This window comes from Opisthocomus hoazin, chromosome 2 (genome assembly GCF_030867145.1).
Source record: "Opisthocomus hoazin isolate bOpiHoa1 chromosome 2, bOpiHoa1.hap1, whole genome shotgun sequence".
Taxonomy (NCBI): domain Eukaryota; kingdom Metazoa; phylum Chordata; class Aves; order Opisthocomiformes; family Opisthocomidae; genus Opisthocomus; species Opisthocomus hoazin.
This window is the reverse complement of record NC_134415.1, coordinates 101,782,342-101,926,520: the sequence shown is the minus strand read 5'-3', so window position 1 is coordinate 101,926,520 and position 144,179 is coordinate 101,782,342. Positions and strand designations below refer to the sequence as shown.

The window sequence follows — 144,179 nt, the reverse complement described above, 5'->3', positions numbered from 1 at the left end:
AGGGTTGGACTAAATGACCCACAGAGGTCCCTTCCAACCCCTACCATTCTGTGATTCTGTGATTCTGTGACCCTGCTTTGGCAGGGGGGTTGTACCAGATGATCCGCAGAGGTCCTTTCCAATCCCGTTCTGTGATTCTGTGTGTGATTCTGTGAATCAGCTATGAAGACACCATTAAATTACTGGAGTTTCCTCAGACGGCTTTGCAGTGAGTTTTATGAGATACAGTCAGACAAATGACATTAACTTCACTGGTCTGCTGGACTAGAAACATCAGTATTGACGTAACTCCACAATTCTGATTAGGGAGGATTTCAGTGGAAGATTTCCTGGAATTACAATACTGGAGCCATGTCCACTGTTTCTGCAAAGTCAAAATGGCACCACAGATTACTAAATATGTCTCTTCTCATATCAATGGATCCAGACAATATTTGGTCTTACGTTTGCTTTGAGAATGTCACAGTAACACAGATGGTGCAGTTCTGTGGTTGGCTTTGATAACATGCACCTGCTTTTATGCCCTCAGAACATAATGGCCCTGGGCCATTTGATTTCTTGTAGCATCTTTATTCAACTGCTGGAAAGGTGCTTCTTGTTGTTTGCATTGCACTACTTCTATGGCAGCAAAGTATGTCTTTACAGGAACATAGAGCCACTTTTTTTATTTACTGGTGCTGATGGGATCATATGATTTTTACCATCGGTGGGAAAATGGTGCCACAGTGCGATGTGAGAAATAAAATCGCATGTTGCACACAAACACTTTTCCTCAGTGAACTCAAATTCCGCAGTGAAAAAATGTTCTGGCTAGTAATGACAATCTACCTTCTTAAAGTTAAAATAGAGTATGTGTTATAGAAAGGATTTAAGGAAAAAAAATTATTAAATGTGCTTCATTTTGTGGCTTAATAAAATGGTCTGTTTTCCAAGTGAAGCCCTGTGATTTATTTCCCTAGGCTACAGGGACTTTTCAACTGACTTCCACCATCAGCTAAGAAAAGGCAACTTGTTATTTTCACGGTGGCACTCCAACCTTTCCCAGACCTCTGACATGAGTGGTCCAGAGGCTACGGGACACAGTAGGACTCAACAGGCATTTGGAAAACACTGAGAAGTAGGTAAGGCCATAACTTAAATAAAAAAGGAAGGAGAAGTCTGTTTAACTTTGAGCAGGCTTGGCAATTCTGATCACTAGCAGAAACTTTATCAGCCCTGGGTAATCTTGAAATGAGCCCTTGATCCAAGGAATACCCTCACATTTGGTGCAAGTAGTGGAAGTAAATGTCTTAAAGGGATCATGCTCAAATTTCCTCCCCTTTAGATCACTAATAGCTAATAAAAATCTTTTCCTTGCTACTGTGTTTTTTACCCACATCAGTCAATTTTCTGTGCCAATCATAAGACTTTTATAATCACATCTCAGCCCTCTACAAAATTCTGGGAAATATTCATTATAGTCTATTAAAATGTAAAATGTAAATTAGAGTTAAAATACTAATCAGAAGAATCAAGTATGTGATTTTTTTAACACCCTTTGCACAAAACACATGTAGGTTCAGAAATTAGTTGAATTTAGTTGAATTTTTTTCTTTTAAGACTGAATTAAAAATGAAGATCCCTCTTTCAACATGATTCTTTTGTCAACCAATCTATTAAAAACTTAAGAGGGAGGCTCTCAATGAAATCATGTAGCCTCTTGTCTTTCCAGCATTTCCTCCAGCTCTTCAAATGAAAATATTCTTTCATAAGTATTTACATTCCTTGAAAATTTATCCCTGGAAACATTCAAGACCAGGTTGGACAGGGCTCTGAGCAACCTGATCTAGTTAGTGGTGTCAAGAAGAGTGTGGCCAGCAGGACGAGGGAGGATCTCCTTCCCCTCTACACTGCCCTGGTGAGGCCTCATCTAGAGTACTGTGTCCAGTTCTGGGCTCCCCAGTTCAAGAAAGATGAAGAGCTACTGGAGAGAATCCAGCAGAGGGCTACAAGGATGATGAGAGGGCTGGAACATCTCCCCTACGAGGAGAGGCTGAGGGAGCTGGGCTTGTTCAGCCTGAAGAAGAGAAGGCTGCGAGGGGACCTAATAAATGCTTATAAATATCTGAAGCGTGGGTGTCAGGAGGATGGGGCCAAGCTCTTTTCAGTAGTGCCCAGGGACAGGACAAGGGGCAATGGGCACAAACTGAGGCACAGGAAGTTCCGTCTGAACATGAGGAAGAACTTCTTCCCTCTGAGGATGACGGAGCACTGGAACAGGCTGCCCAGGGAGGTTGTGGAGTCTCCTTCTCTGGAGATATTCAAGACCCTCCTGGACAAGGTCCTGTGCAGCCTGCTGTAGGTGACCATGCTTTGGCAGGAGGGTTGGACTAAATGACCCACAGAGGTCCCTTCCAACCCCTACCATTCTGTGATTCTGTGATTCTGTGACCCTGCTTTGGCAGGGGGGTTGTACCAGATGATCCGCAGAGGTCCTTTCCAATCCCGTTCTGTGATTCTGTGTGTGATTCTGTGAATCAGCTATGAAGACACCATTAAATTACTGGAGTTTCCTCAGACGGCTTTGCAGTGAGTTTTATGAGATACAGTCAGACAAATGACATTAACTTCACTGGTCTGCTGGACTAGAAACATCAGTATTGACGTAACTCCACAATTCTGATTAGGGAGGATTTCAGTGGAAGATTTCCTGGAATTACAATACTGGAGCCATGTCCACTGTTTCTGCAAAGTCAAAATGGCACCACAGATTACTAAATATGTCTCTTCTCATATCAATGGATCCAGACAATATTTGGTCTTACGTTTGCTTTGAGAATGTCACAGTAACACAGATGGTGCAGTTCTGTGGTTGGCTTTGATAACATGCACCTGCTTTTATGCCCTCAGAACATAATGGCCCTGGGCCATTTGATTTCTTGTAGCATCTTTATTCAACTGCTGGAAAGGTGCTTCTTGTTGTTTGCATTGCACTACTTCTATGGCAGCAAAGTATGTCTTTACAGGAACATAGAGCCACTTTTTTTATTTACTGGTGCTGATGGGATCATATGATTTTTACCATCGGTGGGAAAATGGTGCCACAGTGCGATGTGAGAAATAAAATCGCATGTTGCACACAAACACTTTTCCTCAGTGAACTCAAATTCCGCAGTGAAAAAATGTTCTGGCTAGTAATGACAATCTACCTTCTTAAAGTTAAAATAGAGTATGTGTTATAGAAAGGATTTAAGGAAAAAAAATTATTAAATGTGCTTCATTTTGTGGCTTAATAAAATGGTCTGTTTTCCAAGTGAAGCCCTGTGATTTATTTCCCTAGGCTACAGGGACTTTTCAACTGACTTCCACCATCAGCTAAGAAAAGGCAACTTGTTATTTTCACGGTGGCACTCCAACCTTTCCCAGACCTCTGACATGAGTGGTCCAGAGGCTACGGGACACAGTAGGACTCAACAGGCATTTGGAAAACACTGAGAAGTGGGTAAGGCCATAACTTAAATAAAAAAGGAAGGAGAAGTCTGTTTAACTTTGAGCAGGCTTGGCAATTCTGATCACTAGCAGAAACTTTATCAGCCCTGGGTAATCTTGAAATGAGCCCTTGATCCAAGGAATACCCTCACATTTGGTGCAAGTAGTGGAAGTAAATGTCTTAAAGGGATCATGCTCAAATTTCCTCCCCTTTAGATCACTAATAGCTAATAAAAATCTTTTCCTTGCTACTGTGTTTTTTACCCACATCAGTCAATTTTCTGTGCCAATCATAAGACTTTTATAATCACATCTCAGCCCTCTACAAAATTCTGGGAAATATTCATTATAGTCTATTAAAATGTAAAATGTAAATTAGAGTTAAAATACTAATCAGAAGAATCAAGTATGTGATTTTTTTAACACCCTTTGCACAAAACACATGTAGGTTCAGAAATTAGTTGAATTTAGTTGAATTTTTTTCTTTTAAGACTGAATTAAAAATGAAGATCCCTCTTTCAACATGATTCTTTTGTCAACCAATCTATTAAAAACTTAAGAGGGAGGCTCTCAATGAAATCATGTAGCCTCTTGTCTTTCCAGCATTTCCTCCAGCTCTTCAAATGAAAATATTCTTTCATAAGTATTTACATTCCTTGAAAATTTATCCCTGGAAACATTCAAGACCAGGTTGGACAGGGCTCTGAGCAACCTGATCTAGTTAGTGGTGTCAAGAAGAGTGTGGCCAGCAGGACGAGGGAGGATCTCCTTCCCCTCTACACTGCCCTGGTGAGGCCTCATCTAGAGTACTGTGTCCAGTTCTGGGCTCCCCAGTTCAAGAAAGATGAAGAGCTACTGGAGAGAATCCAGCAGAGGGCTACAAGGATGATGAGAGGGCTGGAACATCTCCCCTACGAGGAGAGGCTGAGGGAGCTGGGCTTGTTCAGCCTGAAGAAGAGAAGGCTGCGAGGGGACCTAATAAATGCTTATAAATATCTGAAGCGTGGGTGTCAGGAGGATGGGGCCAAGCTCTTTTCAGTAGTGCCCAGGGACAGGACAAGGGGCAATGGGCACAAACTGAGGCACAGGAAGTTCCATCTGAACATGAGGAAGAACTTCTTCCCTCTGAGGATGACGGAGCCCTGGAACAGGCTGCCCAGGGAGGTTGTGGAGTCTCCTTCTCTGGAGATATTCAAGACCCTCCTGAACAAGGTCCTGTGCAGCCTGCTGTAGGTGACCATGCTTTGGCAGGAGGGTTGGACTAGATGACCCACAGAGGTCCCTTCCAATCCCTACTATTCTGTGATTCTGTGATTCTGTGATTGTGTCCCTGCTCGCTGCGGGGGGGTTGGACTAGATCACCTCTAGGGGTCTGTTCCGACCCAAAACTTTCTATGATTCTATGATTCTAAAATTGTACAGAACAGACCACATCGAGTCACCTGATTTCCATTTCTCAGATCAACTACACAGAGCACATGTTCTGAACCATACTCTGGTGTTTGATAGATGTGCCTCATTTCCCTCTAACATGTACAACTTTGGTAGTTGTAGTAGTGGATGATAGGGAAACATAATTTGTTTAAAATGCAGAGAAAAGGAAGTGTCTTAGGTCCAGCTGGTAGCAAAATTGGATATGCAGAACATGAAAATCTGTGTTCTTGCTTTTTCTTTTACACTTGCCTCCACAAACACACGAACAGAGCAGCAGCTAATCTCCCTGCTCTTGCTCAGACTAGATAAGTGTTCATTCAAGATCACCTGTATGCTTTCTTGTAGTTTACCTTGTATCTTAATATCTTTACTTTTCACAGGAGAATCATGTCTATTAATTAATTCTCAGAATAAGTATCCACAAAACACACTGCACACACAAGTCCAAATCCAAAGAAAATGAAATACATATCAAGTTACAGAATCAAATGTAAAAGCACAAGGGAAGAATATTCAGGCCTCAGCTCTCAAATGCAAAATTTTGTAAAAAACCTATTTAAAAATATGTTCTCTGTGTGTATGTGTGATATACATGTGTGACACCTTCATATTGTGTCATATAACTTCTCCACTCTTTATGAATGACGAGCCAACTAGTGTGGTCATAGTCCAGTGAAGTAAACACCAGCAGACAGTATTTTTCCCCACAATGTGAACTGCAGATATATTTGCTTTTCAAAATACAAAAGATTTAATTTTTTAAAATAGCCAGGAAACTCGGAGAATGACAGAGCTACTAAATAATTAAAACCAAAGCAAGTCTTGTCCTTAGTGGATAATTGGGATAGTTGTAGGATAAGAGACTCCCAAATAATTGCACTCCAGACAGCTCTTCCTTGGGAGGGCAGATGCACCAAACTACCAAGATAAAGAGGCACCAAGAGGGCAACAAGACCAGAGAAAAACAACTTTGAAGGACATGGTACACACGATCTTAGAACTGAGTTTGTGCAGAAACAAAGGTCAACCAGCGGACACTATGATGAAGAGTATGAGCCTTCATCTGAAGACCCCTGACAACCACCAGAAGACCCCAACAGACATGCGTGAAAGACATTAACCTATGCTAGTTAGTTCTCGGAAAAGCCATGGATATGCTAAGCATTTCTCAGAAATATAATGAATATGTATATTGTGATTGTATTTAACTTGGAATGAAAAGGATGTTTGGCACGCATGTTTGGAGGAGAGATCCCCCGTGTGCCTGGCACCGTAATAAAGGATGCCTGCTTAACAGTATACATTGTACTGTTAGGTTATTACTGGGTCTTCAAATCAGTTGGAACCTCAGATGGGACCTACTCTGTTCGGCTGCGGGACCTGGTAAGAACAGGAGCCCCTTGGGCGCATTCGGGAGCTTTTTCACAAAGGAGCTCCTCGTCATATCTGGATCACTGCGGGAACAGGCAAGGACCATCCGTGAGTAATGATATTCTTTTACTACTACTGGGATCGATCAAAGGTTAGGGACTCCCATAAGTCGTAATCTGATTATGCGGGGAGAGTATACCAAGCTGATGCTGCTCTCTCTTGCTCCTGTCGCTTGCTTGCTTGCTCACTTGCTTACTTGGCTTCAGAATAAGGGAAACTAGGTTGGAGGAAAGAAAAAGTCTGACTGATTTTTTTGCAACAAGAGAAGGTATAAATGGCCACGTATGTCAGAAATAAATGTATTCAATCTATTCTTAGACATACATATGTCCAATACTCTCCTCCCCCTCAACAGGACAGGGGGAGGAAGTAAGACGAAAAAGCTTGTGTGGGAGGTAAAGACAGAGAGATCACTAACCAGCCCCCCTGCTACTGACACCTTGACACCTACACCAAATGCAGTATGTGAGTGTGTAACTGTGTGTGATGGGACAGCCAAATCCGTCTGAGCTAGCCTTTGCCCCAAACTGATAATGCTAAGGAGGAACTCCAGGACAACCATCAACCAGATTAAACAGGAACCATGAAATTAGAAAGAGACTATTGAAAGTTCCTGAAAAGCAGTGTAAAACAAATCGAAATTTGTAGGTGTGGGGAGAGGCCTTGGAGCTGGACAAGAATTAGTGACCTTCATTGGGCACTGCCAGGCATCACCCCTTGGCATCTCCATCCCTGCCTGGGCCAGGCCAAGCAGCTCCCCGTGGGGTGCAGGAGTGCCCTGTACCCAGCCAGTGACCCACAGCACGGGGGTGGTGTGGGGGCACCTCCTCTCACTATGTGCATAGGACCACTTGGGGCACCTGCCCATGCCCCCAAGCAGGGGACAACCTGGGGGACCTGCACCCACACAGCAGGGAGGAAAATGCACCTGCACTGCCGGGTGCAATGATGCATGTAAGTGTGGGGGGCGCATTATTTACAGAAGGGTTTTTGGAAATCTGGAAGGCTATATTAACATTTTTCAAGCATCTGGGACTGTGGCTCATCTGTTGAGTCACCAGTATTGATCCTGAGTATATAGTTCACTGATTGCCAGTTAACTATGTCATTAATAAATCAATACACCACTTTTTTCCTGATTTGATTTAAACCACAGGAGTTGAGCAGTTTTTCCCTGTGACAAATATGATGTACTGCTACACAGATTCAGAGGCCTGAGTCCCACAAAGGAGGATGCAAGACCACACATCCATAAATAAATAAAGGCTCTTAGCTCAAGCAGTTCAGCAGTGGCAAGGTTAAAAATAGTGGAATATGGAGGGTATACAGCTCTAGAAACCACAACCTCTTATTATAACACCATTGCTAGTGAGAGCAATTTGAAAAAAATTTACAGCATCTTTTGCAAACAGCAAGACTCGATATTCTTAGTTGTTAATTTTTTCATTTTATTGAAATACCATGTTTTCTACCTGTCATTCACTGTTGATTTATTAGGAAGCTAAAAGGTTCATGACTATTTTGGCTTTCGTAAGAACAGAATGGTTTTCAGTTACTGGTTTTGAATGTCAGTGCTTTGTTGCAGAGTATGATTTCAAACTGGCAAGTTTGGTTATCCAATGCAAGAAGGGTATGCAATGGTAACCACCATGTAGAATAGATGGGTTAAATTGAAGAGAGGGTGTTACATCAAAATCTTCAGCTTACTCTAGGAACAAACCACTCCTATAACAGGGCACAGAGTCAGCCCAACAGAGATATTACTTAGAAGGAAAACCTGAACCATGCTTCTCACTCAGAAATCAAATGTGTATGAAAAATTGTCTTAATATTTATCAGGCAGAAGCAACAAAAAGCCAAGAAAGATAACTGAATTTTAGAAAATAAGCTACTTAAAGTATAAAAAATTATACAGAATATTTCTGCCTTGAATCGTTCCTAGTAGAACAAATTTCATGTGAACAGGCAAAATTTCCCACTGCTTCCAAAACACAGAACCAAAGACATTCCTATTGATATCCCAGATCCTAAACAGAGACTGTGGGGCAATTTGGTAGTTAATAGATAATTAGACCTCATCTCTTAAAACATCTTTCTGTTCTACAGTAGGCTTTAAGAGAAATGCTTGAAGGAAGAACAAAACATTTTCTGTGATTAATTTTCATACCAAAAAAATGAAACCAGAAATTAGACTGTCTCTCAGGTAATATTTAAATCTAGAAAAAACATAAACAAATATGAATTAATTTTGCTTCTTCTGTATATATTTGTTGATAATTGCAACCCAGGGTATTCAACATGAATACAAGAACATAAGAAATTTTAATTTGGAAATAATTTAATTTCATAAAGTTGATCTTAAATAAACGCAAAAGAAACGTTCAAAGTTGAGAATTTTTTAAGCATTAACGTCCAACTTTCTACCAAATAATTATTAAAAATATTTGCTTTTATTTTTGACACAATCTGTTCTTGACAGTCAGTCATAGGGAAAAAATGTATCTGTAATTATGATTTATTTTCTTGCCATTTCAGTTCTGCTGCTCTTCATCACTAGATAAAAGACATATTTATTGTCTGATGTGCTGAAAATCTCAGTTATAAATGACATCCTTCCTTTCAATCTAAAATATTATAATTAATTTATTAGTGATAGAGCAAGACCAAAAAGTTTGATGTTCTATTTACATTCAGATGAGAAAAGAGTCGGGTGTTTAATTGTACTTTGACTTCAAAATCCAAACAACTGGAAAATGTACAAGGGGATGAAAAGTCTCCTTTAAAGGGGCTTCTGCATGCAATTTTAATACTTCTGCCTAACCTCTGAGCTAAAGAACTATTTCTGTCAGATTTTGAAATCTGAATTCTATAATGCTATATTCTACAGAGTGAGAATTGTAGAATTGTTAACATATTCATATATATGAGATATATTCGTCGTTTCACCCCTCCATCTGAGACTTCTATTCAGATTAAAGTGGAAAAAAAGTGAAAAGAGGAAACGGCATTTCAAGGCCAAATTTATTGTTATTGTTTAAATGCATCACAACTGTTGAATCTGAACATAGCTCGCATTGAAAGAAATCTGAATAAATGCCATTTTTATTAGCACTATAAGCAGTATCCTCTGTGGCATATCAGCAGGCACCCTGGAAAATTCAATACAAAAATGCTACAAACTGATTCAGCACTTTTGTAGCAAAAGAAAGGTGAAAATAAAGTATCAGAATAATAATTAAGTACTACGTCTAAAAAATTTTTCCCTGTAAGGTTGACTGACTGTTCTGCAGAAAGCTTAAGCTAGTCTCAGCCTACTGAATCTCAACTTGCTCTTGGCTACCAGTTCCCAATCTTTTTCTTGTGTCAGCACAAGCCATTATGCAGTCAGGCACAGGGCTATGTCCTACCGGTCCTACTGAAGAATATTTTTTTTCTGCATTAGTTTTTAGCAGAATGAACTGTCTGAGTTGGCTGATGTTGCGAATCCTGATTTTTGCAGCTGACTGCAAAGCCACACAAGTGATACTGGCAGGAACACATCATGGAGAGCAGGCTGAGAAAAGCACACTGTGAAATCCCTTCTGGAGATAGGCTAGAACCAAGTCTGCTTTTTAAATCAGCTCTTTTCTGAACTACGTAGACCATCACATCATCCATATCACATAGCTCCTGTGACAGTGTGATAAATAATAAGTGCAAGTCTGATAAATATATTATGCTCTGTCATGCTCTGCATACGAGAACAGAAGTGTGTACAATATAAAAATAGGTCTTGGAAGGCAGAGGATTTCTTTGCATTGTAAAAAGAGTTGATTTTGAAAACAGATGTTAAAGAGTATTCCAACACAGCTTAGATTAGGATTGACCTTGTTAAGAAAGCAACTTTGCAACAAGTTGAAATTTTGTATTTTTGTTTTTCTAGAGTCACTAATACATGCATCTGCTTCTTAAGGAGCATAAGATGGAAACAGATCTTAATTCTCTGACTCAGTTCCTTGCCATTGAAGACAACTATGCTACACAATCATTTTCAGGGTTTACGAAGCTCAAATTTTCAAGAAATTTGCTAGGTTTGTTGTCCCCAATGCTCCTATGAGGAGAGTTTTAACCCAGATTTCAGTGTTAACTGGTAATATATAATGTTGAATAGACAAGCTGAATACCTCCACATAGTTATCGAGTACTGTTTTGAAATGCCAGACCAACAAGGAATCCTCCACTTTCCTCCTGCAAATCACAGAAATGTCTCTTGCATGCTGTAAATCTTCTTCTTCCCTACAGGTTCTGTGGCTAAAAATGGCTCTTCTGTGTTTCTGTCTCTTCAGCATGATACTTTTCTCTCAGAATTTCTTCGAGTTCCTCCAGAATCTCTCAACTTCAGTGATTTTTCAATGCACAGCAACTATACTCCCTTTCTTTGGTCTTCTGGGTATTTAACTCTTCCTAAACTCTGGTGTTTTACAAGAAACTATCTTCATCCCAAATGCGTTCTCATCATCGGTGTGGTTTATTTAGATACTGATGAAAATAATTAATCTGTCACAGGAAGACATAACAGCCCTATTCCCTTCTCATCTCTTCCCAGCGCACCTACCAAAAACATTAGAGGTAGTTTAGGGTAAAGAGAGGTAAGATATAAAGATAGAATCATGTCATAAAATCAAACTGGAATTCATGGAATATGTAATTTTCATAATGCATACTGACTTTACTTTCCCATCAAATAATTATATGACATTAGGATATCACCAGGATGTTCAACAAAGGTTTTGCAAATGAAAGTATTAGAAGCACTTTTCAAAGAAATGTTTTCTTCTCTTAACTTTCCCAGATCCAGATGTGCACAACAATATCAGAAAAATAAAGAATTGTACAAGTGCCTTTTCTCAAAGCCAGCAGGAGGTACAGCTTAATCAAAATTTATTATCATTTTGATTATTCTTTCACTGGTTGTACTTCCATACAATAGAAATAGTACTACATAATTTTAAATAATTTAATCTTTTCTGTAATTTAATCATTGAATCAATTATGTAAATCAAATGTATCAATTTCTTCTCTGAAAATTTTAAACTGCTTGTAAGACCCACACAGAAATGGTTACAAAAAAAAGAAAAGGAAAGGAAAGAAATTCATATATGCTAGACTTCACCATATTCATGTGAAATATTTGATGTTATCCGTATTCTACTGCAAAAAATCCCACTCCTTCCTGAAATTAGCAATGTAGTAAGTAAAAGAAACATAAATCAGGAAAGAAATAATTAAAAAAAATAGAAGTATTAGCATAGTTTTAGTATAAAAGAAATTAATTATAAAGAAAATGTTACTGTCTTATGTAATAGTGACATTACATATTGCTACATTGGTGTGTAATGCTCCTTGCTACTCTTTAAAGTGTGTATTTGGAAACTGTTGTCCTACAATTACTCAGGAACAGGAGGTATAAAATATACACCTTGAATGGGAAATAGTCATGGAGAGAAGAAAAAGCTGACATTAATCTTCCTGAATCCTACATCTCCTTTCTGTTTGTATCCAAGCCAGCCACTAAAGTGAATTCTTCTAAGGCTTTTGATTCATTATTCATAGTGATGTCTATTGTTGGCTCACCCACATACAGTACAGCTCATGTCTCACTTTGCAGCTTCTTGGAACAAAAAACACAGGGAAGGTGGCAAGAAAAAATACTTTTATGGACTTTCAAAAGGATAAGTTAGATTTCGTTTCCTCTTATGCATGGGCCGTGGAAGGGCCAGGTGAAGTCCACAGTCCTGGGCTGGTCTGTATTCACATATTCAGGAGCAGAAAGTTGCACCTTTGGAAGACATCATTTTCAAAACGCTTTCTCTTAGTCTTCATAAATTTGGACAATTAATTTACTGTCCATTTTATGACAATGATTTTCAAACACTGGAAAGCATAAATCCTAGCACAGATTGCCCTCAGATCACCCTCTGCATCATCTACCTACCTCATCTTTGCTTCACCCAGGCGCGACAAAATACCAAGCTCTGAAAGTTCACTTGTTTGAATTAACAAATTGCAATGAATCCTGACAGAACAAATAAAACAGGTCGTCTGTATGAAGTGTGCATTTCAGTCACCTTAAAAAAAAAAACCTTCAAAATCTGTAACGCATCTTTCATACTTGTGAAAGAAACATTATACTCACCCTTCACAGGTGAAATATTGCATATTTATAGTGACGCATTGAGCCACATTCAAGCATTCTGGAGGGACAAAGGTAACAAAACTATTTTTTTCCCAAGTACTTAAGAAAACAGAGCTGAAAATTCCTGAACACAAACTGATAATTTTAATAAGGAATTCAATACCTATGCTGTAGTGATATTATGAACACCATGACTGTTATTAGGGAAGTGCTAACAGCAACTTGCATGTTGCATGGTTATTAGGATACCTTCATCTGTTTTAGTTTCAAGGAAAAAAATGTTAAATTCCACATTGGATTTTGGCAGTTTGTTTCATGTTCTAGTCATTTAACATACATAAAAATCTTTAAATCTGTGTTTATCAGTGTGTAAAGTATTAAAATCACTGAAATAAGATATGGTGGAAATTAAAAATACCATTTTCTGGCACTTCTATACACATTAACATTTTCACTTTCTGCAAAAACCTAGACATATTTGTCTTTCATGAACTACCACAAAAAAATACACATAAGCAAACCAAAACACTCTTTGCTGAAGATCAATCAGTTGTATGATACAACAAATCATTGTAAATATTAAGGATCGGCAAGGCATGCAGCTGTGGCAATGGTAAGTTCTGTGGTTGAGCACTAGACCGAGGTGTGCAGGGGTGTTCCCGGGGCCAGGAAACCTGAGGAAGAGCAGAGAGCCCCAGCAGGAGCCAGCAGATCTTGTAAGAGAGGCTGATGCAGCTTGGGTGTTACGAGCAGGAACAGCAGGAGCTTTAAACTGCCCTAGGGAGCACAAGCAACGAGAAGCATTGTGAACAGGCCGTGTGAACGTGGATGGAGAGGGCGCAGCAGTTTGCCCAGCAGTTCGTGCACAAGGATGCATGAGAAGGGCCATGAAGTTCACACAGAAGGACACACAAGAAGCGCCACGCACCCAGGTTGTAGGCCCACTGCCCGGGGAAGTGCTCCAAGTCTCTGCCAGAATGGTGGGCTCTCGCCTCAGAGTTAAAACCAGTGCTTCTACAGCAAAAGTCCCTGAGATGTCTGGTGGTTCCACCCAGACGGAAGTGGTAAAGAAGGATACTTTAGAACAAATGGTAGGTTTCAATGAGTGCCCAGACCCTTCTCCTGAAGAAAAGGTAAGTACCTGCAAAAGATGTGCACACATTGGTGATCTGTTGCGTCAGGTGGCCGAGTTGCAAGGCTGTGCAGTAACAGAGAGGCCAAGATGGAGATGGGGAAGTGGCTTCAGAACCATGCTCCTGTGGTGGACATCACAGAGAATGAGGCACCCTGGACCATGGTGGCCCACAAAAGCAGGACTCTGCTTCAGAAAGAAGGCTGTGCTGTCATTCAGCGAAACCTGGACAGGATGGAGAGTCGGGAGGAGAGGAACCTGATGAAGTTCAACAAGGCCAAGTGCAGGGTCCTGCATCTGGGGAGGAATAACCCCATGCATCAGTACAGGCTCAGGGCAGACCTGTTGGAGAGCAGCTCTGTGGAGACGAACCTGGGTGTGCTGGTGGATGACAGGTTGACCATGAGCCAGCAGTGTGCCCTGGGTGCCAAGAAAGCCAATGGGATCCTAGGATGCATAAAGAAGAGTGTGGCCAGCAGGTCGAGGGATGTTCTCCTTTCCCTCTACACGGCCCTAGTGAGGCCCCATCTGGAGTACTGTGTCCAGTTCTGGGCTCCCCAGTTCAAGAAAGATGAGGAGTTACTGGAGAGAGTCCAGCCTCCATTGCGAGGATATTAAGGGGACAGGAGCTTCTCTCCTACAAGGAAAGGCTGAGGGAGCTGGGCTTGTTTAGCCTGAAGAAGAGAAGGCTGAGAGAGGACCTAATAAATGCTTATAAATATCTGAAGGGTGGGTGTCAGGAGGATGGGGCCAAACTCTTCTCAGTAGTGCCCAGGGACAGGACAAGGGGCAATGGGCACAAACTGAAGCACAGGAAGTTCCATCTGAACATGAGGAAGAATTTCTTCCCTCTGAGGGTGATGGAGCCCTGGAACAGGCTGCCCAGGGAGGCTGTGGATTCTCCTTCTCTGGAGATATTCAAGACCCGCCTGGACGCGGTCCTGTGCAGCCTGCTGTAGGAGACGCTGCTTTGTCAGGGGGATTGGACTAGATGATTTCCAGAGGTCTCTTCCAACCCCTACCATTCTGTGATTCTGTGATTCATTTCCCACCCTCCAGTGTTACAACCAAAACCAGATATAAAGCTTTATTAGCTATAGACACTGATGAGCAAGGTCTACAAGGAGAAACTGTACCAGCAGCACACAGTGGATACTGCCAGAAGAAAGAAAGCGTGCTCATTATGCATAACCTTTAAGGGGCACAGAGATACCCATCTGCCGGCCTGACAGGGAGTCACAAGAGATATGCTGACGTCTGGGAGCTAAGGTCCAAGGTGTTGCCAAGAGGGTTCCACAATTTCTCACGAGCACAGACTACTATGCATTGCTACTCTGTCATGTGGGTATGAATGACACCGCAAGCCAGAACCTGGGCAGAATCAAGGAAGACTACAAAACTCTGGAGCGCAAGTAAAAATTGTTAGTGACCAAGTTCTCTTTTCTTCCATTTTACCAGTTAAGGAGTGCAGACAGAAATAGATGTACAATGCAAATAAACTTCTGGCTTTGTCACTGGTGCTGTCATGAAGGTTTTGGCTTTTGTGGTAACAGGACATTCTTTGGTGACTACAGCCTGTTAGGGAGGGACCTGTCTAGAAGAGAGAAGGGAATCTTTGGCAGCAGGCTGGCCAACTTAGTGAGGTGGGCTTTAAGCTGAAGGACTTGGGGAGGACATAGTCCAAAGCAGCAATGCTCATGCCATTGCAAACAACTGGGGAATAAACCAGGCCAAGCAGTGCAGCGACAAAGGCTCCTTAGCTGCCTCCCAAGATGAGAAACAGAAGACTAACCACTTCATATGTATGTATACCAATGCATGCAGGCTGAGGAACAAACAGGAGGAACTGGAGCTCCACGCCCAGTCAGAGAGTTGTCACAGGAATAACTGAAACATGGTGGGAAAACTCACATGACTGGAGGATCATGACAGAGGGCTGTAGGCTGTTTTGTAAAGACAGGTAGGGAGGAAGAGGAGGATGATTTGTGCTTTATATTAAGGAGCACCTTGAATGTATAGAAATCAACTGCGGTGATTGTGGAAGCTCTGTCAAATGCCTCTGGGTCCAGATTGGAGGGGTCATCCCCAAGGAAGAAGTCACAGTAGGCATCTGATACCAACCTCCAAACCAAGAAGACAAGGCCATTGAAGCAATATTTGGGTCACTTAAGCAAGCTTCAGGTCAACAGAACCTGGTTCTTATGGGTGACTTCAGCTACAGAATCACAGAATCACAGAATCACAGAATAGTAGGGGTTGGAAGGGACCTCTGTGGGTCATCTAGTCCAACCCTCCTGCTGAAGCAGGGTCACCTACAGCAAGCTGCACAGGACCTTGTCCAGGAGGGTCTTGAATATCTCCAGAGAAGGAGACTCCACAACCTCCCTGGGCAGCCTGTTCCAGTGCTCCGTCACCCTCAGAGGGAAGAAGTTCTTCCTCATGTTCAGACGGAACTTCCTGGGCCTCAGTTTGTGCCCATTGCCCCTTGTCCTGTCACTGGGCATCGCTGAAAAGAGCTTGGCCCCATCCTCCTGACACCCACCCTTCAGATATTTATAAGCATTTATTAGGTCCCCTCGCAGCCTTCTCTTCTTCAGGCTGAACAAGCCCAGTTCCTTCAACCTCTCCTCATAGGGGAGATGTTCCAGTCCCCTCATCATCCTCGTAGCCCTGCGCTGGACTCTCTCCAGTAGCTCTTCATCTTTCTTGAACTGGGGAGCCCAGAACTGGACACAGTACTCTAGATGAGGCCTCGCTAGGGCAATGTAGAGGGGAAGGAGAACCTCCCTCGTCCTGCTGGCCACACTCTTCTTGATGCATCCCAGGATCCCATTGGCTTTCTTGGCACCCAGGGCACACTGCTGGCTCATGGTTAACCTGTCGTCCACCAGCACACCCAGGTCCCTCTCCGCAGAGCTGCTCTCCAGCAGGTCCACTCCAAGCCTATACTGGTGCATGAGGTTGTTCCTCCCCAGGTGCAGGACCCTGCATTTGGCTTTGTTGAACCTCATCAGGTTCCTCTCTGCCCAGCTTTCCAGCCTATCCAGGTCACGCTGAATGGCAGCACAGCCTTCTGGTGTATCTACCACACCTCCCAGTTTGGTGTCATCAGCAAACTTGCTGAGGGTACATTCTAACTCTTCATACTGGTCATTGATGAAGAAGTTAAACAAGACTGGGCCCAGTACTGACCCAGACATTTGCTGGAAGAACGATACAGCAGCTCACATATCAATGCGGTGGTGCAACCCCACACACACAGCTGGTGATCCCGAAACCAGCCAGCATTGTATTCTTGCTTACCCTACAAGAATAGCTAGCTGGCATGACTTGTCACACCTGGCATCCCAAAACTGGCCTGCCATCTGCAAGCATGGCTAGCTGGTGCGACTAGCCATTTTTCATATCTTTGAATGAGGGCAGTGATTTGGGACACTTGGCACTTTCCTTGTCTTTGTGCAAGAGCAGTGAGTTGGATTGATCAGGTGCCCCCTGGCCGCACCTGAAACCACTGACGCCTGGAGTTGTACCTGCCTGATAAATGTCATAACTGTACATTCTGGGTGGTACTGGAATTCTATAGTTATTGTCTAAATATCAGGATTACATCATGGGGATCGTGACCAGGATGGAAAAATACTGATGCCTGAAGTCAATCATCTTGAGACCCTATAAACAGAGATACCAAGGAAGGTCCTTTGAGCTCTTCTGGTCTGCAGTAGGCTGCACCCAATAACTCCCTATGAGTGGGACACTTCTCAGAGTATCTCGAACTCTGCCGGCATCACCTGGGTTGATCTCCTTGAGACTCAACCTTTACCTGTCAAGATATCATTTGATTTGAAGTGAGTATTTCACTGAACTTCAGGGGAATTTTTGTGTGAGCGTGTGTGTGAAACAATTGAACATACTATTCTATTACTGTGATTGTAATAGCAAATTCTTTTCAATCACTTAGTAAGTGTTCAGTTAACCAGTGATTAATAACTGCTAAATTCCTGTGATTCTCTCTCTCATTAAACCGTGAATACATCATGAAATGCTGTTAAGCATATCCTTAGACATAAACCATTGTGGTGTAAGGCTTGTTCTAGATCCAGCCACACCCAGGCTTCTCTCTCAGAAGGAGTTTCAAAAGCAAGGATGTCCAGTCCAAACCTGGTGACTCAACGGGGGAGTCTCCCTGTCCCCTTACACTTTCTTTCACTCTGTATAAATAATTTTCCATGCAAGACCCCTTTTGATTTCATATTCCATTCATTTAGTAAGTAACATCTTGAACATTGCCAAGGACATTTGTAAGTTCACATTTTCTAAATTTTCAGTAAAATCTTTTCTTGCAAAACCTTTGAGTGATCTTTTAAGCAGCCTAACCGCTCATTTGCAACAATCATCCATCAAATTCCTGGAATGCCTATAGGACTGCTTCCTCATACAAATGTTACATATGCCAACCAGGAATGAGTCACTGCTGGACTTCCTACTCACAAACCAGGAAAACCTCTTTGTAATATCTCGGTTGGTGATAGCCTTGGTTGCAGTGATCACAATATTGAGGAGTTTGGGATCCTGCTGAGCACACTGAAGGTTAGCACTAAGACAAAGATTTTGGATTGTAGAAGAGCAAACTTCAGCTCTGTCAGAGCTCAGCTGGGGCGGATTCCGTGGGAAGCTTCCATGTAGGAGAAAGGAGCTTGTGAGTGCTGGGAATTTTTCAAGAAGGCCCTGCTGGAATCCCAGAAACAGTTCATCCCCTTTAAAGGTAAGGGAAGTAGGCAGAGCAAGAGACCTGCTTGGCTTAACTGCGAGCTTCTGACTCTGCTCAAAACTAAAAGAGAAGCATATCAGAGATGTAAAAGCGAACAAATATCCTTTGAGAACTACAAGGGCATTGTAGGGTGTGCAGAGATGCAGTTAGAAAAGCAAAAGCTCAGCTCGAACTGAAATTGGCCAGAGATGTAGAAAACTACAAGCAAGGGTTCTTTAGGTACATAAACAACAAGCAGGAACAGAAGGAAAATATTGGCCCACTGTTAAACTGGAGAGCTAAATTGGTCACCAACAATGCTGAAAAGGCAGAAGTTCTCAACACTTGCTTCACCTCTGTCTTAACGAGCACTGTTGGGCCCTAGGCCTGGGAAACAAAACATCCAAGTCGATGCAAACACAGACCCACCATTAGTGAAGAGTTAGTATGTGAACTATTACAAGAGCTTGACACCTACAAATTGATCCACCTGAGCGTTTTAAGAGATCTGGCTGACATCATTCCGAAGCCACCCTCCATAATCTTTGAGAAGTCGTGAAGGTCGAGGGACATCTCAGAAGACTGGAAGAAGACTAATGTCACTCCTGTCTACAAGAATGGCTTAAATGAAAATCCAGGACTTCAGTCCCTGGGAAAGTTATGGAATGAATCTTCCTGGGGGCTATCACAAGTCAAATGAAACACGTGATTGGGAAAAGCCAGCACAGATTCACCAAGGGCAACTCATGCTTGAAAAACCTGTTCACCTTCTATGACCAAGTAACTTGCTCGGTATATGTAGAGTGAGCAGTGGACATTATCTACCTGGATTTCTCCAATGCTTTCCTTGGTGTGGTTTCCCACGTCCTCGTCCTAGAGAAACTGGTGTGCTATGGTCTAGACAAGTGGTCTGTGAGATGGGTGGGGAGCTGTCTGACAGGCCGCACCCAGAGGGTTGTAGTAAACAGTTCCTTTTTAAACTGGCAACCTATCAAAAGTGAGGACTCCCAGGGACTGATATTAGGCCCAACACTGTTTATATTCATAAGTGATCTGGATGATGGGATCAAGTGTACCCTGGTGAAGTTTGCTGATGATACCAGACCCAGTGGGGAAGCAGACACTTTGCAAGGGAGAGCTGCTCTGCAGCAAGACCTGGATAGGCTAGAAGGGTGGTCTAACAAGAACCTTACGAAGCTCAGTAACGACAGGTATAAAGTCTTGCACCTGGAAAAAGATAACCCAGGAGTCTAGCAGTCTGGGATCTACCTAACTGGGGTGCAGCTCTGTGGAAAGGGACCTGGGGGTCCTGGTGACCAACAAGATCAATATGAGCGAACAGTGTGCTGCTGAGCCAAAGATAGCCAACAGGATGCTGGGTTGCATCAACAAGGGCATCACCAGCAGAGATAAAGAAGTCATTATCCCACTCTAGTAAGCACTTTACAGGCCACACCTGGAATACTGTGCTCAGGTTTGCTCCCCACTACACAAAAAACATATGGACAGTCTGTCCTACTTCAGGACATGGTTTAGCAAGTATGGTGGTGATGGGTTGACGGTTGGACTTGATGATCTTAGAGGTCTTTTTCAACCTTAGTGGTTCTATGATTCTATGAGAGGGTCCAGAGAAGGGCCACAAAGGTGATCAAATGGCTGGGAAGTGTGCCATTTGAGGAAAGGCTGAGAGAATTGGGTTTGTTCAATCTTGAGAAAAGAAGGCTTAGGCAAGACCTTATTACTGTATTCCAGCATTTTAAGGGTGGCTACAAAGAAGATGGAGACTCCCTGTTTACAAGGAGTTACACAGAAAAGAGGAGGGGTAATGGCTACAAATTACTCCTGGGGTGATTCCAATTGGAAACAACAGAAAAATTTTTCATAATGAAAACAATCAGCCATCAGAATGGTCTCCCCAGGGAAGCAGTGGATTCCTCAACATTGGACACTTCAAAGATTCGGATGGACGGGGTGCTGGGCCATCTTGTCTAGACTGTGCTTTTGCCAAGAAAGGTTGGACAAGATGATCCTTGAAGTCCCTTCCAACTAGGTATTCTAAGATTCTATTATAATTTATTGGTCATAGCTTAATGAAGAAAAGTGTCCTGGAGTGCCTTTTCCAGCTGAAATCTTGAATATTTGAGCTCTTATTATCTTGTTAATGTCTTGGCCGACATTTTTCCAGCAATGCACAGAAGAATGAAATTTAACAGGACATGTGTAATTTAAAAAGAAACACACGTTTTATCTGGATTGTCATTATTGATCCAAATATCAGGCCTACAGCCTGAATACATTTGGCGTTTATAAAGAAACTTCTGATATCCTACATGTGTACTGGATAATTCAGTAACGAACAAGCACTAAATAGATTTTGCTGGAACTGAAATAGTACTGGCAGAGATCTTATGTATTGCTTTCAGCAATTGAATGTAATGGAATTATTCTTATCCCATCCACATAATAAAATACACAGCTAGATTAGAAGAGCAAGATTAATCTGTCTAAATAAAGATGCTTATAATACGAATGTCTGAATTCGGGCTAGACATTGTGGGAACTCTTTATAGTGGATGGAGAGGATATAAGTACTCTACGGTACAATTCATCTCATCCTGAACCTGAAGTCTATAACAGGTCAGATGCATCAAAATCAAGAATGTCTAGGAACCAAGACAGCTAGGTTAGAGGTAGACAGCCACTCTGTGTACATCTAAGGTAAGATGAGATGAATGATGTCCACTTCATGCAAAAAGGACCAAGACTGACATAGTCCAGACACATGCCTCAACTTCACTGAAGCTGATGCCCAGCAGAATTAGTTCGAAGGAGATAAGAAATTACTCAAAACAGCACCAGCTGAATTCTGGGAGCTATTGGTTCCCACACAGGTTTTCTTTTTAAGAGAATTCAAAATTAGTATAGATCTAAAGGGAAGTAGAACTGAAGAAGAGACAAAGAGATGAAAAAGTATTCCTCAGCTTGAGAAAAGAGTTTTGCAAAATAAAATATGCTATATATCCAATTAATACTCTTTTCACTGCTGCTTTCTTCCACAGATACACAAGAATGTGCTCTGAGTTACCCAGTTTAATAAACTAGGGCTCTATACTGATCCCCAAATCAGAAAATTGGAAAAACATGGAAAAAGAACCAAAGTCATATTTGAACTTCTATGAAAGAAAATAAATGAAAGCCAAATTTCCAGTTTGTCTATGTAATGGTAAGCCTGACAGGACATCGGCACCACTTTTCTTGTTCAAACTAATGATCAAAGTCTTTTATGTCTGGCTAGATGTGGAGAAATAGGCCCGGCAGAAAGAGTCTTTGTGTTCAGTAGGCTCACTGAAGCTTGTCAGGATCGGTAGCTTTAGGTTCTGGGCTAGGTCTGTGAAAAAGCTGGATGGAAATGATACAAATAAATATTGAGCTCATTCACTGAATATAACATCTCCATCTCAGCCACTGAGCAGGGAGATGAGTGTCTCTAATCTTGACAGTAGCAATTCAGTCTTCAGTTACGACATTCATGAAATATCATCAAGAACCAAAACACAATAAGTACACAATGGCTCCTTAGAAGGGTAAGTTACATCAGTAAAGCAACACAGGAAACCATTGCTCATCTCATATGAGAAAGGTATGCATTAGCAGGATAGAGAAGACTTGATGTATATTTCCTTAGGTAGAAATCCTGAATCACTGTTCTACCCACCCAGTCTAAAGGGTAGTGACTGAAATGCTGAACTATGGCAAGCACTATGCTTTTTGGTTCAGGCGATTTCTGTTATATGTCAGAAATTAATGTGTGTGTGCATGTGCATTTGTACAGATGGTTCTTTTGAGCAAAGGATTTTGCTAAGAAAGCTGTAAAGGAATTTTGCACTGGCAAACTGTCTGGAAGAATGGGGAAAAAGCAGTTGTGTATACTAACATGAACTGCAATTTGTTCCATTCCTGCCTTGGGATTCCTAGGTTTATTTTAGTAAATAAAGTCAGTGATAAGGTGGTACATACAGTCTCTGGGTTGAAAGCGTAATGTGGTATCACCAGGAGCAGAACCTTATCTGAGATTCAACTTTTTTTGACAAACTCATTACTGTGATTCTTGTAAATTTTTAAATATGAGAGATGCTGACCTGAGAATACAATCTTCAGTGGCCGTTTCTTCTTATCTTTGCTCTGTCTCCCAGCTTATCACATGCAAAGAGTTAACACTGTACTTGAATACATTTTGAAAACATCTGTCTTTTCATGGAATAACAAAATTAAGCTCTCGACTTTTATCAGTAAGAGATATAGCAGCCACATACAACTTCTCTTCTATAATCATCAGAAATAGTATACAATGTGCAGAACCTACCATGGGAAACATAAAATGTTAATTTCCCCTCTACACTGCAGAGATTGGAAAGAGATAGAAATCCAACCTAATTTAGAATCTGCTTTTGTCTTCCTCAACATTTTACACTCTATGTGCTGTAACTCGCACTTTAGAACCTGTCAAGCTTGTTTACAGAAGCATCATCCCTAGAGCAAGCAAGATCACCAGAGCTAACCAGTTCCAAAGTCAGGCAAGAGAAAAATCTCGATTGTGGGGCAATGGCGTTCTGCAGAGTGAACTTGGATTCCTCAATCACTCTGTATTATTTCCAAGGGGAAAGTTTCTCATCTATTCCTTTTTTCCCCCTCTTCTTGCCCACTGAAAAAGAGTTTAGCCCTCTTGGCTTCTCATGCCTACCCTTTCCATCGTTCCCCACTCAGGCATCTGAATGTAGTTATTCTATAAAACACAAGAAATAAATCTAAAGGATGGTGGAAAAAAAAAGAAACAAATGTAGGAAAACGGGAATATTCCATTTTCCCAAGCATTCCACTGATCGTTTTCCCTCAAATGTCTACGTTTTTTTCTGTCTGTCCCAAGCTGCTCTCGTGGCTTTGTTGCAGGCTTTGTAAGTAAGAGACAAAGAGCAGGCCAGCTGGCTGCAGGCAGAGCCTCACCTCCATCTGCCTACTGCAGGCTCAGCCCTCCCTCAGAGAGATGGATTGTTTAATTGCAAGTATATTGAGCCAGCCTTTTCCTTTGCAAGTGTAGTAACTTTAGGGAAAACACTGTCGAATAAGAAAGACAATTTGAGAATAGAGCTGTTTGAAGCATTCTATTTAGTTCAATAAAATGTAATGGCAAATGGTATTTCTTCAAAAATCTTCACAAGACAGTATAAAAAAAAATCAATAAAAATCTATTTCCCTAGCTCAGTTGCATCATTAGAAAGCTATACTTTTTGGATTCATATCTATGGGACTTTATTAGCTTGATCTCAGTTCAACCTTATCGTATTTTTCCTTAAGGAAAGCAAGAAAATTGACAAGGGGAAAAAAAACCTGACACTGTTACAAGGTCCAGAATTCACATTTCAAAAAGTACAAAATCTCAGAACATAATTTTCATTTTCACATTTCTGTAAAATGTTAGGTCACTGTCAAGGGAATAAAGACTAATAAGGAGAGACATTAAACTTCAAAGGTCTGTTTTTCAGTAGTTAAATTACCTATTTTACTAGTCATTTTGTCGGGCAAGGCAAAAACGTATGTCTGATGTAAGATCTGAGGCTGAAATACACCTACTAATATGAAGAAAGCTAACACATAACAATAAGTGCATAATAAGAGGATTCAAGGCCATATCCCACAAATACAAAAATTAAAAATGATAAAATAAAAAAATACCACTTTTTATTTCACTGTCCCCAACACGAGATTCAACATATAATGTAGTATAATATAATATGAGCTTTCAAACACAGAAGCCTACTCAGTTCTGAGAACATGTTTGTTTACATTTCCAGACTAGTACAGAGGAGCACTGGACCTCCCAGCAGAAGAAACAAGCACGCCACACCGAGAACTTCGCACCGACGCATAAAGTCCCCTAGCTCTGTCTAGTGGATAGAAAGGAACATACTGCTGTCCGTGGAACAGCTGCTTAGTGCTTTTGCTTGCATATTCAAATGTTACATAAAGAACCTCTCTTTTCACTTTGAATGTAGTTATACCATCTATAAACATATTCCAGCAATAGCACAATTAGCTGTATGTTTTTAGAGAAATACTTCTGTTTTCCTCTTCTTGCCATGAGTAAAAGATAAGGCTGAACAAATAACAGTGAGGTAGATATGTAGAGAGACAGAATTTTATTAAGCAGATGATATTACTGGACAAATTCAGGACATTTTTTTATTCACACAAGGTCTTCTCTGAAGCTAAACCAGACTTGTTTATGATTTTGACCACACTAAATCTTCACCCCAAAAGTATTATTTTCCTCTCTTTTCTTGCATTAGCAGTATATGGACATGAATCTTTTGTTTACAAAGATGTTGCTTGTCTCCCATCCCATATACACAGTCTTGCATAAATATCATGACTATGCCAACAATACAAATATAGCAAATAATCCTTTTTTTTTTTTACTTTTCTTAAGGCAATTTAATATGGCATCCTTTTTCATCATTTTTATATATTATACCTAGACAGATAAAATAAAAGACAATAGGAGAGGAAAACCTATAGGCTTGTCTATTAGCTGCTAAGAATGTTCGCTCTTGAAACTTGGCTGCAAATCCACCCCAGGTCTCCATCTACAGCAAAACCTTGTGTGAGCAGGAGATTCTGCATATGGATTCCCAAGCCTGGAGCTCAGCAAGGTCAGGCAACCCAGTGCAGCCCTCGCTGTGGGCTCAAGGGAAGGCAAAAGGCCTGGCATGGTGTGAGGGGGAAAGACGTTGGTGAAGGTAAGTGATCCTTTAATGCCCCGAGGGAAAAATCACCTTTCTCATTACATTTGAGAAAGTGGTTGAAACTAGTTGTCATTTCCTCTCACAAAAGCATGAGAAGTTCAATAAGCTTTCATGTGAGATCCCTCTATATCCATCTAAGCAAGTATGCTCACTCATTTCTTAACAAGATATTTGTCAGCCTAAAGGATGTGGGAGCTAGGGTATTATTGGAGTTGTTGTACCATTTCTTTGTTATTGTCATGCATTGCACAAGTTTATGCATATTTGGGGCCTCCCAAATGAACTAATAAGATGTTTGCCACATGAGCTATTTTTGAAGGCCTGCGAGAAATTTATACTTGTGCTGAATGTAGCTGCCAACTTGTTTACTGGAGTGAGAAAAAAGTCTTTCTCTTCTGAGGACTCTTGTTTAACTCTGCACAATGTTTGGCTTTTTGTTTTGATCTGTAAATCCCTCTATAGTTGAAAGTTCGTGCACTGCCACAGCATCGATCTGCTGAAACATTTTAACTAACTTTCACTAATTTTCCCACAGAAAGGCTTTCAGGCTAGAAAATGTTTGTTTGAAAAGCCATCAAATCCTTTATGCATTGCCATTTCAGCAAAATTCTTGGAAGTGCAACTGCATTGAGAACCACTCAAATCTAAATAAACCAGGACAATCTCAGGTAAGGAAAGGAGAAGTGAAAGGAAATGAAACATCATAGGCTTAGCTGACATTCGGAAAAGATTTATTGTACAGCTGTAACAAGAGATGTTTCTAAGTTAGTTACATCTTTTGGCAGTGTAACATAGCCAGCTTCACTCCAAGAAACTGAAATGCACTATCAAAAACATTTTTGCCCTGACATAGTTGTGTTTACATTAAGATTTTCAACTACAAATACTGTACTGCTAAGTATTGTGATTTTTTTAACGTGATACAGCAAGTTTTTTAGATGAACTGACACAGCTTACAGAAAATAGGCATGTTTTATCTTCTAAAATGCATCATTATTTTTGGTGTAAAATTATATCTAACAAAGATAATACATCTCCTCTCAGACTTCGTATCCTCACATCTACACCACTAATATCTGCAACTAGTGCCGCCATATCATAAAATTATTCTAGCCTTAAATCAGTATTTTTTAATTTTTAAATTTTTTTTCCTAGCGTTTTTCAACATGTAGACACTTTGAAATGTTTTCCAGTAGAGATAATGGTTCCTGTAGAGCAAATTTTACTTTAATGTCCTTAATTACCTTTAGCCGACCTTTGTTTAGACCAAAGATCATAAGAGTCCCATGGAAGCACAGATTTGCATTAAATTAGTCTATTTTGAAGCAGTAGACATACGCATCATAGTTTTCATAACATGTAACTTTACCTGCAATCTGAGGAATTGCTGAAGTTTGGAGAGCAAGTTAGTGGCAGAGAGGCAGACTGGTTTCATATTTGTCTGTACACCACTGAAATCTTATCATTAATTATTGGTTTTGCCTGAAGCTGAAGAGAATGTTAGAGGCAGACTGGTGAAAGCACAGTGCTATCTTGGGAGGCGATGCTCAGAAAAAAATTTACTACAGTAAAGATGCTATTATGCTGGGGTTGGGAACATCTCTGTTCTGTTTGGTGCAAGACATCTGTCCATAGGAATTATACCAATTCTAACACATGGTAATATTCTTAATAGATAATACTAATATTGATCTGTCCTACGAATATTGTACACACATTCAGATCTGGCTGATTTAACTTGCTTCCTAGTCCAAAAAATATATACATATTCACACAGTTGAGATTATATAAAGCAGCTAGTTAATATATAAAAAGCTATAATGAAAATAGGAATATTATCACTGTTTTGCAGTTCAATGATTTTACAGTCAAAACTCTACAACACAGGGAAGGGTTGTAAAACTGGAAATGTTAGAAACCTACTTTGATGAAAAATTTCAAAATTCCTGAGACTTTTTTGTCCCTTGGTCAGGTTTTACAGATAATGTGAAAACTCTAAATATACGTAGATAAGAGTAATTTATTCTGCATAGTCTGCTACTCAATTGAATTGTAACAAGCATAGTTGCGACTACACCCTGAGGACCCTTTGAAAATGAGGAATGAACCCGTCAGGGTGTTTGTTCTTGATTAGGAAAAAAAAAGAGTGTAAAAGCCTCTACAAATCCTGAATCCTTTTGTTGACAACAGCATGAAGTAGTTGTGCATAATGCATAGGTACTGATTAGACATTTATTTGATTTACTGAAAGACTACTACTTAACAGTTTGCAATGCATCAGCCTCCTGCATGGAGGCTTCGACTACAATGTGTCCATGTAGGCAAATTTTATCTCCACCATTGTGAAAACCCACACTGGGAAACTCCCAGAGAAGTTAAATTCTTCTGTTCTTCATCCGAGACATTTTTGACATTTATTTCTCAGGCCTTTATATGACTATTCATTATACTGGTCAAGGGATACCATTTCACCCCCACCTTTTTAAATTATATAAATAGCTACATAGATTGTAAGCCATATATTACTGTTTCCAAGCGCTATCTCTATTGCACCTTGCCTATTAGGAGTTAGTCATTACTGGAGACTGTGGGCTTCATTCCCAAATTGTTTATGCTTGCAGCTTCTGTTCTCAATCGCCTCCAGACACGCAACTGCAAATGCAGTAAAAAACAACAGCATTTCTTATAACACTCCCTTATATCTCCTACTATCACTCTGCTTCCAGTTGTAATTCCTGATTTGCAGGCCGGTGCCGTAGGCAGCCCAGCAATACAAATAATGAGCCATGTAGAGCAGTATAAAGTGCGTAGGCAAACAGGTGAAATAAGTTACACGCTCAGGAGTACTGCAGTCAGTGAGGCAATATGTAGCCTTTAGACAGTGGCCATATATCTAAGGTATAGCAGAAGATATAAGCCCTTTCTTTCTCACCTAGTCAGACCACAGCTCGGGAAGATGCAATTCGCTGTGGGAACCCAGGCCATCCCAAGAGGGCAGTAATGACGAATCAGAGAGAACAGCCTGCCAAAGGGAGATCAGACAAGGGGTCCCTGTCTCTAAAATGTACTGAAAGAGGGGAGCCAGCGCATGGTAGGGAGTTAACCCCTTGCGTTGAAACAAGTTCAGCAGTGGGGAAAAAAGGAAAGAGACTCTCTTTTTAAGGCTCAGTATACACATGGAAGGAGATATATTGCATTGGCACAGTTCTGAGTTGCAGTTTATACAGAAAAACTAGCGTATCTGATTCCACCCTCTCTCTAAGACAGATGGTTATGCTAGTGAAGGAACAGCTTCCAACGTGCCCCAGGCATAGACGTGGTCTTCAGGGCTATGTCTAAACTGGTAACTGCAAGAGATCTTCCAGCCACCTGGTGCCTAGGTGACATCCTGTGTTATCCGTTACTGGGGTGTACATTACTGTACACTTGCTACCCCTCATACTGCTTCATCCCGGTCTCTGTGGGATGGAAACCTGAACGTCCCCTGCCAGAAAGGGACCAGAGCATGTTTTAACCCTTCCCATTCCGGATGATCAGGAACAAGGACTTTGTCCTGTTAATCCTTGTAAACACAAACATTTATATAACAGTTACGACTCATATTCGCTTACCTTATAACAAGGAGAATGTAATCTACTCTGTCACTAAGCACAGAAATCACTCCTCATCACACTTCTGACAACATCACTGTGTCAGTAACACTTTGTAAGACTACAGTTTGTATTTGTTCAATGCTGTTTCTGGAGACCCAGACCTACCCCTCAACAGTGCCAAAGCATAAAAGACAGGAGTCTGTACCATAAAGGGCGAGTGTGCCAGAGCCTGTCCTTCCTGAGAGCCACCCCTTGCAGCAAGGTCATCTGAAGGTCTGATTGTGTATCTTCAGTTTGCTGTGTAGAAGGAAGCAACTAAGTAGACCATCCATGAAGATGAAATTAAGGGCTGAACTGTCGGGTTAAATTCTGCTACCACCATGGTGTAAGTACAGAGCAGCTCTACTCTAGTAGATGGATTTAAACCAATATAAAATAAGTAAAATAAGGGACAAGTCTCAAAATACTAAGGAGGCTTCCCACTGTTGGATAGTATGTGAAATGAAGGCATTCAAGTGAGAATTTGAAACAAAAAGTTCTGAAAAAACACTACCCTTATCAGACCAGAGAGGATTTTCACAGTAAGGTCTGATATGCAAAAAGGTGAGATCATAGCCTACTCTGTCAGGAATCATGTTTAAAGCATCAGATGAGCTAGAATAAATATTCTTAATTCATTGTTATTCACTCATCAAAACATTGCATGGATTTTGAAAAAGCAGAATGGTCTTTTTCTTTTCTACTTCTACCTTTACAAATGGACAATGTTATAAGAAAATGGCCTAGAGTTTAAACAAGTTAAACGATATGAAGGAACTGAATGCTGTGATTATTTAGGGTAGTTGCACTAAAATAAATAAGATTCCATACATCTCACTAGAGCTGAGATTTGCTTTCTGTAAGAATCTTACTTTATTTTCTGAAGTTGCCATGTTTATATTCTTAATCATAGTGTCTGTTCAAACTGGTTTTATAATTGGTGTGTACACTATACCAGGTGCAGGAAACTTATATTTAAAAAAAACCTCCTTTGTGTGAGACAGAGCTATAAGATATCTCTGCCTGCATCCTGTAGAGAGAAATGGCTACTCAGTAACTCAGCCCAAAGCCTGAACAAAGATAAAAAATTTAGTCAGATGTTATGCACTCAGTTGGCAGAACAGTTCTTAAAAGAAAACACGGCAAGTAAGTTCGATGAAAAGAGGATATTTTAAAACCTCTTAATTTTACATAACTTATAATGGTATAATTAATGATAAACATGATAATTAATAGCTCAGATTTTGATTGGTATAAGAGAATGCATAAATATTAAAAAGTTATACACTTACATGAGTAAAAAAATACATGCTTAAGACACAGTGATCCACAGACAGAAGACTAAGAAAAGACTATTTTTAGTTTTCATTTTTCCAAGACCAGGATCCAGTGAAACAGAAGGTAATCAATGAGAATACAAACAATTATAAAATTCTTCGTTTAGTATGTGGGAATTATATGAGGCTTAGTACTATGCTGCTTAATCCGCTTGTTCATGTTCCCATCTCCACTTGTTACATAACTGTAGGAAAAAATATTTTTACGGTTCTGTTCCAAATAGGCTTACTTAAATAATTTGGCCTTACTAAAAAAATAGCTATATAGATATGAGTAGCAGTTTAAGTTTTGCCAGTCAGCAGGAGACACTGCAAAATTAAACCTCAAACTAATTTCTTCTACTACCCAAGAATCTTTAAAATAAAAGCCCTTTCTGTTTTCAAGACTCTTGGAGGTACTCTTGTAGCCACCAGATAAACAAAGCTGGATACAAATGTGAGTGCCATCAAACATGTGACTCTTCTTCCTTAATCCCTGAAATCAGGCCAGTAAAAATAGCAAAATAACAAACTGTATCATGTTTCCATTAGATCTCACACCTAAGAAATAAATGTCATGGGAATTGTAGGGAAACATTTTGTCACTGCAGAAATTGTGTGCAGTACCCTGAAATTTGCTGAACAAGCATCCTCATATGGCTGCAGGTTGCACAGAACTGCTGGGATAGCCATTGACTGAATGAGACAAAATTAAGATGGTGACATTTGACTGTCAATTTGGATGTGTTCTGTCTGGAGTTTCCTGGTCAAATTTAAATTTGGTCATCTAGATATTTCTTGTCCTTAATATAAGATATGATGTGACAAGAGCAAGCCATATGGACTTTCCTTCTATTTATTTTTGTTCCGAGTTTATGGGCATTTATCATGCGTGTGGCTCTGTAAGAAGAATCTGTCTAACCTCACTTTTGAAACAAATTATGTGTATGATGTATGGAGAAACTATATTGTGCTGGATCCAGCAGCCCGAGAGAAGTGAAGCTACCACAGCTCCATGCCACAGGTCCAACAGTAGCAAGGCTAAACACATACACCCAGTAGGCACTTGCACACAAAGCACACATATACATCTCATATGGACTCCTGGGAGAGCCCTGAGAGGGGCCCTGACAGAGTGTCCTTTCCTTTGAATCCCTAATTTTGGTTCCCACCTGCTTAGAAGCTCTGTGCTCCTCTGGGATTGCGGAAATTGACTCATGGTGAGCTGATGGCTGCTGGGATGGTCCTGGGAGCCCGAGAGCGGGGTATTATTTGAACTCCCCTCCGTGTGCCATTGCTTCTCTGCATTCCTCTGTGGGTGTAGAGACAAGCTTCTGTCACATAACATACAGGTGCTGGCACTCACACAGGCTAATTTTGTGTCTAGTAGTTGCTCAGCCTCAGGAAGCATCACACTGAGGACATATGGAATGACAGAAAGTCTTAGAAGGGTTTGCTTCTGGGACTATCTTTGTTCCAAGAAGTTTTTAGATACAGGTTAAATAAACGTCTTCCATGAGTCTCTTTGCTGCAGTCCTGGGACAAACAAGCCAACGTTTCCATACCTCTTTCAGTGTAAATACCTCTGTATTTTCCCAAGATTTGTGGCTTCAAACAGCAGGTAAAATGTAAGGCAGATATTGTGTGATAACTCAATAGGTTTCACCAAAACAAAACAGATATTGCTTTACATGCTGCCATTTTTGAAGGTGCACAACACAGTACATAAATGGACAGCATATCTCGTACAAGCAATATGACCTGCATTGTTTGTTCTGATGGGATCAGTGGAAAGAGCTGATCCCCTGCTATCAGGAGCAGCAGATGGTGAAACATCCATTTCTATTCGTTAAAACATCGAGGTAGGCAGTGCAGACTTTTCAACCATACACTTCCCTCTGGGCGAGTAACCCAGATCCACAAAAACAATCCACTGACAGTTTGTGGTATCTCAAGAGTTAATGAAAATGACGCCAGATGACATTGGCATTTGCCTGGCCTTTCCACACAGCTGCTTCTGAAACCAGCACTGAGCATTTGGTTTGAATGCTACAACAAGAAAAACAACACAGAGATGTTACTGGCATCCAAAAGGCTTGGCAAACTGAAGGCTCCAAGAAATGGCCTGTGTGGTTTCTAGAATTTAAAAATACACTAATCCCTTTTCCTTCTACATACAAAAGAAATAAACTAAACAATGTATAGATCAGTTGATACTGTAAGTGACTTTGGCTGGGCCCTAATTCAAATGACAGGCTACACTGTCATTCCTGGAGTCAAGCACAGAGGCAAGGGGATGAAAGCAGCGTTCCAGCTGCAAGGCAACACCTGTGGGATAGAGCAGGAAGCTTTGGGCTTCTCAGATCTGGCAGGATTCAGCTGAAGCAGCAGCTGAGCAGACAGATAACTGCTATCAGCTGGATGCCATTGTAGTGCCTGCCTTTATTGGCTCTTTGTTGAGTTAAGAAAGATCACACACTGCTCCCACAGCATTTAGTGTCTCTTTCAGGGCTTAGAGTCAGACAGTTTTTTAAATGATAGATTAATTTGTCATTTACACTTAAGGGATCTCCAGAGAAACCAATGATTAGACCGAGTAACCATTGGTCTTTATGTGGCTTCTATAACAAATAGTTGATGTTTTGGTGCAATGACATCGTTTGACGCTGTTGGTTATGTGTTTTTCAAGGTCAAAAACGTGCTCTGGAGTGGGGAAGCTCCATCAACATACTGAACTTCCCAAAGCTCTGTGAGCCATCTCCAATATAACCTCCACTTGGAAACTGCCTCTAGATGCATCCTTCCCACTCATTTCTTTGTTGGTTGGTTGCATGCCAGGTACTCAGTTGGATGAAGTATGACCCCTCTTGCCTGAAGTAGCCATGTGATCTCTCTGTTTTCTTTTGCTTTCCATAATCAACGTCAGCTTTTCTTCCTCATTCTGCCAGTTTTACTGATGCATGTTCATCTGCAAGAATTTTCCCTTTCCCCTTCCAATACCCAGCACACCAGACTTACAGTGCAAACTCTTACGCAAGCATAGATCCTAAAGAGTGCTCCCCTAAGTTTTCAATGAAATTAATAGGAAAAGACAATGTTAGTGACTATGATCTGAACCTATTCGTCAAAACAAAACTAACATAAGTTTTAAACTGATGTTTTCACAGAATTTCTCACAAATACTGTTTTGTATTGTCTAATGAACACTTGGCTGAATGGCAAAGTATCCCCAAAAGAGAACTGAAAGTTTCTTTTGACTTTTTAACTAATGAATGCATATGCTGCTAAGGATACCTACAGAGCACCAGGATTAGTGCATCCTCACTGTCAAGTGAGGTCAGCAGGTCAGCAGTGATGGAGCAATGTGCAGAATACCTACGCTAAAGAGACCATCTCCCTGTCCTTGGATGTTCAAAACTCTTTTGGTAATATGTCCCTGTGTATTGCAAAGCTATCGTGTTTCCAAGCAGCATTGTGAGCATCCCAAAGGAAGCACAAATTTGAATCAGCGAAAGGTGGCCGCATTCCATGTGCATCTTCAAAGTCAAAGTGATTTGCCATTTTCCATAATTTTAACTGTCAATGACAGATGCCCCCATATCACTACAGCAATAATAATAATAGCCCAAATAAAGCAAGGTGCTTGATGGGCCTTGCTGTAACTTAGTGATTTCTTACATATTACATGGGAGCTTAAAGGTGAACCCTATTGTGAATCTCCATGATTTAGCATATAACACAGAGAAGCTTAGCATGTAAGTCTATTGTAAATTTATATTGATTTGCTGTACAATATACAGAACATTATGGTGTAGCTTCATTGTGAGACTCTTCTTACTTCCAGTATCATGCAGCTGTAACCGTAACTTGAGTGTGGAACACTCTGATTTACTACTGGGTACGGAAGATTTCACTGTGCAGCTCTGTTGTGACCCTCTAAGGATGAGTCCTGCTGGAGAATAGGCTGGACTTTAACAACCCACTGATGCTGTCATGTGGCAAAGAATATCTGCAGCCAATGAAATATCTAAATATAGAAATCAGGCTCCAGAGCATGCAATCTGGATTAAAACACATTTGCTGCTAAACCGTCCAATAATAAGGTGTCATACAGAAAAGATCTTTTTCTCCAAGACATATAATGCCCAGGCATAGATAGGACAATATGTGTACCTCATATCTCCCACTTTCAAAACCTTCAGGCTTTTCCAACTTTTCCACAAAAGTCCTAGTATTGCTAAAGCTACACATCATTACTCCCCTTTCAAAAAGTCCAAGATTTTTAGCTAATGCACTGTCTTTCACCTAGGGTTGTCTTGGGCCAGAGGCATACATATTCAAACAGCTGTTTGTGGTGGGTTGACTGTGGCCAGCACTCACCCAGTCACTCACTCCCCCTTCCATCACAGGATGGGGGAGAGAACTGGAAGAGCAAACATGAGAAAAACATGTGAGTCAAGATAAAGACAGTTTAACAAGTGTAAGGAGGGAAAAAAAAGAAAGTGATGTACAGTCAGTCACCCACCACTTTCCACAAGCAGATCAAATGCGTAGCCAATCTCCAAGAAATAGCTACTTTGGAAAGACTACCTCCCGGATTTATTGCTGAGCATAACATTGTATTGTAGGTGATATCTCTTTGGTCATTTGGGGTCAGCTGTCCCAGCTCTGTCCCCTCTCAACTTCTTGTCCACCCCAGCCTACTCGCTGGCAAGGCAGAGCAAGAAACAGAGAAAAGCTTAGTGCTGTGTAAGCACTGCTCAGCAGTAGCTATAACACTGGTGTGTTACCAACACTGTTTTAGTCACAAATCCAAAACACAGCACTGTATGCACTGCTATGAAGAAAGTTAACTCCATCCCAGACAGATCCAGTACACTGTTGAACAATGTCCCAGAAACCAGTTTTCTATGAAAGGTGATTTCAGTAAGGTTTTTTCAGTAAGGTTGCCTTAACTTTAAAGCCACTGCAACACAACTTGAACAATACAGCATAGAAAAGAATATGATATTTTAGTTGCCCTTTGGAGATGTCTGTCTCTTGCCACTGAACAGCCAGGGGTCCTATGGGAGCTAAGACCCTAACTGAAGTGTACCAGTTACCTTCCTAAAATTTGGTGGGGTGAGTCTATGCCCAATAGCTTTGAATTCAACTTAACATTCTACAGACAGACCATGCAGAAAACAATGTCATGTAAGTGATGACAGGTTCCATCTCAGGTATACTGTAACCTTATAAGTCAAACAAACAAAAAAAGAATGAAAAACTAAGGACATAACATTTACCAGGAAGGAATATCATAGTCAGTGTGAGATGGTAGAAAGCACTATTTGTGGATGTTGTTATGTTGAGAGCTTGGTGACAGCAAAGAAATCAAAAAGCTCTCTTAACCTACAGATTAATTGAACAATTGTTGTTGCATACCTTCAATCAAAGAAAATTACTCTGTAGATGCAAACTCATCCAAGCGGTTTCTGACATTCAACCAATCATTCTTCATCCAGGAGCTGGTCTCCTGACCACTGTCTTTCTGGGTTTTTCTCAGGTGACGAATTAGAGCTTACACAAAGCACTCTCACCTGCTCAGCCCTCTTCACATCTTTCTTCCCCTGCTCAAGTCTAACATCTATGTTTAGTGGAATTGCTTGTAAATAGTTCCTCTCCTCTTTGCTTTCTTTGCTGCCACACTCTGGGACCACATTTTTCTGTTTTACACGGAGTATTAAAATGCTTTAAAACTGCAGAGCTTCAGAGCAGCTACATTCATGCTCTGCAACAACCTTGGAAGATCAATTTTTATTTCAAGCTTTTGAAGAGTTTTGAACACAGTTGAGCTCTTTAGTTAAAAAAAAAATCATGAAGTTGTTGCAAATAATAGGTTGGAGGAAAGGGATTGTTCAGACTTGAATAGTGCAACTTTGTGAAGAGATTTAATATGTGAAAAATGTGAGTTGTGGAAGCAGACTTGCAGAGCAAAGCCATATACAGGTATGTAGTTAGAACTGCTTAAAAATATATGTCCCACATCGCGACTGATATCTAGGATGTGTAGCTAAATCCCAGTAATTTAAATTCTGGGTAGAGTTAGGTTTCAGCTGCGAAAAAGAAGCGTGGTTGGAGTAGGTGTGTCTAGGGTGCATTTATTTGCTATGTGTTTCTGATTTTCCTCCAGCAGGTAGGAAAAAATGATTTGGAAAGGAAGGCAATCAGGGTAGGTAAAATGTCAGTCCCTATAAGCAAGTAGATTTCCCAAAGTATTTTAATAAGATGGAAGTATGAAAGAACTTCCAGTGACGGCCTACATTAAATTACAAATACTGAGTACTGCCATTAAATGATTTGCACTTTTGTTGCAATGTTGTTAAAGAATACATAAAGATGATACACATATATACACACATAAATATAGACATATGTCTTTTACTAGATTGAGGTTTATACAGTGTTATCAAGAATTCAAATAATACTTTGAGTCTAATAGTGCATCCTTTACTGAAAATGCTGTGTAAATTTCACAGTCAACTAAGCTTAACTAAACAAATGACTGAGTTATGAATTAGCTTCCAGCTGCCATACTACCTTTTCTAAGAATATGGTAAGTACGTGTATAAATATATACGTATATTTTAATGTGGCATTTTTCAGCACAGTGTGAGAGCTTGAGCTCCCAGAGGAAAGTTCCGCAGTACTCTGCTGCCCTCTGGCTGGAGCCTGGAAAAAGAAAGACTGAATATTCACTTGTATGCACAGTGTCAGCAGCTTGACATGCTGGAGAAATGTTAGTTCATAAACCAAATTCCCTTTTCTTATCTCGCAGTCTGAAACCTTGTTAGCAGCATGCATTTCGAGATTCAAAATAAGCTACTGTATGGAGGGGTCTGTAGCTTTTGTATTTTTTTCTGATACTATATTACAAAATAGATGTGTAACAAGGGGTGTGAGGCACCTTTGTTGTTCATTGTATAGCATAACATTTACCTGAGCAATGATAGCTTAGAGTTTCAATACATTTTCACTGTGTTCCTAGTGATTCATTACATGGTGTGTCTAACTGTAGCTGTCAGCCAGTTTTTCTGACTGCTTTGCTAGTACATATCTCGTGATCTACCTTCTTCCCTGCAAACACACATTATTAACAAAATTCACCCGTTAAAAAACAATGTTGTTTAGCTATTATTTTTGTCTTCTAAAGAGAAAATATTTTTCTTTTCTATAAACTCAGCTATGAGTACAGTCTATCAGTCTGTTCCATAATCACACACAACATGAGACCACAGCAAACAAGGAAAATGAGCCAGCTTATTATACCTATAAAAATTATGCACCTAAGGTTGTACTGTCTTGGTACATCACAAATTCCACTTCAGTTACCAAAACCCTACCACTTTCCAAATAGATCTACCTGGTACCAGTTTCATTCTCCTTAACACTACAAAGTTTTACAGAATGTCTAGTCTTTTGTGATACAAGTCAGTTATTCTGTTCTAACCACAATGGACGGGAAGAAAAGATAATGTTCTGCTACTCAGCTGCATCTTTTACATGCCTGAAAAAGATTATTAACACCTATACCATATCTCCTCTTTCTAAGCTGAACACAGTCATTCAGTTCTTCCTAGTAAACAGGTCCCAGACTTATGATCATTTGCTTTGGTCCCTTCTGGATTTTCTCCTATTAATCTGCAAGTGTTTAAAGTGTGTCACCTTGTTATCAAATCCTGAGAATAATTTAATTGACCAAAAGGATCAGTTTCTGGTTCTTGCAAGCTATACCCTTGTTTATATTTCCTGATCTGCCTCTTCTTTGAAATCGCTGAGCTAGTGAAATGAACACAACTCAGACTCCTCGCTGAACAAAACACCTACTTAGGCAGCTCACATCCTTGTCCCAAGGTAGTATTTTGTGCTTACCCTTGTTCAAGTGCGTATTTTTTTTTTCCCAGAACATTTTTCCAATTTGTTAACACCAGTTTTTCTTCCATCTTGTCCTCTGACATAAGTAGTGGAAATAAAAGAACAGGTTTGGTGTTTTTGAAGACTGTAAGCCGGTTCTCTATTTCATTAGCCAGATGACTAGAGAAAACGATGAACACTGGACTCCAAGACAGATCCCTGTTGAATCCTATTCTATACATTCTTCCATTTTAACAGGTAAAATTTTCATAACTATTTTAGATTTTTCCTTAAAATTTACTTAATTTGCTGTTACACTGAAATTATACACTGAATTCTCATCAAGTTTGCTACTTCTTTCAGGTGAACTCTTGTTTTTATTGATACATGACTTTTGAAAAATATCACCTAAATTTACGATCTCTCTCTCTGGGATAGAGTTTCTGTGGAAAAAATCCCACTCCCACTTCACGTGATAGGCAAGACTCTAAGTTTGCTTTCAGTTGAAAAGTTTTGTTGATCTATAGTAATGACGCAAATGCTAAATAGGTTATACAACTTATGCAGTATGGAATAGTCTTCCATAAAAGTCTACATACCCTAGGTGTTAATTATAGAGAGGTTTTCTATATTTTCTGGTAAAAAAAAAATCATTTCACTATTTTGAGAGAATGTTTATTTAATGATTATTAATTGTATCGATCAAAAAGCTTAGTTAGCCTAGAAACTGTTTATTTACCCACATATATTGAATTGCAGACTACCATACTGCCTTTACCATGCTGGCATTGCAAAAGCCACCTTCCAGTACGTTAAAAGGCTTAGGAGTTTATCGCAATGCTCCTCATATTTCTTCTGTATATTGTGGAACCAAGGTCTGTCTTGGACAAGAATATAGAAAAAAAAGTCATGACATAGCACAAAGCCAGAAGTAGTGCCACTTTGTCAACAAAGATATAAATATATAGTCTGCTTAAACCTGAAAAGATTAAAAGCTACTTTATTAATGCCAGAAATTGCTTCTATAATTGGACTGTAGTATCCTGGAAAATCAGCAGGACCTTACGCACAACTACAGATTTCAAATGGTTTTTTATTTGTATTTTTTCTAATTTATAACATTGCATAAGTTTAAATTCTCTAGCTAGTGATGCTCAAGACATTGATGTTGGACCTGTAGAACACTGTAGAGTGTTTTCAGACAACACTTCAAGATGAAACGTTAGTGATACAGCAGCCAATAGTAATTCACTTCAACTGAGTATTATGAAGTAAGTAGTTATCTTTTTCTTCTTGCCTTGTCAAAGAATATGCATGAAAATTTGGTTGGGGATGCACATAACTGAAAAGTCATAACTGCTTCATTTGAAATAAAATTTCTATATTTTCCCAAAGATTTGGAGTTAATATATTTTTATTATATAGAACATATTTAGGAAACAGTATTGAACATAATACTGACCAAAATGTAGGACACAATAGCTTCAAGTTGGATTTGTGAACCTTCAATTTTAAAAAAAGCATTCATTTGCCAGAAACACAAAATGCTTATATTTAATCATATAGTCACTGTCTTTTCAGAGCTTATATCATTGTGGACTACTTAGAAAATGCATGTAGATTCATCTTGTTGATTTAGCTTATCCTGCTGTAAGATAACTTGTAGAACATCAGTTCTACTTGGGTTTTTTTTGTTTCTAAATAAGGGCTTTTTATAACTGAATTTAATGAGATATTTGGACATATACGGCGCGAGGTTTAGTTCTGATGTTTTTATTTCTTCATTGTTGTCTTAAGAAAATAATATGGAGTATATATAATGAATTTCATGTTCATTAAATTCAGTTACAGAAGTTCATTATATATTATGTATTAAAAAGTGACTGTATATAGTGACAGATAGCTATAAATCCAAGACAGACCACAAAGTGTCTTCTAAACACCCACTAAAAATTGTTTGAAAATTGCCATAGTAAGGAACATGATATCCTACTAATATATACATAAAATGAAAAGAAAAATACATGTGTTTGTCTGATTCTTTCATTCATTTTGCCATCCTTATAGTCAGGTCCAGAAGAAATGCAATGTAGAAAGTGAACCTACACATCTTCTCATATTTTGACTTTGAAATGTGGTTAGTGTTACACCAGGGTAGCTTTTCAAGTCCCAAAAGGACTGACAGAGCAATGTAACTCAATTTTAAAAGGCATTTGATTGAAAAGGCTGACTTCACATATATTTTATTTAATATGCTTTATTTTTAAATAAATAATTTGTGAGAAGCAGATACAGACCTGAAACTGGATTTTGGAAACTCTGGTGTGGGAATGTGTTTCTACTTCAAGATCAACTTCTAGATAAACTTTAAAATTAAGATCATTATGCCTACAGAAGTGTAATACATGTTCCATAGCCATTTCTGGTATAGCTTTGCTTAGCCAGTGTATTCACTACCATACAAAAATCCTATCACATTAACAAACATCATACATACAGTGTTGTGCTTTAGTACATCCTTGCCAGATGAAGAACCAGGGAGTAGCTCTTAACCTGTGTGACTGTTGGGACTAAATAATGAGTACAGCAAGTAACCTGTCTGAGTAAGGAAAGAATTTCTATGGGTGTCTTCTGCTAAGAGCTTGTGAGGATGAAAGCGGGAAATAACCCGAAAGAGAAGACAGAACACAGGTCAGGAGACAGACAGATTCCCAGAGGCCCTGAAGAAGTGTTAGGGCAGCAAAAGAGAAGCATCTTTTAGAATGGAAAGTTCTGCTTAAATGCAAGGCTAGACCTGGACAATGCAAATCAGCCTGAAGTGAAGAAAAATAGTCCCATGATCTGAGGCACACAAAAATATGTCTCAGGTGAATAAGAGAGAGAAGCAAATCCACCCACAAATCACAGAACTGAGACAAGGGAATGTATTCATCATGTTTCCTTAGATTATTTATTTCCTCTTGCTACCTGAGTATAAAGGGAGTTCTTCTTTGGAATCCACAAAAAGGTTTACAATACCCGGTATGCCGTACATTTCAAGTACAATACTCTGCAGGGGAAGAGTGGCAGATGCGTCAGTAGGCAACTAGCACATTTCTGTTCACACTTTCTAGTTCTGCAAGTTGAAAGAGGCACTGACTGAATCTTGTTTTCACTCCATTGATGACCAAACACTTCCGCTCACAAATTCTTACACATAGATCATAATATTGTGACAAGATAAAGAACATCAGAATTCACCATTAATGTGGAGGTCGGGGATGAAACCAAGGTTATCTTTAGTAATAAAGGATGACAGCAGTAACGATAACAAAAACTAAGAGCAAATCTAAACCCCATCTCCTGCCTTTCCAAAACTTTCTTTACACCAGCCATCATTTCTAATTTTAGGGTGGATCTTCTCTTTCTCTATTTTAACAACTATTTGCCAGTCTCTGAATTCACATCTTCACTCATTCTTTCTGGTTTAAACCTATTCTTTTTGTTCCTTTCCTCGCAGTCATCTTCCTCATCCTTGATAACGTCAGGTATCCCCATAAAGTCCAGTTTAAGCTCTTAATTCTCTGGCTTCTTTGCCCTTTTTTTCTTCATTTGCCATTCATCTCTGAATTAACCCATTAACTGCCAAAACAGACATAATATCAGCTCCTTTATTATTGCACTGTGAGCTGACATTCCTGGCTTTCTATGAGTCATTCCCATTTCAAGGTACCATTGGATTTCTTTCAGCATCTTTACCCATAATTCTTGCAATATATTTTAATATAAATGCGTATTCTATCCATACAATTCTTGCAAACTTCATTCAGCAGCAGAATTCCTGATGTATATATTATTTTATAATCCCTCCTGTCTTTTTATTTATGCCCATTAAGATACTGATTCTTGCCTTTCAGGTTCTACAGCCTCAGTCCTTTGCCCGTCTCTCTACAATGTTCATCATTCTAGCCTAGGTTTTAAATCAAATTCAGATTCTTGTGGTTTAGTAACCTTTCAGCTGATGAATAGGCTGGGAGAAATCCCATAACCATGCTGAATAAGAAATTTCCCTCCTTTCTTTAGTCTCCCGCCCCCATCCCGACTTCATTATTCCTACTTTTCTGCACATTATACAGTCTTTTTACAGTTGTAAGGTTGCTCTTCTCCATTTCATCTTCTTTTTTCTTCTTTTCACCAACAGGTCTGTTCACTTATATTGAAAAAATACTGGGTTTTAAAAGCCTGTTAATGTTATTTCATTAACATCTGCTTTGCACTGTCCTGAATGTGAACAGACAATAAAATGCAATCACCATGTACTACGCAAAGGAGGACAAAAAAATCCAAAGCATTAAAAATTTTTTAAAACATATTTACTAATTTCAATATTCTTAGCCATTCACTGTATGCATTTACACAGCACCACTACACAAGAATGCTCCTTCTAAATAAAATACCCAAGGCATTTATTCCTTTCGCTATCCATTTCTTCAGTTTCTAACTCATAATGTTTCATGGCAACAAAGTACCGGACAAAAGTTTCACCTAATGCTTCCTTAATGCACAAATCTTTCTCAAGTGCAACAAGAGCATCTTCTAATTTCAGAGGGACTGACGAATGTTTCAGATCAGCAGTGTGATTTTCTTCTTGGAGCATGTCATCGTACTTAAGTCCTCTCTTTACTCCATCTAGACCCGCAGCAATAGTAGCAGCAAGTACCAGGTAGGGGTTTGCTGCAGCAGAACTTAATTTATTCTCTATGTGTGTGCCTTTTCCACCATGACATTTGACATTAAAGGCACAGCTGTTATCATTATATGCCCATTTTGCATTTACAGTCTCTTTTGATTCTTTACTGTATTTAGAATAAGGCTTACGACAGCTGGTGGTAGGAGCCATCAAGCAGCTGATAGCTGCTGTGTGTGCCAAGAGACCTGATAACCAATTTTTTCCAATATCTGAGAGCTCCTCAACTCCATAACCAGCTGAAAACAAATTCTTCTGGCCATTCAAATCCCACAGGCTATGTGACAGAGCCCCTGAATTGTAGAATCCCGTTTCTGAGAAAAAGCTAGCCACATAGTTATACTTCTTAGCCACTTCTTTAATGCCTGTTCTAAACGTGAAGGCACTGTCAGCAGCATCTATGCCAAACGCTGGATGAAAAGTGATCTCCATTTGCCCAGGCCCGCTGGAAGAAGAAAAGCTTTCAATGTTGGCACCAGCATAATACATTCCTTCAATGAGCTCCTGAATGAAAGTCTGGTCATGGTTATTTAGTATTGTGGCTGCAGGAAAGGATATTGTCTTCGAATTTACAACCTCAGTAATGCCATAAATACAGAATTCATAAGTGAAGGCAGAGTGCAGAGAAAACCCATTGTCCTCAAGCTGGCTCAGTTGTTTCTTGGCAATGTGCCTCGGTGAGGTCATTAGCGGGTTGCCCAGCACGGTGAAGGAATCACATATCACTCTTGCAGTCTGCTCAGTCCAGGGCAGTATTCGAAACGTTGATAAATCAGGGTTCAGGATTATGTCACAGTTAAAATTAGTTGCATTTATGTAATCTAATTCATTGTCTTTAGGATTCAGCGTCAGCTCAAGATAACTTCTGGGCATGGCAATACCATGAATTGCTTTCTCCTAAACACAGAGCAGAATGACAGATTACCCAATGAGAAAAGAACTCCACAGCATTTTTATGGATGTAATATACATGAAACTCAGATTCTCAGTAAGAACAATAGTACTTTTCCTAAAAGAACAATAAAATGCAGTGATCACTAAAGTGGGGGACAACAGCCAGTTACTGTGTCATTACGAAGCAGAACATCCTTTTACAAGACTGGTATGAAAACCTTGGCACCAAGTATCCCAACGATCATTTTTTAAATTTGCATAAAGAACTGAAAAAAATGTTTGACACATATCTTGCATGGTCTTTATACAATTATGGAGATCCCCAGTTAGTTGCAAACTTTGCAAGTCAAGATTTTATCTGTAGCTATTCTTCCATACTCTTCCACATCCTCTGAGCATTTCCTTTACATAGATCCAAATGACCACACAAGACTCATGGCGATACTAATCCAGGCTGTAACTTCTCTTTAAGTGCCATAACACATACCTGACTTTTTCAGATGCAAAGTTTAACTGATAATTCTCACTTTCTGGACTTAAAAAGTTTGGGGGTAAAATGCAGGGAAGCACTTCAAAGTGAGAAATTATACTAATGTTTCAGTGCTCCCCTTCTAGGTAGCAAACAGGATAAGCTCATAATTGTACTTTCTTCTCCTTTTGAACAGAAAGCCTCAGCTTACACAAATGAAATGTAGATTCATTTCAGACAAGCACCTTTAAAACTTGCCCTACATTCAAACCTTTAGCTGATGAAAACTGCAATTACGCGAACCTCTATCAGGTGAAATTTGGCTCATGTTTACATCTTACCTTTGTTCTTCTAAGGGAAAGGATTACCATCAAAGTGAGCAGAGGAGACAGAACAAGCCTAGAAAGGGGCAAGCTCAGAGCTGAAAAAAAATTTCACCTATCCAGAAAGAAAATTGTTGAAATATTCAAACAGTTTATGGTGGCTTCTCTTAAAGTAAATAAATAAAGAACTAAAGTCTGCCTTCTCTTAAGTAGGTGGCATTGCAGTGATAGCAATTCTCCCTGTGTGACACCCATAACCAAAACTGCACAGTGTGGTGACTACTGGTTCAAGGTGTCCAAGCTGTCCATTTGACACTGAAAAGGTGTTGAAGGTGATTACCCTATAGTACTACGTTTCCCTCCTCCAACCCCCTACCCAAAAAATGAAAAAAAAAAGAAAAAACAAAATTACTCTCAGTTCCTCTGTATGTATTCATATGTGTGTGTGTGTGTGCGCACAGACTTTTTTAGAGTCCAAAAATTTTGGCTGTCGTGCAAAGCTCCAATTTGTTCAGACGGTACAGTAAACACGAAAGCTGTCTTTGAACAAGCTGATCTAGACATTTGCAATTTGACATGGCAACTGAAAGAGAAGCTGCCATTAACCTACCAGCCCTCACAAGAAATAGAATGACTGAGGGAAAGTTTATTTTAATAAAATCCAAATGACATCAGAGAGAGCAAATTGTATCTAGACTATACAGTTGCAGGTTAGCAATATCTAAAAGGCAAATAACAAAAACATTGATTAGGCTTCAGAAGGAACTTGAAACAAAAGTGCCCTACATCTTTTCATGTTCATAGCTCTTTTTGTGATCACTCAGTAAAGCTTAAAATATTCATAGGGATGTGTGAGTGAAAGTTTAATGTAGTTATGCACACAAAGTATCACAGAAGCAATATACTGAAAAGGCTGATCAGTCAAGGATACACATGGAGAGAATTGCTTCCTAATTTTGTTCTCATTTCCTGAATCATTAATATGGCAAATATTGCTATTAATTCATCATGCAACCCAATGGCATTTTCCTATGCAATTGATGAATTTCTCATAGCTAAAGTGATTTTTGTTCAGTCATTTTCTTTCTTCCAATGCTTACTCCTTTCTCTTTGCAATTTAGTGATGCTCAGTAGAACAAAATCTTTATAATGCATTGAACCTGAAAAGATAATTCTGAGGGAAGAGATTATTAGAAGTTCAAAGAACTGACATTACTAGCCTTATTTAATTAGATTACTGCTTGGGGGAACAGAGGAATAGGTGATTGCAGTGATGAAAAAAGTCCAGATCCTTTGAGAACATTAACAAGAGGAGGGAACAGATAATTCGTTCCAAATTCGAGCTTCTGCCTGCACTATGAAAAAAAAAAATTGTATATAAATTAAGGACAGGACCATGAAAACACATGAAGGTACAGCTAGAAATCAAAAAACTTACGTAAAAAAAGCGAGAAGGAACATTCTTTGATCTTGACACACCATGGAGGTCTATTGATTCAAATCTGACAAACTGTACGTTGTCTCTGGCCATCTGCTGCTTAATAAATTCAATATGAGAGAACAGGTGAAGGAGAAATGGACTTCCAAGGCTGTTTACATCAGGCTCTCTGCTGGATGCTATAAGTGAAAAGGAATGTTCACATCAAACAAAACAATGAATGCTGGAATACAGGCTGTTCTACTAAAAAGTAAGTGCGATAGTGGCAAACTCTGACATGGAGTGTAAAAACAAAAATAAAAAAATATGGATTATGAGACCTTTTTTTTAAATAAATACATTCTTTTCCCCAAGGACCTCTACGAAATCCTTGATTTTCTGGAATGGTCTATAGCTTCAACTTTTGTTCAGGTTGATAAGAGAACACGGGGGAATCATGCGGTAAACCAGGAATTTCTGAGGGATACCTCAGCTGGTTTGTTGGGTGTTTTTAGGAGCACAAGTAGTAGCTGGATACCTATTTCCCACTGAAAGCTGATGGAATTCCGATGCTATATTTCTTCAATGCCTTTGAAAAATGCATGGATACAGAAATATTATAAAAAGGGCGCTTGTCTTCTACTAAACCTTGTTCAAGACCTCCTGAGGAGGACCGCAGTCTTCTCCACCACAGGCAACAGATTTTTAAGAGAAGTTTATGCATTTATATATTTGCTGTTATGGACTTCTCTGCTTAACTGTATTATAGCTGCTATAGGAATGCATAAACTTCTTGATGTGAAAGCAGTAACATCTGAGTATAACTTCTGTAATGGAGCAGAGAGCTGGGCACGGTAACTTCCGTTCACAAACCTCCCAATCACTCAGCCTGCTTTACTTTGGAGTATCTACGTATTGTTGCTATCCAAGTTAGATGACATATTTCATTTAGTACAATAAACTAGCTAGACCAAGGGTAAAATTTGTTATTAAGATGTGAAAAAATGTGAAAAAAATATTTCTTTCTGAATTTCTGGAAGGAAAATCCTTCATTCTTCCTAAGGATGAGATCAGACGAATTTTTGCAGATCTTTCAGATCCACAGTGGAAGAAGATCAACAGCAACCATTTGCCGTCACTCTTCAAGTGGAAGTTAAAAGCTTCATGCTGAGGCACTGCGAAGGTTGGTGGGAGCACTTCCAACCTCTCCAGTACCAAACTACCCAAACTAAAGTAGATCTCCTTTAGTAGTAGCCAGCAGGCACAAACACATCTCTTTTTGACCTCTCCTTTGGGGCAAGTAGGACTGCCAGCTGCAAGGCTGTAAGTAGGGTCTCCAGCTAGTCCAGCACAAGGCTGTCTGATTACTCCCTGAGAAGGCAGCAAACTCATCCACAGTCGTAGACTTCTCAGAGCCTTTGAATATTACTGGAGCATCCTCCAGCTTCAGATGGCCTGGAGGCGACAAGATTACTTTAGGTCAGTAAAGTAAGCAGAGCTTAAGTAGTAACAGTGCTCCCTGAGGAGCGACAGGTGAAAGCACAGGACAAAATTTAAAGAAATGTGAGAGTCTAGGAGAAAACAGAGTAAAAATTGAAAGGGTGGGAGCTAGAAAAAAAAGAATTTTGTCACATCCACTTCTCGTGACATCTTTCCCTTTGGACTAATTCAGCTGTAAGCTGCTTATAGAAATAGCTTTTTTCAGCCTCCTGTAAACCCTAGGGCACTATGTCCTTTCAAAGTACATTAAATAAGGATGTCCGGTTTAAATATTTAGTGTGACACTCACTTTGTTACAGATACTGCCAAAACACAATAGTGAGCAGGGAGGATATGTAGATTTGCCTTGTCTAGAGTATGTTGTTCAAGTAATAATCATTTCAATACCACTTCAGTCCTCCAGTAAAGCTGTTTTACAACATAAAATTTTACTGAAATTCAGCAGATTTGATGTCTCTATGAACCTGGCCATCAATTAGAAGCTTTTTAACAGCTAATAAACTGTGGCTATTGATTAGATTAACAGAATTTTAAAAGCCTCTGAATATCTTCCTACAGATTACGGCAAGTAGTATTTTCTTCAACTCCAGGGACAGAAGCCTGAGGTTTTTGCGTTTGTAAAAGCAGTGCTTGATTCCTTATTCTACGCATGTTTAATTTCCTGCGCAAAGATGGTAGACATTTCCTGTTTACCATTTGTCACATGGATATTTTTATGTCTTCGTATTATTTAAAGTAAAATTTGACTGGCAACCCTTGACCTCAGAATATTTTCAACATTTGATGTAAATTTTGCAAGTATTTCTTATAATGTCCTGAAATGTTGCCTGTTAAATATGCATCTACTAGGCAAATGTTTTTCAGGTAAAAACATATAATTCATGAAGAAAGACAACTTTAGCTCTGACCCAGGTAATACTTTAAATCAATATTCCTAAGAGATGTAAATGATATAAAATCAATATCTAAGAAAAACACAAATGTGGTATGCATTCATATTAATGATGTATGAATTTGTTTAAAAAATAAAGCTAGAAATATACTTAATTTAAACATCTACCAATGGTATGTAATTTTCCAAATTTTATGTGTATCTGTTGTCTTCAAGCTAAAGTTATTTGAATAAATCCATACATGCATAATTACATTATATGAAATGAAAAAAAAATCAACAGAAAATTCCTATAATGTTTTTAAAGAACATTAAACAAGCAAAAATCATTAGCTGAAGAAGCAAGAACTTATCTTCTCCAGTTGGACTTGTTACGATTAACGATAGGTTTTTCTAAATGGTGAGACTAAAATGTATATATTGGTCTATTATTAGTCTAAAATTAGGCCATATACCAGTCTAGGCAGCCCACTAGCCAAAAGACAGCTACTTGATTATTTACAACAGCCTTTACCCAAAATATGTTAGAATCAATAGAAATACTCCCACAGCTTTCACATCCTTTTCAGAGGCAGTTATTTTATATCATTTGCAGATTATCTTTCCCATTGAAATAATAATTTTCTGTAAATTGTACAATAGATAAAAAATATTATCATGACTTAATGTCTCTGCTTTTGGAAATATGAAAGGGGATTTGTTTCTTAAATAATATTTAGTGAATAATTACTGACTGTACTTTTCTCCAGTACAGGTCCCAAAATATATTTTCTTGGTAGCCGCTAAATAAATCACTGGCAAACTAAGTCCATGAAGCCAATGATGACTAAAGTTTGGAAAGGTGTAGTACGGAACCGAGTACTCTGTCTTTTCCCAGCTCATACAGGTAGCTAATAAGTAAGTATTAGGCGGTTCTAGCTGATTTAGACACACAGTCTGAAAGTCTTACATTTCTATGAGGGAGGGTTGTGTTCATGAGCATAACTGTTTCCCTAGCTCTCAGGGTCTCTAGAAATAATGGCATCTTTATCTTCATTTCAGAAAATCTGCTTATGGAAACTTGTATGTAAATTTCACAAGATGCAAAGATTATTATTCAGACTTCCATTTTAAAAATCAGACATGAATCCAGACTGGCCATCTTTCTTAAACAGAATGGTATATACAGAGCCTTAGATATCTAAATCAAATCAGTTGCACACAGAAAAGCACTGAATCTTTGTTTTTCTATGGTTCTATCTGTATTTCCCATTTAAGTAACCACTAAGAAGCGATTAGCACTACTCAGGTTTCTTTTGTAATTAGAACAAAATATCTACAAATTTGAAAAAAAATATCTTCATATACTTAAAAAAGATAAATAGCACAAAGCCACAAATTTTACCAAAAAACCTACAAATTTTACAAATTATATCATTATTATTATTATTGTTATTGTTATTGTTATTGTTATTATTATTTCTAGTGGAAGAGTGGTGCCATTCTTAGATTATTGATACTGAAATCATTCAGATTGCTAAGAGCAGTTTGTGTCAGGCTAGGGCAAACAGTTAACATCAGCTTTATCTTCTCAGCAACAGAAAAGTGCCACAAAAGAGGAAAGTGCGCATCTCCCAGATCAATCTGTCATTATCTGCTTGTTCAAAGAAAACCCTTCCCATGGTCCCTTATTAAATCATACCGCATCTAAAGCAAACATATAAGCTCTATAAGAGGTGACTCTGTCAAACTGATGAAACAAAAAGAACATGCTACATGTTGCCAGGGGACTTGACAATGACAGGAACAGGCTGACCTAACAAATGTAGTAATATTGGAAACTCTTCCCTGAGAAACACAACCACCAATGTAATGCCAGGCAGTAGCAGCAGACATCAGCAAGCAGACTCCAGATACAAATCATGCGCTGGAGAAGGAGACATGTTTCCATCAGTCCTCCTCCAGTTTCTTGCTCCCACTCTGCCTCCAGCTGTGCCAGATGTGCTCCCTCGTGAAACAGCCTTGCTGCAGCCACACAGCTGCTGCGCACCCTCATCCTGCCCTGTGAGACAGGGTCTGGGCACGGCCGAATCCCACGCAGCGTCAGAGCACACGTCCCTGTGCTCTGTGGTGCGTTGTGGCACCTGTGACTGTCTCAGAGGGGTAGGGAAATTAAAGCTCTTGCAGTCATAGGAATTGCTGTGCCAGTCAAGGTAGCATTTCATCATGCTAGAGCTCTTTCGCACCGGCTATTAAGAGGAAAGGCAAGGCATTCTTTGCAAAATAATCTGTCTAAAGAGACCGAGTTTTGCAGTTCCTCGCTAAAAAGGTGGTCTTGTGGTTAGGAGCAGAAGGATTAGTATCCAAATTTGTCTTAATTTCTCCTTGATCCTCAGAAATCTAAAACTGGGTACTCTGAAGATCTAAGTGAATATTGACTCCCCTCATAAAAACAGATAACTTGTGCTGGTGATATCCACAGGCAATGAGTCCTAGAGGGTCATTGCACATCTATACTATTCTAAATCCTATGGAAATTCCTGTCAGTACTGATTTAAACACATCTACTCATCTTTACAGGACTCTGGTTTGTGTATTTAAGAACAGCCAGTCTACTTGGTTTGTACAGCACTGTTCTCATGTTTGTCTTCAAAAATTAAGAGCCTCTGTTTCTCAAACCTCATATCACAGCTTTTCCTATGCTAGACATCATTCGTACTGCTAGCATTTAAAGCCTGTCTTCTATTCCCGTCTGGTTTTTAACATGGTAAATAAAAGCGAGTACTAGGTTACATTTGAATAGGACTATTGATGTGACTAGTGATCAGAAGCATTTTCTGTTGCAAACATTACATAATTTACATTTCTTTTTCACCCAAAAAAATGTTTCGCTAAAAATAATTACTGATAATTCAGTAAAGTATTTGATTTCTGCAGCCAAGTACATAAAAAGTTGTTTCCTACCTCTCATTTGTTTTTCCCTTACAAGACCTCTGACAGGGGAATAAATATGTAAGCATATCAGAAACTTATCAAAGCACGGGAGACAGTAAAAATATTTCCCTGATCTGTTTGATATTGATACTTTCAATGTTTTTTCTATCTGTTTCTTTCTTTAATGATATTCCACTTTTTTTTTAATCTTATCTGTGAAGCAGACTCTTTTACTGATATCGCCGTGGAGAAGCTCAACTCTTTATCTTGAGTTTTATAGCTAATTTAGAGACCAATGCACAGTTTCAATCATCCATGACTTGTTCTTTCCGAACTGTATGACAACAATGTGCCACAGCTTCTCAGAGGATCTACATCAGCAAGAATCAAATACAAAATAAGATTTGATTTCTCAGTAGATGAAAGGCAAAATAAACTACTCATTTTTTCTGCCTTTGGGTGTTTTATAAAAATGTATTCTGCATTGAATGAGAAAATTATCAGAATTTTATAGAAAAATTAGAAAATATTCCACCTAGGCAAGAGGATTTGAAAACAAATATGCAGGCATCTCAAAAAAATTAAGGTGAGTAATACCCACTGAAACTACCTAACTACCAATCCTAAATATGACAGATCTACAGTGGCATGTCTGTCTTCAAAATCAAACAAAAAATTTGGATTTAAGGAAGGAATCACTGAGAAAAGTTGTATGAACTGAGGGATGCACTATTGCAAACTAGATAGCCCTTTCTGGTCTAAAAATATTTCAACTAATTAAAAAAAAATCAAATGAGAATGAGTGAGAGTCCCACATTAAATGGGAAGCAAAGTTACTTAGGGAAGGGAAGATTTTGCACAGTATTGAAGATAAGGACTAAACTCTGCTGTAATACGTTGTAGAAGGAGAGGTGGCTGGCAGAGAGGTCAAGCAGAGGATGCATTCCACTAACATTACATGTAAACTAATTGTTTTGGCCATCTTTACCTATTACTGGAAAGTCAGCATCTCCAATGGGTGGGAAGGATTACAGTCTGAATACATCTCTTTCTTTCTCATAGTCACAGGAGGACTAGCTTACCAGAGGCACAGAGACAGATGAGTTGGATCTCACCTGAAAGGGGACATAATACATCAGAAAGATAGGATGGAAGTGCTGTCTGAGCATTTTGGTTTTGTAAAGAGTGAGGGGGGGAAATGGAAAATCATATGGAGTGACAGAGCAGGAAGAGATTCCAGCTGTTGGTGTGGAAGATAAAGGACTTCAGAGTTTTGGTTTGCTTTAAAAAAAATAGCTATACTTACAGCCTATGAGGTGAAAAAAATAGCAAGTTCTATATAGCTTAGTTCAGAGGGAAAAGGAAAGAAACAGGCAGAAAGTATGGTGGTTTAATCAACAGAAAATAAGGGTAATCGAGAAGGTTTAGAAAGCAGTTGAGCTTCAGCCCTGCTATGCTCAAGTTGAGTTCGAAGTGTTGAAAAATGAATATTAGAAAAATTATATTGAACTGCAGATAGGGCATGAAGAAGGAACATGAAGGAACAGTACAGCTTTGGTTTTTCCCTTTAGGAGAGCTATGAGAACAGCACAAATTATGTAAAATACAAAGTAGAGAAGAGTAGCAAGTGAAAAACTTAATCCTTAGTAATCCCCAAAGCAAGACGTGGTTATTCTGCAGGAATGACAGCAGATGCAGCGAACTTGAAGCACCAGGAGCTGGAACTTATGCACCTCTCCTCTGTCCACTTCTATCTCTGGATTGTCCACTTCCAGCTCCCGAAGAATCTCCATTTCTATTCGCTCACCACTGACTAGACTTACTACACAGAATCAGCAGGGACAGACATGCCTCTTCCAGGTGAGCACAGAGGACCATGAAACTACAGGGGGAGTTCATATTTTGCTAAAAGTGTGGGTAAACTTTTTCATTTCAATGGAGAAAAAGCTTAGACTATTTGTTTTCTTGAAGTCTTCTTTTACATACTTCTGCCTCTAAACACCAGGTATTGTCCTTTGTAACTGCCTTATTACCAAAAATCAGAACTTCATACAAGTTAAGAAAGATAAGATGAGGTTATTCATCATAATGGAAAAGGGAATTGTTTGTAGGACTGGTGAACTCCACTCTTCAGTATGAAAGAAAGCCTGTTAGTAGTTCCTTGACATGCTTTTCTTTAAAATGACAGCTTAGCAAAAGAATTTAGTGTTTGGGGTCAGCACCCACGTAACATTTCATGTGATTCTTGGAGTGTTCAATCCTCCTTTTTCTGTGCACTTGAAATTTCAGCAGTCACTAGGTAGCTACTGCTGCCTGCAGCTATAGCTAAGTCATACTTTCTTTCTTCAGAATTTCCCTTCTCCCTCCTACAGTTCCTGATGCTGTCCTGGTCATATTTACATCACCTCACTTGACATATGCTGAAGAAGATGAGCCGTGTTGAGAGGACCTGCTCCTGCAGCTGCTCAGGTTTCTGGGGGTCCAGCTCTGCAATCTACACTGAAGAAGATGTTAACAAACTTTTTTGTCCCCAGCTACAGATCAAGATGGGACAAAGGTATTTTGAAGCCGGAGGTGACAGCCTGATTCCAGTGTGTTGCCCACCTACAGCTACTTGGAGGTCCTGTTGTCTCACAAGGTCCAGAAGAGAGATTTCTCCTAAGCCTACATAGTGGCACCAGGCTCTACAGGTCCCTCTGACCATACACAGTGCGGGTGGCTGCTGAAGCCACCTGAAGTCCCTGACTCTGGCAGCCCCCTGTGACAAAGCGAAACCCAGCAGTGTGGTGTATCATGATCCTTGGGAATTTCACATTACCTGAATAAATTTGTTTTCTTTGGCCTCCTCTCTGGCTACCGTAGTATAGATACTCTAATTTGGTAACATGCAGAGCAGCATGTGATAACATAGAAGTTCAGAGAGGTCAATATACATTTACATTATATGCTGTATATACTATACATATAGTACACGCATGCATTCATGTGTGTGTGTATGTACACACCATAAAGTGTTGTATAATGCCATATACATGAAATTTAATCTCAATTTTTACTGTTTGGAAGCCTCTTTCTTGTCTCCCAAGAATGTAGGTGCTGAACAGCTTAAGAAGCACACGATTATTAATGACGACTTACCAATTTGCAGAAGTGCACACCGTTATCATATATAGACACTTATGCAAGTAAAATTCACAAATTCATGTTAGTGCAGTCATTATATTTGCCTAATCAGCTACATGTGTTAATTTCTGTCTTTCCATGGTGATGAATTAGATTAAAAGAGCTTGAGCTTTAGCTTCAGCTCCAGTTTCACTGACACTATCCAAGTAATATTTTTCATATTGACCAAAATATCTTACATGTCTGTCTCTTTTCTATTGTATTTTTCCCATGTTCAAGCACTTCTTTTACAAAAGAGAGGTGGCAAGCAATGGACAAAATTCACATGCAGCAATATTTCCATGACTTCCAACCAGAATTTTGCAAAAAATATGTGGATATATTATTTTAGAGAGATGTTAACCACGTAACTAACATGATTGTATTTCAGTCCTCTGCATTACACTGAATCACTAAGCTCAGCTACATGTCTTAGTTTTCCTGTTGCTGACCTCTAGAGACTGTCCCTTAACTGCGTACTTTTAGAACAATAGGTATATTCCTGCTTTGGCTTTGGAATCCAAAAGTGCATAGTGCTCAGCATAGCAACTAAGTAAATATACTGGGCACTGTTTATGCAATAATCACGTATGTGTGCATAGTCATACAACTTCAGTGCTCTTCTACTTTGTATTCCATATTAAAGAAGAAAAGAGAGGAAGAGAACAATTCACTTCTTCATGTGTATTTTATAAATTGTATGTTTGGAAAAATTCTGCATGAAGATTTCTGTTTTGAGCAAGTTCAAATATTTCAAAACTTGCAAAATACAAGAGGTTGTATTTCAGATCTACTCAGTGTCAAGATATGTTTAGACCCAAGACTGTTGTCCAACAACTTTACCAACTAAAATATTTAAAATAATATTTTATTCATAAAAATAAAATATCTGGAATTTTATCTTATCAATCTTAATAAATTATCACTGACAGCAATGAAATACTGTTTATGCAAAGGCTCATTAAGGACTGCAGAATGTGATCTAAATCTTTCTTCTCTTCAGTGAAGTTACTGAAATTGTTCAATAAAAACTAAATTTCAAACCCATAAATTTCTAATTAAGTAGAAACTCTTTCTGTGCTTTCCATTTACTAGTGGATACATACACTGAACACTACTGTTTGTTTGTTCAAAGTCAAATGGAATCCAAAGATCATGAGATTCCAAAACTTTTGGGTTTGGATTTGTTTCTGACAACACAAAACTGTTTTCCTCCACACCCTTCATAGTTAGTTCTCATCTATAGTTCTACTACAGTCATTGTTATTGCCAGTGATACCGAGCAGGATTAACCCCAGGTAGCTTTAGATATTTCAGAGTAAGGCAAATAATTAATCATCATGGGACTTTTTCCCCATTGAGCGGAGATGCCTACCACCAGAGGTCAATTTCTCATCAACCTCCAAAACCGCTTTGAAGACAAAATGCCTGTCTTTCTGTACTAAGTTATCAGCTTGGATTAGCCACTTCAGTTTAAGCGGTTAAAATTGGGTTGAAATCTCCCTGTGGAATCTACAATTAATCTCACCAGTTCCCTGTACCTTGTAAATGATGTTATAACAAAGAATAGTTATTCCCGTATTTTAAAATGTATTTGCTGCTTTTGCAGACAAGAAGAAAACAGTAGTAATCTAAATGTGACAATGCACTTCGCTAGCCTTTCAGCAATATGAAAAACAATATCATCTGGAAAGGGAACAGCATCAAGTGTAGGCTGAGAAATAATCCTCTAACCTCTCTATTCTAATAGACATGAACAGAGAATGCTTTGAGCATGAAATATCTTTCCAAAGTGTTATATTTCCCATGAAGAAAGAGCCTTGAGTTAGCTCTGATAATGTTCATGGATATCTTGCTCAGACTTGTTCAAACTGGGTAACACAGTATATCTACTGAGAAATCCTGCTGTAGCTGACATTTGACACATTCAAATCGTCCCTTTTCAGAGTATGTACAGCAATATTTGTACCCATCTGACTTTAAAAAAAAAGCAGGGTAACTTAATATTGTCGTACAAATTTAATTGCTAACCATTATGTTTTATTAGGTAGTTAACGACAGGCAAGGTATTTTATCAATGAAGAGATAAGATTCTTATTCCTTGCATCAGTGAGAGAAGTCAGAGGGTAAGATATCTATCCTGAAAAGCTGATAATATGATCTGAGCCTCCTGCTCCTGGAAATTTATTAATCTTGTATCTATTCAACTGGCAAATTGTTGCTTGTGTGTTTCCTGGAGTAGACACAAAACAATGCACTGCTCAAGCCCATTACATTATCACAGCTAATGGTAGTTTTCAGTTTGCTGATCCAGCTAGCCCAGAAGTATAGCCTTTACAGTTTCAAAGAAACCACAGCCTATTAGTAGCAATTAATTAGTTCTATAAACATTTCCAAAATGGACTTATTGAACAGCATGAAGATAAGTGCAAGTTCTCTGCCTCATTTTCTTTTCTTCCCCTACAGTTTATATGAGATGTTTTTGCATTCCAGTCCTCTCACAGGAAGGATAACTGAAAACATCATCCCTACATGGGAGCAATTTCCGCTGCTGGAAATGTTAATAAAAAGGAAATTTTAAGAAGCCCAGACACCACCAGAGCTTTGCAGTGTCTAGCAGACCTTTGGGAATTGTTGCCTGAGCTCAGTTTAAATGAGGAAATATTTCAGTTTTAGTCAAAAAGACACAGCCACTTGTGTGTGGCAGTTATTGGCAGGCAACTAGGCTTCATAATTGTCTTACCTAAAAAAAAAAAAAAGAAAAAAAGAAAAAAAAGCAGCATAGATGTAGACCATAACTTCTGATCCATCTCAATCACACAGAAACCACAGGTGCCAATTCTCTCATGCACATGCTCTGACTAACGTTTGCAGCTTAACAAAACCCTACAAAACAATGGGAGCATTTTCTTTAACAGGACAGCAGGTGATGTTCAAATATCCTTACCGGCGTGGTCTGTGGAGGAGTCAAACTGAATCTCAGGAGCCATGCTTTCTGCACGTGTAGAAGCTGCCGGTAGTCTCAGAACAAGTTGATCCACATCACTTCCCACCGCTTGCTGCTGGTCAGACCCAGCAGAGCTCAGAGTCAGGAGAGGTTTGCTCTGCTGTACCACTCTCTGCTTATGGAAGCTGTGGTATTTTTGATTCTCCTCTCCAAAACGTGGACTAACAGTCTCAAAGGGTCGGCCCTGCTTGTCAGCTGTTTTCTCCCGGGGCTTTGAATTTTTCTGAGGAAAAGTGCCACCCAATGTGGCACTATAATTGGGCACGTGAGCAGGCAGAGGACCTTCGCTCATCAGGTTTCTTATCTCTTGCAAGCTTTGTTTAGGAACGTTAAGTGCCACTGTGAAGGACTTTGAAGTACTGCTTCCTTGTGTGGTTACAGGACTGTCCAGGGAGCCCATCTTTGTCCCGTGAAACTTGCTTTCTTTTTCTTCCATCCCACCCCATTCTTCTTGCTCACTCTCTACCTTCTCATTGCCCTCTCCCCTGTGTGCTGTCACTGCACACCCAGCTTTTCCCGCACTCCTCACTTGTTGCACACCCATGGGTTGCTCCATTTTAGCTGGTGTATCTACTTCCTCATGTATTTTTCCTATCATTTTTTTCCCTGTTTCAGCATTTTTCTGGATTTCTTGTGTTTCTCCAGACATGTCTTCTTTCACTTCGCTGCCAGTAGGGGAACTGTCACAAGTCCCTCTGTCCTTTTGCACTGGAGGAAAGCTAGTCGGGTTTTGAAGAGGCTGGTCTGATGGTGGTTCTGAGCAACCAGTGGTTGCTTGAAGGGGACAAGGATCTGTGATGTTTGAGGTGTGGGACAGCTCCATCTTCTCGTTGTCTAAAGGAGGAACATGCTTTGTAGGACTTTTGACTGCCTTTTTCTTTCTGAAACCACATATATTGTTGCCATCAACTTCATCTCTGTCACTTTCAGATGTGTTCTGTAACCAGCAATAAAATATACAACCAAATAACATGCATGAATGAAACAGAACATGTAAACGGGGTTCTACTAACAGCTGTTTTTACCTTGTAGTACTTCCATAACTTCTTGCTGATGGAGGTCTCTGAAGACATTTACTGACCCTCAAATTCTTATATTTTTATTAAAATGATTCTTACATAATTCTTTTTCTTATGTTTTAGGACAAAATTGGTGAAAATGCCTTCATAATATAGTTTTTAGGCAGATTTAGTAGATTAAAATACGAGACATTGTACACTGTGTGACAGCATTTGTCAAACATACCCTTTAAATGTGAAAAAAATGTATTTTAATAATTACATTTAAGTATATTCTTGCTCATACTAAAAGTATATGTATTTATAAAGGAAATTTATTGCCCTGAAACATAGACCACTGGCAATCCTTATAAATAAGGGGAGTGAAACCTGAAAATAAACAGCTGTTAAATGATATTCAGGATGTAATTTGTCTAAATAACTGAACTTCCAGGGCAGCGGTCAAAAGAATAAACCCATATTTAGATATGTAAACAGGAAAGAACAAGAAGATGAAGTTTACTTTTATATATGGCATTGACATGATTTATACTGTAGTGCTGGGAGCAGATTTTTAAATGGATATAAACATGAGGAGAAGGTGCGAAAAGGAGTTACAAAAATTAATCTGCTTGCATTACCCCAAAGAAGATCAAGAAGTGTCTGGATCATCATCTCTCCTAAGTATCCTGATCCTACCACAAGTGTGATCAATCCAATGGTGACGGGGAAAAGGACAGGAAATCAAAATCAGACACATTCAAATTAAAAAATAACAGAGATTTTAACATTGTGGATGATTATTTATTTCACAAATTATCGAGACAGGGATTGAATTCTCCATCTCATGATGCCTTAAAAAAGACTGCATAATATGGTTTAACCAAAATATAAATAACTCCATAGCCAATCACAATTTGTTATGTTGCTTATGAATACCTACTCAAGCATGTATTTAAGGCTCTGTAGCTTAACAAACAGCCCTTGGTTTCTTCAGGTTGGGGTGGAATTCACACCTGTAAAAACACTGGGAAATCAAGAGATATCCTCTGAATGAGACCATTCTTTACCTTTTCCACAAAGGAATAATCTGCACTCTCTCCAGTTTCCGAATTTCCAGAAGAAGTAGGGATCTGCACAAAAGCAAAGTGAATGCCAGTCTGGATAAGGCAAAATAGATTCCTGTTGGCAGACAGAAGCATGCAGAAGAACAGGCAGCAGCATCTGATGTGCCTGAGGAAGGAAGCAGCTACATGGCCTCCATTAAGGTCATGAATACCTCCCTTTTCCTGTATTATTCTTCCCTATTTTCCCTATATTCTCATTATGCTCTTTTCCATCTTTATTTAGTCAAAAAAGGCTTACGACTTCTCTCCTTACACAGAGCTCACAGAAATATGTCCTTCCTCTCTCCTCCTTGCTCTAAATCTCTGCGATGCACTGTATTTACAGGTAATTTGGGAGCTCACCGGTGTGTTGCTGTTAGCATGGAAGGCAGCTGGCTGCCAGCTCTATAGGGAGGACAAGACACTCTGTGCCTGTTAACTCCTAGGTACATATCTTGACAGTGATGTACTGTGATGCTCACTTGCAATCAAACACAGTTACTGGCCTATTCACAACACAAATCCTTGCTTACCTCAGCTTTAGCACTCAGTTTTTAATGGGTCCATTTCTTCATCAAAAGGCTTTGGTTTATTCCTGTAATACACCCTATTATGCCTCATGAAATAATTCTGGATGTATTGATGACAGCTCTACACATTCACCCATAAAGAATAGGCCTAATTCTTATAGCTCTGCATCATTATAGAATAAAAATGTAATGAAGGAACATTCCTGAAAAACGAAGCAGGTAAAAACAACTTATAACAAAGAATTATAACCGAGAATTTTTAATATCTCCATCAGTAATACAAGAAAATGAATGAAGCTGGGGAAGAAACAGTAGGGGTAGAGGAACCAGTGATTTCCAGATGGCAAAACCCAAGTAATTTTGAAATAAAAGAAGTATCAAGTTAAATTTCTAGATGTATAAAAATATTTTCTGAGAGAAAGAAGAGTTCTAGCTATGAAAGCTGTAGTAGTAAAAAGATTGTATTTTTTCATGAATTTATGAAAAATATTTACTTAAGTATCTTTTGTGCCATCACTAAAATATCCTGATTTCCACTTTCTGAAGTTTCCACAATTCTTTCGTTTCCTTTGAATAACTTGAAACCAGTAACATAATCATAAAACCATCTGCTTTTCTGCTTTAAAATACATTCCCACACTCTGTGCTCAAACATAACAACTGCAAATTTTAATGTTAGACTAAATTCTTACCTGTTGTCCCTGTTGTAGATCTCTGAAAAATATTCATCATAATGACTGAGGGAAAGCTGAGCACATCTTTTTGTTTAACGTCTATATACTGAATTCAAACAAAGAGTAGTTCATGTATCAAAAGCAAAACATCAGAAAACTGCCTGTTCCCATAATTAGTCATTCTAAATGGTTTCATGAACACAAGGTACTATCACCACATTATAATCCTTACCAAAACACATTCCTTCTGAGTAGAGATGAGCAGGATAAGGACCGACCACTTGTCAATTTGTTAATGGAAACATATGTTTGCAATAGAACTTTAATAACCAACGTGGCTATAGTACTCTGCAAAGGGTTTGTTTTTCATAAAGAAATTCAGACTAAGGTACTGCATTTTGATCATAGACCTGAAAGAGATACTGTACCCATTGCTCTTCAACAAAAATAGTGATTATTTTTACCTTCAAATAAAAAAAAACCTCTCTTACAGAGAGTAACCTATGCATTACTTACAATCCTCATCACAAAGTACACTGTGATTTTGTGCATGAGAATGACTCTTCTAAATAAACTCAGACATTTATGGACTTTCGTTTAGAAATCATTCACAGTATTTTCTGCAGTGAATTAAACAGTACTAGATTTGTTGCAAGATACAAACACAGCATCTGTTCATATTAAAGACAGTCATATACAGGAGCTATGACACAGCCTTACTGTCTGTCAGTTCATGTGGTGTCTACCATCAGAAAAGGCCTGGTACTCGGGCACAGAGGATAGAGCACCCAGGAAATAGGACTTAAGAATGATCTCTTTAACTTTTTATATCTAGCAAGTTTTGTCTACAGAAGACACGGATGATTAAGTAAAATAGCAGCTTGAAAGAGTTACAGTGCAAGTGAGCTGGGGACAGATCATGGCTTAATTTCATGGAACCGTGTGTCCTGCTGTGCCAAAAGGAAAGCAAAACAGTCATGGCATTAATATGATGGAAGTTCTGATTACTTTCTATTTCATTGCTGAATGTTCCTATACTTTTGCTGCTGTGTGGGAGATACTAGAGATACTACTTTAGTAGTATCAAGTATACAAGTATACAAGTATACAAGAGATACTACTTGAAAGTTCCTTTAGTCAACACTTGTTTCGGCATAATTTAATTTTTGTTTTCTTGGTTTCGAATACTTACTGGCACCCTAAGTCGAAGGTCCTGAAAGTTTTAAAATTTGCTTCTGTTTCTTAGCAAGTGAACACTCAGGTGGTGAGTCAAATATTCTTGCCAGAAAGACTAGGTAGAAAACATAGTGTGGGCCACATTATGCTACAAATCTGAGATTTATATTTTCTTTCTGAAAGATGTATCTGATGTTAACCATCGTTGATAAGCATTGGTTCTGCTCTAAGTTCTGATTTCCATCAGGACTTCTTGTTCCAATGCTGCAACTCATGCTGGTACACCAATCCCCGTTGCACGGGGTGTTTGCACCTGGTAAGGTTTCAGTAGAGGTAGACCAGCGCAAGCCCTACAACAGGCTGGAAGAGTAGGAGTGGATCAGGCTTCATTTCCTGTAATGGATAATTTCCACTCATACAAACGACAGCTTTGTTTGTCTTCGCTAGATACCGACTATATCACTTTGGGTACACAGAAATCTGGATGTCTGTGACTATCAACAGAGCGTAAGGGCTACACTTGTGTGTTACTGCAGCGTATTAGGGCACCATGCATGTAGGAAGTGGAGAGAACAGAGGACAATATCAGCAAGCAAACGTTTCAGCACAGTGCAGATGAAATTGCTTGCTCTACTTAACCCAACTCCATGCCACTTCTGGCATGCCATCAGGCTTCCACAGCTGATAGACATTTTGTATCTTGTGGTAACACAGAAAACATACACCTAAAGCAATTTTTCTTAATCAGTTTGCTTTCACTTTTAGGCTTTGTACAAGCTCTGAAGTGGAACATTAACTGTATCATGAAATACAGCACTGCCAAAATGCAGCTCATTTGTAAATCTGGCAATCAGCAAGCTCAGAACATTTGGAAATGTAAAGTTTTGCCTTTGGGAGGAATAATAAGTGCTGAGATTTCTGGTGTGTGAAACACTGGTGAAAATCCAAGGCAAATCTTGAACTTATGCCTTAAAAGGATTTTATATGTGACTGAAAATGTATCTGTAATGCACATGAGACAAATTCAGATCTGCAGAGGGGATCTTCTACTTTTCTCCTACTTTTTGTTTGCTTCATGACCTCAGGCAAAACTGCAAATGCTTTCAGGGTTTATAAAACTCTCTCAAAAACATATTGACAAAAAGAGACAGGGAAATGAGAAAAAGAAACTCAGAGTATAGCACTAGAAAGGAAAAAAAAGTGAGAAAAAGAGTTAGTTTAAAAGATGCTCTGAGTAACTGTAGATGAACAGCTGCACAAGGATTTCTGTCACAAAACAAGGCGAAAGAGGCAAGGTGCAACTCTAGCTGGAGATTTTGTATATCTAATCAACAAGATAACCCAATGTTCCTGCTACTGGCTACCCAAAAATAGCGATGCAGCCACTTCGCAAAATGCACTGGGGTCTCAATAGTATTCTCATTTTCTCTTTTGTTTCAGATCGTTAACCAGTTTCAGTGATTATTTTAACTGATTATTAAGAGGTCAAATTGTGATGATCTTCCTGAGTTCTTGCTAAAGATTTTTCAAGAACAAAAGAGTAATTTTGCAAAGAACATCAAAATGTCAAAATCTGGTATATCTGAAATTTAGAAAAACATGAGAACCTAAAAAAATCCTCCTACACAGAAAAGTAAAAAAAATGTATGGTTTGGTTGGCTGAATTTTTTATTTATGAAAAGTTAAACCACTTCACTTAGGTTTGACTTTGGTTTTTGTCTTGTTTAAAACAATACTGACAAACTGAAATGAAATGTTTCCAAACTAAAAAATCCAAAAATATTGTTCAGATTGTGTTTACATGCGATATTATTCACATCATTACTTTCAAAAGTACCACACTTTCTCAAGGTATTTCAACTTCTATGGAATGGTAAATGTTGAGAAACTGTCTCTGACCCACTTTGGCTGTTACCAGGTTACCCCTTACAGCTCTGCTATGTTGGTATGGTCAAGTTTAATTAATCTTTTCATGTGGTAATGAATTTCAGAAACTAGAATTCAGGTCTTTACAAGAGATGCTGCTTAAGACCTTAGACAACAGTGCCCATAAAGCAAGTATGCCTGTGCCTAAGTGCTTTCTCTGCCCCTTCCCCTGACAGATGGAAAGTATAGCCCAGCTGCTCCCCCGGTAACCAGTCAGCGAAGGAGCAGAGGATGCAGAAACAAATTATCTACTGCTGGGAATTAATGCAGCTTCAGTGGAGTCACCGGAGCCACACAGATTTGTACCAGAAGGGAATCTGGCCATGGAGTCGTATGGAAGACGACACAGACGTTTCCAGGGAGTAGCTCCAGGCACAGAGAGGGGATTGGGCTCTCTCACACAGTGCTAAAACAATGTGTGCTATGATAAACAGACACCAGTGGCTTGTAAGCCAGAGACATGAAGATCACAGCACATTGTCAAGATATTGCTGTGACTAATTTCTCCCTCCGTGACCTTGTTTGATGAAGTGGTTCTTTGAGAGCAATTCACTGCTACAAAAACCTCCCAGTGAAGGACCTGCAAGTGGCATAAATTTTAGGTACATGTGATTATTTTGCAGTTAGAGAAGCTGAAGTGCAAACTTGCCATAGGTCACAGGAAGACGTGGTAATGTTAGAAACAGAAGCAAAGTCTCCTTCTTTCTTTGAAACTTTTAAATATACTCAAGAATATTAATGACCTTCATGTGAAAATGAATGGAATGGTGTAGCTCACAATATTGTGCCACTTATTTTCACATCTGACATCTGTCTTTATCTGCTATTCCCATCCAAACCCTTCACACTATATATGCAATTATTAGATGAGCTTCTCAAGATCATTGATTCTCTTGCAGCCACACAGCAGCAGAGTTGTCCTTGTAGTAAGGTTATTTGGAAATACTTTCCCTTGGACTATGCCACCTGCACTACGTAAAAAAAATCCCTGAAGTAAGATGGAATATCAAAATGAAGAAGCTGATCCTGCCTTCACAGTGATTTGGGACCACCAAAGTACACTGGTAGTATGTTCTCCAATTCGCAGCAGTGTAAATGAGATCTAAAATCAGGATCCATTTAATAGTTGACTAATCCTCAGGAAGGCATTTGCGAGGGAATGGATTTAATTATCTACAAGAGTTTTATGTCTAATTTCTATGACTCATTTCATATATAAAGATGGTCGAGGAGGCAGTCAGTGACTCAGAGTAGGTGCATCTCTGGCATATAAAGCATCTATTTGTGCATCTTGATGAAAATGTCTAGTAGCTTCAGGAAGCTTTCCTGCACTGTCACTTCTAAGCCACATTGCATCTTTCTCAATATTTTTAATGAAACATTTTAATTTCTTGTTTTGACAATGAGATCTTCTGGGCACTAATCAAAATAACAGGCACTTGTTTTGTTTTTTTTTTTTTTGCTTTATTGAAAGTATATATAATCAATTCAAGATCAGAGTTTGTTTTCAAATGCACTCATACAGAAACTGAGTGGCTCCATTTAGGTCAGTAGCCTGACTCCAAAGTGTCACTTTCTAATCCAGGTCAGACTCTGGTCCACAAATTATAGTGCTTTCATCTACATTAATGAAGTGAAAGCCAATCTGTTTTCCCACAAGTATTAATGGGATCAGATTTTAGGCTCTATTTCTATTACCTCTGATAAAGTTATAAATGAAAGAAATAGGAAGTTAAAATGTTAGAGTTGTTTCTAACGCAAATGGTTCTTTTTCAACCTAAACAAGAAGCCCTTCTTTGACCTGCATTTGCTTCAGAACTAGACCATGCTGAACATACATGCATGAAGAGCCCTGCACATAATCCACAATGAAATATTCAATCACTTGAAATCTTGAAGTGGGTGCAAGAAGTATTTTACATCAGCCTATCTGCTTGGAAATCAATCACAGTCAATCTCTTACCTGCTGAGTAAGATCTTCCTTTCTGTTCATGTCCACTTCATTCTAGTTCAGGTCACCATTAGAAATGGCCTAGTAAAAGTCTAGTAGAATGACATCCTGTATTTATAGGTATAGATACAATAAAGGTTAGTTAAAAAAGAATTGCTGTAAAGTTCTTTTCCCAGAAGGCCACACAGATGGTGAACCATAAAGATCAACCTCCAATGTGTCATGGTCAAGAGCACCACTTTCCGGAACAGCGCTGAAGTAGTAAATCGACAAATGCACATAGCCGCCTGCCTGTCTGGAAACAAAGGCAGCTGAGTATAAAACTGTTTTGCTCAACTTTTCTCCTGACAAAAGGCTTTTGTCCTGTAACAAGCCATATCTGTTCTGGAATAGAAACTGTTGTTAGGCTCCTTAGAGGTAAAATCTATATTGGGCATTATAACAACAGTATGTTTTTGAGGCACACGGACAGGGATTTGAAAGGCAAAGCACACTGCAAGCACAACATGCAGTACTAGCCTGCTATTCTAGGTCCTTGCATGTTGCTAATTAACATTGGTGGATCTGGTTGTATTAGAATTGGAGGAAGGGACTATTTAGCTTTAGATCTCTAAAAATATTTCAAAGATTACGTGGTTAAGCTTGTCTTTCTTATGCTTTTTTCTTTATCAGATTTAACATGAATTCAAAGGACCGTATTTAACTGACATTTAATTCATTCAAGTTCCTTTAGCTGACAGAACATTACAGGAGAAGTGTATTGTGTGTGCTTACAGCAGCCCCCCCCTCAACAACCGATCACTCAACAAACCCAAGTAAGCATCATGTCAAATTCACATTTAACCCTAAAAAATGCAGGTTTGGCTATTTTTTATACTTTTAAAAAACAAAAAAATAAAAAAATTGAATTTGTTAAAATTACCCCACCAAAATAATCACTATGGATTAGGAGCTATAGTTTACAACACTCATAGGTGTCTCCAGTGAAATTCACAAATACAGGTGCCCAAGGCCCAAACTGTGGTTCTGAAAATCCTTCCTCATCTTGCAGACAATGAAAGGCCACAGCTCGTAACCTCGTGGCTACATCTGCACAGTTTCTGTAACTGCCCTGGTTCTGAACTGCTCCACTTGTTACAGAGCAGAGCAGGCAACAACTGGCTAACTCTGGAAGTTTATTAGTATTCAAGAAATAGGCTTACTTATAAGACTTGACATTCTGTCAAGCAGACATTAGAAAATCAACACCTAGCACACTCCATAGGACTGGGCTCCTGCAAGTCAGGTAGAATGAGAGTCAGCATTTTGCTTGCAGAATATCTTTTCCCAAGAAGTTGCCCTCTGGCTGTCATCACACAACAGTTAGTATAATTGCACACTTGCCCTTTTTAGGCAACTTACAGGTGTCACAGACCTATAGCTTACCATAGCAGAGTTGCTTATTAGTCTATGTTGAGATGAGCTGTGCCAAGAGGAGAGCACTCCTGAGCAGGACTACTCAGACCAAATAGTCTGAGAAGCAGAGGCCAGACAGAAACAGTTCTGGATCTCTCTACTTTTTTTCATTTTGAATGCAAGTCTGAACAACTTCAGCTCTCAGTTTGAAAAATAAAAAAAAAGATCAGGTTAAAAAATCTCATTCTTCAGAGCAAGAAAAATATTCTTCAAAACAAGGGTATTCAAACACTGGCAAAGAGAGGTTATGGGATCACCATCCTTGGAGATACTCAGAACTTGAGCGTACAAGACCTTGAGTAGAGTGTTGTAACTTGATACAACTTCAAAGTTATTCCTGATTTAAGTGGCAGATTGAACCTGATGACTACAGATGGTATCCAGCCTAAATTACTCTTTGATTGTAGATCTGACTCATTTATATATCTTTTTAATGAACTCCATTACAGTTTTGCAAGTACAAAACTTCTCTACCACACTTTGTATTCTGTTCTGCTAAACAGAACATAAAGACAAGAAAGAACAACCTGTGTCTTAAAGAGTGTAGTTTTTGAGGCACCAGCTTGGCAAGCACCATTAGTAATGAATAATCTTTTCATTAGTACTGGAAGGATCAGCTATTTCCGTCTCAAGTGCCTTTTAGATCCTCCTAAAAACAGTGCTGTTTTGTTTTGTTTTGTTTCCTGGACAGAGTGAAACAGGAGAGGGAGAGGGTTCTCTGCCAACACATGCCTGAGAGAGGGTGCTGGTTGCAGTAGAACTGTGCTGATCAGAGAAGCTGAGAATCTGATCCAGAAACTGGCAGAAACCTCTTTCACATCTACCACAATACACAGTCTGCTGTAAAGAGCACAGTTCGTTCAGTAGTACTCATCATCTTCCCAACTTTGTCAAATAAGACAAATCAGGCCAAATCTACTGTATCTGCACAATGAATATCCAGGTTTCTGTAAAGAAACTAGCTTTTCTATGTGGATTCAGAAAGACATTTTCTGTCAGTAAGCTTTTGCAAAAACCTGCTTTCACATGGATGTGGGAGTATCGCTGTCCTGGGTTTGGCCAGGACACGGTTAATTTTTCAACAGAAGTCAGGAGGGAATACCGCCGGGCAGGCTGACCCAACCTGACCAAACAGAGCAGGGCATTCCAGACCATGTTCCATCATTCTGGGTTCTGGCTGGGAGGAGCTGAGCGGTGGAGAAGGCAGTCACGGCTCGGGAGCGCGCAGCGGCTGTGGGCGGTGAGATCTGCTCCGTTCCTTCTGCTGTTTTGTGTTGTGTATTTCCTTATCTGTATCGTTGTTGTTACTGTTCCCTTTGTTTGCTGTTCTGTTAATCTGCCCTTATCCCAACCCACCAGTTTTTGCCTGTTTCTTTCTATTCTCCTCCACACCCCAATTATACTTATCTGTGACCAGAGTGAGTGGCCACTGTTGAATGGGGCAACAGCTTCCAGCATCAAGATGCAAAGTTAGTAGGCCCAGAAAATTGAGGTGGGCAGAAGATTTTGGTGTTTGCCACCAAAGAATGCGTCAAAGAGTATGGAGTAATGGCTACTGCTTGATCAGGGAAGCATCTGCGAGAATCATCCACACCACCCCCATTCCATTGACCTTGGTCCCTGGCAGGTGGATGGGCTGGAGCAGACCTGCCTCTCAGGGTCTTCCTCTTTCAGCTGCTTGTCCCATCTTCCCTCCCCTCCTCCTTTCCCCCTTTATTACAGAAACAACTTTTCCAGTCTTTAATCCCTTCAGGTAGGTGTAGCAAAATTTAGTTCCTCTTCCTTGCTAAGAAGCCTTGATATGGTTTTGATCTTAACATCAACATTACTCTGTGATAAAAATGTTTTTTTCCAGCTTATACTGGCTACAAAATCATATTTAACATCGTTATTATTAAACCCAGTTCCTCAAGGGTATGTATCATGTAGTGTAATATTTTGATGGCTACATGTTCTTTCTAGTATCACTGGAAAGGGAGTGTCAGAAAAACAGCCCATAATGGTGTTTTCTGGAGAAGAAACAGAGATTTACATTAAATAATCCATTTCTTTCAGAATGTAGAACTGATATAATGAATTTGCATAATTGTTTAATTTAAATATGCTGGCCTTCAGCCACAGTTTATCAAATACTTATCTAAAAACCTAGACACTTCTGAAATATAATGCAGACCAAACATCACAAAAGTGATCACTTCATAGTTTGACTACCAATACTTTGTATGCACTGTCTCTTATGAATAAGTGGTAACGAGAAAGTGCAAACTGCTCATTATCCCATTAGCAGCTCTTCAGCAGCTAAAAAACAAGATACAGCTTCTCTCATGACAGCTACTGTGGCAAATAGCTGCCAGTTCAGGGGAGCTCTCTGCCAGTGAGCTGCCACCAACCTCCATACATACAACTTCACTGTTGGCATGGCTTAGCACTATTTCTGATACCAGCCACCTATGTCAGGGATATTTTCATGTATTTTCAAAAAAAAACCCAAAACAGTTAAAATTATCACTGCTTGTACTCTCCTCCCATCCAAAATTATTTTCCAGAAGGGGAAATATCTATATATTCTGAATTAACAAAATTTTAAGTAGCAAAGAACCAGGCCTCAGGGATTCCATCAGGAAGGTTTTTTTTCTCCCCACTAGTGTAGGTTACCTTCAGCTGTTAATTTCAGTGGGTCCCCTGAAATGCCTAAATTGTTCAAAAGAAACTTTAGAGGGTACAGATTTTGTAGCTGGTATAGGTCTTGGATAGTGCCTAATGTTTTTTGGTTTGGAAGAAGAGTGAATTACACCCTGTAATCTGCTCAGAGACATGGAAAATTTCTCAGAATAACTTAATCAGGTTTATTTTATCACCTAAATTTTATGGGATACAGCCACTCCCATATCTAATCCTGTCAGGCATGCCAAAAGACACCTATCCACCCTGACTGGCTTCAGAATTAGTCCTCTCCTTAAAGACAGCTGAAGTAGGTAACTAAATGTTAACAGAGAAAACAGTTTAAATCTAAATCTGTTTTCTCCACTTTCAGAAGCCTTAGAAATAAAAGGCCTTTTAAAGCCTTATAGTATTCTTATAACACATGGAGATTTCCAGACTGGTGCCAGCTGGCTAGTGCCCCCTGATATCTACACTACACGGTACTGTACGGATATACAAGCTAAGATGGATTTTGCACAGACCTATCTCAGGAGCTTTTGAGAACAAAGATCCCTGAGCTCCCTAGTTCCAAGGCTGGCAATTACACGGCCTGCAAAAGGAGATATTCACGAAGTCTCTCCCTCACCACCATAAACCTATAAAATACTCTACTAATACCCAAAGCCTGGCATTACAAACCTGATGGAGAAATTCGAACATCAAAATCCCTTCAGGAAGATCTAACCTAATGTGTTCCTTCACCAACAGGGTATATTTCTGGTTTTACCTCTAACTCTGTGCCTTGACATCATTATTAAACAACATTGTAGTTTGTCTTGCACAAAGTGTCTTACTTCGCCATTTCTTCACAGCAGATGTAAAACACTATTCAGCACCAAGATTTGCAAAAGACTTCAGCTAGTTAAATTCTATATTGCCATCTAGTAAAATATAAAAATAGGAAAATTATTATAGCTTGGATTTACACTGATCCTTACTCAATTACTGTGGCTATCTTTATGCTAGATCCTCTTTTAAGATTTCTTGATATCATTTTCTCTTCCCGCATTCTCATAAGTATGCCTTCACTATGCGTGACTGTATTTATCCAGTATCCCCCACTTGTTGTCCAGTGATTTATACTCCAAATAGGTAGGCAGGCGTTCCACAATGAAGCACTGCTCTCTCCTCTACTTGCAGGTGCCAAAAGGTAGGCACAATTGGTACTCACAGCCAAGGAGGGGACTGCAAAATTGGCCTAAGGTGTATCAGAAGTGAATGAAGTTTACTTTTGTATAAATAGAATGTATAAGAAATCTTATCAATAGGTAATAAGCAATTATTCATATTCAGCTCTGGAGTACTGCGTTCAGCTCTGGAGCCCTCAGCACACGAAGGACATGGAACTGTTGGAGCAGGTCCAAAGGAGGGCTACAAAAATGATCCGAGGGCTGGAGCACCTCTCCTATGAGGACACCGTGAGAGAGTTGGGCTTGTTCAGCCTGGAGAAGAGAAGGCTGCGGGGAGACCTGATTGCAGCATTTCAGTACTTAAAGGGAGCCTATAGGAAAGATGGGGAGAATCTTTTTAGTAGAGACAGCAATGACAGGACGAGGGGTAATGGTTTTAAACTAAAACAGGGTAGGTTTAGGCTGGATATAAGGAAGAAATTCTTTACAATGAGGGTGGTGAAACACTGGAACGGGTTTCCCAGAGAGGTAGTGGAGTCCCCATCCCTGGAAACATTCAAGACCAGGTTGGACAGGGCTCTGAGCAACCTGATCTAGTTAGCAGTGTCCCTGCTCACTGCGGGGGGGTTGCACTAGATGACCTCTAGGGGTCCCTTCCAACCCAAAACTTTCTATGATTCTATGATTTTATAACAACTACAGTTGTCAAAAAGTTTACCTGAAACCATAGCACTATTTGTGTTTCAAATGCTGCCTTAATATACACTCTCCATAATTTCAGCATTAAAATGAAATGCCAGATCTTATTACACCTTTCCCAATTCTTGATCTTTTATATATCAAATTAAAACAAAATAAAGGGACCTTTTGATTTATTTTACTTCTGACAACATATCTGATTTATTTTCTGTATTGAGATGTTAGGATTACCTTTCAGATTGTAAAGAACTACTGACTAGGAGATCATGAAGAGTCTGTCATTCTCTAAGTGTTGCTCTTACACAAACAGCCAAGCCCTTATGAGTCTATATCATACCTAATAAGAGGCATCAAATATTTTTTCATCCTTTCCATTGCTTCGTCTGTCTTACTAAGTGACTGGAAATTATTCTGTTTCCTTTATGTATTGCTTTATTTTTTGCTTTCATTCTTTGCCAGAAATATGATTTCTCTTCCAATCTGGAAGCCAGTCAAATAGAGTCTTACACCAAAAGTCTTTCCTCATAGGTCAGCTTTTACTCGCAAAGCATATGCTACTTTACTTGCTCCTGCATACAGCTGTCACTGTAATAGAATTTAAAAAACAAGTTACAGAGTAATGTTAAGGGTTTTAGACAGGCAACGAAGAATATTAAATCAGAACCAAAATAAGACCATAGCTAGAATAAGAATTCCTGTGCCTTTAGCTCTGCCCAATACACCTTCCTCCTCCTCCTTCGCCACCACAGTGGCAATATACACTGGCAGCCACACACTGCCACAAGGCAGTTGCTGCGGTGGGTGAACAGCCGCAGAGCTGCGCAGCAACTAGGAAACTGTGTCCATGGTTTCCCGTGCCTCTTCCAGCACGGCACCATACGGGATGGTGGCCTCGCAGCGTGACCCTGCGTGCAACTCGTCACACCTACCCTGTGCTGAGGCACAGCCTGTGGCGAGGTCTGGAGAGGCAGACCAACAAGGAAGGCGCGAGGCACCCCTCCCAGTGAAACTCATGGCTGCACCTGGCCCTGCAGACCATAAATAGCAATTAATATGGATTAAATCAAATCTAGGTAATGCTTGAATTTCTAATCCTGGAAAATACGTCATGTGAGCATTAGTACCATTACTCCAGTTTTACAGCTGTCCCTGTAATGCTGTCTGGCTATGACACACCCTCTGAGGTGAACTTGACGAAGCTGCACAACAGAAACTGCTCAACAGCAGCATCAGTAACGTCTTCTGCAGCAGCTGAGATTTTCCACATTCATTTACCACACAAATTCATGGCAGATGTAACAGATCTTACTTGACTCATCAATACAGCAGTGTCACAGGTTGAAGTGCTGTAACTACAAATCTTTGCATCCTGAGTAAATTCTTGACAGTTCATTACAGAACCATGATAATTCAGGAGACCCTGAACCCATGCTGGAAGAAGGTTAGATGGTTACCATCAGCTGTCAGCATCGACAATGACCAGTGCATCATTATTTGATTCTTGCTATCTCTTGTTACTTGCCACCATCCTCCACAGCTTTTTTTCCATATCCAGTCAGTCTTCAAGACCCTTTTCACATTTTGCCTACCAGTCCCATTTTAGCAGATGGATGGGAAAAATTCATTGTCCTCTTACGCCTCTATGGCCTCCGAACTATTAGAGCACTTGCCTTTGTTCATGTCTTCCATGCCCTCCAGGTAAACAGAGAAGATGCCTATCGCCTCAATCTTTTCATTTTTTCCAAGGTTACCCCTGTCTGCTGGAGAAAGAGGAGGAAAACGACATTTAACAGCCTTGGCCTTTCACTGAGACTGAGGAAGGGCATTTAGATGTGCCTCAACGCAGCTTCAAAATTCTCCCAGGTTTAATCTCACAGCAGACTGCAAGCTGCCATTGAAATGCATTAACACTACAAGGACCGGTGCTCCATGGCAATACAGTAGTAAAAGGAGAAACATCCTTCAAAGTAGAACAGGAATAGACTGACCCAACCTCTTTGCAGTGTGCAAATATTTCAGCCTGCCTGGCAGATGACTTGTCAAGTATTTCTGCTGAAGAACTGACAGCGGTTTCATAGTACACAATTACGCAAATCACTGAAAGCAAAGATCTATATTATATGAAAACTAAGAAAATTAGTATGTAAACTGAGACTATTAGCAGTACTCATGCCACTCATTCTTCAGTCCTGAATTTTCTAATTACCTGTCTGAAAGTACATATGTATATATGAGATCAATAAGAAGAAATTAATTGTGACTGCTACTTCAATTTGTATTTACAAATTGGTAAAATCAAAGAAATCAAACTGAAAAGTACGTATTTGTCCACATTATGCACTTGCTTGTAAAAAATCTTTATATCTGCTAACTTTAGGGTCTTTCTCAGGTAGCATATGGAATTCTAATGCAAGTCTAGAGGAAACTATTTTTATGATTATCTTTGGAACAATTTTTAGCATTTTATAGATGAGGGATTCTGTACTGGGTGATTATGCTGAGTTTAAACTTTTGTAGTTCTGCTGGTTAAAACTTGACCTCAGCTTTATTACCCTAATTACCTAGATGTTTTGATGTGTTTGTGCTATTGCACCATAACTCCAGAGTTCTTTATTTTTATCTCCTCAGTAAATCTGTCAATTATGAAAATAAATTCTCCTTTACACTATCTGCATGCACAGAACACTTTGGATTACTTGTATTCATATGTACTTCTTCCCTTTTCCCTAGCACATTATTTGTGTTGTTCAGACAGAAAGGAGAATATACTGTTCAGCTGTTCAATAAAGCATACTTATCTAGGGTACAGTAGATACAGTTTCAAATCAACTCATGCCTGAATGGCTTTAAATTGTACCCTCTATACCGATTCCCTTAACAATCATGTTTAAATGTTTAATGGTTCAAAGCTGCATCAGGGGAGGTTCAGACTGGACATCAGGAAGCATTTCTTTATTGAGAGGGTGGTCAAACACTGGAACAGGCTTCCTAGACAGGTGGTCGATGCCCTTAATAATATGCTTTCACTTTTGGTCAGCCCTGAAGTGATCAGGCAGTTGAACTAGATGGTCATTATAGGTCCCTTCCAGCTGTAATTATTCTATTCTATTCTATTCTATTCTATTCTATTCTATTCTATTCTATTCTATTCTATTCTATTCTATTCTATTCTATTCTATTCTATTCTATTCCAAATCAAGCCAACAGCTGCTCTTGCTAAATGAATAGATGACAAAGCTGCTTAATTTTCCTTGTTAAAATTGTTCCACTTGATGTTCACTAACTACAAAATTGTTGGGTGACATAAAGACAAGAAATATAATCTTAACTCTATATATCACTAGTGAGGGACTCATCTCGACAGAGAGAACACCAAGTTTAATCTCTGCCTTGGTAAAAATTATTTATTTTATGTTGAAGTTATTTTCTATCTAGCTTTTCTGCCAGGTAGGCTTTGAATTCTGTTAGCCTAGAATAGACGGTGTGAGATCCCTTCCCTTTGGACAATATTCTTTCAACACAAGGGGATTACACTATGATCCCAGTCACATCAGCGGAAACCCAGTGAAATCTACAGGATTTCATCAAAATGATTGGGATGTCATTAGTAACTACACCCCAAACCAAACAGTTCAGTATTTTAAATGATTATATGAACAAGATGCATCAAGGGCCTTTCTCTTGGTGAAAAGTAAGGGAAAATCAAAAAAATCACTCTAGTTCAGTTGCACTTGGACATCAACAGTCTTCAAATGCTTTCCTAATGAGGAGCAAGAAATCTAAACCAATCATAAGAACACAGGAGCAAACTGATCACAGCTATAAAAATGCAAGCCTAGTTATATGAGTTTAAGCACAACTAACCTCAAAAATCTATTATTTTCCTAGGGATCACTGAAATCAGAATACAGTTTTGATTCACTTATAGAGAATCAATGGTATCAAGCAATTGTAATATTTTCCTGAATTCCCATAGGGAATAGTGTAAACACTTCTTGAGAACAGAACTCAAGAATATTATGACAAGTGTCACAATAGCTTTTGCATTTTCTTGGAGCTCCAGTACCCCTGGGAAAGACAATTTAAGAATCTCTGCTTTCACTTCACAAATATATTTCTGTCTATCCCATGTTTTCAAGGTAGCCTTGAAAACAAGCCAGTGCCAGAGGAAACAGTTTCTTTGAGAGTTTGGTGTTATAGGGGGAGGGTTTTTTTGTGTTGGTTTTTCTTTTTTTCTTGTCAAACCATGTGCTAAACTAGCCTTAATCATGACTTTTATGGCACTCAGATTCAGTTGTGCGCAGCTTGCCACTGATATTAATGGGTCTGCCTCACTGGTTTCAGTGGCTCATTTGACACCTTTTACTCCACTCCAACCCAATCTACACTGATCTGGCCTAGATAGTGCAGACCTGACTACTTACTGCACCATTGCTGTAGTTCCTTTGCTACCCACACACCTGAGCTTCCTTTCCAGAGAAGAAAGGTCAAATGAAGGGTGACATACACCCACTTCTGGTCCTGACATGGAGTCAGGACACAGCCAGGAGAATCCCCATCAGTGAGGACTATAAGCACTTTGCAGAGCATTCTTGTCCCACAGTTAGATAAACCCAAACCGAAGCATTTTTAGCCTCTTAAAGGTAAGATACGGAGGATGGAGTATTAATCGATCTAAAAAGATGATATGCAGAAGAGGGGAAAAATAAAACTATACTGAATTGGCAATCTATTGGGCATTATATTCTTCAACTGCAAGTGAATTTTTCTGTCCAAAACCTATCAATGTGACAGAGATTGAGAAGATCACATGCTCTGTGTTGTATGTGGAAAGAAATCCTTCTGTAAGATTTTATCAACCATCTCTGCTGTACCAGGGTCAGCTGAACTATGGAATGATGCAAATATTTTAAGCAAAATATAAACCCCAGACAACTGGCTGGTTCAGCAATAAAAATGCTAATTCTTTCTGTGTGAAGAAAAAGCCATTTACAACGTGTATTAGTGGGGTCAATGAATGATAAAATAAACAGGTCATAGCTGACTCAAAAATCCTTTCATCTAAGAACTTGTATGTGCAGAGGACACTGCACCCCTTTTATCCACTGGCTCTGTAATGACTGAATTTTTGATTCTTGCAAGTCCTGTCCCCAGTCATCTGAATATTGTGCTTTTTCATCCTTCTTCATGTTTCTGTAAACAAGCTCCCAAAAGACCCAAAGAATATCAAAGTACTGTTAAACATTTAATGTAATTCTACTCATATAAAAGGGATTTTTACCACATGAAGCAATGGTTGTTCCTAAGCCAATTAAAAGTGCTCGTGCTATTAGATACAGGGATAAACAGTAACCTTTGTGCTTTCAAGGTTGAGCGCAGGGAATTAACTGCATGTTTTTGATAGCTTTAATGAAAGTTGTGTGACTATAACATTATTCAGCTCTCCACAATCACCACATATGAGCCTGGGGAGAGAAAGAGCAAGAGGATCGGTGAAAAGAAGACATGACTTTCTACTTCATTAAAATGTACATCCACGGTCACAATGTTTATCCTTTATTTATTCATAACTATGCTTGGGATGTTTTTAATCAGGAATCCTTACCGTAACTTTAGAAATAAGTTCCAAAAAAACACCCTAAGTGATACAGACACTCAGCCTCACCCAAACCACTATGATTGAATGAGCTTGCTTGATTATATGGAAAAAGGTATATAGCCCATTTACATAAATTAAAAGACAAGGGCACTATGTCTTGTAAAATCTTGCATCAAACAGCTCAGCCTATATCAGATCCACAGTTTCCATACTGATTATCCAAAAATGGCCTAAGAAATACAGCATCTGAAAGTAGGTCTCCATAAAGTCTTTCTTCAAGGTAGGTACCTAATATCTCCTCACATTTATACAAGTTTAAAATCCCTTTTCCTCTTCTGGAAAAGATTCCTTAAAACTCATTTCTGACCATGTTCAGCCAGATCTGAGACTCAATACCTGAAGTTGAACAAGGAGCTTCTAGTGGAGATCAGGTGGAAGAGAAAGGTCCATGGAATGTGGAAAGAGGGACAGGCCACTTGGAAAGAATACAGGAATGTTGTCAGAGCATTCAGAGATGCAAAGAGGAAGGCCAAGGCCCACCTGGAATTGAAGCTGGCAAGAGATGTCAAAAACAACAAGAAGGGCTTCTTCAACTACATCAGCAGCAAATGGAAGACTAGGGACAATGTGGGGCCACTGCTGAATGAGGTGGGTGTCCTAGTGACGGAGGATGCAGAGAAGGCAGAGCTACTGAATGCCTTCTTTGCTTCAGCCTTCAGTGCCAAGGCAGGCCCTCAGGAATCCCAGGCCCCGGAGGTAAGAGAGGAAGCCCACAGAGAGGATGACTTTCCCTTGGTCGAGGAGGACTGCGTGAGGAATCGCTTGAGCAATCTGGAAGCCCACAAATCCATGGGCCCTGATGGAATGCACCCACGAGTGCTGAGGTAGCTGGTGGATGTCATTGCTGAGCCACTCTCCATCATCTTTGAGAGGTCCTGGAGGACAGGAGAGGTGCCCGAGGACTGGAGAAAGGGCAGTGTCACTCCAATCTTCAAAAAGGGCAAGAAGGAGGACCGAGGGAACTACAGGCCAGTCAGCCTCACCTCCATCCCAGGAAAGGTGACGGAGCAGCTCATCCTGGAGGTCATCAACAAGCAAGTGGAGAAAAAGAAGGTTATCAGGAGTAGTCAGCATGGATTCACCAAGGGGAAATCATACTTGGTCAATCTGATAGCTTTCTACAATGGCATGACTGGCTGGGTAGATGAGGGGAGAGCCGTGGATGTTGTCTCCCTCGACTTCAGCAAGGCTTTCGACACAGTCTCCCATAATCTCCTAGGGAAGCTCAGGAAGTGTGGGCTGGATGAGTGGTCAGTGAGGTGGATTGAGAACTGGCTGAATGGCAGAACTCGGAGGGTTGTCATCAGCGGCGCTGAGTATAGTTGGAGGTCTGTAACCACTGGTGTCCCCAAGGGATCAGTACTGGGCCCAGTCTTGTTTAACTTCTTCATCAATGACCTGGATGAAGAGTTAGAGAGTATCCTCAGCAGGTTTGCTGATGACACAAAACTGGGAGGAGTGGTGGATACACTAGCAGGCTGTGCTGCCATTCAGCGAGACCTGGACAGGCTGGAAAGTTGGGCAGAGAGGAACCTGATGAGGTTCAACAAAGGCAAATGCAGGGTCCTGCACCTGGGCAGGAACCATGCACCAGTACAGGCTTGGGGCGGACCTGCTGGAGAGCAGCTCTGTGGAGAGGGACCTGGGTGTCCTGGTGGACGACAGGTTAACCATGAGCCAGCAGTGTGCCCTGGGTGCCAAGAAGGCTAATGGGATCCTGGGATGCATTAGGAGGAGTGTGGCCAGCAAGTCGAGGGAGGTTCTCCTTCCCCTCTACACTGCCCTAGTGAGGCCCCATCTGGAGTACTGTGTCCAGTTCTGGGCTCTCCAGTTCAAGAAAGATGAGGAACTACTGGAGAGAGTCCAGCGGAGGGCTACGAGGATGATGAGGGGACTGGAACATCTCTCCTATGAGGAAAGTGTGAGGGAGCTGGGCTTGTTCAGCCTGAAGAAGAGAAGGCTGAGAGGGGACGTCATAAATGCTTACAAATATCTCAAGGGTGGGTGTCAGGAGGATGGGGCCAAACTCTTTTCAGTGGTGCCCAGCGACAAGAAGAGGGGCAACAGGCACAAACTGAAGCATAGGAAGTTCCGTCTGAACATGAGGAAGAACTTCTTCCCTCTGAGGGTGATGGAGCACTGGAACAGGCTGCCCAGGGAGGTTGTGGAGTCTCCTTCTCTGGAGATATTCAAGACCCTCCTGTCGCGTTAAAGGGCGGGGTAAGGGGAGTCTGATATTCAACTAGCCTGCCAGAGCCCTTCCAAGGACTTTCACTGAAACGGTTTCGCAAAGTTGAAACAATAGTTAATTTATTCAAGCAAGGGTTATCACAGATTCGGAATTGCCGTTGATAAATTCACTGTCTACAAAAGTTGAGCTCAAAGTCATAGTTTAGCGCTTTAGTTAACAATGTGTTCCTGGGGGTACGTCTGACAAAGTCAGAGGCACGACTCTTACCAAAAAGGTGGCCCTTCTTGGGGGGGGAAGAGAGGTTCAGGCCCATCAACCCGTCCGTCAGGTGAAGTTCTCGCTTGGCTCCTTCTCCCAAAGAGAGTTTTCAAGTGCCAATTTTTATATGTTTGGAAATCTTTTTGCGAGGTGGGACTAAGTCAATTATTGTGTATCGATTGGCTCTTGGCATGGAATGTTGTGTCGTCAGAAGTGGGACTCAGCAGTGTGACACGCCTTCGGAGCGGGCATCTTGGTATGTGTATTTGGGGGCCATCTGTGCTTACTCCAAAGCAATCTCTGAAGCAATCTCTGGCTGCGCAGCCTCCGCGGCGCCCCACAGATCACTGAGTTTACAGTGATGGACTATCCCCCCTTACTTTTGTCTGATAAGATAAGCACCAGTTATTTACTTCCTTTGTTAGCTCTTCGGCTCTTGATGCCTCAGTCCCTTTGTCTTTTGTCTTGCATTCGACAAGTCCAGCAAGGCCATCGATTACACCTCCTTGACAAGGTCCTGTGCAGCCTGCTGTAGGTGACCATGCTTTGGCAGGAGGGTTGGACTAGATGACCCACAGAGGTCCCTTCCAACCCTGAACATTCTGTGATTCTGTGAAGTTACAGCAGTGCAGAAGGGGTAAATTGCTGCAAAGCACAACACACACTCTCAAAATCTGAGTTGACTCCATGGGTGCAAATGATGGTGGCACTAAGTGCACCAGTGACTGGGCATGATCATGGTTAAGTCTGCAGCCATGCAAGGGCAACGAGCATAGTTAAGGAGAACACAAGAAAGTTGCTACTCTGTTAGGCTTTCTCTGAGTCTTTTTCCCTTGTTTCTTCTTGGCAGGCAGAGTATCTACTAAATTCTGCTGTCTCCTCCTCCAGCAGTGTTTGACAGTGTTCTCAGGTGATAGATGAATCCGACTGAAGCCAGGAAATCTGCATGCAGCTAAACCTAAGAGATTTTTAGTCAAACATTTTCCGTATTTTATATGTTTTAAAGACTTTAAATAGTTCAGAACATATTGATGAAAAAAGACCAGAACAGAAGTGAATCTTGGAGGAATGAGACCTTTTCAGTCATTGCATGGAAATCTCTAGCAGAATAGCCTTCCAGATAATTAGGCAGCAGGGATTAAACGATACCGAACTATTACTAACCTTTCAATCCCAACCGGTAATTTAGCAACGTCAAACAAACGGAAAATAATTGTCATGTTCTCTGCTTACATTAGGTGGCACCATCCTCACAGATTTATGGTTTACTTCAAAAAGCTGTAAAACATTCATTCTGAAATCGAGTATGAAATACCTTGATACAGTAAGTACTTGATTTGCAACCAATAGGAACATCTTACACTATTCAGACAAGGAAGAGTACTTCTTTTCAGCATAAAAGAAATCTCCATTACTGAAGAAAAGCTGCAAGGAATAGCTAGCAGGGAAGTAGAAATGCCAAGGGATTTACTAGTAAACCTTGGTCTGTAATAGGCTTATTATGAAACCTGCAATGCACTCTCCGTCTCTAAGCAGCTTCTGTTCCCAGAAAAATACTAGCTAAAACCCACTTATGATTCAACTTATTTAGCTGGGTTATGATAATTTGCCAGGAACCTTACATTCTTCAGTTATTAATGGAAGAATTTCTCAAAAAAGTTGACTGAGGTTGCCAATTCTGTTTTGTAACATTCATCACTACTTCACAGTGTGGTTCTCCCTGTGTTAAAATGAAGTCAGAACTTTTTAAACACTTTTAGAAAAGGAATGAAGGAGGGGTTAAGTGGTGACAAGCAATCAACATCGAGTTCAGTTACGATCAGCCTCTGCTTATATCACATACATGTCAGGCAAGGCATGAACTTAGGCAAGGATATCCAGCATCTCTAGGTGGTACCCCGAAAACAATGGTAATACGTATGAAGGTTCCCTGTCTCTGAATTAAAAAAAAAAAATAAAATAAAAAACCTTTGTATATTCTTAAACATATTTCCACAAAACATTTTCACTCTGATGTACTTCAATACTTTGGTAACAGTGTTCCAGTTGGCTGTAGTCCATGGAAAACTATTTCCATGTCGTTAGTCTACCATCACAGTTGAAACACTCATTAGAAATAAATTCTTACAAGACTCCTGACACTAGTGTTCCTGGTCTTGAGGAGAACTCTCAGAAGAGCTGTACTTGAAAGCTCGGGATTTAATTTTGCAAACTTGGAAAAACAAAACAATCAGTTGTGAACAGACGGATAGGAACTATCTAAATATTTCAGGAATTCAGAAGAGATGTGACTTTCTATTTCTTTGCTCCATCTCTAGTTTAAGACCCTATGAGCTCATACAATCAGTTTAAATAACCTCTCTTTCATGGGCTAAGGACTTAGGCTGAAATGTGTAAAGACAAATAGATGCTATTTGCAATTTTCATCCACACATCTTGTTCTTATTGCTAATGATTCTCTGATACCAATTTTTGCCTCAGTGTAAGCTCTTACTATTTACCAATGCTCACAGAGACAGGTGACCCATACAGCCTGTGACTTTAAAGAGAGTCAGATAACAAACTTTTTTTTAAAATCTCCTGAGGACCCAATACGCAATTTTAGATACCAGGTAAAATCAGCCTCTGAGTCCTATGTACCACTCACTACTGGTGCTGTTGAGAAGGCTTTTCATAAGCTTTAAGATTTGACCCATTAATTATCCTTCCACTCTGTATATGTCCAGATAAAAAAATATGATAATTTGAAGTTATGATTCAGGGTAGGTGATTTAGGTAAAAAGCATGTTAAGGTATGGAAGGCCCTAAATACCTAGCCTTAACTGTGTCTTGGGATGACATCATGCAATGGCCATGCAACTATTATTAAATGTATCATAAGTATCTCAGTCCCAGGTAAGACTGGATTGATTACATGATACAGTCACCCTGTTTGCTTGCTCATATTGCTACTTCAGAGCTGAATTAAGGATGACTGATCCATTTATTAAAAAAAAAATAAAGGCTGTCCCAAATAACAGCACTGAAGTTAGAAAATATTGTCATATAACAGAGTATACTTTTTCTGTTGCTCTCAAGGACACTGCATTGGTATCAGTGTTAAAGAGTTTTCAAAGAACTGCAGCAAAATCTTGCTGAAAATAGGTTTAGACAGCAAGGGTTGCCACGTCACACTAATGTGCCTTTCTAAGTTCCTTCCTACTGTCTGTAAAGGTCTTTATGGAGCAGATGTAATTGGATTTTCAGCACCTAACAAGTCAATTGGAGAATGGAAACACGTAGCTGCCTAATATATGGCATTTATAAAAGTTAAAAGTAATCTGGGTATGTTTTCAAACCACAGTAGTCCTGGAAAGCAGATTTATTCCCACAGTCTTGTGTATATCTTACACACTTACCGAGGTAATAATACTGTGCATACCTAGAAGGAGGAGGAAAGAATCAGGGACTTTTTCTGTTACTGGGATTGCATCTGGAACTGTAGAAAAGAGGCTTGGCTACAGAAAACAACTATATGAGTTAAAAATAGTTAATATGTACAGCAGTACCTACCACAGTAGAGAATATTTATTATCATCTTGCTGCAATTTCGCACGTTTACTTGAGTCAGGCAATATCACTGGATTCCACAAACATAATTTGTCTTTTGTCATACCTGAGGCAAACATCCTCGAGGCTGAACTACTGAATTAAATACTCATTACCAATAATAGCAAAGGAACTGGACACAGTGAGGTTAAGTGTGCTGCCTTTGACGCTTTACTATACACATACTTAGCATTTCTACCCTATCCATTGAAAAACCACTGCGTCAAGGCTATACAAGTAGATTTATATGTTGTCGTTACTATTCTTTTAATCCATGAGGGTGACACAAACCCTGACAGGCCTCCAGACAATGGTATGGAAACATCCATGTTCACAACAGATGAACACACTGAACATATATAATGAAATCGGTTTGGGAGGCCCTCTAACAGTGTACTTGTGGCCCACCACCCTTCTTTGCCCATAGTGAACTGGGTTTTGTGCATGTCCACATGTCAGGTGGCATTCCACCGAGCAATGCCTGGGCACAGGGCTTAGCACAGGCCAGGCACCATGCCAAACCCATTTTGGAAGACTCAAGCGATTAGACATAAGGGCATGAGTCAGGCAGTTCCAGGTAACCTCAGGATGCAAGAGCTGTTCTTGGCCATATTTATGTAGTGGTTTACATTTAGGCTGACAGTCCAATGTTGGAAAAGGAGTCAGAGATTCTATAGCACATACAAGGCTATGAAATATGTGGCTCCCATAAACTGTGCCATGAGCCTTTGAAAGAATTTAGTTGCCAGATCATTTCCTGCAACTCTGAAAATGACAGTGAGGGACTCACCCCTCTGTGCCGTTTTCCAGAGGTCATCACTTAGCACATCCTGAACCTCTGTAAACCTTTTTAATAAGTTGAACAACATTGGCATAGATTGGTAAATAAAGGCATTGTGTAGATGTAATTTCTGACCGATATTCCTCACTGCCTCATCAGTCCAGTTCACAACTACTGTGCTTCTGCCTTCTCCAAGCTGATCAGCTACAGTATCACAGGCAAGCTCTTTCCCATATTCAGTCCAGAGCTTCAAACTCACACTCAAAAATAATTCCCTCTACTTTCAATAATGAATGAATACTATTTGTAGACACCTGCTTGCATCTTCAGCAAGTACCTGGCTGTCCTTCCAAATAGGATCCAGAGAGGGTAGAAGGAAAGACTCCCCATCTGCTTAGGTGAACAAGAAGAGGTGCCAAATCCCCACTTTGCTGCTGTTTCAGTGTGTCCTGGGTTTGGCCAGAACAGGGTTAATTTTCATCGGAATCCAGTAAGGGGCACAGCCGGGGGGTGGGGGCTGACCCCACCTGGCCAAACAGAGCCCGGTATTCCATACCATGTGACGTCACGCGGGGTTCCGGTGGGGGGGGCGGCGCGGCGCGGCGGGAAGGCTCTCGCGGCTTGGGCGGGCGCAGCGCCGGTCCGGTTTCGGGAGAGCGGCTGTTGTACGGTTCGTGGTTGTGTTTTCTCCTTATTTGTATCGTTGTTGTTCCTGTTTTCCCTCTGTTTGCTGTTCTGTTAAACTGCCCTTATCCCGACCCACCAGTTTCTGCCTCTTTCTTTCCATTCTCCTCCGCACGCCGGCGGGGGGAGGGGCGGCCGCGTGGCGCTTTTGTTGCCGGCGGCAGCCGAAACCAAAACACAGTGTAATTGAATTCTACTGATTACATGAACAAGAAGAGGTGCCAGATCCCCACTTCTTTGCTACTGTTTCAGTGTAACTGAATTCTACTGATTCAGTGTAATTCAGAAGACAGGTTTTTTCCAGTGTTCCATATAGCAGGCTCATCTAGTCAAGCATAAGGATGCCAGGTGTAGGAGCCCAAGGTAAAAGTCATTGCAAAAACATCAAAGAAGAACCTGACCTTGTAATAATGAGACAGTTACTTTGCTGTTGCCAGGTTACATCTGCCTAGAAAAAGGATTAACACAAAGAGTGGAACAGGTGCTTAAGCACCTCATTACTGTGATAAGTGTTTGCAGTGTGACCATTCTCCTTCTCTGAGATGTGGGGGAGAGAGAATAAACTTCTGCTCAAGAAGGACAACTGCTCGCAGAGGAGCACCGGAGCCTAATAGTCCTTGCCACACACTGCCCAGGATCTGCAGGTTCAAGGAGATACTTGTTGGGAGAGCTATGGAGAGTAAACCTTCCCTCTTAATGGTTTTAGGAGATAAAGAATAGGGCAAAATTAGTGCCAATGACACTTTATACCGGGGTAGCAATTGCTTTTATAAATTAGGTAAGTTTTTATAAGCTGTTTCTTAGAAGCTAGGTAAAAACATTGTCACTAGTCATCAAAATCATTGGTACTGTCTATGTGGGCTGAATTTATAAGTATGAATTTTAAGTAGAAAACTCGTCATCTCTCTCTTTATTCTCCATGCTAACCAAATCTTCCACTTTGAGTCTCTCCCAAGACATACCAATATACAAATGATACTGATTAGCAAAATATGCTTTTCACATGAATAGTTCGACATTGTAGATGGAACAATGCAAACACATCAGGTAAAGCCCCAGAATAAACACAATCCAAGTACAATTAAACTTCATGCAGTGTATATCAATCTTTTTTCACGAAAAAAATAGATAGTTTTGTTATATATATCCTACACAAACTATGGATCATTAAAAACTTCACTGTGCAAGACGAGTGTCCGCTGCCTTGCCTCCTCCAGTGTAAACACACAAAAAAAGGAAGGAAGGCCTACCAAAACAAAACACTGTTCAAAATATACAAATCCCTCCTTGTCAAGAAGGTAAGAAAAAAAAAACCAACTTGCAAAGGATGCAAGCATGTTGATTGAATTGCTTGGCCTTGTGATCCTTATTGCAGTGTTGGCGTAGTAGAAAAAAATCTTCCTTAAGCTACACAGAAGACAGAAACACTATAAAGATACAGCATGACCATTTTAAAGGTTTCAAAGTTAGGAAATCAGAAGTTAAATAACATTAGAATGAAAGTTTTCTATGTAGACTTAATTCAACGTCCTGGTGTGTATGTAGTATATAACATTCTTTGTGCTTACAGATAAACCTCCTGACTTTTCTGTTAAGGTTCCCACAGGTATTTGTTTGTAATGAGAGGAAGGACAATCTCCAGCATGTTGAATTCCAACCTCCAGAGACAAATATTGCCCAATAACTTTTCTGCTATTTCTTCTTTAACAGTTCCCCTGGCTTACCTCTTGTAACCTCTCTCTTTCCATCATCTGTCTCTCCTTCCATAATTCAAGGTACTACACTCCTTTGCTTGTTCTCCTAGTCCCAGCCTATATTCCCAGCATGTTTGTTCTAGCCTACTCAGTCATCCCTGTTCTTTTCTCCCAGGCCCATTTCTGACCCTAAAACATAGAGTCCCACCCTTTCCACAGTCAGTCTGCAGGAAATGTTTTGGCTCCATTATGCAACTGTGTCTTATTCTTCTCTTTCTTCCCCACTGACCCCATCTCACTAAACTCCTTTTCTGAAATTCTTTCTTTTCTCAGCCAAGTACTATTCCCTGTTGCTTCCCCTTCTTTCTACAGAAAGCCACTCTAGGGTCAGATGTGACCCAGGCCATGAAAAGTTTTTCTGAGCTCCCCCAAGGTCATTGATTCAAGCATATTTACTCTATGGGGAAAGTACACATAACACTTCTGGTCAGATAAGCATAAAGTGACAGCTTAATGTGACAATGAAGTTTGCAATGATCCTTAGTTTCTGCAGGAGGTACCTAAAAAGCCTAAAGTAACAGCTTTTTCATAACTTTCCTGAACCTGTATGAATTACAATTGCCATAATTATTAAGACTTCAAAAAAATTTGGGAGGATTTTCACAGGCGTAATGGAAGGCTCAGTTTTGACTTGAGAGCTATCCCTCTGCCAAACTTCAAATCCTTGCTTCAAAGCAGGGTAGTGCTGGAGAATTTTACAGAAAAGACCTCAAAGTATTAACATGAGCAAAGTGGCACTTTGTTCCTAGGCTCATTCACTGAAGGAGCTGAAATATTTGGCTGAAATATTACGCAATTCAACCAGGGGCACAGGCAGGGTATGAAAAGTTTTAGCTTAAACTCAGTACTTCAGCAAGGTATAATTGCATATTGGCAATGGAGGCTGTCCTCACTGGTGCCTTCAGTGGTGCAGAGTAACTGGTGCTGCTAGCACCTCGTGTAAGAGGCTCACAGAGTTCTGACCCTGCTTCTTCTCTTTCCATTATTATAGCAGGGAAAAAGATCTTTTAACAGAAATATCAGAATAGTTTATAAGGTCATTAATGATCCATTCTATATAATATTCATTTATTCTCCACCTAGCATTCTGTTTTAATTAGGAGCTCAAGAAACAACCAGGAAATAAACATTATCTGAAGGCATGGCTAGTGTTATTTTCTAGGAAATCTCCAAAGCAGATTGCAGTCCTCTTAACTCATGAGAGGCAAGGTGAGAGGAGCGAGAGATGCATATCAGTCCTCCCTGTATGCCAACTGAAGTTAACAAGATGTACATACTACTATGACTCAGCAACAACAAGCCTGCAATTTCCTGAAGGCTTCGGGCATTTGACATCAGAATGACTCAGTATCCATACAGAGAGTCAAGGAGTCCTTCGCAGAGCTGCATCAGAGCATCTTTAAAAGAATACAGGAGAAATAATGGTAGTTTTCCAGGTCTCCTTTGTTTTTAATAACTTTTTTAGTTATTGCCATAACTTTCCTGTGATAGTTTTAACAACGACGTACTGCTGCAAAGGGCTGGTTGTGGCTCCACAACTCTTACAAAACAGTATTGCATCTGCTTCTCTGAAAAGTTCTTATCACACCATCTTTTCCACCAAATCTTTGACATTTGGCAATACTAAAATAGATAAACGCATAAATATTGTAAGGTAGGAGTCATTTACTGAATTCTGGTGAAAAGGCGCTGAGCCACATCTTACATGCTTAGGTATTTTCCATGCCTAAGAACAAGAAACAGATCACGCTTCACTCAGTGAACTGCCTGCCTTCAGCACCCAACCAACCCCACGCTTCCTAGCACAACCACACAGCGAGCTCAAGGACTTCCAACTCTGAGTGAGGAGTAGCAATGGAAAACAGATGGTAAAGCAAGCAAGATCCCTTCACCCATGCTTTGAAAGCAGGCCACAGCTACCCATCCTCAATCAAGAAGCCCCACACAAAGCACAAATTCCCTCCACAGAAAAATCACCACGTTTCTCTTTCTCCTTCATGAGGACATCTAAGAACTAGCACATGGACTTGTATTCCCATAAAGAATAACAGACTCCTATTGTCCAACAGTCAGATATGTCAAGTTTTGACATCAGTGATGTGAAAAACAACAGAAGGTTCAAATTTGATGATGGAGGTTCTTACACTGTCACGTAACAGAAGTTTCAGTCATCTTTTCAAACGAACTGCTAAAGAATTAAATTCAAAACTAATATGTAAAAAGAATTTTACTTGGGTTGCAAGTTCTTTTGCTGTCATTTACTTTTTTAGGTGCCGCTGCTCCTAAGCAAGCTCTACTTGTGCTGCTAGCAACATAGATACTGGCCAGCTTCAGTCCAGATGCTGGAGAGTCACTTTAGCAGTTGCTGTAGCAGCCACTTTAGTTGTTTTACTTTGTTTGACTTAAAAAGCATAGAGGAGTGTGTGAATATGTCACGTTGGCACCACACTGCCTTAACACAACCATACAGCTGTGGGACCACAGCTGGTGTGTGACCATCCAGCTGGGAATGCAGGCTGAGGAACTGAGGTCTGACCCTGGAAGTGAGGAAAGATCAGATAAATGATTTCGTGGCTTCCTTTATTATGTTCCCTCATGCAATTATATTTCAATACAGTCTTTAATTATGTAATCACATTCTATTCTTCCCCTTTTTTGCCTCTTATATTTAATGCAGAAAAGGGATTCCCATGGTAGCTAAATTAAAGTTTTGGAGGCAACTGTAGGTGTAGTGATCCCTAGCTTCTATGCAGCTTGACCCTTCATCCTAAATTACATTTTTTAAAAAGTCAGGTGAATTTTGGGTGTCCTTTACCAGAGCTTTGCAAGCGCCTAGCAGAGGCAGTCTTTACTTTTCATGCATCATAAGCTTGAACTCCAACATACATTGTCTTGTGAAAAGTTTCAGTGTTTGGTTGATTTGTTTTCTTCTGGAAACACTACTAAACACTAAAATGTGATAATTTTTCATGTGAGATGTTGCAATTTCACTGAAAATCATGAAAGAAAATGGGATATGAGCAATTGAGCTACAGTTCCCACAAAGCATGAAACTAGCATTCTACATAAAAAACTGTAGTTTTAAACCTAAAAGTTTGAGGCTTAAAATTGATGAGATCAGGCTCAGACCTTCAGCATCCAATTTTTCATCAAAAAGCCAATATTTTCTTTGAGGGAATAAAGTCAATCCTCCTACTAATTCTGATTCCAAGTGGTAGCCAGCACTGTTTGAAAATGTTACTAGGCAATGGCAGGACAGCAGAGAACAAATGAAACAAAATTCTTTCCTCAATGTACTTTAACTTCCATTTGGATTTGAAGAGAAGAAACTCTTTCTAGTTTTGTTTACTTAGCCTGTTTCAGCTCTTTTGTTTATAGTTATAATGAAGTTGTGGGAGCAGGATGAACACCCACCCCCCCCCTATCTCCCAAAGAACACTATATTTCTGTCCCTGCCAGTCAATTGCTCCAAGGATTGAAAACACAACATTGTTTTCTTTTTGGCAATTTAAGAAGCTGTTCGTATTTAATGCCTGTTTAAAAGCATCTTTTCTAACACACCACTGACCACACCTGAAGGCTTTTTGCATTGTTCTGAAGGGGTTTACTAGTTCTGTTTCAATCTATGGATAGCTACTGTGGTCTCAATCTCAGGCTTGCTCTTGACTGAACTAGGTGACTCATCTGTCATGGCTACTTCTATTCTGGTCTGTCCCAGTCTTCTGCCTGTTTTTCTGCGTTTGCCTGAAGTTTGTACTTGGCTGCCTTCAGGCAGATGTTCTTCATTTCGGCTCCTCTTTGGAGTCTCATAACTAGGACTAAAGTGAGAACATAAACCAAATACTCCAGGAACGTGATGAAAAACAAAGCTTTCTTAGAGGTCGTTAACCCATGAACCTATTCAGTCAGTCAAGGAGATTCGATGCTACTGTTGAACATGGGAAATATTTGAGACTTACAAAGTTTTATTATGATACAAACTTTTGGCTGATGGGTTTTTGTATTAAATTCTTTTATGAATATTTAGGAAAACAGAATTTTCACTGTACAGCCCTGAGACTTTGTTATGGCTTCAACAAGACATCCTGTGCCTGGAGCTAATAAATAGCTGCAATATCAAAATTTAAAAGGCAATACTGTGGATTCCTATGGAAGTTCCCCTTTCCAAAAGCCATTCATGCTACTGAAATGCCTTTACCCCACTAAAATCAGGAGATTTATCAGAAGTGGCTTGATGCTAATTGCCTATACTGTCTCATTGCTGTATTAGTTTATAGGACTGGGTACCCACAGCACACAAGAGCCACCTCTAACTAGTTTGTTCAAGAAATGACAATTAATAATTGGTTTTGTTTATCTGAATCAAATCCACTACTATGCACTGAATACGGCTCTTCCAGAGAACCTCTGTGGCTTTGCAGATACATTTCTTAAGAAAAGCATTCTCTTTTCATGGTGTAGTTACAAGGCATATTTTTTTTAATTATGGCTCTCATTTTTATTATTATGAAAATAAATATTTGCATGAAAACAGGATTTTTATTCTTTGAGAGTTATTTGCAACCCCACTGCTTTTTTGCATTCATTTAATGATTTTCTTCTTCGAAGAGCAATAAAATATCTGCTACTTACTACTAATCAGTTACTATCTACCATAATACTACTGCATAAATGAATTCTTTTTCCATGAACATCACAAAGGTGTATGTGACATTGCAGTAGACTGCCATGAAAAGTACTGTTTTGGCATACATGTTTATGATCATTTTACATGTGAGATAAATGAGTGCCAGGAGTAGAACTTTCACACAAATGATTCTATTACAAATGAGGAAAACAACAACACAGCACAAAAATTTACTGATCTTGCTGCTTTCAGACTACTGTTGCTTCCTGCAATCCTGCTTTGGAGTCTTAATGTCAGATGTAAGTGAATCTAGGACGCAGGAATACGGATACTGCTTGTAGCAAATACTAAAGAAAAAAAAAACAATAAATTTTTTTTAGTAGCATACTTGTTCTCATTTTGTTGCATCAGTTGGTGTACCCATCGCAAAGCTGCCACAAAGAAAGACACATTATTAGAAACTAATTTTCTGTGAGAATGAAACATATTGTTAGTTTTTAGTGACCAAACTTACATCATCAAAATGTCTCTGTCTGATGAAGCTTCAGACACTTAACATTAATTTACAGCGGCATACTACTGTAATCAAAGCTACTGTCCTTCTAATCTTCACTTTCTCATCTTGAAGTACTTGAACACAGATTTTAATTTTCAAGTCCAGTCTTTTCTTTTTATGAATAAAGACTACGTGCTGCCAAGGATGGAAGGGCGAAGTATAGGCCATACCATATGTCCTCATTATGAAGTTTCCTGTCACTCAACACAGGCATAATTTAATCACCTGGAAAAACCCCAAACTTTTAAATAGTTCTTTGTGCTGGAAATCCACATGAAAAATTATCATATGTTGTAAGGTAATGTTTTCTTTGCATTTCTCAGTACATCCTCTTACATATAAAGCAAATATTTCACCATCCCTGCTCTTTCTTTTTTCTTTACTAAGGCAGGAATTCCATTTGAAGAAGGATTTCCACATGATTTAAAGGATCTTTTGGTCTTCTCAAATAATCTCTCAAAACTATCCCTCAAAAACTTGCCAAACTCTATGCCCACAGTCTAGTTCCAGAGTTATCAAGAAGGATCTTCTAGTTAGTTCTGCTTTCTCCAAAATGCTTCTATGGGCTTGAAAAACTAAAATCCTTTCTGTGTAAACCTACTACTACTTCATATACTGGCCCTCTGAAATTCACCTGCCTAACAATTCTGCCTTTCAGTTTTGAAGAACAGAAGACAAAACAACTAATGTGTTCTACAGAAAAAGGACTACTTTCATGGAAAAAAAAAAAATATATATATATATACATTTAGTTCACCATGAAGGTAAAAGATTCAGAACACTGAAATGTCTGTTTCTGAACTTCGTATTGTCATGTTAATTCAACTTCTCAGCCTGTCTCTGGCCATTGTACCTTCTCTAGAAAGTCTTCTGCTGTTGCTGGCTTGCAAATGTAGTTTGCCTACTAAGTTTGCAATTCATGGCCAAGTCACCAAGTGGTGCTTTCTGTTTGTTTAGGCTGTGGGACACTTTCCAGCAAGCAGGTCCGAAAGCATGTGCTGGCCCTATCTAAATCCTTACCCAGCTGAAACCTGGAAACGCCTCAGCTCTCTCCAGCCTCCACCCAAAGGCAACCTGGGTACCTGCGCCAGAACACAGTCACTGTGCATACCAGCAGTGCCCCAGCCTGGGCTGTGGGTCCTCCAAGGGAACATTGCTGCCCCCTCGATCAGACATAGCTGAAGCCTATTCATGCTCATGAAGGAGGGATTTTGTTAAAACAGCTTCTCATGGTAAACACGGTTTCTGCAAAAAATTATTTTTTAATGAAAACCACTGAAACAAGGTAATTCACTTTATCATAAACATAAAAGCTTTCTTTGCTATATACTGAACTCTAACTATGGCTTCAGGAGATTTGTGATCCGGAAGATGTTACCCGCTTTGTCTCCTATGAAGCTTCCTAGCCAGACTATATTTGCCATAATTTACTGGAGACATCCCTTCCTAGAGTGAAGAATGGCATTTCTTTATGAGATCATACATTTCATCTTTCGACTTTTTCATTCTATTCCCCTTTCGCCCCTTATTAGACCATATTCCTGAGGTGGAAGACTGGGGCATCCAGGGCTGAAATTTGTTCAGACTTTACAAAGTCTTCAAGCGTTGTTGGGACTTTGAGAGCCACGAGTTGCAGCTCACTGTACTTTCCCTATGGTAAATTTGCAGCATCAGCTGAGCACCCTGTGAGCTTTAGAGCACTGCCTTGCCCCAAAGACTGATAGAAAATAGAAAGCACACAATGTGTTTTCTTGTGCCTTCCAGCTCCAGCACATGGTACAGCTCAGCCACCCATTTGGAAGTCCTGGATCCACATACAGATAACAGCCATGCAGTTCCCCTTTAATGAATCCAGGACCCAAGAGCCATGGAAAGCCAGAGCAATGTTTTAGCTTGAGGTTGAGGTCCAGAGATGAGGAATACCACTGATGGGCAGAGCCCACTTGCCAAAGATTTTTTACCTCTTAGGACGATTAACAGAGAGAATGGTACTAAATTCAACTCCTTTCACTGTTTAGTCAAACTAATCATTAATTCATTAATATCCACTTATCTTCTTGATGGGTGACTTGCATCCATGGCAGAAGTGCCACATATTTCAGTCTGATTCATTACTGTTTAAGTTCTGAACTGTTCTGTCTCACATTGTTTTCAGGTATGTTGTTAGTCTTTGCTTGCTCACATTAATAGCTTTGCCGTGGCTTCATGTCTCCCTCCCCAGTACCCTCCCAGCATCTGTGGGCACAAGCCAACGTTTGCGGTCTGAGGCAGGCTGGAAGATTTACTGCCACATCCAGGAAAGAGGAATCCTCACACCTCTGGAAAAGCCAGTCACAGCTTTGTCACTCTTTGCTGCTGAGCTCACACTACAGCTGATCTGAAAAAGCCTTGGAAGATTCTTTGGAACTGGAGCTGCTGGCAAGGCAAAGAAGTGGCAGTCACTCCCCGCCCCCTCCAAGAATTCACATCCTGCAAGGGGTATTTTCCTCTCATTTAAGCCTGAAAACATTCCTGAGAGGAACAGTTTGTCCTCAAGTTGGCATAATGTTGCACTAAACATTTGCCACTCACTGTTCTGCAAGCTGTTAAACTTCCTGTGAAAGCAGTAAGATACCATAGAAGCACTCTTTTGTAAACAGAGTCCTACATCACTTTATGAAAGTACTGTGGCAATACTTATCTGGGAACAAAACAAGGGGAAGTTGCATCAGTATGTGGGCTGCAAATGGGGCAAGGGGAACTATTATCCTAAATTAACACAGAAAAACAAATTATATTCAACCAGGAAGCCTTTTATAAGGAACAGCACGTAGAAAGAAAAAAACACAACTCTAATGCTAAACATAGGATATACAGACAGAAAGAGAAGAAGGGTGTAATTTGAGAGTAGTCCTGACATGAAATTACAATGGAAAATAAGGAGAAAAAGAAAAACAATGAAAAGTTTCATTAGGCTCTGGAGAAGGCACAGAAACAAAGGAGAAATGCATTTCTTACAAAGATTCTGGACAAGATCCCAAAGGAGCAGGAAGTCCCTTCTTTTCTCACTGTTCAGGGACACCAGCACCACACTGGGCAACACGGGCCCCTTGTTCGGCTAAGCTCATTGCTATTTCCTTAATTACTCAACTATAGAGCTTATTTGCAGTCTTGAATCATAACTCTATTTGCTATGCACTTTACAATCCCCCTACTGCTAATAATCTAATTACAACACCATAATTAATGGGTAAATGCAGATGAACACCTCTCAGTGGATCCAGGTGGTCCTTTCCAGTCTAGCGTCCCCATAGAAATGGGAAAGCACCCTGAAACATTGTTGTTCGCCATAATAGACATCAGTTGAAGAACATTTGTACCCTAACTGCCAACACCTGAACCCTAACTGCTGACGTACTTTTTGCAAGTTTCTGATTTTCTGAATGGATCTCAGGAAATGTAGCAGAACGAGAGTCCTGTACTTGTCTGTATCTCTACAAAAAGCGATCAGGCTGAACCTGCTCAAGAGTTGGCAAGTAAGCAACTTGCTGGAATAAACCAGTTAAAACACTGTACTACTTTACAGAAGATTAAACACACCCGGAACTTCTCTCTGACACTGAAACCGGCCAGACCGGAATGTCCTATGTCTACACTGCTGACCACTCTTTCTCATCAAAGCACCGTAGCTGCTTCCAGACTGCCTAGAGGGAACAGCCTCTATTCTGTACTAACTCCCACGTAGTGCCCAAGAACTGCTGGGAGGAGTCCGTGCTGATCCTGACCGAACCAGGGACCAGGTTAATGATCTAGCACTACAGATGACTGAGTTTATTACTCCAGAAGATTTAGCACAAGAGACACCATCTGTGGCATTAACTTCAAGGAAGTCGTGAGCACGAATTAGAATTAACCGAAGGAGAACAATGGTGCATTCAAGAACTTACTGCAAAAGCACATTAACTGGACTGCACGTCTGTATGTACCAGAGGCAGAAAACAGATCAATACTCCAGAAAGGAAGCTCCTAAAGGAGCTATTGTTCAGCAGAACACTGCTTGGAAGGGCAAACTCAGGACTCTCAGCATAGAAACTATTTTCTATTGTCTGTTCCTACTGCAAGGCAATGGGTTTGTTGAGTGCTGCAGAGGTGAAGGCTGAGGAGGAAGACAAGGGCATCCCTATTTGCACACAGACAAGATTGCACCAAAAGTGTCTGACTTACATAAGTAATTTGTCCTCCTGTTTGTGCAAACAATGCAGCTAGGCCACAAATCCCATCCAGAGTGCTCAGGTGAAAAGCGGTTGCAAGTCACTGTTCTGAGAAAATGCTCTGAAATGCAGAGCCCAAGGCTGTGACATCAAACTCTGCACACCAAGACTGGATGCTGGTGAGTCATGGCACGCATGAAACAACAGCATTTGAAAAGCCCTTCATAACCAAGTCCAGTAAAATTTATTGTTCTTTGCATTTAACTCCGATTAAGTTGACATAATTGAGAGAATCTGACTCATAGCCTTTTAACAAGTGTATTTGTAAATCTTATCTATAAATAAGCACATTGTCTGTTTCTGAAATGACATAAATAAGCATTAATTGTTTTTAATTGTTGGTGTATTTCACCCAGTAAAGGAGCCAGACCCTAGTTTCTTAGTACTTGTTCTGTGTCTGGGCTGAGAAACTAAGTAATACCCTTAAATTCTGCTCCAAATGAACTTTTGTGCAAACTTGTGTCTCACAGCACAACTGAGGAATTACATCAACACACTCAGCCAGATTCTGCCTTAAGCCACAGCTGGGTTTATGTTTCTATAAAAGAGACCAGAGTTTGGCCCCCTCCCTCTTTCTTTTTTTTTTTTCCCCACAGATAAACACACCAACTCCAATTCTAATCTCCCAGACTGCAGGATAAACCTGAAACAACTTGTCCTATGTCAAGGGAGCTGGTCTCGGGTGGGAGCTGAGTGGGGCTGTGCTGCGCAGCAGTAGCAAGAGCGGGAACACGCTCGGCATCGTGAGGCAGGTGTCGCTAGGCAACAGAAGTCACCATGGTTACCTGCATCCCAAGCGACCCGGGGATGTCTCCGATTAGTCACTCATCTGGAAAAACAATTTTAAAAAAAAAAAAAATCAATGTATCACAATACAACACTGTCTCTGCATAAATATTGCTGGAATGAGGAGGTGTGATTAAATACATCTTACTTTGCTGGGACCTGTTCGCTCTGCCTCAGACTCAGAGAGATCTAAGTCGTTCGTTTTCAAACATTTGGGGCTGCAGTGTTAGTGATACAACCAGGCCTTTGGCCAGGGGTCAAACGTTTTTAAACTCTTTGGTTAGGGAAATACCATGGAGAAGCTTTAACTGCTACAGGAAAAATAGTAGAGTTCCTTTACATACAAATTGCGCAGTCAGATTAACTGTTCCTTCCCCAGAAAGATGGCATTGGTGTGCAGTTGTTATGCATTATCGCCTGTTGATTAATATCCACATTGCCAGTAATCGTGTGACCACACTAATGGTCTCAATACTTGTCATCTTATATGTGCTGGAGATTTCCGAGAAGCAAAGGTGGCTCAGAGTGCAGCTTCCCAGAGGCTTGAATCAAGCAGGGACAAAGAGCAGCCAGGGTCACCAGCACCTTCACTCCAGCACTTGCAGGAATGTGGCTGTGTGGAATACACCCGCATGATTTTAACAAAGCCAGAAAACTCCACCAAATCCTCAGCAGTCAGGTGGCCACTACACCCCTGTGCAAAATTCCCTCCCCGTTCCAAGCCTGGGAATCCTTTCAGCCCTGCACTTACGTGACTCGTTGCACACATTGCTTGAGATACTGGTATCACTAGTCTCTTTCCTACCTCTTCTTTCACCTAATGTTAAATAGGTGAGTCAATAAAATCAATCTGTAGTTAGCGTAGGCATTCACAGGAGCATGGATTTGTCCTTGCACAAGGGGCGTACTCAAAATTATTAGCTCAGTCACTCCTTATAGGGGCTTGTAAACAAATTACGGATTCCTGGGTGTTTGGGGGAAGCTAACTAGAACTAGAGTTTACAGCAACAACTCTCCTTACTTCATCAGAAGAAATTGTAAAAGCATATCAAGGAGTTCAGCTGTTAATTTAAAAGTAATCTTTCTCATCATCTGTGATATGTTGGCTACTTTAAATATGAATGTAAAGCAATAAGCAAATGAAGCAATGATAATACACATGCTATATGTAAGCTATCTTGCCTTGGTTAAACTAGTTTACTTTGTTTACCATTGGAATGAGGCAGCCCCTGTAACTTAAATCTACTTATTCAACTTCTTCATTAAAATCATGCTTTTCAGCTGGGATCACTGAGCCAAATAATACACAGTGTGAGCAAAAAGCTTATGAAAAACTGTGTAAACTATTTTGATCAGTCTTAATCAAAAGATGAATTGGGCTTGAAACAATGAGCCTTTTTTTCTATGAAGCCTTTTAGGAAATCCCACTGCAAGTATTTTTAAGCTTAAATGGTAGCTACTGAGGCTACCATTTGCATGATAGAAACATTAAAATTGATTTACTGTGCATTGCTGAAAAACAGAGGAGAAAGGAGAAAAAAATGTGTCTGACTTAGTCGTACATTTGCAATACTGACAGAGTCATAAACTACATTTTGATCAATCTTGTGGTCGGGCTTCAGTGATGTCAGTTTCCTTGGACATAAGCATTTGGAAAGAGCTCCAGGATTTCATAGATTTTGCTTCATGGAGCCTAAACGTATACGCACACCTACACAGTTTCCTTGCAGACACTCTCACACATAGTTGCACAGTTAGCAGAGAGTATGATACAGCAGGAAAAAGCTTTTTCCCTATCAGAGATGTGAAGCCCTAGCAATGAGAGCTTTCTTTGTAAACGATGTATCAAAGAAAAAGTCTTAGACTAGATAATTAGAATTAATGTATCTTGTACTAAGTGACAACTATCTAGAAACAACCCAAAGAAAGACTGGAACAAGACATACTATAACAGATCCTTATTATTAAAACCCATTTGATTTAGAAGATGGGCTGCAAATCTCATAACAAATTTATTTTCACATGACTGCCCAGACTTTCTGCTTTAGACTGGCTCAGAAATGCCTTGGCCTTTCTCAAAGCGTCACTCCATTTCTGGTCCCAAACCCAGCCAAAAGTAGAGGTACATCAGACCGCAAAAAAGTCAAGGAATAAATTATTTACTAAGTAAAATGAATCTCTTCCTGAACATCGCAGCTAACAAAGTTTGGTTTCCTATAAATTTGTGCCTTGTACTTGATTGTCTTCTTTGAGATGTGAGCACTTGAAGCACCGCTTTTCACAAACTGTGCTGTCCGAATGAAGTTCTTCATTCCAGGCTCCAGGCTTCTTTTCCATGTACTTTGTAATAGAGTATAAGTCTCTACTGCAGGCTTTATTTAACAAGCTTCCTCTCCTCTGACTGTTCATTTATTTGCATAAAACTTTGAGCTTAATTATTTTTGAGATCTCTACCATTTTGCAAAAATCAGACAGGACTTCCCAGTTATTAAGGAGGATTCAGAAAATCATCATATTGCAGAGTGACCTCAGCACATACAAGCATATAAAACCTATTTGTTTGCCAAAAATAAAACAAAACAAAACTAAACTAAGTTAAACTAAAAAAATAGTTTAAAAATGTGGATTCCAATGTTGGTTTGACTGTATTAAGCTGAAGGTTGCTCCATTAGCCTGGGTCCACACTGTAAAAGATTCTTATCTGGATTTAAAATGTGAGTGTTCTTGGATCTTGGATCTTATGGCCTGGAGCTGCCTATAGGACTCTACAAAATTTTGATTTAAATATGGCTTTGACTTCTTTGTGCTATTATCATCTGGGAAGTTTTTGAAGATAGATTCTTGGTCCAGATCGCTCAGTGATTGTTATTAATCTCTTCATCTCTGAACAATCTCTTAAAGCACGGAAAGCGTCTTTCTCCCATTTTCTCTTCATTATTAATCTGTTCACTGAAGTGTCGAAGTTGATTCTGAATGCTAAGGAGGAGCACCTCTTAGCTTGCTAATGAGGACAAACACAAGTATTTTATGCAAAATCCTAACAACTATGATTAGCTTTAGAAGAATTTTCTGAGGTGATAAAATCAGTCCTTTATACAAAGAGATGCTGAACTTTCCCAGAGGAGAAAAGTTTGTGTATGTGGTTCTTGTACAACACTGCAATATTTATTTTTGAATGCAGTGTTAGAACATACAGTTCATACAATGTGATCTAGTATGAGTGCTTTTACATTTCATACTGTATTAAATGGATCATATCTCACCATTACTGAGCTTGTGGCTGAACAGAAAATAGATTTCTCCCCAAGAGAATGTCTGCAATTGTCTGTTAGTTTTGCTTTTTCTTAATAATTCATTTCACCACTCAATGTCCTTCAATTTAAGAGGCCCATATCTGTAATAAACTGCATTTTTAACATCTGTTTTCACAACATTTTCCCCACGGGCTTCAATGAAGTCCAACAATATTGCACATAGTTTGTGAAATATGACAGTTCATGGACAAATTCAAGTGGACTAGAGTCACAGTGGCTGAAATCTATCCCAGCTACCTATGGTCTGGATTTTGGGGCTGAATGTGCCTGAACCAGCAGTGACTTCTCATGCTGCTGAGGTTACCTCACCTGCAACCACTGTTACAGCTGCTGGGCTAGAACGGGACCCTCAGGCTCTTATCTATACCCAATTTGTCCACATCTGGTGTCTTACAGTGTGCACCAGCCTGAGGGGGCAAACAAGAGGGCAGGTATGTCTACAGCCTTTTTGAGGGAGTGTTTTACATTCTGGTTCCTGATTTGAGCTCTGCTTGTGCCATACCCATTTATGAGAAATGGGGCAAAAAGCACAAACAGCATTGGGAGTAGACATTTCCCCATTGCCCGTGAGTTTACCTCTTCCTGGCTCCATGAGTTTTTTGCAGTCTGTTCTGCACAGTGGTCCAGATTCATCCACCCTGTAGATTATCCAGCAGCCAGGTGCTCCCCAGACTCTGAGACAAGAAAGGCATGGTTTCAGGATCTCCCAGAACAAGGGTGATGGCCTTGCATTTCCTGGGCAAGTGCCCTAATTCCCAGGCTGCTGAGCAAAGCTAGGTATTCCTTCAAAAGGAACTCAGGACTGGGAAACCCCAAGGGGATGCACTTGCTTGCTGTGAGGCCCTCCATGCCAGAGTTTCAGCCACTGAACAAAGCATAAAGTTGGTGACCAGTCTGTGTCCAGTGTCCATCCTGCTGAAAACACTCCTCTAAATCTTTAGAAAATTCTACCTTTTCTTCAGAGGTCAAAACCAACTCTGGATTGCAGAACACAATGCAGAATTGCCAGAGAGTGGCTCCTCAGTGACAGGCCTGCTATAGTGGCAAAATAATAACCACCCATCTAAGATATTAAGAAACAGTAAGAAGTGGTAACAAATCAACAGAGTGTTTTTTTCTGTGCATTGGAAAATTTTCTATAACATAAATGAATCTAGTAGACTGCATCAATAAACATATATTATATATATATAAAGTATATATAATATAACATAAATTAATCTACTAGACTGCAGAAAAAAAAACTTACAAAAAAATTGTCTGCTTTGTTAGTCTCATTTGACATTGATTCGAGTTTTGTAGCTTGTTTTCTGTGCCTCAGTTTGTATAGGTTGCTGACCTTGGCAGGAATGTGTATGGCATCTTGCAAGATTGCCATCTGACTTACTTAGCTCTGATGTGATCTTCCTGAAATACCAAACAAAACCAACAACTGAGTCAAAGATTGACCCTTATGCTTGATATTTTTGCTAATTCATTGCATTTAGGTAACTTTCTGAAATTCTGTTTCTCTGTGTAATACTCTTGGAGCTTCTAAAGTCACCAAAAATAATACAACTGTATCATCATAAATAATGTCTACCCATGGCAACACATGTCGTCTTTGACATCTGTAGGATCGCACACTTAATTGTTGTATGGTATCTCCCACGAACAGGAAGTGTTAGCACATCTTAACTGAAGGAAGAATTTTTAAGAGATGATAAATTAGATTAAACTTGCATTGGTATTTCAATGAAAAGTATGGAAGATTTAATATCTGTCCTGATAATTTTATTCTTTATAAATGAGTAGCACACAACAGAGACAAGCAAACAGTCCGCTTTTGTATATAGAAGTGTGTATCTGATACGTATTTATACATATCAAATATTCATATACATATAAGGAAAAGAGAAGTAAAAAAATGCCTGTTCTCCCAATCTAGCCATCTTAAATTAGAAGACAGGCTCACAGATTTCACCTCAGAGATGAAGTTGAGAAATCTGGAGAAGGAGCAATTGGCAGTTGAAATTTATTTTAATAAAATTGCAAGATAATTATTGTTTCATATTCCGCTTTGATATAGCTTATTTTCTGCTTGACACACCTGTTAAGCTTTAAGCATTTCATAACTGTTCTCAGTGAGAATCTGAAAGCACAGATTACTCATCACCAACTAATTTGCTAATGCCCATAATCAAGTACATTTGTATTCCACTATATTTGCACCACATCTGAAACAAACATAATGTGGCTTAGGTGACAAAGCACACAAAAGCAAAAAGGCAGCTTTACAAAGTTTACAAATTAGGCAATGGTAAACTTACGTTTAGGTGGTTGAAAACATTGGCAGTCCCATGTTCGTTGTTCCCATCTGTCTGTTGGAGATTGCTGATCCTACAACCCTGCTGTGGGAGGAATCCTGTGAGCAATCCCCAATTGACTTCAGGCAGAGGTGTCTGGGCTCATACGTGGTCCTGTATCACCATTGACATTGACTATCTCGTCACTCTTGCCTGGAAGTAGATTGGAAAACAAATGCACAAACCTTTTGGCAGCCAAGTCATGAACAACTAGGTGGTACATTTGGGGCCATTAATGACTTCAGCTGAGACAGGTAGATTCAGAAGGGATGTTTGCCCATAGCCTGATTGATGCCTTTTATTTAATTAACATTCCTCATCCAAAAAGCCGGAGTTTTCTGCAGGCAAAAAATATTTCAGTCCAAGGGTTATACCAGTATCAGTGGTATCAAAAACATTTTGTACAAGTCTGACAGTAGAAAGTTTTATCTGATGTTACATTTCTTGTATCTGTCTTGAAAAACTTCTGAAAGACTATTGTATGTCTTAGTACTAGATATATTCCAACACCGGACATCATTTCTTACCTTGCCATGTACTAAACCATTATGATTTTTTCCCTTATAGTTGTTTCATTTAAGCTCTATTTTGCAGGCACTGTACAAGTATAAAATAAGAAAGACAGTTTCTACCCCAGCAAAAGTTAGTTTCTGCCCACAGTAAGTTTAGCTCAAGGCACTACAATAAATGTAAGAAGTAGTAGAACAAAATGGAAAAGGAAAGACAAAGGAAGTTAGAGTGTATGTTAACAAAAGGAGGAAAAATTAATCTCCATCATTTTGGTTTAGTTCTTCAGTAGGAAATCACACCTAATTATCAGAAATCCCCTCTGGCTGTTTATCTGCAAGAATATCTCTGGAATACTGTTTCAGCTCAGTGTAAAATTCAACCCACTTAATTATTGTTTTATTTCTTTATTATCAAATATTTTCCAGTAATAAGAATTCCTGGCACTGAATTTAAAACAAAAATGTTTTTCTTCATTGCCCTGGGGTCTGACCTAGCATTACCCAATGTCCTCTCTGTTTACTGGCTAAGGTAGTGCCTTGTAATAATGGGAAATATATTCAGATCTGCTATTTCTGAAGATCAGCATCTAAGGAATGTGAAATGTACAGCAGATATTCTGCTCTTCTGAGACAACCTGGGAACACGGATATCTGAGATATTCTCAAATTCTACAGGTCCTTGAATTTTGGGAATAAAAAATGCATTAGTCACAAAGCTGCAACAGCAATTATTTAATAAAATAAACACTACAAAGTCTAGCTTAAGTATCTAGTCACCACATAGCCTTCTGTTAGATACTCTGATTTTGTAAATAGCCTATAGAAAGAGGTAGGAATATAGATAATGGAATCATCCCCCCTCCACTAACGTACTTCTTAAAAGGAAGTTTTCAAAAGTCAGCCAAAAGGAATCGCTTAAAAAAAAGGGGCGACAGGTCTCTTTTTTTGAGATTTGGTGCCTTTCTTAAACCTGCAGTTAAGTTCACCTATCCCCAGAGATCCAAAACTCAGACTTCTCTGTGGCGGATTTATTTTTACAGCCACATTTTGAAGAATTTGGCAGTAAGGACTATATTTATAACACAAACAAAGGCTGAGGGCACAGAGCTGCCCTTTAAACTTTGTGCTTGATCACAAGTTTGATGTCACATCTACTTTAGCAAGATGGGTGTGCAACCTCAGCAGAACCTGAGGAAAAAAGTCCAAATAACTTTGGATTGTACCTCAAACACCAGACATGGGACTAACTGGACAAAAAATAGTACTTGCCATCATTTTTGCTGGAACTGTCATTGTACACAGAAGAACACAAAAGTAATTTGGCCACACAGCACAAATGCAAGAGAGGACATGATGAAGCAGGCAAAAAAACTCTTTTGGGTGACCAAGAGAGTAAATAGAGCACTAAGCACTGATCCTTATCCACAGGTGTTTTAGGTATGTTACTTATGATGCTCTAATATCAACATTTGTCACACAAACTTTTCAAAATCCAGGTCCCTGTTCTCCCAGTGCCCACCCTAATTACTGCTCTACATTGTCAAGATTTCTCTTGTGCTCTGTCTTCACAGCCCAGTGAAATGGTCTGCTTTCCTTCTCCAAACACTTTATTTCCACAAACGGCATGAGGGTATGTTGCTCATACCACTGTCAACACTTTGCTGAAAGCAGGCTGCAGAAGAATAGATAGCAATTATCCTTTTCTGAGATTTGAACATCTTTTAGACGTAGGCTAAAGAGCATCAGCCCTATAACAACTTACAAGATAATATTAATAATAACAAATGCCCTGAATTCTGGAATAAAGTAATTCTGATTTTTTTTGTTGGGACCTCTACTTACTTTACAGTCTTGTGTTCCTGTATGTGTTGGCCCTATTCCCACACCTCATCCACATCCTAAGTGGGTCTGATCTATCTATTGCAGCTGTACCTGACTGAAGGGCAGGGAGCTTACTGCACTGCTCCTCACAGCAGGAGGAAAATCCCACTCAAAAGCAATACTTTTGGACCCTTAATACCTTAGGCGCTATTATGGTTGCTTTTTGCAGGAGGATCAAGTATATATTAAATCTCGGGACTGGACATCAGTCCCACAAATAAATATAAGCAGGTCAAAAGAGTAGCTACAGAGTCCAGGCCAGTCACGGATGTTGGATGGCGTTAAGGAAAGTAGGAATCCCTAAAGCCTGTTTGTATCCTCCAAAAATACCAGTTACCAGAACAAGGGCAAAAGTTACTGAGCTTTAGATCCAGATTACTGCAGACAGTGAACTGCTGAGCTGCTTGGACAGGTAATTGGGTTCGAAAACATTCCTCTGTATAAACTTTAGTAATTCTGTATGCTTTTCTGAGGGAAAAATATACCAGGATACTTACACCAAAATTGTTCCCTGGTATGAATCAAGCATTTTTTTTTCTGTTTTGCTTCTGAATGCAGTATACATACCTATTTTCTGCCTCTCTGAAGGCTGTGCAAGGCAACCTGGTAGCCTTTGCTAAATGAGAGGCAAGACTCTGGTGCACAGCTCGGAACTTAAGCCTTTCTTAAAGGAACATGCGTAGTCTCAAGAGAAGAACACATCATGGCTGAGTTCTTTTGTACCAGCCAGTCCTTTCAGAAACAGCACTGAATTTTTATTAAAGAAATTAAACTGTTATTATACCTTCGTCTAGATTTTCACAAAGAAATAACCCTTCTTTATAGTCCTTGTACATACAGTAATATAAGGGGTAGATGCAAGTTACAATAATTGCTTCTACTAGGAGGCTCAGCTGGTTTTCTAAATGTGGGATTTTACATACAAGCTCAGGAATCTGCATCTGAGATATCACAAAGCTTTCAGCAAATTATGTTGTTTCCTAAGGTTTCTTTGTCCTTACTCCCTTTTTTTCCTCTTCTTTCTTTACTCTAATTTCAGGAAGAGCCATATGTACATGCAGTGTTTAATAACACAGAACCTTTAGTTTTTCATGAGTCTGTATTGCTCTTCACACTTATGCAAAGGACTACACCCTTTCACTACACTCTTCATGAGTAAATCTTGTCTTCCAACCAGGGAGCTGAAACAATACCTCATGACTGTTACCTCTACACACTGTCGTGTATACTAAGATGAAAAAGAAGATTCTGTGCATCTTGGCCAGGATTATTTAGGGAATAAGGAATGGGTGGAATTGGAAATTGTCCCAAATACTGGTTAAATAGCAAACCAGTAGAAAATCCAAACGGTAATTTTCTGGTTGCCAAACATGGTGACTAGCAAAATACTGGATGAAGAATCAAAGAAAAAACTTTAGCTTACAAATTATTTGTTGCCATTGTTTGTGAACTATCTGAACATCTAATATGTTTGGATACATTTGGATTACTTTGGTGACAGAAACAGACTACATTTGTCACAGAGCTTATTAAACAAGGATGCTACTCTGTCAGTAAGTCCTTATCTGTGGAAAAAGCTTAATGAATGCGCCTCATGAATTTTAATTTTATTATTCTAATCTCAAAATTCAGTGTTGACTTGAAGTCAAAAATTCTGCTTTATTCCTTAATGAATTTCTATCTTGCATAACAAGACTTTGAATCCTATGTGTATAACAAATATGCCCAAGTTTAGGTGCATAACTGAAGTCCAAGAGACAAAACACAATCATTAATGAGGCTCCAGAGGTTCAGTAGAGTTAATGAAGAATAAATACCTAGAGTAGTTTATGTTTCTTTTATCTTGGATGGTAGATCAAGATGCAGTGCAGCTTTATTACATATTTCTGTTCAGAAGTATTTTCTTCTGTAAACCATATGGAATTTGAGCCTCTTGAAACCCTCATTTTTCATTTACGCGTATTTTAGTAGACTACACCTTTAAGAACACGCCAGTTACAGATATTTCAAACTGCTTTGTTCTTCTAAGATGTCATCTCTTATGAAGCAATCTCCCATTCCCACTCCTCATCTAAACCTTCCCTGAGTTTGGTATTTTTCACCCTATCATTTCTACACATACTCAGGTTTGGCAAGATTGCATCTGCCTCTTTGATCAAATTTAGATATTCCTTGACTTGTCACTTTTCACACAGTGAAGCTGAGATACAATTGGTTCCTGTTTCCTGCAGTTAACACAATATACATCCACATTTTATGACATCTCTGCTCCTTTGTTACCCCATGTTCCCAAATGGATCACTGTTATCAATGTACGCTTGTATGTCTAGCCTTTAAGGTTAAGGAGCAAAAACGAGGCCAAAAGAGGTTACAGGAGATAAAATGTCTCTGTTGGGGAAACACAATACCTTGTGGAGCCAAGACTGGAAAATATAGAAACTATAATCCTGGTGTCCAAGAAAACAGGAAGAGATCCATCAAAATCTCATTGCAGCCTAGCCTCCCATAACTTGGCTGAGCCCTTTCATAGGGTACCTTTCCTTGATGCTATTCAATTTTAGGAAACTACTTCTGTCTTCACACTCAAGACTTATTAGTGAAGATTTGCAGTGAAATGCATACTGACTTTTATCTCTGGTTACAGTGACATCCAGGTCCTTTAAGTACTTACCGTGGATCTCTAGACACTAGCTATAGAATCATAGAATCATAGAAAGTTTTGGGTCGGAAGGGACGCCTAGATGTCATCTAGTCCAACCCCCCCACAGCGAGCAGGGACACCGCTAATTACATCAGGTTGCTCAGAGCCCTGTCCAACCTGGTCTTGAATGTTTCCAGGGATGGGGACTCCACTACTTCTCTGGGCAACCCGTTCCAGTGTTTCACCACCCTCATTGTAAAGAATTTCTTCCTTATATCCAGCCTAAACCTACCCTGTTTTAGTTTAAAACCATTACCCCTCGTCCTGTCACTGCTGTCTCTACTAAAAAGATTGTCCCCATCTTTCCTATAGGGTCCCTTCAAGTACTGAAAGGCTGCAATAAGATCTCCCCGCAGCCTTCTCTTCTCCAGGCTGAACAAGCCCAACTCTCTCAGCCTGTCCTCATAGGAGAGGTGCTCCAGCCCTCGGATCATTTTTGTAGCCCTCCTTTGGACCTGCTCCAACAGTTCCATGTCCTTCGTGTGCTGAGGGCTCCAGAGCTGAACGCAGTACTCCAGGTGAGATCTCACCAGAGCAGAGTAGAGGGGCAGAATCACCTCTCTCAGCCTGCTGGCCACTCTTCTCCTGATGCAGCCCAGGACACAGTTGGCCCTCTGGGCTGCCAGCGCACATTGCCGGCTCATGTACAGCCTTTCGTCTATCAGTACCCCCAAGTCCCTCACAGCAGAGCTGCTCTCAATCCTTTCATCCCCCAGCCTGTATTGGTACCGGGGATTACCCCGACCCAGGTGTAGGACCTTGCACTTGGCCTTGTTGAATCTCATGAGGTTCACACAGGCCCACCTCTCCAGCTTGTCCAGGTCCCTCTGGATGGCATCCCGTCCTTCTGGTGTCTCGACCGTACCACTCAGCTTGGTGTCATCTGCAAACTTGCTGAGGGTACACTCGATGTCGCTGTCCATGTCATTGATAAATACATTGAACAGCACCGGTCCCAGTATAGACCCCTGAGGGACTCCAATCGTCACTGGTCTCCATCCGGACATTGAGCCGTTGACCACTACCCTTTGGCTGCAACCATCCAACCAATTTCTTATCCACCGAACGGTCCACCCATCAAATCCATGGCTCTCCAATTTAGAGAGAAGGATGTTGTGGGGGACCGTGTCAAAGGCTTTACAAAAATCCAGATAGATGACATCCATAGGTTTTCCCTTGTCCACTCTTGTTGTTACACCATCATAGAAAGCCACTAGGTTGGTGAGGCAGGACTTGCCCTTGGTGAAGCCATGCTGGCTGTCTCGAATCACCTCCCTGGCCTCCATGTGCCTTAGCACATCTTCTAGGAGGATCTGTTCCATGATCTTCCCAGGCACAGAGGTGAGGCTGACAGGTTGGTAGTTCCCAGGGTCTTCCTTTCTACCCTTTTTGAAAAGGGGCACAATGTTTCCCTTTTTCCAGTCACTGGGAACTTCCCCTGACTGCCATGACTTTTCAAATATCATGGAGAGTGGCTTGGCAACTACGTCAGCCAGTTCCCTCAGGACTCTCGGATGCATCTCATCAGGTCCCATGGACTTCTGTATGTTTAGGTCCCTCAGGAGTTCCCAAACCTGATCTTCACTTACAGCTGGAGGGATTATACCCTCCTGGTCTCCTTCATGCCATCCATCAACTCAGGGGGGGTGAGGAGAGAGGTTGCCAGTGAAGACTGAGGCAAAAAAGTTGTTGAGTACCTCAACTTTCTCCTCATCTGCTGTTACCAGTTTGCCGGTCTCACTCATGAGTGGGGGTACGCTTTCTTTGACCATCTTTTTCCGGCTGACATACCTGTAGAAGTCCTTCTTGTTATTTTTCGCATCCCTTGCCAAGTTCAGCTCCAGCTGTGCCATGGCCTTCCTGACCCCATCCCTACACAACCAGGCAGCTTCCCTATACTCTTCCCAGGAAGCCAGTCCCTGCTTCCACTGCCTGTGCAGTTCCCTCTTCTTCCTTAGTTTGACCAGCATCTCTTGCCTCAGCCATGCCGGTCTCTTCCCTTCTCTGCCCGACTTCTTACACCTGGGGATCGAGAGCTCTTGCGCTCTGTGGAATACATCCTTAAAGACCTGCCAGCTCTGTTCTGTTCCCCTGTCCCTGAGGACCGTTTCCCAGGGAGTTCTTCTGACTATCTCCTTGAAGAGCTGGAAGTTTGCCCTCCTAAAATTTAGGGTCCTGACTATGCTATTCATTATTCCCATTTCCCTCAGTAGCATTAGTTCCACCAGCGTGTGGTCACTGCAGCCCAGGCTACCTCCGATCTTGACATCCCCAACGAGCTCACTCGCATTGGTGACCACCAGGTCTAGTATCGCATCCCCTCGGGTAGGGGTGCTTATTACCTAGCTTAAGAAGTTTTCCTCAGTGCATTCTAGGAACCTGCTGGATTGCCTACAGCTTGCCGTGTTGCTTTTCCAGCAGATGTCGGGGTGGTCAAAGTCCCCCAGTAGGACGAGAGCCTGCAAGCGCGAAGCCTCCTGGAGTTGGAGGAAGAACGCTTCGTCTATCAGCTCATCTTGATCTGGCGGCCTGTAGTAGACACCAACCACTAGGTTTCCTTTGTTGCCTCTCTCTCCGATTCTTACCCAGAAGCTTTCGACCTGCTCGTGGCTGTTCTTCAGGGACAGCTCTTCACTCTGTAGTGTTTTCTTGATGTAAAGGGCAACGCCCCCACCCCTCCTTCCTCGCCTGTCCCTTCTGAACAGCCTGTAGCCATCAAGAGCCACATTCCAGTCATGGGATTCATCCCACCAAGTTTCCGTGATGGCAATCAGGTCATAGCTTTCCAGCAGCACGACTGCTTCCAACTCCTCCTGTTTGTTTCCCATGCTGCGTGCGTTTCTATAGAGGCATTTCATCTGAGCTGTCAGCCTTGTTACCTTCATAGCAGAGCACTCCTTTTTTCCCTTGAGGTGCTTCATGGGTATTTTCTTGTTGGCACCTGATACCTCAGGCACCTCCAGCTCCCCTCGGCAAGACTTCCACATTGCTGCAGTGTCCCTCACCTGCTGCTGGGCAACGGGTTGAGGGCTCCTACTAGCCCCCCATCCCTCTAACCATTGTGTATCCTCCCCTAGCCTGTCGCTGGCAAGCTTGATAGGTTCCCCTTCCCCCTTCACCTCTAGTTTAAAGCCCTGTCAATGAGTTCCGCAAGGTTTTGGGCAAAGATCTTCTTCCCCCTTTGAGAAAGCTGGTCCCCATTTGATGCCAGCAAGCTTGGTGCTGTGTATGTCGTCCCATGGTCAAAGAACCCAAAGTTGTGGCGGTGACACCAGTCACGGAGCCATGTGTTGATAGACTGAGTCTGCCTATGTCGCTCAACGTCTCTGCCCACCACTGGAAGGAGCGATGAAAAGATAACCTGTGCTCCAGATTCCTTTACTAATCGTCCTAGGGCTTTGAATTCTTTTTTAATTGCCTTCGGGCTACTTACTGCAACTTCGTCCGCACCCACATAGAAGAGCAGTAGAGGATAATAGTCTGAGGGTCGGACCAGTCTAGGAAGTTTCCTAGCAATGTCCTTGACCCGTGCTCCCAGGAGGCAACAGACTTCCCTGAGAGGAGGGTCTGCCCGGCATATCGGACCCTCTGTTCCCCTCAGCTGGGAGTCTCCTACAACTATGACTCGTCTCTTCCTCCTTGTGGAGCTGGTAGTAATACGAGAGGGAGGCCCTTCTGATCTTTGTGCCTCCTCCGATGTGGATGGGTCAACCCCCGCACCATCCACTGCCTTGTCCTCCACCGCTAGAGCCTCATACCTATTATGCAGCGGCACCTGTGGGAATGTGGTGAGCAAGGAAAGGGTTCGCCTCCTGCCCCTATTGCAGACCCACTTCCACTCACTGTTTTCCTTTGCGTCTCTTCCTTCAGCCTGATGCGGGGAGGTTACTAGTGCCCTTTGGTCCCGGGCTTTTTTTACAGGTTGTTCCTGGGTAGACTCCTGGGTTGTCAGGGCACGGTTCCACCAGTCGATCTCCTGCTCGGTCTCCCTGATGCTCCATAGTCTATCTACCACTTCTCTTAGCTCTGCCACCAGGCAGAGTAGATAGTCCACCTGGTCGCACCTTATGCAGATATTCCCTTTGCAGTTGTCTGTCTCCAGCACTAGCTGGTGGCACTAGCTGCAGCCAGAGACCTGGACAGCTGCGTGCTTTCTAGTGACCTCAGTCTGGGGTGAGGCTTCCTTTCTGACCAGCAGAGAAGGAGCAGCCTTCTGACAGTGGGGTGCCATGGCTCAGCTTCCTTCCTGCAGATGAGTTTCTTGAGCTTGCCTCGGGGGCTGGGGGAGGGCCTCCGCTTTCCCTGCATGCCCTGCCTGCGTGAACTGCCGCGCCTCACCCTTCTGGCGCGCCACACCCTGTTTGCCCGCCCTGTTCGCCACGCTTTTGGTCACTCGCGCTCCCTAGGGTCTGCTCTTGTACTCAGGAGGGTCACGCCTCTGTCACCGCTGACTCCGCCCCCGCTGAGTCAGAGCTGCTCACTGGTTAGGAGCTAACTCCTGCCTGCTCTGAGAAGGAGGGGGCCAGGGTGCCTTCTCCCTCTCTCCGCTTTTGACTTCACGATTCTGCCGGTTTAGGAAAGGGTTCCCCGCCGCGGTTGTCGACTCTGGAGCCCTTCGCCTTGGTGGCTATCTGAATCTTGATTTTAAAAAATATAGTTTTTAGCTTTCCTTCTCCTATTTCAGTCAACAACATGGAGTTCGGAGTACTACTTAGCCAGCCCACTGTTCTCCACTGGAATCACAGAAAAGTGGTCAACTGAAATCATTGTCTGGAGGGACTCAAAAACCAGCTTCCTGCTACTTCCCTGAGCTTTTTTTCATGCTAGATTAGACACTGACAGGTGTCAAGCCTGCAGCTTTCAGCAGCATAAGCATGGCTGTATCCTAACCCCTGATCGAGAACTATAAATTATTTCTATTATCATGAGCAATAACTACCTTAAGGAATTCGTAATGAAGCTTCTCAATTAATTTAGATTTTCAAGGAGCTTTTGAAAAGATACTTTGACAAAGGCTATTTTAAAAGAGTTCAATGTCAAGGGAAGAAGGAAAGTCTTCTCCTAGTAACTGGTCAATCAATAAAGATTAGGAATAAGTAGTAGATTTTTCATAAAGAAGGAAGGTACCAGCAGAGTCCCTCAGGTACCTGTGTTTAGACATATGATATTAAACACATTCTTAACTGATTTGGTTAAGGGGTAAATAGTGAGGCAAAAAATCACCAAATGGTACAAAATGAATTACAGGACTCAGCACTGGAACTGATAAGGACAAGTTGTAGAATGGTTTTACGATACAGAATATTTGCACGATAGCGGGGCAAATAAAATTCATCCTTCATAAATTCCAATTCATGCCTACCGATGTGAAGGGAAACAAACCATAAGCTGACAAACATAATATTAGATTTCAAATGACCATGAGGAAGGTGATCCTGGGTGTAGATCTTATGGAAAGTTCTCTGGCAACTTCTTTTCAATGTTCAGAAGCGATCAAAACAGAAAATAGTACAGCGAGAACTATTACAAAAACAGTAAAGGATCAAATGGAAATAAGGTACTGTGATTCTACCCCAAAGGAACACAGTAAAATTGGAAACTGAGTACAACTGGGGATTTGGAATGCTTCCACATGGGGAGGGATTAAATAAACTAAGATCATTCAGTATGGAAAATAAATAAATATGAAGAAATTGGAGAGAAGTATGTAGAAACTGTGAAAGGCATAAAGAAAGAGAATAGGGAATAACTATTCACTGTTTTCATAACACAAAGACAAGGTGGAACAAAATGAAATTACCAGGCAACTGGTTTAGAACAAATAACAGGAACTATTCTTCATGTGACACATAATTAAATTATAGCACTCATTGCCATAGGATGTTGTGGATGCCAAAACTATAAATGGCATCAAAAAGCAATTAGACAAAATTAATGGAAGGATTCATGGAAGACTTCCATCCTGAAAGTCCCCGAGTCTCAGATTGCTGAAAGTTATAAGCATATAACCACGGGAAAAATCATTCTATGCTTGCCTTGTTTTATTGTCTTTCCCAAAGTATCTACTAGTAGCCGTTGTCAGAGACAGATCAGTGAGCTAGACAGATGTTTTTCCTGATTTAACATAGTTGTTCTTATACTTTGACACAAGAATTCAACTGCTCTCTTGTTGGAAGTATGAACTTCACCCCTTTTCTAAAGTGAGCATATTTTAAAACAAAGGTCATGGCTGGACTTTTTATCAGTGGTTGGATAACAGTTGCAAGATAGTGATGAAATTACTGGCTTGATGCTGTCCCAGATCTCGAAATTAGTAGAAGCTCTTGTCATTTGATGGCTGTTTTATATGATAGAATTGATGGAGTCAGTTTGATTCCCAGAGATGAGATGATTGCATCCTAAAGCCATATTCACAATCAAAACTGCAAATGAAAAGGACCTTGGTTCAATATACTGCAGCTCTCTTCATTAGCAAGGCACATTGATTGGGATACATCACAACGCTTGCACTGACAACCATTCATTGTGTGCAAGGCCTTAGGAGGTGCTTCTGTAAACCCTCAGTAATGTAATTGGAGAGTAAACTTCTGAAAATTATTGACACTACCCAGGCTTATTCCCTACACCTACAGTTTTTCAGCACTGAGGCACTTGTCTAATTTTAAGTGGTCTAGGGAATGATAATTTCAGACCATTTCTCCTTTCAGAATCCATGGAACAGCTGCTATTTCTACAACAGCATGTGACAAGACAGGTGATAGCGTAGGGAGTTGTCAATAGAGCCCATGTTAGTGGACTTCATTACTTTCAGAGATGAGGCTGAACTGTAGTTATGCCTATTAATTTAATATGTGTTTTCCTAATGGGTAAGGAGGCATTGTGCTATTGAATAGCCAAGGAAAAGTGGTAGGGTAGGTAGGAAAAGGAAAAAGCAGACACAGAGATCCTTTCACTTTTTTATTTCTAATGCTTTAGTTTATACGATGCTCCCTGAACACGGTGGAGGATTTTGAAACAATTGAAAACTAATAATTAGTCCAGAAAAGACAATACTACCGAAGTTTCATGCTGCTAATAAGCAATATCCTTTATTTTTTTTAAGCTGTGTAGATTTTTTTTCATTTTTCTACATGTTTTGCATAGGAGTGTATTTCCTCCTTGACTACTACGACGAATTTAAATACTGTAATCATTATTCTGTGGAATATACTTTTTTTTCATCAGTGCTATTAAATAAGCCAGGCAGATTACTGGACATGTGGACTCTGAGGCATATCGTGCTCTGTAGAAACAATCAATCATTAGCAATCCAGATAGGACAGATGATACACCAGATACAGGCAAGCAACGGATTTTAGAGCCCTGCTACAGAAAGACGTCGACCAAGTTCAAATGGCTACAACACTGACAAAGCCATAACTATGAAGTTCCTTGAGAACGGAACAAACAAGCCTGTTTTCTAACAGTTTAATAGGGTTTAGTTGCTAAATGTATTAAGAATGGACAATCTCTCGATAGCTGCAAAATTCTAGACGGTGTGAGATGTGACTACAAGCTTTCTTGCAGTTTACTTCAGTCAAATTACCACACAACGTCATTGGAATTCAGGCACCGGATAGTTGTAAATCTGCCAACAATGTCAAATCTTTATTTACTGCTGAAATGAGCCTATGAAATCTGAGGTCAAGATGAATAGGCAGCAGTGGGAAGATGGTAGAAACTGCTTGCGCAGACATGGCACTGGGGTTATGTTTCACAGTGGTCAGCATCTGAAAGACACCAGCAAGCAACTAATTGTCTGTAAATTACTGTATTTACCAGTTCAGCAGGGCTAATTCTAACCTAATGATATCTAAATTCAATATGCCTACTACACAATCAGACAGATGATAAATTGATTCTTTTTAAATTATAACTTTCTCACTACAAAAGCAAACAAATAAATGAGAGAAAATAATGGTTTAATTTGCTCTTTCAAAGCTAAATTAATCATTTGTACTGTTTACACGTTGATGGACTACTGAGCTGTAGATTCACTCAAATGCCACCTAACAATACTGCACCCAAACTGAAAAGGACTGATTTAGCTAGAATCTTGTGATCAGCTTTCACTCCGGGTGTCTATAACATGTCTCTCTCATGACACAGTTGCTAACTCTGCACTAAGTGGCAAAACCAGCATGCCCCTAAACATTGTTATTATATTTGCTTAATTTGCTTCTTTTTCTGTTTTTGGTTTTACTTGTGACTTAGAGCTGAAGTACATCTGCAAAAGGGGTCAATTCTGTTCCGCATATTTTTGGGAGGCTGATACAGCTATGAAATAGGAAATAATTTGTTTATATCCTATTTCTCATTCTCTGCCTAAGGGTAGAAACACATCACTTTTTATCACATTCCTGCCTTGAACCTTCCCCATTGCTCTGAAATAAGCTGATTTGTTAGTCTAGTTTTTTAATGTTGCTGTGTTTTCTCTACCTTCAGAGGCACACAAATAAACCGTTTGATCCTGTGAATACCATGGAAGTGTTTCTGCTTGTTCTTTTGCTGTGCTTTATTGTCTTTGTCATGTGATACTTGCTAATTCAAACTCTTTCCAACCATGTTTCTTTCCCAACCCCAAGCAAAAGCGTAACACAACCACCTTTCCTCCCATTTTTTTCCTGTTGGTTTATTAGCACTGAGGTGTTCCCAATCACAATCTGTTGGTAACAGATCTTGTTAGAACTTATGAGACATAAAATACCTGATTGCCATGGCAGGTCTACACTATACATTTTGTTAAACTGCTAATAAATACATTTTGATAAATCTAACCATACCTTCTGAGTAGCTGGTAAATGCAGTAAGATATAGCTTCATGTTCATGTCTTTCAGATGCTGATACCTCATCCAGAACAGCTTCCTTCTAAACAAGTTCTTTGCTTAGGCACAACTGGATCAGCCAAACCACAACTGTTCCCTGACAGTATCATAAACTGAATAGCATAAACTCTGAGATATGGGGCTGGTCCAGTGGAAGTATACACTTCCAGTAATTACTTTTATCTGTGTCCCCTGTGAGATATTAAAGCCATATTCAGAATAGTCATCCAGTGCTCTCAACCTTGATGCCCTGAGCACAGAGGAGAATTAAATGGATGTTTGAAGCTGTTACTGACTTTAGCTGTTTGCCTCACTCCTACTCTGAAGGACCACCATGGACACCTGAGGGACATCAAGAAAGGAAGGGCATTTTAAGGATCTGCAGGAAACCCTACCAGATCTTCCAAATTATGAGAAGACGGCTCTGTGCTTCCTGGAGGTGAAGACCTTGTTTCTGGATCTGTTAATGACTTTTCTGAACAGTGCACAAGCATATCCTAACGTGTAAGGCCATTTGCTACAGTGGAAACCAAGGAAAAATATCTTCAGTGTCCACAGGGGACTCTACAGCTAGCCCAGGTGTGCAGTACTGTTGGTCGTCTTCTATGAGTATGTATGTGTATCTGAATGTGTATGCTTTGGCTTGTAACTGTTTTCCATTTTATGGTCACACATCTGGGTTCTGGGTGTTCTGCGAACAGGGACATCTTACGGGTTGGATTTACACCCATTCTGCTTCTGGAGACATAGTTACAGCATTATAGCTATGAAGCTTAGCCCAGAATCCTACCCCAGGCTCCATTTTATCTCTGGAGCTGTGGCCTGTCTGTACAAAGCCCACATATACCCCACATATCAATATCCCGGTCACATTACAGCCACTGAATGACTGATTTCACAGACTGAACACAGTCTCTCCTTCACGGTCAGGCACTAAGCTCTTTACTACAACTCTTCACTCTCTTCCACGTGACTTATCACCTCTGGAGGTTTCTCTCCCCAAGCAGAATCAGATATTGTCCAGGGAAGGAACAATAACCCCCTCCTTGCAGAAGGATATCCAGCAGACACAAACATACTGCAAATCATCTCATGGTATGCACACTTTGCAAAACTTTGCTGTTCCAGTGACCCACAGATGATAATATTTCTTGCTTGGGTGCTTGTCTTTCCTCGCAGTACCACATTCTGAAACATTACTAGATGTATGTATCCACTCTTCTCTTGGCTTGAGCAAACGGGCATTTTCATACCCTTGCCTGAAACAGACAAATTGCCCCCCCCTTGCTGCACTAGGGTTGACCATGGTCTTAGGTATTCCAGAATGTGAAGGAGAAATACACTCCTGAGCTCACAGCAGAGCATGGCAGGAAATGAAACCAATTCTCCGAGACTTAACACAGGCTCAAGTAAAGAATTGCTAACAGCTACTCGTCTTCCTTATCTTGTGATACACAGGAATGTCACTGTCCTCATCTGAAACTCCTGCATCTGTTCACAATCCTTATAGCACAAGTATCTGCTAAGGTTCATTTTTCTCTTTAGGAGCTCAGAAATTGAGCGGAATGAGGACAGGACCAACAGAGGTGGTGATGACGTCAGCAGGTCCCAGTCAGCCAGTCAGTCTCGACTGCACAATTTCCGCACTGTAAGTGTCCCCCTGAGCTCAGCAGTGACTCAGTGGCTGGGCACACATCAACGCTCACATGCTTGAAACAGAAATATCATCACCTGCAAAAACCCTTCCAGCGCAGTGTTTATGCTCTCACTCCAGCCCGGATGGGAAGTCAAATAGAAGCACTGGCTACATCTGGCAGAGTCAGCTTCCAGCACAGCTGCCTCCTGGGGCAGCAGCTGAGGTCTGAAGCAAAAAGCAGGTAGAAAAGCACCGGACGTGGCAGATTTGTGGAAAGTAAAGGAACAGTTAGACACAAGACAAGCCAAAAGATCACATAATACACACAAGAAAAACTGACACCAAAGAATAATATATGATTTTTCCAGTGCAGGCAGTGACTATTCATGATCTGACCTTGCAAGTACATGTTGAATTGGCCCTAATCTGCTCTACCAGATAATCTGGCTCTGCACAGCTATAGCATAACCGCTTTTACCATTAGACTTCATAACTACATCTAAAATCAAGAAAATGCTATGTTCTCAAACCTGCAACTTTTATAAAATCATGTTAAAATTCCACCAGGTACAAAATGAAGACTGTCTTGTTTTAACAGAACACCCTAGATTAGTTTTTGTTGAGACATATTTATTGAAAAGTATAACATGAGAAGGAGCTTTTGCTTTTATATCTCTTTTAAAACACCAGCTTGGGAGTTTTTTCAAAGATTAAGAAACTGTGTGTACATACATATACACATGCACGTACACACACTACTCTATACATATTGTAATGTCCTGATGTTATGGGAATTCCAGCATCCTGTAATTGTGACATTTACTTACCCATGATACTAACAAACGATAGTAAGCAGGCCTGGAAAGGTTCTCAGAAGGTCATTTAGTCTCTCTCCTGCAGTGCAGGATCAGGTTTGTCACACTTGACAAAGTCTGTCTGTTCTGTCCTTAAAAGCTTTCAGTGATGGATATGCCTTGGTCCCCATAAAAAAAAAAAAAAAAAAAAAAATTTCAGTACTAAGGTTGGAATTAAAACACTATATTTAAAAATCTTCAAGAAAGATTACAGTCTTTTTTTCCCCTTTTGTTTATGCTTTGTTACAACAAAGTTCAGCACATTGTTTTAGTATGATTTGAGGATTTAACACACTGAACAACATTCCTTATCAAAACAAATAGCATTGAATAAAAAAGATGGGTATTGTTGATTACAATGACATAGAATTCCACTAGCCTAAATCCCACTAGAAAGAAAAAGTCAGAAAGACTCTCATTTACCTAATGAGAAATGCATTTACTACAGTTTTTCAGATCTTTCAGATATCTATATACTAGATTCTCTCTACTAACTGTAAATGCTAACCCAAAGTCCCTTCCAGCTCAGTGAGGCTAAGCTGGTGGTAAGAGACAGGCAAGTCAATAAAATTAACTTCTTCTGCAACCAAAATTGGTTGGCTATATATGTGAAGTGAAAGAAACTTTGATGTTCTTTATTTTCATGATTGCTCCAACAGTAAATAGTTATAACAGAAATGCTAAGATTGGTATGGGCTGAATTACATGTAGAAAAGTTTGTGTGCAAAAGCACCACATGAAGGCCTTGGAGGTACTGATAGATGAAAAGCTGGACATGAGCCGGCAATGTGCACTCACAGCCCAGAAGGCCAACCGTATCCTAGGCTACATCAAAAGCAGCGTGTCCAGCAGGTCAAGGGAGTTGATTCTGCCCCTCTGCTCTGCTCTGGTGAGACCCCACCTGGAGTCCTGCGTCCAGCTCTGGAGCCCCCAGCACAGGAAAGACATGGGACCTGTTGGAGTGGGTCCAGAGGAGAGCCACAAAAATGATCAGAGGGCTGGAGCACCTCTCCTGTGAGGACAGGCTGAGAGAGTTGGGCTTGTTCAGCCTGGAGAAGAGAAGGCTGTGGGGAGATCTTATTGCAGCCTTTCAGTACTTACTTAAAGGGGGCTTATAAGAAAGATGGTGGCAAACCTTTCAGCAGGGCCTGTTGCGAAAGGACAAGGGATAATGGTTTTCAACTATAAGAGAGTAGATTTAGACTGGATATAGAGAAGAATTTCTTCACAATGAGGGTGGTGAGGCACTGGACCAGGTTGCCCAGAGAGGTGGTAGATGCCCCATCCCTGGAAGCATTCAAAGTCAGGTTGGACAGGGTTCTGAGCAACCTGATCTAGTGGTAGATGTCCCTGCTTATTGCAGGGGGGTTGGACTAGAGGATCTTCAAAGGTCCCTTCCAACTCAAACTATTATAGGATTCTATGATTCTATAAGAAACAATAGAGCAACAGCTAAAAGAAGGGCCTGTCTTAATTGCAAAGGACAAAACTGACAGCATTCAAGATGGCAAAGACTGAGGAATGTGGTTTTGTCAAGATCAGAAGGCATGTGGCCTGACAACAGGAGGATGGCAATAAAGATACACCATACTGTATGTATCATTCCTGTTCCTCTTATTCTAACAGGAAAGCAGATTGTAACCCTAAAGACACCTCAAATGAGGAAACAAATAAAACAGACAACACATTGTCTAAGATTCATGGAAAGTGAAATTTAATTCTGAAACAGAAGAATCACCATAAAAAAAGTTCGATTTCCAAATGGTATTGCAGAGCAGTCCAAAACCCCATTTGTTATCACCGGTAAAGAGGAAGCCAAGAGACATAGTGAGGAATCAACAACCAATACTCTTTTTCATCCACATAAGACACAGGTGATCCTTGCCAGACCACTTGGACATTGGTACCAGCCAGTGAAACCTTGAGCTGATTGAAACTGGTTTTTTTTAAATAATTCTGTGTAAGTTTTCACATCAATTTTTTTTACATAAATTTCCCACAAAGCTGAGGAGAAGAGGGATGTTCATATTGAATTGGTTGTAAATGGTCCCAAAAGAGAGACCAGTTAAAATAAAATGTATGATCACTTACGCAAACAACCTTTTTATGAAATTTGTTCCTTCTGTGAGTACCTCGACCATGAGGCAATAGAGTCATAGTGCTGACTAAATTATTGCTTGGTAAGAGAATCATCATTACTAGCTCTTCTATTGGCTATGTTTTAGAAAGTGGAGCTAAATCTCTGACTAAATTTGAAGGATCTCAAATCTTTATGTGGATTTAGGCATACCTGGAGCAAGGTTTTCAGACTGGATCCCTCTGAAGTCTTAACAGCTATTTTGGGTAGGTTTGGGATTCTGCTATGGCAAAGGTGGAAGCCAAGCACTGAGCTAGTTAAGCTGGGACAGCGCAGAAACAAAAACTCTGAGCACCAAAGCAAGAGGCAGGATGACTTGCTGAAATGAAGCACTTACAGCTGCCACATGAAGGTTTTTGATGTATGACTGCACTGAGTATGAGATTAAGGTACCTAAATTTAACAAGTATCTAAGCTGTGGAACTGTTTTACTTACTACTAAGGTCATAGCCCTAATGTCTGCTTTAAGGTGAGCTGAACTGCCTTTTGGATTCCAACTGAGCTGATTAGATTTTCATTCACTATAATAAGGCCGTAGGCATGTCTGTATGTATCTAAATATAAAAACCTAAATTTAAGGGTCTTAAAGTCTAGACAAGTTATCACTGTCATGCATATGTCTTGCTCTAGATGCCATTGGTCTTTGTATATGCCTCTAAATCACATTTCTGCAACAGTTCTTTTATGAATGTCTCTATTTTTTAGACATTGACAACATTTTTACTGACCAATTTGTAGTTTTTCTCACTGTCCAATTAACAGCACTAAATATTGTTGTTTCATGCTTAAATTGTGTATTTCTTGGATTAAAGTTTCATTTCATGTAGTAGAACTGTTTCACACAGATAAAAATTGGCATATTGACAACTGCTCTAGTTGTTTGGTGGTATCTACACTTACCGTAACATGGTACCGTACTCTGGGTTAATGTTTCCTGAAAGTTTAGCAATAGACTGACTATGTGACATGAAATTCAGTATATCTGGAGCAACTACTTACTGTTTAGCTCACATAAATTTTCCATTATTCACAGATAACATGCCATGGAAAAATATTCAGATATTTCTACGGTAACAGATCAGATTGAATTTTTCTTTTTATAGTGAGAGTAAACTCCTGTTCTTGGAAGTCCTGGCAACAATGATATCCGAAATCTCTTCTTTAGTCACACAGCAACATTCATATCTAATTATAAAGTAAATTTCCCCCGCATTTGGCTGCTGATATTTTCAGCGCTGAATAAAATACTCCCAGTTTCAACAGAATAAGATTAAATCTGCCTTTTATTCATGCTATTCTTGGTTGTAAAAACTCACTAGGACTGTACAGTTGCTAGAGTACAAGTAGAAATCATGACTTTGGGGTTTTATTAGCAGCTCTTTGCTGACTGTTCAGACCTGTGCAGTCCCTTAACTTTCATTGCTGTTTTACTTTGTGTATGATGTTCATGGTATAGTCCAGAATCTCATATAGTTCAGCATGAAAACACCTTCTCATGAAGGCACCCCTTCTCCATCCCCTTAACTGAAGCTGGAAACTGTGGAGTCTTACAGAGGGCTTAGCATCCTTCCACCCACACACCTTTGACAGAACTGAACACAAACAGGGCTCTGAGCAACCTGATCTAGTTGAAGATGTCCCTACTTGTTGCAGGGGAGTTCGAGTAGATGACCTTTACAGGTCCCTTCCAACCCCAACTATTCTATGATTCTGTCCGTTCTTTGCTGACAATAGCACTGTAATCTTGGATACTCCTGCACGGTTTTAGTAGTTTTATATTCATTTTGGTTTACATCCAGAAGGTATATGTCTAAGTGCAAGAGAAATGAGCTCTAGTGGTGATATGGATAGCCTTCCACTAGCCCACATATATCCTGGCCATGGTGTAGTGCACAGACAAATTTTAAAGTCTCATCACTAATTTTTCATGACTGTCAGGACAAATACGATGTAAAACACATTATGGAAAATGTAAGATGAGTGGCAGAACAGCAAAATCCTTTCTTGCTTGCAGTAACAGATTGGGGATATCCTGCTGACATTTAATTCTACCAAAAATACCACAAGTCACTATGTAAATTATCCTTAGGATAGATTGTCATTAGCCTAAAGGTCGAAGTGATTTTTTTTTGTTTTGATACATCAGTATCTGTTAATGTTTAATACCTGCCCACTGTGATTTTTGAAATATGTAATTTTTTAAAATTTGTTGATTTTATCCTCTGCTTATATAAATCAATTTTAGTGGCTTGTTCCATTTTGCCCAATAATAGAGATGAAATTCTTACTTTTTAATGTTGTTGCAAAATATAAAATCTACTGAAGCAGAAATCTGAGCCTGACCCTCCTGTATCCCAGTTTAAAACTACTGATGTCTTTTCTCTTTGTACCAGTGAATAATTATGTTATCTTAAAAAAATGAAACTGTTTCAGTGTGGTTTTTCCTCTCCCCTATATTCTCTTGATTTAGGTGTCCTCACAGAAGAGGGGAAGACTGTTCCAGATCCTGATATATTAAAACGAAAATTTGAATATACAGGGTGTTTTTTTTCTCAGAAGTGCCCCAGCTATTGCTTTTTTGGAGGGAATGTGTATCTCCACTACCACCTAGACTGTAAAAGTCTTTATTGTTCATCAGAAATGGTATGAGAACATCCTCTAAATTGGTCCCTGAAGAGAGAATAGCTGGGAAGAGGCCTGGTGTGGCAATCCTGTCAGGAGATAGTTTTCAGTGTAGGTCCCCAAGCAATGCAGTGACATGCAGTGTAAGGTGGCAGAAGCACCCCACCGGCAGAAATTCACGCAGTACACAAATTGCAGGATTATGTGTCTGCAAAGTTGAGGAAGTTGGCACTGCCTGAGTGAAAGACTTTTGCATTATGTATCTTTCGGTATTAGACCTCTGCTTCAGATAATGGAGAGAACTGCTGTCTTCCCACCTTGCACAGATTGTGGGGAAATAAATGCCTTAAAAATTGCAGGACTCTGAGATCAACAGATAAATGTGTTTCATGTAGCTTTCTAGGACAACACACTGTGTTCAGGACCTATGAGAAAATGCTTAGTCTAAACAGATGGACTTTGCAAAATAGCAGGGTGGAAAATTTACAGATGGCACAGAAATATTCTGAGGAACGAAGCCAACATTTTCAAGTATAAATCCTCAGAAGCCATGCACACAGTGAAAGAAGCATCTTGTCTGAAAGAAGCTGCTCAGAAGTGTTGGCTCCAGAAATACGGACTGCCCCTGGTTATTTATTTCAGGTTTAATTCTAGTTTCAGGACTTAAGTGAGCATTCAAGCTTGAAAATGTTCGTCTGTTGCTCGCTGTAATGCTTCAAAGCAGGAGTGAAGTAGGTCAAGCAAGTCATGCCATGAAATGTTCACACATAGTGGCTGCTCATAGAGCCAGACTCCCAGGTATCACAATCACTTTTCTTTATCTAAGGAGGCAACAGAGCATCAAACACTTGTTACACATGGGCAGCAACTGATCACTGTGGTGTTGTTAACCATGGCTGGATGCCAGGTGCCCACCAAAACTGCCCATCGCTCCCTTTCCTCAGCTGGACAGGGGAGAGAAAATATTACAAAAGGCTCATGGGTCGAGATAAGGACAGGAAGAGATCACTCACCAAATACCAACACTGAAAAACAGACTCGACTTGTTTAATTTATTATCAGTCAAAATTATCAATCAAAATCATCAGGGTAGGACCATGACAAAATAAAAACTAAATCTTAAAAGACCTTCTTCCACCCCTTTCTTCTTCCCAGGCTTGACTTCACTCTCGAATTCTCTACCTCCTCCCCCTGAGCAGCGCAAGGGGACGGGGAAAGGGGGTTGCAGTCAGTTCATCACAAGTTGTCTCTGCCGTCCTTCTGCAATGTGGGTCCTTCCATGGGCTGCAGCTCTTCACAAACTGCTCCAGTGTGGGTCCTTTCCATGGGGTGCAGTCCTTCAGGAACAGGCTGCTCCAGCAGGGGCTCCTCTCCATGCAGTCACAAGCCCTGCCAGCAAAACTGCTCCAGCATAGGCTCCTCTTTCCATGGGTCCACAGGCCCTGCCAGGAGCCTGCTCCAGTTCAGGCTCTCCACTAGGTCACAGCCTCCTTCAGGCAACCACCTGCTCTGGTGTGGGATCCACCACGGGCTGCAGGTGGAGATCAGCTCCACTGTGGACCTTCATGGGCTGCAGGGGGACAGCCTGCCTCACTGTGGTCTTGATCACGGGCTGCAGGGGAAGCTCTGCTCCAGCGCATGGAGCACCTTCCCCCCGCCTTCTGCACTGACCTTGGTGTCTGCAGAGTTGTTTCTCTCACATATTCTCACTCCTCTCTCCAGCTGCAAAATGCCGTTAATGCAGATTCTTTCCCCTTCTTAAATCTGTTATCCCAGAGTCGCTACCACCGTTGCTGATGGGCTTGGTCTTGGTCAGCAGTGGGTCCATCCTGGAGCCAGCTGGCATTTGCTCTGTCAGACACAGGGGAAGCTTCTGGCAGCTTCTCACAGAAGCCACCCCGCTACTAGAACCTTGTCACGCAAACCCATTACAATTACATGGGACAAAAATTTGTCCCAGGAAAGTAGCAAACATGAGGGTCTGTGTGAAAACAATCAAAAGATGTTGTAGCAACATTGTCTTTCTCTTCCTTTTGCCTGTTCTTTCCCTCTCTTCAGTTTATCTGTTCCATTTTGCTCATTCCATATTTTTATCTCATTTAACCTTCTTCAGAAACTGTATTCCCAAGCAAGCCTCCTGCTTCCCTAATCCTCTCTCAGTAACTCCTACTGTGGTGTAAATCAGGCTTTGGAATCAGTGTACTGAAATCCTCCTGTGACGGACAAGTCAATGGATCAATTGTATTCAGATTTCTGAAGGCAGTATTTCCTAGCTCTGACTGACAGAATGAGTTCAGGATGTGTGTTTTCAACCTCCTCTCATTTTTTCTTCTTGTAACCCAGCCCAGATTACTTTTTTTTAATTGACACCTTATAGGACTAAAATTTCTGATTTCTCTTCCTTTCCTGTTCCTGTCCTCTTTCCCCAGTGATGTCGTCCCAACCTTATCTCTTAGCTCTGGTGTTTTTTTCTTCTATAAGAAAGAAATAAATTAACTTACACTATTTCTTCACTGTTTTTATTTATTTTTAAGAAATAAAGCGCTCTGATGGCACAAGGAAAGACTTTTTTAGTTGAATACAGTCACACATTTTTAGAGATACATGACAAAGAATAATACAGCATTTCACTATCTTATTTATGTAGTTCACAAAACAATGTTATGCACTTCAGATTATGTATTAAAACATGTGGTTATATGTACACTATACATATACATACACATATATATGTGTGGAAGGATGGGTAGGTGTATGCATGTGGGTGGATATATACTATAATTTTACAAACAAGAACTATAAAACAGAAAGTCTGCCACAGAAATACATAAAGACCCCAAATGACTGAACTTTTACTTTCCAAAAGGCAACTATTTTGACTAATTCCTGCATTTACTAAAATAAAATGGAGTGGTTATTAATTTCTACCCATAAATGAATGTCTTTAAGGTTTTTTCTTCCATGCAGATCATGTGTCAGTACATTCTTTCTTTTTGAAAAGAAAATAAAATTATGAATATCAAGAAGACGTTGATATTTTACTAAATTTGGACCAGTTTTGCCAACCAAGTTGCTGAGGGTAAATTCTATGTATTTTCAGTAGATGTTTTCCTGGAGAGCTGTGGATTCAGTCCCAGTGTTTCCAGTGTCTCACCATGACAGACGGAGCCACATATAAAGCTATCTAATTAAACTCATGATGTTTCTTAAACCATAGCATATTTGAAGTGCACTTAATTTGTCATGCAAAATCATCCATTATGAACATATGATCCTTGAAGTGAAATCCTGAAGTGTGTTTGGAGACAGCCAATCATATCGTTGTGTGGAAATAACTAAATTTTCTAAATGATATCTCTTCTATTTTAAAGCCCTTGTCAGCATGTTTAGAATAACTACATGTCAGAAAGTTATTTAAATGAGGATGATGAATCAACAATGTGTAATTCAGAAAGGAATCGGAATATCATTGAGTTTTGAAACTTAAAGAAGAAAGTGTTTCTTCCTCACCAAGCTTTACCTCATTCATTATTGCTACACAACAGCAGTACTCCTTTGTCTGGGCAGTAAGATAGAATTTTTTTTTATGGAACAGTTAGTTGAAACAGCATTTTTGCCTTTTAATGACTTATGACAATGAAATCATTGCATATATAAAACTACTCATAGAGTAGTTAGAAAAAAAATACCTCAATATTTTTCTGACTCCTCTGTGGTTCTTGGGCAAGCAAGTTGGAGGATGACTTCAGAAAATGCCCTTGCAGCACAGACAGAACTTGTATTTGGCCTTCTGATTATTACCCCTCTTGGTAATGCAGGTTGGCAGGGACGAGATCGCAGAGAGAAGTCCCAAGGCCATCAAAAGGGACTTAAGGGCACTGGGGCGACTGGTTGAAGGATCAGGGGTGCAGGTGGTGTTTTCCTCCATCCCATCCGTGGCAGCGAACGGCACTGAAAGGGGCAGGAAAACTCACCTGGTTAACAAATGGCTCAGGGACTGGCGCCGTTGGTCAAATTTTGGCTTCTTTGATCAAGGGGAGGTGTACACAGCACCGGGCCTGCTGGCAACAGGTGGATCGCAGCTGTCTCAAAGGGGAAAAAGGATTCTTGGCCACGAGCTGGCGGGGCTCATTGAGAGGGCTTTAAACTAGGTTCGAAGGGGGAAGGGGACATTGCCCAGGTCACTAGGGATGAGACCAGGCTTGGCATGCCAGGGTCAGGGGTGAGATTGACAGCCCAGCTCAAGTGTGTCTATACCAATGCACCTAGCATGGGCAATAAGCAGGAGGAGCTGGAAGCCATTATACAGCACGAAGGCTAAGACTTGGTCGCCATCACAGAAATGTGGTGGGACAACTCGCATGACCGGCATGCTGTTATGAATGGCTACAGACTCTTTAGGAAAGACAGGCCAACAAGGAGAGGTGGCGGAGTTGCTCTATATGTGAGGGAGCAACTGGAATGCATTGAGCTTGGCCTGGGGGCAAATGAGGAACGAGTTGAGAGCTTGTGGGTTAGAATTAAGGGACAGGCTCACACGGGTGACATTACGGTGGGTGTGTACTACAGGCCACCTGACCAGGAGGAGGAAGTTGAGGAGGCCTTCTACAGGCAGCTGCAAGCAGCCTCACGGTCCCAGGCCCTGGTTCTCATGGGGGACTTCAACCACCCTGACATCAGCTGGGAAGACCACACAGCTAGGCAGGCGCAATCCAGGAGGTTCCTGCAGAGCATCGATGATAACTTTCTGATGCAAGTGGTGGAGGAACCAACAAGGAAAGGCGCTCTGCTGGACCTTGTACTAACAAACAAGGAGGGACTGGTGGAGGATGTGAAGGTTGGAGGGAGACTCGGCTGCAGTGACCATGAAATGGTGGAGTCCAGGATCCTGTGTGGAGGAAGCAGGGCGATAAGCAGGATGAAAACCTTGGACGTCAGGAGGGCTAACTTTGGCCTCTTCAAGGAGCTACCGGGAGGAATCCCGTGGGCCAGGGCTCTCGAAAGCAGGGGGGTCCAAGAGTGCTGGTCGCTGTTTAAACGTCACTTCCTCCATGCTCAGGAGCGATGCATCCTCCTGAGCAAGCAATCTAACAAAGGAGGCAGGAGACCAGCATGGTTGAACAAGGAGCTTCTAGGGGAGATCAGGTGGAAGAGAAAGGTCCATGGAATGTGGAAAGAGGGACAGGCCACTTGGGAAGAATACAGGAATGTGGTCAGAGCGTGCAGAGATGCAATGAGGAAGGCCAAAGCCCACCTGGAATTGAATCTGGCAAGGGATGTCAAAAACAACAAGAAGGGCTTCTTCAACTACGTCAGCAGCAAACGGAAGACTAGGTACAATGTGGGGCCGCTGCTGAATGAGGTGGATGTCCTAGTGACGGAGGATGCAGAGAAGGCAGAGTTACTGAATGCCTTCTTTCCTTCAGCCTTCAGTGCCAAGGCAGGCCCTCAGGAATCCCAGGCCCCGGAGGTAAGAGAGGAAGCCCACAGAGAGGATGACTTTCCCTTGGTGGAGGAGGACCGCGTGAGGAATCGCTTGAGCAATCTGGAAGCCCACAAATCCATGGGCCCTGATGGAATGCACCCACGAGTGCTGAGGGAGCTGGCGGATGTCATTGCTGAGCCACTCTCCATCATCTTTCAGAGGTCCTGGAGGACAGGAGAGGTGCCCGAGGACTGGAGAAAGGGCAGTGTCACTCCAATCTTCAAAAAGGCAAGAAGGAGGACCCAGGGAACTACAGGCCGGTCAGCCTCACTTCCATCCCAGAAAGGTGATGGAGCAGCTCATCCTGGAGGTCATCAACAAGCAAGTGGAGGAAAAGAAGGTTATCAGGAGTAGTCAGCATGGATTCACCAAGGGGAAATCATGCCTGACCAATCTGATAGCTTTCTACGATGACATGACTGGCTGGGTAGACAAAGGGAGAGCCGTGGATGTTGTCTACCTCGACTTCAGCAAGGCTTCGACACAGTCTCCCATAACATCCTCCTAGGGAAGCTCAGGAAGTATGGGCTGGATAGTGGTCGGTGAGGTGGATTGAGAACTGGCTGAATGGCAGAACTCAGAGGGATGTCGTCAGCGGCGCTGAGTGTAGTTGGAGGCTGGTAACTATTGGTGTCCCTCAGGGGTCAGTACTGGGCCCCGTCTTGTTTAACTTTTTCATCAACGACCTGGATGAAGCGTTAGAATGTACCCTCGGCAAGTTTGCTGATGGCACCAAACTGGGAGGTGTGGTGGATAAACCAGAAGGCTGTGCTGCCATTCAGTGTGACGTGGACAGGCTGGAAAGTTGGGCAGAGAGGAACTGGATGAGGTTCAACAAGGGCAAGTGCAGGGTCCTGCACCTGGGGCGGAACAACCCCATGCATCAGTACAGGCTTAGGGTGGACCTGCTGGAGAGCCGCTCTGCGGACAGGGACCTGGGTGTCCTGGTGGACGACAAATTGACCGTGAGCCAGCAGTGTGCTCTGGCTGCCAAGAAGGCTAATGGGATCCTGGGATGCATTAGGAGGAGTGTGGCCAGTAGGTCGAGGGAGGTTCTCCTTCCCCTCTACACTGCCCTAGTGAGGCCTCATCTGGAGCACTGTGTCCAGTTCTGGGCTCCCCAGTTCAAGAAAGATGAGGAACTACTGGAGAGAGTCCAGCGGAGGGCTACAAGGATGGTGAGGGGACAGGAACATCTCTCCTATGAGGAAAGGCTGAGGGAGCTGGGCTTGTTCAGCCTGAAGAAGAGAAGGCTGCGAGGGGACGTCATAAATGCTTATAAATATCTCAAGGGTGGGTGTCAGGAGGATGGGGCCAAACTCTTTTCAGTGGTGCCCAGCGACAGGACAAGGGGCAATGGGCACAAACTGTAGCATAGGAAGCTCCGTGTGAACATGAGGAAGAACTCTTCCCTCTGAGGGTGACGGAGCACTGGAACAGGCTGCCCAGGGAGGTTGTGGAGTCTCCTTCTCTGGAGATATTCAAGACCCTCCTTGCAAGGTCCTGTGCAGCCTGCTGTAGGTGACCCTGCTTCAATAGGGGGCTGGACTAGATGACCCACAGAGGTCCCTTCCAACCATTACCATTCTGTGATTCTGTGAATTACTGTTATATATGTTGAAGGAGATAATAACGTTAGTTTCAAGGAAGCATGTTGTCTTTTGGTTAATACTTCTCCCCTACTATCAGATCTTATATCCTTGTGTTACAGAAGACTTAATGTGAAGTGATCATGTATCCTGAGTTGACTTCAGGTGTCCCAGAATTCAGGCACATCCTGATAGATAGGAAAAAAAGCAAAATATTCTTTAATTTCCTTTCTGAAGCTGGTGAACTGGATTAAGCAAATAACTGGGTTAAAACAGTAATCTTTTTTCCCTTGATTTATTTTTAACTTGAATCAGCTTCTCAATCTGATTCATCTGTGGCCACACAAATAAAAGAACCAACAGAACAATGGGGGTACCACACAAACAGAAGTGAACAGGTGGGGTGAAGAGAAATGGGTTTTTTGAATTAAAGTGGCATGGGAAGTAATGGTTGTGAAACTATCTTTAAATGAGTGATGTGTCATCCAGGAGGTGCTTATCTTTTCCTGTTGAGTAGGGCATGAGACTTTGACTTGAGTGGTCAGCCTGGTCAGCTCTGGTGGTCAGCTTTGAAAGATTTTCTGGTATAATTGTAGCAATAAACTGGCAGAATAGCTCTGTCCATGCTGAGGTTTCTTTCAGTACACGTATATCTCAAACAAATGCTGTCTGCCTAATAAGTAGGCAAAACTATTAGTGCTCTTTTATTTCCTACTTCAGTGAGGTTGTCTTTACTTACCTATATTTTGGGAGTTTTAAATGTTATTTCTATAGAACAGTATTGTCAGTGTTCACCTTCCTAACTTGATCCAGTAGTAAGTGAAAACAGTGCATATTTCTGTTTACTTCAGTCAGTGTTGTGTTGGGTTCTTGGTGGACGGTCCTTAAAAGAGGAGAAACATTTTGAAGTGCATTAGTTCATATATTCTAATTCTACCAGCTGTCATGGCATTTAACTTAATATCTTCTTTCTAGCAATGGGAGTAGCCACTTCTATCTTTGCAAAGAGAGTGATAAAAGAAATGAAAGAAATTACATTTTAAATGAAGTACTTATTTGCAAACATATATATAAATAATTTTCAAAAAGAGGCAAGCCAGCAGAGAATCCAGTCTATCAGGGAATCCAATACACTTGACTGGCAGATGTCAAATATTTCTCATGGGTAAGAAGCATAATTGGCCCATATTATGAAACTTAATTCATGCAAAATAACTGAATCACTTGGAACCAGCTGGTCAGTGGCTATTTTATGCAAATTTTAATCAGCAACCCTTTATATGAAATATTCTGTTTTTAAAAATCTAACCAACATGAGAGTGTCAAGTCAAGATTATGCAGCAACAGAAGACCTCCTAGAAGGTATGATTAATTTGGAGTTCCTCCAGATGCAGAAGAATGAAAGTTGCCTTACCTTTCTCAGCATGGCTGTGTGAACTCTGGTCTTCCTCTTCGTGATGCATTTAGTAAAATAGAAAGACGGTAGAGGTGGGGAGGATAAAAGAGTGAGACCTAACTGCTTCCCACCAGACACTCTGGCAACATTAGATTATGTACTTCTCAGTGAGATCAGGCTTAGCCATAGTGATCATGTCCTTCATTTCCCTGGTTTATCCGAACAATGTAGGCCATAGAGAAAATATATTCTACTTGAATAATTTTTAAAACATTAATTTTTTTAATCCTATTGTTAGTCTTATATATCGAGGTTTCTTATTCAGTGCAGTTTTAAGGGCACAAAATGAGAAACCATGTCTTTTGAAGCTTACCCTTCATTGGAGTAAATATGCATTTTGAATACAAGAGTTCTAAATTAACCTGTGAAGAATGATGATCACAAAATACCTCTGTTTTCCATTGCATATATTTCCTATCCATTTTAACCAATTTACTTTACAAGTGGCAAAATAGGACTCACGTTACTAATAATCTCATTACACAGTTGTAAGACAAAAGTGTTAGCATTCGTGCTAGTTTTCTACATAATTACAAGAGCTACTTTCACTGAAATGGAAAGACGTTGAAATATTGAGGTTTGCCATGGCTGGAATATTTCTTGGGTGTGTATGTTTTCATGAAGTTTCAGCAAAATTTAATATTATGATGGATCTCTGGTTACTTCTAATGAACACACAACCTGAGTTCTTGAAATTTAAAGAGTTGTTTCAACAGAATTTCATTTGGGAAAAAAATCCACTTGTTTTTGTTTTCACTCTGCATCAAAATGAAATAATCTCAAAAGCTTGTGGAAAATATATTATCCATATAATCTCAATATACTAGGTCCCCTCGCAGCCTTCTCTTCTTCAGGCTGAACAAGCCCAGCTCCCTCAGCCTTTCCTCATAGGAGAGATGTTCCTGTCCCCTCACCATCCTTGTAGCCCTCCGCTGGACTCTCTCCAGTAGTTCCTCATCTTTCTTGAACTGGGGAGCCCAGAACTGGACACAGTACTCCAGATGAGGCCTCACTAGGGCAGTGTAGAGGGGAAGGAGAACCTCCCTCGACCTACTGGCCACACTCCTCCTAATGCATCCCAGGATCCCATTAGCCTTCTTGGCAGCCAGAGCACACTGCTGGCTCACGGTCAATTTGTCGTCCACCAGGACACCCAGGTCCCTGTCCGCAGAGCGGCTCTCCAGCAGGTCCACCCTAAGCCTGTACTGATGCATGGGGTTGTTCCGCCCCAGGTGCAGGACCCTGCACTTGCCCTTGTTGAACCTCATCCAGTTCCTCTCTGCCCAACTTTCCAGCCTGTCCACGTCACACTGAATGGCAGCACAGCCTTCTGGTTTATCCACCACACCTCCCAGTTTGGTGCCATCAGCAAACTTGCCGAGGGTACATTCTAACGCTTCATCCAGGTCGTTGATGAAAAAGTTAAACAAGACGGGGCCCAGTACTGACCCCTGAGGGACACCAATAGTTACCAGCCTCCAACTACACTCAGCGCCGCTGACGACATCCCTCTGAGTTCTGCCATTCAGCCAGTTCTCAATCCACCTCACCGACCACTATCCAGCCCATACTTCCTGAGCTTCCCTAGGAGGATGTTATGGGAGACTGTGTCGAAGCCTTGCTGAAGTCGAGGTAGACAACATCCACGGCTCTCCCTTTGTCTACCCAGCCAGTCATGTCATCGTAGAAAGCTATCAGATTGGTCAGGCATGATTTCCCCTTGGTGAATCCATGCTGACTACTCCTGATAACCTTCTTTTCCTCCACTTGCTTGTTGATGACCTCCAGGATGAGCTGCTCCATCACCTTTCTGGGATGGAAGTGAGGCTGACCGGCCTGTAGTTCCCTGGGTCCTCCTTCTTGCCTTTTTGAAGATTGGAGTGACACTGCCCTTTCTCCAGTCCTCGGGCACCTCTCCTGTCCTCCAGGACCTCTGAAAGATGATGGAGAGTGGCTCAGCAATGACATCCGCCAGCTCCCTCAGCACTCGTGGGTGCATTCCATCAGGGCCCATGGATTTGTGGGCTTCCAGATTGCTCAAGCGATTCCTCACGCAGTCCTCCTCCACCAAGGGAAAGTCATCCTCTCTGTGGGCTTCCTCTCTTACCTCCGGGGCCTGGGATTCCTGAGGGCCTGCCTTGGCACTGAAGGCTGAAGCAAAGAAGGCATTCAGTAGCTCTGCCTTCTCTGCATCCTCCGTCACTAGGACATCCACCTCATTCAGCAGCGGCCCCACATTGTACCTAGTCTTCCGTTTGCTGCTGACGTAGTTGAAGAAGCCCTTCTTGTTGTTTTTGACATCCCTTGCCAGATTCAATTCCAGGTGGGCTTTGGCCTTCCTCATTGCATCTCTGCACGCTCTGACCACATTCCTGTATTCTTCCCAAGTGGCCTGTCCCTCTTTCCACATTCCATGGACCTTTCTCTTCCACCTGATCTCCCCTAGAAGCTCCTTGTTCAACCATGCTGGTCTCCTGCCTCCTTTGTTAGATTGCTTGCTCAGGAGGATGCATCGCTCCTGAGCATGGAGGAAGTGACGTTTAAACAGCGACCAGCACTCTTGGACCCCCCTGCTTTCGAGAGCCCTGGCCCACGGGATTCCTCCCGGTAGCTCCTTGAAGAGGCCAAAGTTAGCCCTCCTGACGTCCAAGGTTTTCATCCTGCTTATCGCCCTGCTTCCTCCACACAGGATCCTGGACTCCACCATTTCATGGTCACTGCAGCCGAGTCTCCCTCCAACCTTCACATCCTCCACCAGTCCCTCCTTGTTTGTTAGTACAAGGTCCAGCAGAGCGCCTTTCCTTGTTGGTTCCTCCACCACTTGCATCAGAAAGTTATCATCGATGCTCTGCAGGAACCTCCTGGATTGCGCCTGCCTAGCTGTGTGGTCTTCCCAGCTGATGTCAGGGTGGTTGAAGTCCCCCATGAGAACCAGGGCCTGGGACCGTGAGGCTGCTTGCAGCTGCCTGTAGAAGGCCTCCTCAACTTCCTCCTCCTGGTCAGGTGGCCTGTAGTACACACCCACCGTAATGTCACCCGTGTGAGCCTGTCCCTTAATTCTAACCCACAAGCTCTCAACTCGTTCCTCATTTGCCCCCAGGCCAAGCTCAATGCATTCCAGTTGCTCCCTCACATATAGAGCAACTCCGCCACCTCTCCTTGTTGGCCTGTCTTTCCTAAAGAGTCTGTAGCCATTCATAACAGCATGCCGGTCATGCGAGTTGTCCCACCACATTTCTGTGATGGCGACCAAGTCTTAGCCTTCGTGCTGTATAATGGCTTCCAGCTCCTCCTGCTTATTGCCCATGCTAGGTGCATTGGTATAGACACACTTGAGCTGGGCTGTCAATCTCACCCCTGACCCTGGCATGCCAAGCCTGGTCTCATCCCTAGTGACCTGGGCAATGTCCCCTTCCCCCTTCGAACCTAGTTTAAAGCCCTCTCAATGAGCCCCGCCAGCTCGTGGCCAAGAATCCTTTTTCCCCTTTGAGACAGCTGCGATCCACCTGTTGCCAGCAGGCCCGGTGCTGTGTACACCTCCCCTTGATCAAAGAAGCCAAAATTTGACCAACGGCGCCAGTCCCTGAGCCATTTGTTAACCAGGTGAGTTTTCCTGCCCCTTTCAGTGCCGTTCGCTGCCACGGATGGGATGGAGGAAAACACCACCTGCACCCCCGATCCTTCAACCAGTCGCCCCAGTGCCCTTAAGTCCCTTTTGATGGCCTTGGGACTTCTCTCTGCGATCTCGTCCCTGCCAACCTGCATTACCAAGAGGGGTAATAATCAGAAGGCCACACCAGACCAGGGAGTTTCTTAGCAACATCCCTAACCTGGCCTCAGGGAGGCAGCAGACTTCCCTGTGGGATGGGTCCAGTCGGCATATCAGGCCCTCTGTTCCCCTCACAAGGGAATCACCTATGACAATGACCCTCCTTTTTTTCTTAGCCGAGGCAGCCGTAAGACGTGCGGGTGACTGACTCGTCCTAGGCAACCCTCCAAATGGACCTTCACCCACATCCTCTTTGGCTAGTGTTATTTATATGTGAATAACTTGTACAAGTGTGAGGAAATATTTCAGCTATTTAAACACATTATGGTCATACTGTAAAACTCACATTTGGCACAAAACCCCAATTTTTTCAGCAACTTCAATAAACGATTGTAAGTAGTAGCTAAGCATTTTCTGTAGTACTGTCAGGGTTTAACCCAGCACTTGGCAACTAAGCACCAGGCAGCCACTTGCTCACACCTCCCCTTCCCCTGCAGCAGGATGGGGAGGAGAAATGGACAAAAGGTGAAACTCGGTGGTTGAGATAAAGACAGTTTAATATGACAACAAAGTAGATATCAGTACTGCTACTAATACTACTACTAATAATTATATTAAAAGTTACATTAATGAATAGGTAAAACAAGCTATACACAATACAATTGTCTCACCACCCGACGACTGATTCAAAGTCAGAACCTAAGCAGCAATTGTGGAACCCCAATCACACAGATTTTGTGAATTGCAATAAATTCCTGCAAAAAGACCCAACTCTCCGAAAAGTTTGAACTCCTGGACAAGAGAGGATTCAAACTCCCAGACAAGAGAAGAGCAGATTCCTGCCCCAACACCTCCCCCCCCCGCCTCCCACCAACCCCCATTTATAAACTGAGCATGACGCCTATGATATGGAATATTTCCACTGGCCAGCTTGGGCTGGCTGCCTGGCTGTGCTCCCTCCCAGCTCCTGCACACCTGCTCATTAGCTGAGTATGAGGAACTGGAAAAAAGTTCTCAACTTCATAGCAACGACTGAAAAAATCAGTGTTATCAACATTCTTCTCATACTAAGTCTAAAACACAGCAGCTGCTGAGAAGAAAATTAACTGTCCCAGCTGAAATCAGGACAAGCACATAATTCCTGATTACTTGAGATCGGTACCTTCAGAAGAAGGTTAATCTGTTTTCTATAAAAATTATTTTTAAAATTGTAAAGTTTTACATATTTATTTTTACAGCCATGCAGTAATATGTATCACTTCTCAATATTCTATCAATATTATTTCATGAAGTGACTATGTTATTTCAAAAAATTAACCATCATCTTAAGAATATGGGTGAGGTAGAAGGGGAGCTAAGGCCTCTTATCCTTGTAAGTTCCTTCAGAAAAAGAAGCCAGATCCACACAACTCTCCTTGCAGTTCATAGAAGCCTTGACAGAAGCTATAAATGCCTATAATGCCAACCATTTCACAATATGCCTAATATTTTTACCAGTTCCTGAAATTAGTAATTTCACAGGAATGTAATATATTTTCTGTGCACCTTTCCTATTATTAAAGATGACTTTAAAATAAATTAATGTTTGTATGAGACTTGAAGTGGACTAATAAGGTTATTAGCAAAGAAAAGAGACTTGATGTCTCTGTGAGAAACTAGTCACAATTCGAAGAAAGGATACAGGGAAGGTCAGAGAGCTGCTGCTATGATGAAAAGCCACGGCAATGCATGTGCGTGAAAGATTTTACTTTGCTCCAGACACATACAAAGTCCAAGATGCCATCTGATACTTTTAACTTCCAGATTACTAAGAAAATAAAGACAACATAAACAGAATAGGAGTCATCCTAGTCTTGCTAAGACACAGTTGTGCTTGCTACAGCAGAAGTAAGGCAAAAGTCAGTCATGACTACAATTCTTCATCAAAATAAATTTTCTGGACAACGAAATTTGCCTAGGGAGACAAGACATTCATAGATAGTTAACCTTTTACTTAAGTGTGCAAAAGGAAAGAAAGTGAGAAAATATGCTTTATCTATTACAATTTGTACATTTATTTCATATTTTTTACTTTTTTTCAATCTCAGTTGAAAATAGAATAGAAACTGTCCTAACAGATTTAATTCCATGTAACTTCATTAAAATTAGTTCACTCCTCTTATTTGTCCCAGTTTTAAAGTCATGTATTTTCTTCTATGGCACCGAAATAATTCCTGATTTACACAATAAAAGTGCAAGAGATCTCTGGTCCTTTGGCATGAGATTGTTCTTTTATGAACATCAGTGGATTTCATTCTAAAAGGTATACAGAAATTCTGTACTTCTTCCTGTGATTTACCTGAGGGATTGATCTGGTTTTGGAAAATAAAAAAGAGTTGATGTAAATTAAATTGCTTATCTGGGATTTGTGATTGTCAGGATGCAGATAACTGAAGGCAAGTTGGAAAGCAAATTATGCTTTCTCCTAGAAAAACTGCTAGAGTGTGTCTGGAAAAGCCACTGGACCTAGAAATACTCGCTAAATACTTACTGAGGCAAAAAAGCCATACTTCATTACCTCATTTTTAGCAGTTCAGTATTCACCACAATTGTTAGGCACTATGTGTTTCTTAACCAAAGAAATTATTTAGTATAATTTTTATTTGACATTATTTTGATTATTTGATATCACTTTGCACTGATGTTATTTCTTTTACAAAGATGAATTGTTTGGACTTGTACTGGTGTAATTTAGAGCAGAAGCAGGCCCTTAGAATTACTAGAAGGGCAGGTGGTTGAGACAACCATAGCTGATACTGTCCACTAGAAGTTGGATCAGTTATTCTAATATTGCCCAACAATAGTTGTTTAAGTTGACATTTTCCATACCAGAAATCCCGCTGAGCCTGGAAACTTTTAGAAAACATTAACAGTAATACTTTGGTTATTTGTGAGAAGATAATAAGGAGAACCAGGTTGTTTTCTACATGTTAAAAGAATTTATTTCTTGGCAATATTTTAGCCCTATCTCACTCTCCCCATCTTCCCCTCCTCCATGCTTTGTGCCACGGTTTTGAACTCAAGTAACATACGGCTATTTCAAGGAGGGACCTGTCGCTGTCCTTGTGAAACACCATCTCACATGGCCACATTATAAAGCTTTGAAGTGCCACTCACAATACCCATAGAGACCTGTCAGAGAGAAGTCAAAATCCTTAGAAATTCTGTACTCACTGAACACAGAAAAGATTTACAAGGCTTGTAGTGATGAGTAGGCTGCTCCTGCACAATCTCCATAAAGTGAACAACTAAGCTCAGACATGGAGTTTTGGAAATTTTTCCCTTTCCTGGCTCTCCCCAGCTGCTCTGCCTCAGAGAGGTTCTGGTACAGGTGAAAACTGCAGCCACATAGTCTGATTTGTTAAGTGTTAAGCACTCAGACTGTAACACTTGTCAGAGGGTCCTCTGCTCTAGGCATACAAATTGCTAAAAATACTACCTTATTTGAAAAATGGAGCCTTAGCCTTCTTAGTTTGACACATTAAACTGATGGATCCCTTTGACCTTAACCTCTCCATACTTCAGCCTCCTACAAATCAAATACAGATAAAACTCAAAAATTTCACAATGGCATTGGGAAAATAAATTAACAAATTTTTGTGATGATTTCAGATGCAAGCGATACATTTCATAGAAAAATCTGTGAGAAAAATAATGATTCAGAGAAGAATTTAAACTGTGTGTACTGCCAGCTGTAATGAATTAGGCAATAATTTAAATATATGCTTCTATATTGCAATACATAGGCACTTGGATGCCAAACTAAGATTGCAGAGGCATTTTTCATTTTGGCACTTACAAACTTTTTAGTGCTTGGTTTCTCAAACTTACTCACATTTTTATGTTTGTGCATATGTTGATAGTCTTTAAAAAAGCACATTTTGCTGCAGCAGCACTTTAAGTCTGTAGTTAACGGCAAATTCTACAGCCTCTGAATAGAAAAGGACTTACTTATGACTGCCACGATTGTTTCTCCTTATAATTGTTATTAATTACTACTGACTGCAGTTTGCTTTGACAGTCTGTTTTCTCACTGCACTCCCTGCCTTGCATGTTTGTAACTCCAGTGAGAGCTGAAGAGTCACTTCAGAGACAGACTCTCTCATTGCTCTGCAACATGCTCACTGCTATGTGGTTGTGCAACCTTAGTACAGAGCTCCTTTTATAAACATTTTAATCTTTCAGTTGCCAACCATAATGAAAAATAGATTTCTGATACAGTAATGGAGAAAGGATTCACTCCCAGATTTTTGGCTACAGGCTACAAAATCAGATAAATGAACGGCAGAACAGATAACAGTTTACAACTTCTTGTCCTGTTTCACCTCTAAGGGATGTGTTTACTGACCAGTTTGTTTTAGCATCACTCAATTACATTTTTAAGTGTTGCCAGCTAAAATCAGCCATATAAATAAGTCCTTGATGTTAAATCCAGAGATGTGAAGGGAGGTAGCAGGAATATGTTTTCTACTCTGCTTTGCCACTGGCTTACTTTCATAGGTGTGGCTCTCAACTAATAAAGTGATAGCTTTACTTGGTAAGAAAGTGCCATATTTACATAAATGTTGTCTAAGGAAAGTCACAGCTTGACTTTGTAACTAGAATTTCAATAAAGTGGGAATTGTAGTATCCAATAGCTTAGAGTTAATAGAAAAGACAACATGCCTGTACCTTCACTACACGACCATGGTTAAAGCCAACACGGAAAAACATGAAGACAGATGCTGTGGCAAATTTTGCACATCATCAGAAACAAGACTTGAGCTGTTGTTTTATTTGTATGCTGTTCAAGCAGGCAGATTTCTAGAAAAAGCCTTTTAAAAAAGAGCATAGCCAAAAAGACTGAGTCTGGACATTGTGGTAGCCAAGTGGGCCACCAAGAAAACAGCAACCCAACTAATGTAAAACAGAACTAATGCTGAAGATGCAACCTAGACCAAAAAAACCTCAGGGATCCAGCTGAAGCAATCATTTAAATCCTAAGAAAAAAACAGGTTATACAAAACATTTTCTCTAAGAGAGGTCATTATAAATCCGGATCAACAAAGATTAAAATAGCAGCAGGAGAAATTCACCATAGCAAATCAATTTTACAAAGTAAAAGTCCTTTATGTCAGTAATAAATTAGAGACAAACTATAAGCATGCAGGAGAAAATAATACAGAAGGATAACAACAATCTTTGGTGTAATATATCAAAGTTCAGTCTGGAATACCATCCTTATTCCAGTAAGTGTAAAGATCACAAATGTAAAGAGAATATAAAATTCCGATGAATCCTGAGATCAGGATAATTGGATGTGCCAAGTGTAATATGTATGTCAGAAGCATCCCAAAACCCCAGTCAGAAACAGAATCCCATGTACAAATAACACGAAACCTTGATCACCGTTCTAAGGAATACAATCTGAGCAAGATACAGACTGAACTTGTTTTATTCACTGGAGCTTTTACAAGAAAAAAATGTCAGGGTTTTTTTCATTAAATTTGTTGCACTACTGCAAGTTTATCCATAATGAAGGTTCTACAAATTACGGGTGTTAAGATGGCATTCAAATACATGTGTAGGCGTTAATTAGACATAGCAAGCTGCTAGGGACCAAATACAACATCACTGTTCCATACACATCACATAAAAGAACAGGTTTTCAACATTACAGCCTAAACTTAATAAAAGTTAAAATTTAGTTAACTATGCCCTGCATTGTGGATTGTATCGATAACGGCAATACGTTTTAAGCTTGCCTACATAATACAGAGACCAATTTGCATTACAGTCAGAAGAGAGTTTTTGTCTGATATTTCAAGCACCACAACACAAATGTTCTGTCTTGTCTCCTTCCAAATGCTTCACCAGAATTCCCAAATGCCATGAATTACAAGAGCTTTTAAAACATATTGAAAGACAGCAGGATCATGCAGTCAGCATTGTTCTCTATAAATTCACTGTAAATCCTAGATGCACCGTTGCAGGCCTGATTTGATCCCATTTCTAATTTGCCTCGACTTTTCCAGTGATCTAACCTGTTTCATTTTGTCACGATATTACCAAAAAATTGTTCCTCCTGTACATTTTTCTATTCAATATCTGAATCAGATAATTCTTGTGATTCCTTCAAGTAACAATGTTTGCGAATCCAAACAACTGCCATCAGTTTTGTAAAACATCAAAAAAGCTAAGTAGACAGGATGGACATAAAGAATTCTGAAAGGTCAAGCTCTAAACCCATTTTAGAGAACCTTTGTGTCATCTCTGCAGTTTTTAAGATGTTGAGAAAGAAGTTTGAATAAGCTTTGCCACATGCTTTCTTAAATTCTCCTGATTTACATAACGAAAATATCAAACTGATTATAAATTGATGATGAGTTTCACTGAGATTACTCGAACTGATTGGAACCAAAGGAACAAGTGCCAGCCATGTCTGTATACGTGCATTAGAATTTATTTATTTATTCTGTCTATATATATCAAAGCAGGTGGATAAGACTAAGACTTTTGAAGTACTGACACCATTTCCCTCTCACAAAGAGTGACCTGGACTTGAAAAATGGAGAAGAAAGAGTCCTCATGCCTCCATTAACACTTTACTAAGAATATTGTATATTTCATTATGGAGTTTTGTTATGGAAAAGATCATCTGAGTTTATATACATATCCATTTATCTACATAAGTTGTTCCCTATAAAAATTATCCTCAAATCCTGCCACTTTCAAATCACGTGATAAAAATTAATAAAGTGTCAAGAGATATGGAAAAAGTCCATAACAAACAAGAAATTACTATAAGGTTAGACCTGTCAGAGATTTGACTTCTTAAAATCAGTGATTCAATCATAAAAGCAAGGATATTCAAAGACAACTGAAAAAAATGATGGGACAGACTCCTTTAGAGCCCTTTGAAAATCTGAGGTACAATCAACAAGCACAGCAGCATTTATTTTTCTATCACACTTTAATGATTTAGCCAATCAGATTAGAAGACAACAACAACAGAAAAAAGCAAGAGTTTTAGTAACAATACACACATGTTATGACTTTGATTACTGCAAAGGTACTTAAAAATAGTACAGAACAGCAAGGTACATAAGTGAGAGTGATTGCAAAGTCCACTGGACCAACTCAGCTTATGGGGCAATGCATACTTCTAGGATGTGCTTCTAAATCACAAGTTTCAGAAACAGATCCCATAAGAGATTCCTGCCTCATTCTTCTCTTTTTCTATAATCACTGCCTATTTACACCTTACTGACTCAAATTCTAAGGTCCTGTCTCAGTAAGCTCTAACCACACGAAAATTTTCAATGGATTATTTGCACAAAGTCTCCTTTGATTCTTCAAAATTAATTCAGGGACTTAGCACACATAGTCTGCTCCTTCAGTTACCCAAGAATTTATTAAAATTATGCTGGTTTTAAAATAGGTCAGTATTTGCTTTTCCCTCAGCATAAAAATGATTCTTCCTCAGCCTTATCCAGAGGCATGGAGACCTCACATAGGGGTGAGGAAGAGCAAAACAACACATGTACAAACACTGGTACATGAAAGCAAACTTCAAGCTAAATTTGGCAACAAGTTCATAAGCTGTCAGTACTTCACTTCAGTGCCCCTAAAGGCCAGTAGGAAGACTTGCATCTGATTATGGACACTCCGTCCAAAGTGCAGGGGTATTTGGATTCTAAGCTTTTTCTAGCCACTAACCAAGGTTGAGGAGGTCCTTGCTACAGATCTACCTACATTAGCATTTAAGCATGTAAACAGCATAAATACATGAAAAAATTGCTCAGCTGTATTTGTAGTTTCAGGATGTTTAATAATATACTAGATTTCCCTTTACCAAAGAAGAAAGATGAAGGTTAGTTTCAACAAGGCATTTTTACACATATAAATAGTTGTTTCTTTTAGTACAAACACAGGTGATTAAAAAAATCTCATTAAGAAAGTTAGATAATGAATGTAGCCTTGTCACTAGACTAACAAAAGGTGATTGGTAATTATCAACTAGGAGTTGTCTGTACTTGTTTGACATTGTAAAAGTGCTGTATAAGTCCCACAATTCCTAAATGTCCTTTTGCAGAAATTGAGAAGCTATCACTTTCTTAACTATATTTTCCTAGTCATATCCATGGAAGTGTTAAAAACAGTAACCACTCTGGTGCTAACTCAC

At 40.5% G+C, this 144,179-nt stretch overlaps 1 protein-coding gene across 3 annotated transcripts; it reads right to left on the bottom strand.

Annotated features, from left to right (window-relative positions):
- Positions 1 to 42,451: 42,451 nt before the first annotated feature.
- On the bottom strand, positions 42,452 to 115,332 carry LGSN (lengsin, lens protein with glutamine synthetase domain). 3 transcript variants are annotated; one of them, XM_075410615.1, is made up of 5 exons: positions 65,705 to 65,734; positions 59,400 to 59,462; positions 57,272 to 58,268; positions 45,879 to 46,057; positions 42,452 to 43,651 (listed from the first exon to the last, which is right to left on the bottom strand). In XM_075410615.1, the coding sequence occupies exons 1-5, from the start codon at positions 65,732 to 65,734 to the stop codon at positions 42,452 to 42,454; spliced, it is 2,469 nt and encodes an 822-aa protein (XP_075266730.1). The 3 variants fall into 3 exon arrangements, with proteins under 3 accessions (XP_075266730.1, XP_075266723.1, XP_009935522.2); XM_075410608.1 differs by lacking the exons at positions 59,400 to 59,462; positions 65,705 to 65,734 and adding an exon at positions 115,219 to 115,332; XM_009937220.2 differs by lacking the exon at positions 59,400 to 59,462.
- Between the last annotated feature and the right edge of the window lie 28,847 nt (positions 115,333 to 144,179).

What these genes read in the sequence shown, in the direction of transcription:
- LGSN (XM_075410608.1), bottom strand. Translation starts at nt 115,332, where the DNA reads ATGCTGACCACTGTGAAACATAACCCCAGTGCCATGTCTGCGCAAGCA. An exon ending in TTCATAGGCTCATTTCAGCA is followed by an intron (nt 58,269 to 115,218) that starts GTAAATAAAGAT and finishes TGCTGGTTACAG; the next exon opens with AACACATCTGAAAGTGACAG. An exon ending in CTCCTCCACAGACCACGCCG is followed by an intron (nt 46,058 to 57,271) that starts GTAAGGATATTT and finishes TTTCACTTATAG; the next exon opens with CATCCAGCAGAGAGCCTGAT.